This window comes from Lampetra planeri, chromosome 58, assembly GCF_965212315.1.
Source record: "Lampetra planeri chromosome 58, kcLamPlan1.2.h2, whole genome shotgun sequence".
Taxonomy (NCBI): Eukaryota; Metazoa; Chordata; class Hyperoartia; order Petromyzontiformes; family Petromyzontidae; genus Lampetra; species Lampetra planeri.
The window spans coordinates 4,979,116-5,112,023 of record NC_136164.1 but is presented as its reverse complement, the minus strand read 5'-3'; the positions used below and the strand labels follow the sequence as shown (position 1 = coordinate 5,112,023).

The 132,908-nt window shown below is 50.9% G+C and overlaps 8 protein-coding genes and 1 non-coding gene across 14 annotated transcripts; 4 read left to right on the top strand and 5 right to left on the bottom strand.

The window, feature by feature from the left end:
- The first annotated feature begins 7,032 nt into the window (after positions 1–7,032).
- RPL38 (ribosomal protein L38) lies at positions 7,033–11,773 on the top strand. Of its 2 annotated transcripts, XM_078618656.1 has the most exons (6): positions 7,132–7,306; positions 7,795–7,875; positions 9,495–9,532; positions 9,758–9,818; positions 10,827–10,949; positions 11,668–11,773. In XM_078618656.1, exons 3-6 carry the CDS (start codon positions 9,530–9,532, stop codon positions 11,691–11,693), a joined length of 213 nt encoding a protein of 70 aa, XP_078474782.1. In that variant the 5' UTR covers positions 7,132–7,306; positions 7,795–7,875; positions 9,495–9,529; the 3' UTR covers positions 11,694–11,773. The 2 variants fall into 2 exon arrangements, with proteins under 2 accessions (XP_078474780.1, XP_078474782.1); XM_078618654.1 differs by lacking the exons at positions 7,132–7,306; positions 7,795–7,875 and adding an exon at positions 7,033–7,131.
- On the top strand, positions 10,131–10,263 carry LOC144736032 (small nucleolar RNA SNORA3/SNORA45 family). Its single transcript, XR_013588716.1, has one exon. It is a non-coding gene; the product is annotated as a small nucleolar RNA SNORA3/SNORA45 family (small nucleolar RNA).
- A 3,233-nt stretch (positions 11,774–15,006) lies between the features above and the next one.
- On the bottom strand, positions 15,007–21,044 carry LOC144735971 (uncharacterized). Its single transcript, XM_078618573.1, has 3 exons — positions 20,429–21,044; positions 15,586–16,344; positions 15,007–15,049 (listed from the first exon to the last, which is right to left on the bottom strand). Exons 1-3 carry the CDS (start codon positions 20,848–20,850, stop codon positions 15,007–15,009), a joined length of 1,224 nt encoding a protein of 407 aa, XP_078474699.1. The 5' UTR covers positions 20,851–21,044.
- Positions 21,045–26,106: 5,062 nt separating this feature from the next.
- On the bottom strand, positions 26,107–44,126 carry LOC144736018 (uncharacterized). The gene is made up of 4 exons (XM_078618649.1): positions 43,902–44,126; positions 39,216–40,926; positions 29,413–29,610; positions 26,107–27,972 (listed from the first exon to the last, which is right to left on the bottom strand). The coding sequence occupies exons 2-4, from the start codon at positions 39,432–39,434 to the stop codon at positions 26,107–26,109; spliced, it is 2,283 nt and encodes a 760-aa protein (XP_078474775.1). The 5' UTR covers positions 39,435–40,926; positions 43,902–44,126.
- Positions 44,127–48,949: 4,823 nt separating this feature from the next.
- LOC144736019 (caspase-14-like) lies at positions 48,950–71,041 on the top strand. 3 transcript variants are annotated; one of them, XM_078618651.1, is made up of 8 exons: positions 48,950–49,063; positions 53,031–53,356; positions 53,892–53,959; positions 55,516–55,680; positions 56,096–56,315; positions 57,649–57,744; positions 58,229–58,338; positions 68,279–71,041. In XM_078618651.1, the coding sequence occupies exons 2-8, from the start codon at positions 53,062–53,064 to the stop codon at positions 68,390–68,392; spliced, it is 1,068 nt and encodes a 355-aa protein (XP_078474777.1). In that variant the 5' UTR covers positions 48,950–49,063; positions 53,031–53,061; the 3' UTR covers positions 68,393–71,041. The 3 variants fall into 3 exon arrangements, with proteins under 3 accessions (XP_078474777.1, XP_078474778.1, XP_078474776.1); XM_078618652.1 differs by lacking the exon at positions 48,950–49,063 and adding an exon at positions 51,736–51,963; XM_078618650.1 differs by lacking the exon at positions 48,950–49,063 and having other exon boundaries at positions 52,983–53,356.
- On the bottom strand, positions 71,042–79,066 carry NUBP2 (NUBP iron-sulfur cluster assembly factor 2, cytosolic). Its single transcript, XM_078618653.1, has 7 exons — positions 78,997–79,066; positions 77,466–77,605; positions 76,051–76,249; positions 75,465–75,619; positions 74,702–74,812; positions 73,206–73,275; positions 71,042–72,621 (listed from the first exon to the last, which is right to left on the bottom strand). Exons 1-7 carry the CDS (start codon positions 79,025–79,027, stop codon positions 72,437–72,439), a joined length of 891 nt encoding a protein of 296 aa, XP_078474779.1. The 5' UTR covers positions 79,028–79,066; the 3' UTR covers positions 71,042–72,436.
- Positions 79,067–80,080: 1,014 nt separating this feature from the next.
- On the top strand, positions 80,081–86,251 carry MRPL27 (mitochondrial ribosomal protein L27). The gene is made up of 5 exons (XM_078618498.1): positions 80,081–80,231; positions 81,415–81,525; positions 83,326–83,393; positions 84,790–84,894; positions 85,461–86,251. Exons 1-5 carry the CDS (start codon positions 80,153–80,155, stop codon positions 85,560–85,562), a joined length of 465 nt encoding a protein of 154 aa, XP_078474624.1. The 5' UTR covers positions 80,081–80,152; the 3' UTR covers positions 85,563–86,251.
- A 6,308-nt stretch (positions 86,252–92,559) lies between these two features.
- Positions 92,560–94,397, bottom strand: LOC144735921 (myeloid-associated differentiation marker-like protein 2). The gene is made up of 2 exons (XM_078618497.1): positions 93,807–94,397; positions 92,560–92,999 (listed from the first exon to the last, which is right to left on the bottom strand). Exons 1-2 carry the CDS (start codon positions 94,278–94,280, stop codon positions 92,574–92,576), a joined length of 900 nt encoding a protein of 299 aa, XP_078474623.1. The 5' UTR covers positions 94,281–94,397; the 3' UTR covers positions 92,560–92,573.
- A 6,619-nt stretch (positions 94,398–101,016) lies between these two features.
- Positions 101,017–128,078, bottom strand: LOC144735925 (myeloid-associated differentiation marker homolog). Of its 3 annotated transcripts, none has more exons than XM_078618500.1 (3): positions 127,763–128,078; positions 107,183–107,898; positions 101,017–106,447 (listed from the first exon to the last, which is right to left on the bottom strand). In XM_078618500.1, the coding sequence occupies exons 2-3, from the start codon at positions 107,660–107,662 to the stop codon at positions 106,016–106,018; spliced, it is 912 nt and encodes a 303-aa protein (XP_078474626.1). In that variant the 5' UTR covers positions 107,663–107,898; positions 127,763–128,078; the 3' UTR covers positions 101,017–106,015. The 3 variants fall into 3 exon arrangements, with proteins under 3 accessions (XP_078474626.1, XP_078474628.1, XP_078474627.1); XM_078618502.1 differs by lacking the exon at positions 127,763–128,078 and adding an exon at positions 127,667–127,690; XM_078618501.1 differs by lacking the exon at positions 127,763–128,078 and having other exon boundaries at positions 107,183–108,138.
- Between the last annotated feature and the right edge of the window lie 4,830 nt (positions 128,079–132,908).

Below are 132,908 nucleotides of genomic sequence, written 5' to 3'. Positions count from 1 at the left end.
GTGTGTATCTGTGTGTGAACACGTCTCTGTGTGTGTGCACGTGGTGGGGAGCGGTGGTGTAGCGGTCAGCGCGCTGTGAACCCGGAGACCCGAGTTCGATGCCTGCTCACGGCCAACCCCTGGTGACGATTATCTGAACCCGTCATGAGCCTCCTCTAGGTCGACTCAGCCTCAAACGAGTACCTGGTGCGGTGTGCGGTAAACATCGCCACTGGGGAGACAAAGGCGGCCGGGCGTGGGTGCTGGACACCCCACCCCCTCGTGTGCCGTGCCGGCCTTCATAGGTGCTACTCGCTAACAGCACTTGCCCCAACAGTCTGTTACAGTCTGTTACAGGCTACACAGGGGATCTTTGTCTCCGTGTGTGTCTCCGTGTGTCCTCTGTGTGTGTCTCCGTGTGTCTCCTGTGTGTGTCTCCTGTGTGTGTCTCCGTGTGTCTCCGTGTGTGTCTCCGTGTGTCCTCTGTGTGTGTCTCTGTGTGTGTCTCTGTGTGTGTCTCCCGTGTGTGTCTATGTGTGAGTCTCTGTGTGTGTCTCTGTGTGTGTCTCCGTGTGTGTCTCCGTGTGTCCTCTGTGTGTGTCTCCTGTGTGTGTCTCTGTGTGTGTCTCCCGTGTGTGTCTATGTGTGAGTCTCTGTGTGTGTCTCTGTGTGTGTCTCTGTGTGTGTCCTCTGTGTGTGTGTCTGTGTGTGCCTCTGTGTGTGTCTCTGTGTGTGTCTCCATGTGTGTCTCCACGTCTTTATACCTCATCATTCACGTCCCCTTCCCGCGGAGATGGAGCGAGTTGGGTGGATCGTGGTTCCATTTGTTTTCCTAAGGAGCGGTGGCGATTAATCTGCACCTCCACCCTCTCAGGTCGACTCAGCCATAAATGAGGACAGAGACTCCTCTATTTACTAACGAGTTGGGTTCCAGAAGTCTGTTCGTAAGTCGATTTGTTCGTAAGTGAAACTTTATATCTTGTGAATCTTAACGCGTTATCCTGCATGTACACTGAACACGGGGAGTGGCTTTAAACGTTGTACAATCTCCTGGTTCTTCGCGTTCTGCAGATGTAGATGCCACTGGTTCTTCACGTTCTGTAGATGTAGATGCCACTGGTTCTTCACGTTCTGCAGATGTAGATGCCACTGGTTATTCACCTTCTGTAGATGTAGATGCCACTGATTCTTCACGTTCTATAGATGTAGATGCCACTGGTTCTGCATGTTCTGCAGATGTAGATGCCACTGGTTCTTTACGTTCTGCAGATGTAGATGCCACTGGTTCTTCACGTTCTATAGATGTAGATGCCACTGGTTCTGCATGTTCTGCAGATGTAGATGCCACTGGTTCTTCATGTTCTGTAGATGTAGATGCCACTGGTTCTTCACGTTCTGCAGATGTAGATGCCACTGGTTCTTCACGTTCTGTAGATGTAGATGCCGCTGGTTCTTCACGTTCTGTAGACGTTGATGCCACTGGTTCTTCACGTTCTGTAGACGTTGATGCCACTGGTTCTTCACGTTCTGCAGATGTAGATGCCACTGGTTCTTCACGTTCTGCAGATGTAGATGCCACTGGTTCTTCATGTTCTGTAGATGTAGATGCCGCTGGTTCTTCACGTTCTGCAGATGTAGATGCCACTGGTTCTTCACGTTCTGCAGATGTAGATGCCACTGGTTCTTCACGTTCTATAGATGTAGATGCCACTGGTTCTTCATGTGGCATCTAGATGACGTACGGGACAGCTTTGTTCGTATCTCTGAAAGTTCGTAAGTCGAATATTCATAAGCAGAGGAATCCCTTCTCCTGGTGCGGTGTGTGAACGTCGCCCCCATGGAGAGACAAAGACGGCCGCGCTCCTCCGCTCGTGAGTGTGCCGTTGACCCCTTCACAGGGGCACGGTGACCCCACGCACTCACGGCCCCCCAAACAGCCTTGCGTGGGATACACGCGGCGGGGGTCTTTGTAGCATTCACATCTCAGCGTCGTGAGAAATGGCGATAGCCTTCATCCAGCAGTGGAATGATCATGGCTACTGAGGATGATGATGATGATCATGGCTACTGATGATGATGATGATCATGGCTACTGATGATGATGATCATGGCTACTGATGATGATGATGATGATCATGGCTACTGATGATGATGATGATCATGGCTACTGAGGATGATGATGATGATCATGGCTACTGATGATGATGATGATCATGGCTACTGAGGATGATGATGATTATGGCTGCTGATGATGATTTTTGTAAAGTGACTTTTGTTTTTTGTATCGACGCGCTCCGTGTTGGTGCCGTGTTGGTCGTGCCACGTGAACACAGCCGTGAATCTCAGAGGAACCCCTCGCCCATCGCTACCCCCTCGCTATGGCAACCCCTCACCCATAGCAACCCCCTCACCCATCGCTACTCCCTCGCCCATGGCAACCCCCTCGCCCATAGCAACCCCCTCACCCATAGCAACCCTCTCGCTATGGCAACCCCTCACCCATAGCAACCCCCTCACCCATAGCAACCCCCTCGTCCATCGCTACCCCCTCGCCCATAGCAACCCCCTCGCCCATGGCAACCCCATCACCCATGGCAACCCCCTCGCCCATGGCAACCCCCTGGCCCATGGCAACCCCCTCGCCCATAGCAACCCCCTCGCCCATAGCAACCCCCTCGCCCATGGCAACCCCTCGCCCATGGCAACCCCCTCGCCCATGGCAACCCCTTCACCCATGGCAACCCCCTCACCCATAGCAACCCCCTCGCCCATGGCAACCCCCTCACCCATAGCAACCCCCTCACCCATAGCAACCCCCTCACCCATAGCAACCCCCCCGCCCATGGCAACCCCTTCACCCATGGCAACCCCCTCGCCCATAGCAACCCCATCACCCATGGCAACCCCTGCACCCACAATTACCCCTTGCCCGCGACTACCCCCTCAGCTGTTTTAAATAAAGGTCTCCAACTTCCACTTTCTCTCACAGACTCAATTCCTCAACCCTTAAGGTCACGTGCAGTAGATTACATCCATCTTGTGGCTGCCACTGCTGCATCATTCTTGGGAGCTACGGTGGCTAGGAGATGTTAACATCCTCGCCTGGTGTACAGGAGGTCGTGGGTTCGCTCTTGACCCTGACGCCTGCTGCTGCTGTATATTTGGAGTTTGCATCTCTTTCCGTGGTGATATGTTAACTACCTCGCCTGGTGTACAGGAGGCCGTGGGTTCGATCCCGACCCTGACGCCTGCTGCTGCTGTATATTTGGAGTTTGCGTGTCTCTCTCTCTCGGCGATCGCGTGGATTTTTCTCCACGTACGCCGGTTTTTTTACCTCCACATTTAGAATCGATTTCACCACGCGTTTAGAGTGATTTGCCTGCTGCTATAAAAGTCCACGTGATGATGATGATGATAAAGCCACGACGTTAAGCTGTCATTTGTGACGGCCAGGCCACCTAAATAATTATAGTTTAGTTTTATTCTTAAATCAATCACCACTCCTTCCATCAGTTATGCCTCGTTCCAGCCCGTGACGTCTTTTGCCCGAGTTTTTTCCCACCAAGAGAGGAGATGGGGCAGTGGAAATCAACTCGTGGTTGCTGCTGCCCGGATCGTTAACCCCGCAGGATCGCCAGAGGTGGCAACGGATCGAGGAGAGAGGCCCTCATTCTGCAGTGGATTGACCATGGCTGGTGGTGGTGGTGATGGTGATGAGGTTTACACCATTGGAACCTCCTTTGCCAGTAGCTAAATATGATCATTGGTTGTTTACCCTTTTATCTGGCAACAAAACTGACACCTTTTATTACCAGATGACGCCAAAAGGCGCACAACTCAAAGACAATGCACCATCAGAGTATGAGAGCTCGGGGTAAGCATTTACACCATTGGAACCTCCTTTGCCAGTAGCTAAAAATGATCATTGGTTTTTTACCCTTTTATCTAGCAACAAAACTGACACCTTTTTTTTGTAAATACCTTGTAAAAAAGGTTGTTGCCAGATAAAAGGGTAAAAAAACAATTATCGATGATGAGGTTGCTAAACGATAAACTATTTAAAGCAAAGTGGCTTTATCATCATCATTATGTAGACATTTATATCAGCAGCCAGACACTTTACATTCGTGATGTTCATTCTAAATTTGGAGGGAAAAATTGGAGGACCTGGAGAAAAATCCACGCCAAAGGGAGAGGGGCGTGTCACTACCCCCACGTCCACAAGGGGGCGTGTCACTACCCCCACCACCACAAGGGGGCGTGCCACTAGCCCTCACGTCCACAAGGGGGCGTGTCACTACCCCCACGTCCACAAGAGGGCGTGCCACTAGCCCCCACGTCCACAAGGGGGCGTGTCACTACCCCCACCACCACAAGGGGGCGTGCCACTAGCCCTCACGTCCACAAGGGGGCGTGTCACTACCCCCACGTCCACAAGGGGCGTGTCACTACCCCACACGTCCACAAGGGGGCGTGTCACTACCCCCACCACCACAAGGGGGCGTGCCACTAGCCCTCACGTCCACAAGGGGGCGTGTCACTACCCCCACGTCCACAAGGGGGCGTGTCACTACCCCCACCACCACAAGGGGGCGTGCCACTAGCCCCCACGTCCACAAGGGGGCGTGTCACTACCCCCTACGGCCACAAGGGGGCGTGTCACTACCCCCATCACCACAAGGAAGCGTGTCACTACCCCCATCACCACAAGGGGGCGTGTCACTACCCCCATCACCACAAGGGGACGTGTCACTACCCTCACCACCACAAGGGGGCATGTCACTACACCCCACCACCACAAGGGGGCGTGTCACTACCCCCATCACCACAAGGGGGCGTGTCACTGCCCCCATCACCACAAGGGGGCGTGTCACTGCCCCCACCACCACGAGGGGTATGTCACTACCCCCATCACCACGAGGGGCGTGTCACTACCCCCATCACCACAAGGGGGCGTGTCACTACACCCCACCACCACAAGGTGGCGTGTCACTACCCCCCACCACCACAAGGGGGCGTGTCACTACACCCCACCACCACAAGGGGGCGTGTCACTACCCCCATCACCACAAGCGGGCGTGTCACTAACCCCACCACCACAAGGGGGCGTGTCACTACCCCCACCACCACAAGGGGGCGTGTCACTACCCCCATCACCACAAGGGGGCGTGTCACTACCCCCATCACCACAAGCGGGCGTGTCACTGCCTTCATCACCACAAGGGGGCGTGTCACTACCCCCACCACCACAAGGGGGCGTGTCACTGCCTTCATCACCACAAGGGGGCGTGTCACTACCCCCACCACCACAAGGGGGCGTGTCACTAACCCCACCACCACAAGGGGGCGTGTCACTGCCTTCATCACCACAAGGGGGCGTGTCACTACCCCCACCACCACAAGGGGGCGTGTCACTACCCCCATCACCACAAGGGGGCGTGTCACTACCCCCACCACCACAAGGGGGCGTGTCACTGCCCCCATCACCACAAGGGGGCGTGTCACTACCCCCACCACCACAAGGGGGCGTGTCACTACCCCCATCACCACAAGGGGGCGTGTCACTACCCCCACCACCACAAGGGGGCGTGTCACTGCCCCCATCACCACAAGGGGGCGTGTCACTTCCCCCACCACCACGAGGGGTGTGTCACTACCCCCACCACCACAAGGGGGCGTGTCACTACCCCCACCACCACAAGGGGGCGTGTCACTACCCCCACCACAAGGGGGCGTGTCACTACCTCCACCACCACAAGGGGGCGTGTCACTACCCCCACCACCACAAGGGGGCGTGTCACTACCCCCACCACCACAAGGGGGCGTGTCACTACCCCCACCACCACAAGGGGGCGTGTCACTACCCCCACCACCACGAGGGGGCGTGTCACTACCCCCACCACCACGAGGGGGCGTGTCACTACCCCCACCACCACAAGGGGGCGTGTCACTACCCCCACCACCACGAGGGGGCGTGTCACTACCCTCCACCACCACAAGGGGGCGTGTCACTACCCCCACCACCACGAGGGGGCGTGTCACTACCCTCCACCACCACAAGGGGGCGTGTCACTACCCCCCACGACCACTCCGCTCAGGGTGGCACCGTTGTTGTCACATATCCACTTTAAGATGTTTTCTTGTTCATGTTTTTGTTTTTTGTTTGTTGCGGTTGCACCCGATTCAAGAGCCGAATGGCTCACAGGGCTATATACCTAATACATGAACTTGAACAACCACTACGGGAGGGCCTCACTGGGTCTGGGTCTCCCATGGATTCAGGAGACGTCCAAATCGTTGTCACCAACATCATCACCACCACCACCATCCAATACCAACACCCCGGCCATTCGCCACGAAGAGACGGTGACGTCGCCACGGCGCCTGTGCCAGGCTAGGTGCACTTTGAGGCTGCCACGTGGATTGTCGAAGGCTCGCTGACAGGAGAAGGTCACGTGACAGACCCAGCAGGTGCCATGGGTTGGTTGGCTGAGATGACCGACAGATGCACCACCAGCTGTACCGCCTACTGTGCCAGGCTAGGTGCAGGAGGTCTCGGGACAGACCCAGCAGGTGCCATGGGTTGGCTGAGATGACCGACAGATGCACCACCAGCTGTACCCCCTACTGTGCCAACCATCATCACAACCATCATCACCATCAACATCGTAACCACCATCATCACCAACACCATCAATATTATCACCAACACCACCATCATCATCAGAACCATCACCATCATCCTCACCACCATCATCGCCACCATCACCACCAGTACCATCATCTTCAACTTCACCAAAAACATCATCATCAACACCACAATTACATGCGTTTTTTTAAGTTAAACAAGCACAGCAGTGGATAGAACATGGATCACGATGCCACGGGGGGGGGGAGGGATCATCCAACGTCGCGATTTAATTTATACCCACGTGACTTTACCGAAAGAACCAACGAGTAGAGATAATTTATGATTACATTTTTACACATCGACAAAAAAAAAATCGCGTTTCGTAAATATCAATCAACGCGTCCGCGCGCGCTCGCCGTAGCGCCGGTTCGTCCCCTCCCCGCCCCCCCCTACATAAGGGGGATTGTGGGTAGCCGCTGCCTTTTCCGGCGAGGAGCAAGAGGGAGGAAGTTGCGGCCTAGGTGAGGACGCACGCGGCCCCAGCGGAGAGGCGCCCCGTCGCTTCGCAATCCGCATCCATCCGACTCCGCCCGCGTCGCAAATCGTCGCGATAACCGAGTCGGTGTCTCGCGGGGAACCCGGGCTCGGTCGTGCCGCGTAAATTGCGGCCCGGCGCGCGTGTGAGTGGTGGTGATGGTTAGTTTTGGGGCTACTGACTACGTGGTATGTGTGTGGTGGTGCTGGTGAGTGTTGGGGCTACTGGCTACGTGTGTGTGTGGGTGATGGTGAGTGTTTGAGCTTCTCACTACGTTGTGTGTGTGGGTCCTGGTGAGTGTTGGAGCTTCACTACGTGGTGTGTATGTGGAGCTGGTGAGTGTTGGGACTACTCGCTACGGTGTGTGTGTGTGGGTCCTGGTGAGTGTTGGGGCTACTCATTACGGTGTGTGACTGTGTGTGGTCGTTCTCGATTGAAGTTTGCGTGCTGGGTTCGTTTCGTCGCTCCGTCTCTTCCACGGACTCCGTTCCCTCTGGAGCGCGGCTCCGTGCATTTTACTGCCGCTCCGTCTTTTGAACGTCACGTAAACAGAACGTAATTACAACCGGTATCCTCAGGCGGACAGACAGATTTTGTTTATATTACGAGGTAAGGCCTCCCCCCACTGGGCTATATGGCTCTTTTTCAGAAGCGACCAGTCCATCACAAGTGATACAACTCCAACGAAGTGGCTTATCATGTGGACATTTACAGTAGCAAACAAATCATTGTAAGTGCATGCTTCTAAATGTGGAATGGGAGGGGGGGGGGACCGTAGAAATTCACGCAACCACGGGGAGAGAGACGCAGACTCCAAATATACAGCAGGTGGCAGAGTCTGGCTCGAACCCACGACTTCCTGCATACCAGGCGAGGTAGTTAACGTCTCGTATAGCCATAACGTGTCTGAACCAATTCACTTTGGGTTTACACCATTGGAACCTCATTTGCCAGATGAAAAAATATGATCATTGGTTTTTTACCCTTTTATCTGGCAACAAAACTGACACATTTTTTTAGGGGGTTCCAATGGTGTAAATGCTTGCCCCGAGCTCTCATACTCTGATGGTGCATTGTCTTTGAGTTGTGCGCCTTTTGGCGTCATCTGGTCCAACACCATGTGAGATCAGGCTCTAAGGAAAGCTGTCTCGGGTGTGGACCAATCAACTTCAAGGACAGTGCATACATTATCAGAGTTATGTTTTTTGTTTGCATTATGGCTGCAGATATTTTCGTCTATGCAAACATGACTCCTTGTAAAAAAAGGTGTTAGTTTTGTTGCCAGATAAAAGGGTAAAAATCCAGTTATCTCACTGTGGGTTGTTAACCCCCATAGCCACTTGGGGCTATGGATACTAATGTAGATTGTAGAGCCGATAATTTATAATATCACATTCAGGCGTAGCGGAGTAGTAGTGTGGATCGCCCCTCTGATGTCTGCTGTGTATTTGTAGATCTAGGGAGGGTCCAGTGCGTCATTACACGTCGTTGTACGGTCTCTGTTCTGGATAACCACAGTCGCCACACCATCAGGCATTGACCACATCCGCTGCTGCTGCCCCATGCTTTGTGCAGTGATGGGTGATGCGGCTTAGGGGTAGAGACCGTAAGAGCACCTTCGTGGAAGATCAAACCCCAGGGCATCTTCTGCGTTCACGGCAAGGTGGTGTTTGTGAATTATCTTGAACTCCAATCGGCTCCGTCCGTTCATCACATGACCTTCCGCGTCTGATGGTGGCGGCCTAAGAATCGGAATTCGATGATCTATAAAGCTCTTTCCCACAGATGTCCAACAGCAGGCGGCAAAACGTAATTGTCCTGTCGTATGCTATTTCATAACATCAACAGGATCCTATTTTGTTATTTTAGTTTTGTAAGCCATTCCCCGCCATGTTGTACTGTATTTCTATGCTCGTGTTGTCTTCGGTCCACGCAGTAGACGGCCAAACGTGATTCAAATGTAACCCCCCCACACACACACGTGACTTGCCCTCATGGGGGAGGGCCTTGGGGGAAGAAGTGTTGTTGCCGTGTGTGTGGGGAGTGGTGGCACAGCGGTTGATGCACACACACACTGCCCAACTACAAACCCAGCAAGCCAATCCCCTCTTGTGTTCCAACTCCCGGCCACGGCTGACTTTACATCAATTGGTGTATAACCCGAGCCCGGTTCTGCGCCTCCTAGATCGACTCGGCCCTAAATGAGTCTGCTGCGTTGTGTGCAGAATCACCGCTGGGGATACGAAGGGCGGTGGGGGGGGGCTCGCCCTGCAGGCAACGCTTGAGGCGGTAGGCCGTGTGGCTAACGTGTGACATCTTTGCTGCGCCCCCATGTGTGTGCGTGTGCAGCTTGATCCAAGCGGCAACAGAAGAAGTGCACAGCCATGGTGAGAGGGGGAATCCGCTTGGCACGTGACCGAGTTCACGACGCACACATCACGCACCGCACGCGCGCACCGTGTCATCGTGCAGGCTATTGGTGGTGTGTGAGATGTGGTGATGGCTGCGAGACCTGTTGCGTGTGGCCTGCGGTGGTCGTGTGAGTTGTGGCCGAGTGCGCTGTGGTGGATGGGTGGGTGATCGCCACCTGTGCCGCGTCTTGTGCTCCACAGCCTCGCCAAATTGAGGAGATCAAGGAGTTCCTCCTCAAGGCACGGAGAAAGGATGCCAAATGTGAGCCACTGCACCGCATCGCACCGGACTACCAGCACCACAACACACCACAACACACCACCACCACCACAACACACCACTATCAGCACCACACCTCAACACCACTGCCACAACACAACACACCATTCCACTACCAGGTCTACACCACTTCGCTGCCAGCACTAGACCACAACACACCACTACCAGCACCACACCACTACCAGCACCACACCTCAACTCCCTCCACCAGTGGAGTTTATCTGCAATCCCAGAGGTGTTGCATGTCTCCTGTCCGGTGTGTTTCTACTGTCTTGCGATGTGTTCCCGTGATTGGGCGAGGCTTAGAGTCTTGTGCTGGTGTGCACCGTCGCCAGCACATGCTATTGCGCTCGCAGATTAACCCGGCTTGCCTTATTCACTGGGCCGCTCTCACGTGATCGGCCCGGTCACCTGGCTTGCTACATGCGTGTGCTCGGGTTTTACATGTGAAGGACGTTGTGATGGGGGTGTGTGTGTGGGGAGCAAGTTGGCACCGTAGGGGGGCACAGGTGGTGCATCTGCCAGTCATCTCGGTCAACCCATGGCACCTGGGTCTGTCCCGTGACCTGCCAGCGGGCGACACTTCGCGTGCCCTTGAAATGCACACAGCCTGGCACGAGCGCCGTGGTGACGTCACCGCCACTGAGTGGCCCATGGCGGTTGTTGGTGGAGGAGGAGCGGTAGTGCAGTGGGCTGGCGCACTGCGCTGCAGAGCCAGAGAGCCGAGTTGGATTCCCGTCCACGACCAACACCGGTGACTTATTATCCAAACTGTTCCAGGGGCCTCTCCTAGGTCGAGCCCGGCCTCAAATGTGTACCCGGTGCGAGGTGTGAACGTCGCCACTGGGGCGACAAAAGTGGTCGGGAGTGGGGCTACCTGGCCCAACCACGACTTCCGTGGGCCGTGCCGGCCTTAGTGGCACTTGCCCCCCCCAAGCTGTGAGAGCAGGCGGATGTGTTAACGCGCCCGCCCGCCCTTCTGTGTCTCAGCTGTGAAGATCAAGAAGAACAAAGAAAACTACAAGTTCAAGCTGCGCTGCTCTCGCTTCCTCTACACCCTGGTGATCATGGACCAGGAGAAGGCAGACAAGATCAAGCAGTCACTCCCACCGGGTACACACGCTCTCGCCCCTCACCGGACAGTACTCTCTCACGAGTACTGTGTGCACTGGAGTAATTGTACTGCGCACGCTGAATTAGTTGTACTGCACGCACCGAAGTACACTTTACACAATTACTAGTCGCACACAGTGACGAGTACACTACACACTGAGTACTCTCACAACACACATGTGCTATTATTCTCTACTTGTGGGTACTCGCACTACTAACTACGGTACACACTGCTCACTAGAGCACACTGAATACTACTCGCACCCGCGCTGAAGTACTGTGGTACTCGCACAATTCACACCACACACTTTAACGTGAGTGCTTCAACCACGCACGATACAAACTACACAGTCTTAGTACTTTCACTAGCAATCACACCACTCACACTTGCACTACATGAAGACCAAGATCCCTTAACAGCCTATTGAGGCAAGTGCTGTTAGCGAGCACTTATGAAGGCAAGGGGTGGGTATCTCCCGAGTGGCCATGTTTACACACCGCACCAGGTACTAATTTGAGGCCGAGTCGGCCTAGGGGAGTCCCAGGACCGGTTCAGATAATCCTCACTGGTGTCGGTCGTGAGCGGGAATCGAACCCAGGCCGCAGGGTTCGTAGCGCAGCGCTACAATAGCGCTCGCTCCCCACACACGTGAACACTTGCCGTCAAACTCGTGTCTCTGTGCTGACCTCCCTCTGCATGCTGCCGCTTGTGTTTCAGGTCTGGAAGTGAAGGAGCTCAAGTAGTGGTAGCAACAGCAGCTGCTGCTGCTGATGTCACTGTCCTTCTGTTCGTTATTCAAATAAAATCCCACCGTGAGAAACACCTCCTGGCTTCGGGCCTCCTGTGGGCGAGTGCGGTACTGGCTCTGTGGTTACATGTGAAAGAAGTTGTATGTACATACAGGGAGGGGTGGAATGGCGCCCCTCCCCCCCCCCCACGGTGTCCTACGCAGAGACGCTGGGTGTTGAAACACAGTCCCCATCTATCTGTCACAGCCACCGCGATGACAAATCCTTCCACCAACACAACCACCAACTACCGTCGCTATCCATCACAACCACCACCCACCACACCGTGACTGGGTATGTGATTGGGGGAGGGGGGGGTATAATCTGGGGCTGCACATGGAATTGGGGAACTGGTACAGACGCGTGGAGGCGGCTCGCGGTGTGTGGTCGGAGACACTGGGGGGCATGGACAAGAGGGATGTGGTGGGGGGGGGGGTCACGTGGTGGGGGGGGGGCTATACCATCTCTTGGTGTAATGCACCGCTGCTTTGCGCGCTAACGACGCCAAATCCCGCGGCAATGCAGCGAACGTCCCGTGCGTGGGGGGCGGAGCGGTTACATCGAATCAAACCGATTGCTCGCCGCCACTTTGAGGCCGCCCTTTCATGAGAAGACGCCTTATACACCATGCCCACGAGACACACGAGGAAACTGTTCAAAACCGATAAAAAAAATAAAATATCTAACCTCATGACAACAAAAATAGTATTTTACACTTTCTGGCAATAAAACAGGAGGTAATAGGGTTTTCCCCTTTTTTCTGGCAACAAAACTGAAACCTTTTTACCACAATACTTGCAGTCAAAATGCAAACAAAAAACACTGATAATATATAATGCATTGTCCTTGAAACTGATTGGTAATTGGTGTTCGACCAGGTGACACCAAAAGGCGCACACAGCTCAAAGACGGCGTCGTACGCGTGCACCGGTTCTTCGTACACGTACGTCACCGGGGCAGTCCAAAGGTCACGTGGGAGGGCAGTGCGACACGGTGTTGGCACCGGCTGTCGAGTAACGACGCCTTAAAAACAACGGCGCTGTGACTTGCAGACAGTCTCGGAACGGCAGAAGGGGGTTATCATGAGCACTTGCGTGCGCGATTAAAACCGGAGTGCCCTGGAGAAAACCCGCATCGTACAAGGGTGGGGTGGTGGTGGTGGTGGCGGCGTGGTGATGGGTGGTGGTGGTGGTGGTGGTGCTGGGGTGGTGGTGACGGCGTGGTGGTAGTGGGGTGGTAGTGGCGTGGTGATGGAGGGGGAAACAGCCGTCACGGAGACAGACCCGAGCCGGTGGGAAGTCCGCGTCTTTCTCTCTGCAGCACGCTAGGGAACGACGACTTCTCGATGCCCGTGCGGGAAGGGAGTTACGAGAGAATTTGTGCGCGCGAGCCAGCAACGGGGTACAAGCCGATAACCCCCCCCCCCCTCAGGTTTGAGTGCCAACTTCGCAAGCGTTTACGTCTCCACAACAACAACAGCAACAAATAAAGGAAGCGAGATTTCACGTGGTGATTCCATAAATGTAAACCGGGTTCAAGCAAAATATTCAAAAACAATCGTACGGCTACAAAATTTACGGTAAAATCTTGACAGAAAAAAATAAGATTTGAGAGGGGGGCAAAGGGGGGGGGGCGGGGTAGGGGGAGGCGTGAATTCTGTAAACGAAACTGGAGTGGCGCACGGCGAAACGCTGCGTCGTGAGCCTCCCAGGACCCAACGTTCGTATGAATGTTGAACTTCTTTCGCGCCGTACATGACCAGCCGCGGCTACATCGGAGGTGCGGCGGAGGGGAAGGACCGCAAACTAAACGCAAAAAGCAGTTCTAAAGAAATGAGCTTTCAATCGAGATGATTGTAAAGTGCACACAGCTTCATTTCGGTAGGAAGAGCGTTCCAGACGGCCGCATGGAGCGCGTGCGAAAGCGCCGTTTTCGTTAGACGGCTTCGCCAAAAGCCGCCGCTGCGAGGACGAGCGGAGTTAGCGGTTCCTGCTCCTTGAGACCAGCGAAGCATCGTGGTTCGTTTGTGGCAATCGCTTTGTGTGCAATAGGCACGAACTTATAACGTAAAAGGTCGCCCTCCTCATTGCACGCAAACCGGAAGCCAATTTCAGCTCAACGAGCGCCGGACGGACCCGGGCCGTGTTCTTGCAGTTCACGCCAGAGGTCGCAAACGGGTTTTGATTCCTTACCCGTAGCCGGCCGCACCAGGGTCGCAAATGGGTACCCGTTCCCTACCCGTATCCTACCCGAAATGAGTGACAAACGATGACTCACCAGTGACTCACGGCCTACCCGTACCCGACCGCACCAGGATCGCAAACGGCTACCCGTACCTGTACCCGGCCGGGTACGGGTAGCCGGGTATCGGGTAGGGTACGGGTATCGGGTACCCGGTTGCGACCTCTGGTTCACGGCGATTCAATGCAGAGGTTCACGGTCCGGAACCGGCGGTTGTCCTGGTTATTACCGCAGGGGGTGGTTACGTTGAACTGCGAAATACGTAAACACAACCACGCGGCACTCTGCTTCACTCGAAGCTGGACGTCAGAGAGATCCCGTGACGCCGTTTGCAAGAGGAGGCCACTGCGTGCCGGCAAATAAATTAATAATTTGGTCGCAAATTACTCGATCGGAATTACACACGCACACAAAGCAGCAATCATTGCCCCCCTGCTAACAGACTCCACCCTAAATCGAAATCCACTGCACAAACCACGATGCGCTCACGGAAATTGTAAAAACTCTGCAGCAGCATGTGACTGGTCATCCGGAAAACAGACTCTACAACAAAGTCGAACGACTCAATGCCCCGATCCACAAACACCAAGGCGACACTACAGAGGCGGTAGACAACTAGAGTAAAACCTTGGGATTGCGAGCATAATTCGTTCCGGAAACGTGTTTGCAATCCAAAGCACTCGTATATCAAAGCACTGATATATCCGTAGTGATCACGTGACGCTCGGGAGACAAAGCATATACGTACTACTCGTATTGCAAAGACCTCGCTCCGTTTATAAAATTAATATTTATTTTTAAAAATTGCTCGTCTTGAAAAACACTCGCAGACCAAGTTACTCGCAATCCAAGGTTTTACTGAACTCCCCTTTGCTCCTGACGCAGTTGTCTGACTTGACCAACCTGAATTGTGACATTGAGGTTGTTGCCCTGCAACCACATCAGACAGACGAGGTAAAGGTGCTGACCCCCCCCCCCCCCCCGTGTCGCACAGGGACAGCAGCTGCCACTCGGGTTTGCCCCACTCTCAGATGTTCCGGATGAGACGTAGAGGCACTCCGCACCCGCCCCTGCGTATCGGAGGGCGCGACAAATAAAAAAACAAATTGGCATCATTGACGGAACGCCGGGTGGGTGGGGGCCCGCCTGGCTTGGAACCAACCCTTCCCCGTGCCCTCTCTGCAGAGGTCTCAACCGGGTACCCGATACCCGTACCCTACCCGATACCCGGCTACCCGTACCCGGCCGGGTACAGGTACCCGTTTGCGACCCTGGTGCAGCCGGGTACGGGTAAGGAATCAAAACCCCTTTGCGACCTCTGCCTCTCTGGCCCTGCCCTGTGCCTGTGCCCTGGCCCAACCGCTAGGACATGCCCCCTCTGCTCCTACTCAATCTCTGAGGCTTGCCCAGTCTCTGCTCCTGTCCCATCACGGGGCCCTGCCCAATATCTGGTTTTGCCCCGTCCTTGGGCAATGCCCAATCCCCAGACAATACCCCCTCTGATGTTGGTTCATCCTTGGGGCATGCCCACTCACTGGACCGTGCTCCCTCTGCTGCTGCTACTGCTGCTGCTGCTTCATCAGTCGTGAATGCCCAGTCCCCGGACCATTCCCCCTCTGATCCAACCTCATCAAGTTCGGCCGCTTTGGCTCCTGCCTCATCCCTGGGCCTTGCCCCATTAGGTCCTACCTCGCACTTAACATTTGCCCCCTCCAACGCCGCTGCATGCACGAGGCCTGTCCCTTCAAGGCTCGACCCCTCTACTCCGCCCTCGTCCTTCCAGCTTGCCCTCTCTGGCCCCGTCGCATCCCTGTGCGCTCTCTCGTCTGACCCTTCCACGTGCTGCCCTGCTGCCACCTGGCCCCCTGCTGCCCCCTGTTCCCACGCCGCCTCCTGGTCGCCTGCTGCCCCCCGATCCCACGCTGCCCCCTGGTCCCCTGTTGCCCCCCGGTCCCACACTGCCCCCTGGTCGCCTGCTGCCCCCTGGTCCCCTGCTGCCCCCCGGTCCCACGCTGCCCCCTGTTCCCCGGCCGCTGCCCCCGGGCGGGGGGCCGTCGGGTCAGCGAAGACGACGGCGTCCCCCCCCGTGGAGCCGAAGACGCGGTCGAGGCGGCGCTCGCGGTCCCACACGCACTCCCCGCGCCAGCGCAGGCGGCGCACGCGGTGCTGCGGCACGGCCAGCTCGCCGTGGGGGGCTCCCGCCAGCCCCCCCCACCAGAAGTCGAGGAAAGGGCGCTCCAGCTCCCCCAGGAAGCGGTCGACGTAGACGACGCTCCACTCGGCGGCGTCCAGCGTCTCGTCCCAGCGCACGCGCGACAGCACGTCCCACGCCGTGCGCATCGCGGGCAGCTTGCCCTCAGCGGGGCTAGCGGGGAGATGCGGGGAGGGACACAGGGAGACGTAAGGGGACACGGGGAGACACGGGAAGAGACACGGGGAGACACGAGGAGAGACGGGGAGAGACACGGGGAGACACGGGCACGCGGGGGGAGACACGGGAAGAGACACGGGGAGAGACACCAGGAGAGACACCAGGAGAAACGAGGAGAGACACGGGGAGACACGAGTAGAAACGGGGAGACACGGGGAGACACGGGGAGAGACACGGGGAGACACGAGTAGACACGGGGAGAGACAGGGAGACACGGGGAGAGACATGGGGAGACACGGGGAGACACGGGCACGTGGGGAGAGACACGGGGAGAGACACGGGGGGAGACACGAGGAGAGACACGGGGAGAGACACGAGTAGACACGAGGAGAGACACGGGGAGAGACGCGGGGGCACAGAGAGACACGGGGAGAGACGCGGGGAGAGACGCGGGGGCACGGGGAGAGACACGGGGAGACACACGGGGAGAGACACGGGGAGAAACCAGGAGACACGGGGAGAGACACGGGGAGACGCGGGGAGAGACACGGGGAGAGACGCGGAGGCACAGAGAGACACGGGGAGAGACACGGGGAGAGACACCAGGAGACACGGGGAGACGCGGGGAGAGACGCGGGGGCACAGAGAGACACGGGGAGAGACACGAGGAGAGACGCGGGGAGACGCGGGGAGAGACACGGAGAGAGACACGGATAGAGACACGAGGAGAGACGCGGGGAGACGCGGGGAGAGACGCGTAGAGAGACACGGAGAGAGACGCGGGGAGAGACGCGGGGGCACAGAGAGACACGAGGAGAGACGCGGGGAGACGCGGGGAGAGACGCGGGGAGAGACGCGGAGAGAGACACGGAGAGAGACACGGGGAGAGACACGAGGAGAGCCGCGGGGAGAGACACGGGGAGACGCGGGGAGAGACACGGAGAGAGACACGGGGAGAGACACGAGGAGAGACGCGGGGAGAGACGCGGGGAGAGACGCGGGGAGAGACACGGGGAGAAACGCGGGGGCACAGAGAGACACGAGGAGAGACACGGGGACGGCAACCACGTGGTGGTACATCGTGAGCATCTACGTCAGGGGTCCTCAAACTACGGCCCGCGGGCCACATGCGGCCCGCCGAGGACATTTATCCGGCCCATGGTCACTAATTGGGCTGCGCTTGTGAGCACTAATTGGGCTGCGCTGGTGAGCACTCATTGGGCTGCGGTGGTGGGCACTGATAGGGCTGCGGTGGCGAGGACTGATTTGGCTGCGCTGGTGAGCACTGATTGAGCTGCGGTGGTGGGCACTGATTGAGCTGCGGCGGTGGGCACTCATTGGGCTGCGCTGGTGAATGGTTCAATGGGCCAATTGACTGGACTTGCCCCCCAGGCCTAAGGCTGCCAGCCCTCCCCTGGCTGCGCTTGACTGGCTCTCCCTCCCTCAGCTCCCTCACTTTCCCCTCGGCTCCACTCCCAGTGATATTCCTGTGTGCTGGGGATGTACTGCGATCTGTGAACAAAACTGCAGGTGTATTTACTTTTTAATGGCACCCGCACCAGTGTAAGCCTGGGGTAAAAGCGGAGTTCCCCCAATCAGACTGCATTGATGGGCAGTGCAGTCTGTATGTCTCTGTGTGGGCAAAGTTATTGCTGGTATATTGTTTTTGTAGCGCTGTATATATATATTGGTATTTTACTAATAGCAATTTTGACTCCCTAGGAAACTGATGTCAAGAAAGAGAAAAATTGACTCGGAGTGTAGGATATTCAAAGAACAGTGGACTTATGATTACTTTTTCATGCAGTACAAGGAAAGAGCTGTGTGTCTGATATGCCAGAATATAGTGTCTGTGTTCAAAGAATACAATTTACGTCGACACTATGAAACTCAACATAAAGATAAATATGATTGTTTGGTCGGAGAAGTGAGAAAAGATAAAATATTAAAACTGAAAAATACATTAACAACTCAGCAAAATACTTTTGTGAAGCAGAAGCAGCTAAATATTTCATCACTGCGAGCAAGTTTGCAAGTTGCCAAGCTAATAGTGTGCACTGGCAGACCATTCGTGGAGGGAGAATTTGTTAAAGAATGCCTTCTTTCTGTTGCCAAAGAGATGCGTCCAGAGAAGGCCGATTTATTTAGTACAGTGAGTCTTTCAGGACCTACAATTACACGGAGGATTGAAGAAATGGGAGACAATTTGCATCAGCATTTGCAAAACTCCACAAAAAAACTTTCCTATTTTTCCTTGGCACTCGACGAAAGCAATGATGTTCGTGATTCTGCACAACTTCTAATTTTTATTCGTGGGATTAATGACTATTTTGAAGTCACAGGAAGAGCTTGCTGCACTGCAAAGCATCAAAGGAACAACTACAGGAGAGGATATCTATGAAAAGGTTTGCCAAACTGTGAATGGTTTGGAGCTGAATTGGGCTAAACTAGCCAGTGTGACAACTGATGGTGCTCCTATCATGGTGGGGTCTAAGAAAGGAGTAATTGCTCGCATTAACCAAGAGATGGACAAACAACCATTCTCATCCAATAGCCATACACTGCCTCATCAACCAACAAGCGCTGTGTAGTAAATCACTGAAGTGGAACTCTGTTATGAAAATTGTGGTATCTTGTGTTAACTTCATTAGAGCTCATGCACTAAACCACAGACAATTTCAGGAATTTCTGTCTGAACTAAATGTTGACTATGAAGAGTCGAGGGAGAGTTTTGAAACGTTTATATGACTTACTTCCACAGATTACAGCTTTTCTGCTTTCAAAAAACAAAGAAGTACCAGAGCTCAATGATGCAGAATGGAAATGGCACCTTGCCTTTCTGACAGATGTAACAGAGCTACTCAACAGTTTCAATGTGCAACTTCAAGGAAAGGGGAAGCTCCTCTGTGATATGCAATCACATGTCAAAGCATTTGAAGTAAAATTAGGCCTCTTCATCAAACAAGTTAAGGAGGAAAACTTCTGCCATCTCCCCACAACTCAAAATCTGTTAGCGGAAAAACCATTGGTTGCAATTCCCAAACAAAACATGTGTGGATTCACTGGGAAAATTGCAAAAGGAGTTCCAATTTAGATTTAAAGAGCTTCATCTCCATGAACAGGACATACAGCTTTTCCGTAACCCATTTTTTATTGACATTGAAAATGTGGATACAATTTACCAAATGGAACTGGCTGAACTGCAGAATTGTGACTCTCTGAAAGACGCTTTCAAGTCAAGCAGCCTTCATCATTTATATGCATATCTCCCCTCTGAGACATATCCTCATCTCAGGAACCATGCACTCAAAATGGCAACCATCTTTGGCAGCGCTTATGTCTGTGAACAGACTTTTTCCAGAATGAAACATTTGAAATCTCCAACCAGATCTAGACTAACGGATGCACACTTGCATCACTTGTTACGACTAGCAGTGACAAATATGGAACCGGACATTGACCATCTCATTAGCCAAAAGCAGGCCCATAGTTCCCATTGAAATACTGGCAAGTTTGTTGATTTAACTTTACTTGTTCTTCATTTTAAATATTGTATTTGTTCCCGTTTTGTTTCTTCACTTCAAAATAAGATATATGCAGTGTGCATAGGAATTTGTTCATAGTTTTTTTAACTATAGTCCGGCCCTCCAACGGTCTGAGGGACAGTGAACTGGCCCCCTGTTTAAAAAGTTTGAGGACCCCTGATCTACGTAGTACGTTGAACTTCTTTCGCACCGTACGTAGTCAACCGTGATCATCGGAGGTGCGGAAGTGGGGGGGGGGCAACAAACTAAACACAACAACAACACGCAGTCCTAAATAAACAAGTTTTCAATCTCGACGATTTAAACGTGCACAAGCAAGCCTGAGAGTAGTGGTGGTGAGTAGTGGTGGTGGTGGTGAGTAGTGGTGAGTCGTGGTGGTGGTGGTGGTGAGTAGTGGTGGTGGTGGTGAGTAGTGGTGGTGGTGAGTAGTGGTGGTGGTGGTGGTGAGTAGTGGTGGTGGTGGTAGTGAGTAGTGGTGGTGGTGGTGGTGAGTAGTGGTGGTGGTGGTGAGTAGTGGTGGTGGTGAGCCGTACCAGGGTGAGCCGTACCGGGGCGGGCTGCCCCTCCTCCCCCCCGTGTCGTGGTGGAGGCTGCGGCACCGCGTCCCGAAGCGGCAGCGGCCACGAGAGAAGAATTTACAGAGCGCCGCCTCCGCCGTGGGGACCTCCACGCTGGGCTCCTCCACGTTGAGCTCCTCCACGTTGAGCTCCTCCACGTTGAGCTCCTCCACCCTGGGCTGCGCCACGTTGGGCTCCTCCACCCTGGGCTTCTCCGCCCTGGGCTCCTCCATCATGGGCTGCTCCACGTTGGGCTTCTCCACCTTGGGCTCCTCCACGCTGGGCTCCTCCGCCCTGGGCCCGTCCATCTTGAGCTCCTCCACCGTTGTCGCTTCCACTCTCGGGCCTTCAACACCAACACCCTCCGCACCTCGCTTCTCCGCCGTGGGCCCCTCCATCCTGAGTCCCACCACTCCTGAATCCACCTCCACCACTGAGCACCTCCACCACTGAGCACCTCCACCACTGAGCACCTCCACCCCTGGGCTCGCTCGATCCGACAGGCTCCACTCCGTCTGTGTTGTGCTCTTTGCTCTCCGCTCCCCACCCTCTGTTCAGGATCTGTCACCTGGGCGACTCACCTGGCCGTGACGTCACCCTGGGGGGGGGGTGACGTCACCTGGGCGTGGCGTCACATGGGCGGTGACTCACCTGGGCGTGACGTCACATTCGTCACTGCCCCCCCCCCTTCCCTGCTACTGGACGCAGTGCCAGGCTAGGTGCACAGTGAGGCTGCTGGTCAATTGGCGGCAGTTGCCTTCCAGCAAAAGCCACCGTGGACGCGTCACGTGGCCTCTCGCGGTGCACCGAGCCTGGCACGAGCGACCACGCCCCCCAGAACTCACTGTCGTAAAACGCTTTACCGCATCTCCACTCAAAGCACCTTTACGCCTTCTTGGTTCTTTCGGTAAAGTCACGTAGAAGGGAAATAATAAAAACAAAATAATAAAAATAAAACAATAAAATAATTCTCACGACGTTTCGGCCACAACGCAAGCAGCCGTCCTCAGGTGAAGACCAGGTCTGTCGGGGAGACAGCGTCTGAATGCGTCTGAATTATTTTTCTTATTTTATTATTTTCCTTCTACGTGACTTTACCGAAAGAACCAAGAAGATGAATCCCTGCAGTCACGAAAGCTTTAAAATCCACCTTTACGCCGTAAAGTTGGTTTGACGTACACCGGTGAAGGTGGGGGGGGCCTGGGTTGCTTTACGACAGTGTCGTGAAGCGTTGCCAGTTGGGGGTCACGTGGTCGGCGGTGGGTAGAGGGAGGTTGAGGTTACATTGGCGATGAATCTATTCTAATTCCGGCGGTAATCGATACCTATCGGTTCGAATTGCTATCGATTAAAAGTCTTCGGAGTAATAATCTCGAGGCATCGATTACCTGAGATGAATCACTTCTCGTGCGGCGCGTATGTGATTTAATGTTGAAGTCAACCCAGTCCATGGATCGGCCAAAATCTTCAAATCGATAACTGTGGTCGATTAACTATTTACAATTTTCCAGAAGCGACCCATGGCCATCACAAGTGATCGATCAACGAAGCGGCAGACCAATCCAGACCGTATTGGTCGCCCCGTTCCCCTTATAAATGGTCAACAGGTTTTCCCCCTTTTTTCTGGTAACAAAAAAGCTGTGTTAAGATTAACACGTAGGCTTTCGCGACCAATATTGTTCATAATCAACGATTTTTGGGTTTAGATCGCGTTATTTATAAATGTGTCGTAACCCTCCACCACCCGACACGGCCAATCAGTAAAAAAAAAGTGTCACGTTGACAAAAGACAAATAGTTCACTGCTTTAGCCCACCGGTGTGTTGAAGCGTGAAACCACAACATTTACAATTTGAGTACGACGTTTCGCTGGTAATTGCATCCAGCATCATCGGGCAATTCGCCAGAATGGTGAGGCTCTGCTGTGTCTCCCGTTCTTATATAGAGCAGCAGCAGGGTGACGTCATCATTAACTCATTAACTCATCAGGTGCAAAGATTTGACTCGCATCGTAACAATAGCCTTATTACTAATCAAGTATATAATTACAATAACCCCCCCCCTCAAATCTTTGCACCTGATGAGTTAATGAGTTAATGATGACGTCACCCTGCTGCTGCTCTATATAAGAACGGGAGACACAGCAGAGCCTCACCATTCTGGCGAATTGCCCGATGATGCTGGATGCAATTACCAGCGAAACGTCGTACTCAAATTGTAAATGTTGTGGTTTCACGCTTCAACACACCGGTGGGCTAAAGCAGTGAACTATTTGTCTTTTGTCAACGTGACACCTTTTTTTACTGATTGGCCGTGTCGGGTGGTGGAGGGTTACGACACATTTATAAATAACGCGATCTAAACCCAAAAATCGTTGATTATGAACTGTGTTAAGATGTTAAAACACCAAACCGAAACATTTTACAAGGAATCATGTCTACATTAACCACAATGCTTGGTGTTAGAATGCAAACAAAAGCATACTCTGATAATATTGTCCTTGAAATTGAATGGTCCACACCAGAGACAGCTTTCTTCTAATCCTCGTCTCAAACGAGGCTTAAAAGAAAGCTTAAAAGAAAGCTGTCTCTGGTGTGGACCATTCAGTTTCAAGGACAATGCATATATTATCAGAGTATTTATTTTGTTTACATTCTGACCACAAGTATTGTGGTTAATGCAGACATGATTCCTTGTAAAAGGTTTCAGTTTTGTGTTTTAACATCTTAACACAACTGTTTTGTTGCCAGAAAAAATGGGAAAACCTATTATATTTTGGTACTGGCAAAGGAGGTCCCATGAAATAGACAACACATTTTGTTTTGCCCGTATTGAAACGGGGTTTGGGATCGAACCCAAGACATCCTGCATGCCAGGCGAGGTAGTTAACATCACCTAATCACCGCAGCTCAGAGGTCGCAACCGGGTACCCGATACCCGTACCCTACCCGATACCCGGCTACCCGTACCCGGCCGGGTACGGGTACCCGTTTGCGACCCTGGTGCGGCCGGGTACGGGTACGGGTAGGCGTGAGTCACTGGTGAGTAACCGCTTGTCACTCATTTCCCAACGTCTTGTCTCTTCTCACAATTCAAGTTCCTAGAATCAACCCACCCGCGCCTGCAACATGGCTTCATCCCAGAGGTCGCAATGGGGTATCGGGTAGTGTACGGATACCCGTTTGCGACCCTGGTGCGGCCGGGTACGGGTAAGGAATCAAAACCCATTTGCGACCTCTGCCGCAGCTCCCCTTCTATAACAGTTTCCACTCTCCCGTCTGAAGGTGGAAAACCACAACAAGCCACGCCTCATTATTCTGATGTCACCAAGCCCCCCACCCTGCCTGCAAACCCTTGAACTCAGCTCATACCAGAGGTCGCAAACGGGTTTTGATTCCTTACCCGTACCCTGCCGCACCAGGGTCGCAAATGGGTACCCGTACCCAGCCGGGTACGGGTACCCGTACCCAACCCGTACCCTACCCGAAATGAGTGACAAACGGCTACTCACCAGTGACTCACGGCCTGTTTTGCCCGTATTGAAACGGGTATCGGGTAGGGTACGGGTATCGGGTACCCGGTTGTGACCTCTGGCTCATACCCCTTGCAGGAGACCGGTGCTGCTGGATTCAGCTTGTGCCGCACTGGGACAGCTGCCACCGGGAGTTCCCCTTGGCTAGACCACACGGCGATCATCGCCCCCTGTTGGCCAACTCGCACCCACTCGAAGGTGCTAAGCCAGCCTTGTGCCGCACAGGGACAGCTGCTACTGGGGATGCCCCTTGGCTGGACTAACGCAGGGCACTTCCTAGAGATGAAACGCATAGGAGCGCGTGGTATCGATACAAAGTGTATGACGACGACGGGACGAGCCGTGATGTTCACTTTTATTGATTACCACCCCTCGTTCACCCAGGAAAAGTCTCACCGAGTCTCAAGACTCATTTTAGGAGGGTCCTGCCGAGCATTCACAGGAGGGGGCGATGTTGCCGCTGCTGCGTGTGATCCCAATTAGGTGCCAGGGTGGCGAGATGTTGACTACCTCGCCGGGTATGGAGGAGGTCGTGGGTTCGATCGCGACCCTGACGCCTGCTCTATATTTGTAGTTTGCGTGTCTCTCTCTCCCCGTGGTTGTGTGGATTTTTCTCCGGGTCTTCCGGTTTTTTCCCCTCCACATTTAGAAGCGTCACGCGTTTAGAGTATTTGGCCGCTAAAAATTTCCACAAGGTGATAAGCCACTTCGTTGAGCCATCATTTGTGATAGCCAGGTTGCTTCTGAAAAAATAGCTAAACAGCTCAATGGGGCTTTATCTGGTAAAATAAAAAAAAATTCGATTTGAAGCTTTCTTGACTGCAGGGATTCGTCTTCTTGGTTCTTTCGGTAAAGTCACGTAGAAGGGAAATAATAAAATATTTTGTATTATTATTTTATTTTAAAACATTTTTATTTTATTACTTCCCTTCTGCGTGACTTTACCGAAAGAACCAAGAAGAAAAATAAAAAAAAGTTTCATACTTTATTAATGTGCAGGTCAGCATTGCGGGTGATTTGGCCAGGACATGTTACACTGTTTGCTCTTTTAGCTGTAGGGAGGAAGCCGGAGGAACCCCATGCAGAAGAGGGGAGGGGGTGGGATCATACAAACTCCAGAGTCAGGAATCGAATCCTGCGAGCCACCCCGATCGAGCCAGCCTGACCGATAAAATCCGTCGGAGCATCGAGTCTTCAAAAGTACCACACGTCTCAGTTGTATTCAAACTCTTTTAATGAATTTGTTATAAAAGTGACTTATTGTCTGTGTGCCCATAGGAAACGCACCGCTAACAGAAACACACAAACACACACGTGGGTACCAAACAAAGACGGGACGGACACCGCATGAGTACTGGCAGACATATGGCAGACATGAAGCTCACGCACGGACTGCACATGTATCATGCACATGCCGCTCACACGCGCCACACACACTCACACCACGCACTTTTACGTAACACACCACACCAAACACACACAATACCACTCACACCCACCGCACACACTGTCAGACTCCACAAAGACAAAGTATAGCCTTTAATAGACTGTTGGAGCAGGTGCTGTTAGCGAGCACCTTTGAAGGCCGGAAGAGCACACGAGGGGGTGGGTGGCCAGCACCACGCCCGACCGCCTTTTTCTCCCCAGTGGCGATGTTTACATGCCGCACCAGGTACTCTTTTGAGGCTGAGTCGACCAAGGGGAGACCCAAGACCGGTTCAGATAATCGTCACTGGCGCGCTAACCGCTACTACTACCGCTCCCCACAACCTGACACCACACACACCACCACACACTTTCACTAAATACCCCACCCCACTCACTCACTGTGCACCCTATCAGACACCACACACACACACTCACCACACACACACACACACGCGCACACACTCAACACACACACTCACCACGTGAGCCCCTCCGACACTGTGCCCACCACGTGCTTGTGCCCCGTGCAGGGTGGCGCCGCTGTGCGCTGTGCCTTGAGACTCGATCGCGCGACGGCGCTAGCGTGCAGGTGCCTCGCTGTGCTTTACGTCGTGTGCCGTGCACCCGTGCCCCCCCCCATGCCCCCTCTGTACCCCTTTAACCCCACCCCCCCCCCCCACGTGACATCACCCCAGTCAGTACTTCCAGCTCCCGACCGGGGCCCTCGGAGTGCGGTCCGTGGCGCCAGCCGCCTTCCAGTACTCGAGGACGTCCAGCAGGTCGCCCAGCTCGTTGTGGCGCACGAGGTGCACCTTGTGCTGCAGGGCGCGGCCCGCGGGGATCGCGGGGCCCCGAGGCGCCGCGGCTCCAGCGCGGCCGCCGCCGCCCGAGAGACGGCGCCACAGGCCCCGCGCGTGCCACGCCAGCGAGTGGCGAGCCGACGGCGCCGTCCTCCTCCCGCCGCCGCCGCCGCGGGCCGCGGGGCTGCCCTCATCCAGCAGTAGAGCCTCGCACACGGGCAGCAGCGGCGGTCGGTCCTGCCCGTGCGAGCAGGTGGCGCGGGGCGGCTGGGCGGCTCCCGCGGGGCCCAGGAGGGGGGCGCAGGCGGGGGAATCGTCGTCTTGCCGGGGCCCCGTCGTATCCGCGTCCGGCCCCCCCGCCGCGCCTCCGCCTCCGGCCCCGGTGGCGCCGAAGGGCGAGTCGGCACGCAGGGCGTCGATGCAGCTGTTGATGATGGAGTTGACGCGGTCGACCTCGCGCGCGATGGTGGAGATCTCCGGCGCGCCCACGCCCTGCGCCACCTCCAGGTACGAGGCCGAGCCGCCCCCCTCGCCCGGCGCCGCCTTCGCCTTGGGCCGCTCGCGCCCGGCGCCGACGGGGGAGAAGCCGTCGCCGGGCTCCTCGAGCCCCGCGCCCCCCACGTCCCCGTCTCCGGGTCCGGGACCTCTCGTCGCGGGGGGGTCCCGGAGCCCAGGGTCTCGTGTCCCGGGGTCGCGTGGCGCGGGGTCCCACCGCGTGGAGACGCCGCGCAGGTCGCGGCTGTCCGCGCGGCGCCGCTTCCTGCGCCCGCGAACCATCGAGCGGCAGCAGCAGAAGCAGGAGGCGGCGGCGAGGAGCGCGGCGAGGGCGCAGGCGGCCGCGACCAGCGCCAGCGGGGGGGCGCCGGAGGCGCCGGCAGCGCCGGCGCCGTCGTCCCTGCCGCCCGCGGTGGTGAAGGAGACGCAGCTGTGGTTGGTGCGGCGCGCGCCGTGCGTCACCGACACCACGCAGTAGGTGTAGTGGCGCGCGGGCGCCAGCCGCTCGTCCGTCACGTCCTCGCGCTGGTACCGCAGGGCGCACACGTCCCACCCGGGCGAGGCCGCGCCCGCCGCGTAGCGCACCAGCATGTACATGCGGCCGAAGGGCCGCGGCAGCACTACGCGCAGCGTCGCGCTGCTGCGGCCGTGGCGCATCAGCCGCAGCGTCGGCCCTTCCTCGGCGCGCTCGTCCCCCGCCGACGGGGCTCCCCCCACCGGAGTCCCCGCCGGAGCTCCCGCCGAGGTTTTGCCAGGGGGGGGGTTCCCCGCCGGGCCCCCGCCGCCGTCCGCCGGTCCCCAGCCCGAGCCGAACGAGGCGGCTTCGCCCTCTTGGCGCCGTCGTGAGTCGCCGCTGCCGTTTGCGCCGCCGCCGCCGCCGGCGCCTCCGTCGGCGTCGCCGCCGGTGCCGCCGACCCCTTCCCCCTGCTCCCCCGGCACGCAGCTCTCCGCGAGCCGAGCCGCCGCCCCGCCGCCCGGCCGAAAGATGGGGCGGCCCCTCGCCTCGTGCGGCGTGGCGCACTGCATGCGCTCCCACACCGAGCCGGGCTCCTCCGTGGGGTAGCGCGCGGCCAGCCAGCCGGCGAGCGGCAGCAGCGCGCACGAGCAGTGGAACGGGTTGCCCTGCAGGTCGAGCGCGGCGAGGCCCCGGGGCCCGTCGATCGCCGACGGCTCCAGCGCCGACAGCCGGTTGGCGGCGAGGTCGAGCGACAGGAGCGTGCCGGTGCCGCGCAGCGCGTGCGGCGCCACGCTCTTGATGGCGTTCGCCTGCGCGGGGGGTGTGGGGGGCGGGGGAGGAAGAGAGAGAGAGCCGGTGGTTCCGTTGGGAGTTTAGCGCGGGGCGATCTGCACGAGCGCCACCCGACCCACCCGTTACAGACGGACGGGTGCACGAACGGACCGAGAGAATGCCAGGGGTGGCCGCCGTGATAATTATCACGGCGGTGCTCGAAGATCCTTGGACGTGAGAACAGGTCGAAGGTGCAGCCCTGAAATTACCGGCTCGTTCGAACGCTGCCGGTACAGCAGAGTGTGTGGACTAATCTCCATCTGTTCCATCTCACTTCTCCGTGGGTGGACGTCGAAGAGAAGCCATACCCTGGCTCTGCCAGGAGAAGGCGGCACAGCAAGTGAACTAGTCTCCATCCGTTCCATATGTTAGAAGGGATAGCGCGTTTCCCCCTCGCGCAAGCTGTTGGTTTTCCTCCTCCCGCTTGTAGAACAAACTCAACTCGTCATTAACTGGCTGACGACATGCGGCAGAACTCTCCACACCCCTGCTGGACATCTATGAAAAAGAGCTTCATAGCTCATCGGATTTCTCCAGGATAAATGAAGATTTTGATTCTGAGAGAGTGCTACAAACTCGATGGCGTGGCTCAGACTCGAAATCTTTAGACTGCAGCAGGAATCCGATAAGCTAGAAAGCTCTTTACTCACAGATCTCCAGTAAGGGGCACGGGGTCGGAACGTTACAATGACAAACACAATACAAAAACACGATTGGAGTGCAACTTATTGTTTTTCATCTTACCAGGTAAAGCCCATTGAGCTATTAACTTATTTTTCAGAAGCGACCTCACTATCACAAATGATAGCTCAACGAAGTGGCTTTTCATCACGTGATAGATAAGCACAGTGTGAAAAAAGGTCTACGTAACAAAAAGACATACGTGGAAATGTGTAGCAGCAGGCAAATAACTCTAGACGCACATTGATTCTAAAATGTGGAGGGAAAACACCGGAGGACCCGGAGAAAAATCCACGCGACCACGGAGAGAGAGAGACACGCAAACTCCAAATATACAGCAGGCGTCAGGTTCGGGATCAAACCCACGACCTCCTGTATACCAGGCGAGGTAGTTAACATCTCACCATGGAGAGACACGCAAACTTCAAATATACAGCAGGCATCGTCAGGATTGGGATCGAACCCACGACCTCCTGTAAATCAGGCGAGGTAGTTAACATCTCACCACGGAGAGAGAGAGAGACACGCAAACTCCAAATATACAGCAGCAGGCGTCAGGATTGGGATCGAACCCACTCCCTCCTGTATACCAGGCGAGGTAGTTAACATCTCACCACGGAGAGAGAGAGAGACACGCAAACTCCAAACATACAACAGGCATCGTCAGGGTCGGGATCGAACCCACGATGGACGGACGCGGCGATGAGGTCGCGGCCGCGTGTGCGCCGCTTGCTGACCTGCAGGTACAGCTCGCGCAGACGGGGCAGCCCGGAGAAGGTGAGCGCCGTGACGAGCGCCAGCCGGTTGTTGCCCAGGCGTAGCACCAGCAGCTGCGACTGAGCCGAGAAGGCGGAGTCCTCGATGCGTCCGATGTGGTTGCGCGACAGGTCCAGGTAGCGCAGCTCAGTGTAACGCGCCAGCGACTCGCGGCTCACCTGGTGCAATCGGTTCGTTTTTGTTTGTTATTAAGGCCCCCACTGGGCTACGTACAGTGAGGGAAAAAATTTAACCGGTAAAAACAAAGTTTTTCACTATAAATCCTTTATATGCTTGGCGGCTAGAGTCCTCTCGTCCTCTGGCTTGAGATGGCTGCCACCTATGGGTCAGATGATTGCCTGCCACCATTAAGCAATTGGTAATTAAATATAATTTTTTTTTTCCTTAAAAGTGTAAAGTTTTGGAAAAAAATTTTCACGAAAATAAATTGTCACGCACAACGAGTCTGTGTGCAAAATGTCAGCTCGATTGGATCACGTGAAGTGGGTTAAAAAACGACCAAAAGATTTGCACGGTCGAAAGCGCGCAAGCAAGCAAGCAAGTGAACTTAATATAAAGGATTTAAAAAGTATTTGATCCCTTGCTGATTTTGTACGTTTGCCCACTGACAAAAAAATGATCAGTCTATAATTTTAATGGTAGGTTTATTTGAACAGCGAGAGACAGAATAACAATAAAAAAAATCCAGAAAAACGCATGTCAAAAATGTTATAAATGGATTTGCATTTTAATGAGGGAAATAAGTATTTGACCCCCTCTCAATCAGAAAGATTTCTGGCTCCCAGGTGACTTTTATACAGGTGTAATGCGGGCGTAAGCGACCTTCCGGAGGTGACGTCACGGGGGGTGGAGTCATGTGACGTGGGGGTAAGGTTCGGGGCTTTAAGCGGGTAAACCGGAAGGGGAAGGCAGTCGGGGTGTGAGCGGAAAAGAGTGAGGCCACGCGGGCAAGTGTGGAGAGGGGGGGCGCCGACGGCGATCGGGAGCCAACCCCGAAGATAAGAGGAAGCTGCGGAGTGGTGTGCAGCTGGGGAGGAGACAGCCAGGAGGGCTGCGTGTTAGAGGCAGCGGTGTGGCTGCCAGGAGGAGCTGCGGAGAGAGAGAGAGAGGGGGCTGCTTGTTAGAGGCAGCGGTGTGGCTGCCAGGAGGAGCTGCGGAGAGAGAGAGAGAGAGCAAGAAGCTGTGAGAGCTGCGGAGGGAGAAGAGCAGCAGAGAGTACAGCCAAGGGGGGCTGTGTGAGAGAAACAGCAGCGGAGCTGCTGTTGTGGATCGGGCCGACATTGGAGTCAGCACCGTGGAGAAGCTACAGAGTAAAGACAGCCGTGTGGGTGTACAGCACGAACCGAATAATAAAGGACACTGAGCCAGACATCGTGGTCCAGTCGTTTATTACACTGGTGTCGGAAGTGCAACGGCATGTCGAAACAAGTGAGGAAGAAAGTTAATCCGGCGCCTGCATCGGCTTCTTCGTCCGACGACGACGAACTCCCTCCAACCACGGATCCTGTTGGGGTGGTGGAGGAGAGCCAGGCTGAGGCGACCACGGGAACGGGAGTGGAGGATGTTGGCGCGGTGGCGGGTCCGTCGACATCATCAGACACGGATCAACGATGGCAAGCGATGGCGGTACAACTGGAGGCACTTAAGGACGTCCTGGCGCATCTATGCCATCTCGTCGCGCCAGGGACGATGGATGATGCAAGTGGTGCTCCGCGGGCCGCCACGTTGCCTGTCCTGCCGCCGCCATTGCCCACGCGGCAAGAGGCCGCCATTTTGCGCGCTCCGTGGCGCCAAACCGCCATCTTGGCCACGCCGCGGGCCGACGCCATTTTGAATTTGCCATCACAACCACCACCATTGGAAGACGGCGGGAAGAGGAGTCGGAGTCGCCACCTTACAACGGTTAAAGAATTTTCCGTCGGTGGGGACTGGAGCGCGTTCGCCTGCCGCTTCTTGGCGGCGGTACGCACAGCAAGATGGACCGATGCGGAGGCTTTGGAGGTGTTGCCGACTCTCCTGGACGACGAATCTGTCCGATTCTTCCGTTCCATAGCGACCGATAAGAAGGCAACTTTACGTGGTGTTTTTCAAGAAATGGCCGATGCTTATGAGCCACCAGATGATGCGCATCGGCGATTCGCTCAACGACAACGAGCACCAGAGGAGTCGCCCGTGGCGTTCAGGGGTGCGGTGCTGGAGCTGGCCATGGCAGCTTATCCTGAGACGCCACAGGACCTGCTTGAGCCTCTCATATTAGGGAAAATGTTGGAGCTGTCTCGGGATCTAGGGATCCCCATGCCTGTGTGTGGGCATGAGAAGCTAACTTCCCGGATGGCTGCTAAGTGTCTCGATGCGCAATTCAACCTCCGTCGCTGGAAACAAGTGACGGCGTGGACGGGGGGGCCCGTCAAAGATGGGGATGCGCTGGGATGGAACCCTGCGCAGGCCGTCTATGTTCCGGATGACCGGGGCCCTCAACAACTGACGGCCGCCTCCGCTCCATGGACGGGACGCGGCGGGCCGAGACCGCGCGCGGTGCTACCAGAACGGGGCCGTCAGGAGGCGAGGCCTGCGCTTCGGCGCAACGAGGCCGAATGTTTCCGCTGCGGGCGTAGGGGCCACTACGCCAGAGACTGCTGGGCCCGCTTCCCGGCTCCGCCGCAGCAGGAGGCCTCGGCACCGGTCAAGTCGGCTAAAGATCCTCCGAAACAGGCATGTCGGCACGCACCAGACACTCGGCAAGGCTTTCCACCTCACCCACCACCTGTGTTGCGCGATCCTATTGTTGTTGTTAAAGAAAGGCCATCGACGGGGCCTTGTCATTCAGTTACGCAGTGGCGCAAATTGGCACGGAGAGTTGTCGCGGCCGCTACGGGTTCGTCCACTGTACCGGGGTCCATACAAGGTGTGGACGTGCGCATTTTGGTCGACTCGGGGGCGTCTGCGACTATTATATCGGATGTCATTTTCCATCTGTTGGGCATTCCGTCGGGGGCTGTGCGTCCGGTTTATGGGTCGTGCGTCGCTGCGAACGGGGGGTAGCATGGGCATCGTGGGTCAGGTGGATGCTAAGATATCTATTGGGGATGTGTCGGCCTCGGGTGTTGTGTTGATATCCAGATCTTTGGCGGTTCCTTGTTTGTTAGGCACCGATTTTTTGGCTAAGATGCCCATTTTGATCAAAATCAATGAGAATTGTATTGAACTGCCGGGGGGCCGTCAAATCTCGTTTCTGCCGTCGCCCTGGGGGCGACCTGCTTCGGCCGTACAAGTGCAGGCGCTGTCCGTCGCATCTGTGGACATCCCACCTGGTACACAGATGCTTATACCCTTGCGGTATCGGAAGCCCCTGCCTGATCGGCTAGGGGCAGTAGGGGTCTTGTTGTCACCGTCCGCCACGATAACAACCGGGTTGGCGTTAGTGGGGGCACAGACCATCGTCCGGCCGGATCAATTACCGTTTTTACAGGTGCTTAATGCGGGGGGAGAAAACGTCCGTGTCCCGGCCGGTACGGTTGTGGCACATGCCACTACGGCGTTTGCGACCCATGATTGTCCACATAGCCGGGGAGTTGTTGCTGGGGTTTCCGAGCCAAGGAGTTCGGATGATCGTTGGGTTGCTCAATTATGTGACGAAAATTCTTCCCTGTCCATGGAGCAACGTGGTGCGCTGCGTAAATTGTTGTTGACATATTCCGATGTGTTCAGCTCCGATGATTTGGATTTGGGCCGCACTTCCTTGCTTTACCATCACATTGAGACGGGCGATGCTGCCCCTATTCGATTAAATTCGCATCGGATGAGTCCTGCGGAGCGAGAACACGTACGGGGGGCAGTGGAAGACATGTTGGCTGCGGACATTATATCGCCATCTAACAGCCCATGGGGCGCTCCAGTCGTCTTGGTTAAGAAGAAGGATGGCAAATTGCGATTTTGTGTTGATTTCCGCAAATTGAATAAGATATCGGTGGCAGATGCGTACCCTCTGCCGCGTATGGATGACTCCCTCGACGCATTGTCGGGGGCTAAGTTCTTTTCCACACTGGACCTCTCTTCGGGATTTTGGCAGCTTCCCCTTGACGAGTCCTCACGGGAGAAAACCGCATTCCGTACGCCTCAGGGGTTATTTCAATTCAACTGTCTCCCGATGGGATTGAATGCGGCCCCTGCTACATTTCAAAGATTGATGGAGCTCGTTTTGACGGGGTTGCAGTGGGAGACATGTCTTATATATTTGGACGATATCATTGTCTTCAGCCGCACATTCGATGAACATTTGACGCGGCTGGAGACAGTGTTTACGAGGATGCGTTCTGCCAAATTGAAATTCAAACCAAAGAAATGTCACCTACTGCAACGGTCCGTCCGCTATTTGGGGCACATTGTGAGCGCTGAGGGAGTGTCCACGGATCCGGAAAAGACGGCGTGCGTCCGGGATTGGCCGACTCCGGCCACCGTGGGGGATGTTCGGCGGTTTTTGGGATTTGCCTCGTATTACCGAAGATTCGTGCCGGGTTTTGCGACGATTGCGAGGCCTTTGCATCTCCTTACGGGTAAAGGACGGAAGTTTGTTTGGGGACAGCCGGAGGAGGCGGCCTTTCGGAGTCTGCGTGATCTATTGGCCACGGCCCCAACATTGGATTATCCCGATTTCGATCACCCATTCATTCTTGATACGGACGCGAGTGACACAGGTATTGGGGCGGTGTTATCACAGTCTAAAGGGGGTGTAGAGCGTGTCGTGGCGTATGGTAGCCGAGTCTTGTCTCCTGCGGAAACCCGCTACTGTGTCACTCGCAGAGAACTATTGGCGGTTGTTTTTTTCCTACGGCAATTTCGACCATACCTCTACGGTCGTTCTTTTATTGTGCGTACGGATCATGCGGCCTTGCAATATGCCCTTAAAATTGACCAGCCATCCGGACAGTTGGCACGTTGGTTGGACACGCTACAGGAATTTTCCTTCCAAATTCAACATCGGAAGGGTGTGCGCCATGCGAACGCTGACGCACTTTCCAGATTACCGCGGCGCGGCCCTTGTAAATGTGAGTCGGGGACGCATAGGTGTTCGCCGATTCCAAACCCCCCTCAGCCGCTCACGCTGGCCGTCGAGAAGTCGGACACTCCGATGGAACCGGGACCGGCTGACGGGGTTTTGAATCTGCCGCGGTCTGTCTGGATCCGGGAACAGATGATGGATGAGTCATTGGTGTCCTTGCGGAAGCGGTCTGCTAAGGACAATGGGAGTCCGAGTACGGCTGTGGGGCCGCAAACCGCTCTCCGAGATGGTCTGCTTATGTGGCGGGAGGGGTTCCAGGAACGTTGGCGCCTGGTGGTACCAACGTCCTTGCGGTTCGAGTTGATTAGAACCCTCCATTGTGACACTCTCTTACATTTAGGGGTGCAGAAGACCTTGTTGACGTTGCAACGTCATTATTTTTGGCACGGCATGGCGACAGATGTCGTAGGGCACGTGCGCGCGTGCCCTGCGTGTGCACAACGTAAGCCGCCGAAACATCCTTACGTGCCGCCTCTCCAGTCGATTCAGGTGTCTCGAGTCAATGAATTGGTGGCACTGGACATATTGGGACCTTTTCCACCATCGGCGAGGGGTAATAAATATTTGCTGGTAGGGGTTGAGTACCTCTCCCGTTGGCCGATGGCCTGGCCGTTGCCCGATCAGTCGGCCGCGGCCATTACCGACGCCTTTTTGTTTGGGTATATTATGGATAAGGGGGCGCCTGAGAGACTCCTCACGGACCAGGGCAGGAATTTCTCTTCTAAATTATTGGCGGAAGTGTGCGCGGGCCTTGGGACTAAGAAAGTACGGACATCCCCATACCATCCGCAGACGGATGGTATGGTTGAACGGCTGAACAGGACATTGTCTGCCATGCTTTGCCATACCGTGAGTGAACAACAATCAGATTGGGATCTGCACATCCCCGGGGTGCTTTCGGCGTACAGGATGACGCCTCATGCGGCTACAGGATATTCGCCGTTTTACCTTATGTATGGTCGGGAAAACGTGCCGCCGGTGGATGTGCAATTGGGAACTGGGGTGAAGGGACCTCGGAAACCACTTCCTGAATACATCCAGGACACGGTTCGCCGAGTCACGGAGGCGCGGGAGAATGCCCGCGTGGCTACGGCCAAAGCCCAGGCCCGGAACGAGCGATATGCGCGACGGTCTGAGGGGGAGTGCCCTTGGAAGGTTGGGGACCTAGCCTGGCTTCATTGTCCACAGGTACGTCCGGGGACCTCGCCGAAATTGCACAAACCCTGGCATGGTCCCGTACGCCTCATTGCGGTTCCCAACCCACAGACAGCACGCGTCCAGATTGGGTCTCGTCGCTGGGTTGTGCATACGTCGCGCTTGAAACCATATGTTGCTCCCTTACATGATGCGTCATCCCCCAATATTGCCTTGCCGGGGTCTGTTGCTGCTGACTCTCCCCTGCCTGCGTCCATTGATCTCGCTAGAGCGCCTGTCGTACCTGTTCCAGACAGGCCGGCCGTGACATTGCGGGGGACGAGGGGCCCTGCTCGGAGGACGCCTGCCAGGTCTGCGGGACCTTCGAGCCCTGCAGCCCTTCCGACCCAGCTGCGGGCACGGTCACAGGACAAGCCCAAGACTAACTCTTTAGAGACACGGGACGGCGGTGGACTTCCAGCTGCGACAGGGGGATTACCCCCTGTCGTTCCTCGACTTTCATCGCGTTCCCGTTCTGCGAGTGGGCCGCCGACCGTCCGGGACGGGCCGGCGACCCGCACACGTTCCAAATCGCTTACGTTTCGTTGATTGTTGCTGTCTTGTTATTTTTTTCTTACAGTTGTATTTATTGCATGCTTTTGTACGATCGTTGATGTTGATTGCGTTGTTGTTGTTCTTGCTGTTACATTATATGCTTAGTGTCCTTTAGGGGGGGAAGCTCGGTTCGCCGCATTACGATTTGCTATTGGTCAGCCGAGGTCGGCTGGGATTTTTCTACGGGGGAGGGTGGTGTAATGCGGGCGTAAGCGACCTTCCGGAGGTGACGTCACGGGGGGTGGAGTCATGTGACGTGGGGGTAAGGTTCGGGGCTTTAAGCGGGTAAACCGGAAGGGGAAGGCAGTCGGGGTGTGAGCGGAAAAGAGTGAGGCCACGCGGGCAAGTGTGGAGAGGGGGGGCGCCGACGGCGATCGGGAGCCAACCCCGAAGATAAGAGGAAGCTGCGGAGTGGTGTGCAGCTGGGGAGGAGACAGCCAGGAGGGCTGCGTGTTAGAGGCAGCGGTGTGGCTGCCAGGAGGAGCTGCGGAGAGAGAGAGAGAGGGGGCTGCTTGTTAGAGGCAGCGGTGTGGCTGCCAGGAGGAGCTGCGGAGAGAGAGAGAGAGAGCAAGAAGCTGTGAGAGCTGCGGAGGGAGAAGAGCAGCAGAGAGTACAGCCAAGGGGGGCTGTGTGAGAGAAACAGCAGCGGAGCTGCTGTTGTGGATCGGGCCGACATTGGAGTCAGCACCGTGGAGAAGCTACAGAGTAAAGACAGCCGTGTGGGTGTACAGCACGAACCGAATAATAAAGGACACTGAGCCAGACATCGTGGTCCAGTCGTTTATTACACAGGTAACGAGCTGAGATTAGGAGCACACTCTTAAAGTGCTCCAGAAAAACATGCGTTTTGTTGTTGTTATTCTGTCTCTCACCATTAAAATAATAGACTGATCATTTCTTTGTCAGTAGGCAAACTTACAAAATCAGCAGGGGATCAAATACTTTTTTCCCTCACTGTAGCTCTATTCATGAAGAGGACCTGGTCATCACAAATGATAGCCCAACGAAGTGGCTCATTGCGTGGAAATGTATAGCAGCTGAATAACTCGAAACCAGGGGTCGGCAAACCAAAAGAACAATTAGACATTCTAGAAGTTTTCGTGACTGCAAGGATCTTTGGTTCTTTCGGTAAAGTCACGTAGGTAGAATTTTTTAAATAAAAATACAAATAAGAATAAAATAAATTATAAAAATAAAAAATATAAATGACTAAATTAAATCACGACGTTTCGATTGCAACACAAGCAATCATCATCAGTTCTAGCTGTGACTTCCACACCTGATGATGATTGCTTGTAATGCAATCGAAACGTCGTGATTTAATTTAGTTATTTATCATTTTTAAATTTTATTCTTAATTTATTTTTTATTTTATTCTCAATTTTTTTATTCTTATTTTTTCACCTACGTGACTTGACCGATAGAACCAAAGAGTAACAATTAGACATTTTTGTCCGAATTCGGTATTTAAAAAAACGCAATATTTAAAGAGCCTCGATGCACGCGGTGAATACGAGACGGCTGTTCCTGAATAAATTACTTTCCCGAAGCAGTCCCTGAAAGAGCCACACGCGGTACCCCGAGCAGCAGGTTGCCGACCCCCGCTCTAAGCGCGTGGTGACATCGCATCTAAAATGTGGAGAGAAGAAAACCGGAGGACCTGGAGACTCCAAATGTACAGCGTCGTGGTCGGCATCGAACCCACGACCTTTTGTATAGCAGGTGATTCATTTTCTTGGTTCTTTCGGTAAAGTCACGTAGAAGGGAAGTAATAAAGTAATAAAAATTAAACATAATAAAATAATTCTCACGACGTTTCGGCCATAACGCAAGCAGCCGTCCTCAGGTGCACCAATGATTATCACATGAGGACGGCTGCTTGCGTTGTGGCCGAAACGTCGTGAGAATTATTTTATTATGCTTTATTTTTATTATATTATTACTTCCCTTCTACGTGACTTTACCGAAAGAACCAAGAAGATGAATCCCTGCACCCACGAAAGCTTAAAATCGAAATATAGCAGGTGAGTTACCATCTCGCCATTGTGGGGCCCCCATCGCAATGGTCCATCCGTGTAGCCCTTAACAGGTTGTGCTGTTAGCGAGCACCAGTGATTATCACAAAGACAAAGATCCCCCGTATAGCCTTAACAGATTGTTGGGGCAAGTGCTGTTAGCGAGCACCAGTGATTATCACAAGGATAAAGATCCCCCGTATAGCCTTAACAGACTGTTGGGGCAAGTGCTGTTAGCGAGCACCTGTGATTATCACAAAGACAAAGATCCCCCGTATAGCCTTAACAGACTGTTGGGGCAAGTGCTGTTAGCAAGCATCTGTTATTATCACAAGGATAAAGATCCCCCGTATAGCCTTAACAGACTGTTGGGGCAAGTGCTGTTAGCGAGCACCTGTGATTATCACAAAGACAAAGATCCCCCGTATAGCCTTAATAGACTGTTGGGGCAAGTGCTGTTAGCGAGCACCAGTGATTATCACAAGGATAAAGATCCCCCGTATAGCCTTAACAGACTGTTGGGGCAAGTGCTGTTAGCGAGGTCAAGACGAGGTCAAGACAAGGTCAAGACGAGGTCAAGACCAGGTCACCTCGTCAATGAAGAGGTCATCTCGTCGTCATCTCCACCACACGGTCACCTCGTCGTCATCCCTCGGCGATCTTGACGAGGTCAAGACGAGGTCAAGACCAGGTCAAGACGAGGTCACCTCGTCAAGGAAGAGGTCACCTTGTCATCAACTCGTCACCACCTCGCCGCCACCCTCTCGGCGACCTTTGACGGGGTCAAGGCGAGGTCACAAGGTCACCTCGTCACAAGATCACCTCGGCAATGACGCCGCCACCCCGCCGTCACCTCGCCGTAACCGACCTTTGACGGGGTCAAGGCGAGAGGTCACAAGGTCACCTCGTCGTCCCCACCTCTCTCTATTGGCCGCCTCACCTCGGCGATCTTGTTGCGGTTGAGGCGAAGGTCGGACACGGTGCGGTTGAGGTCCCGCGGCACGGAGTCGAAGGCCGGGATGTTCTGGCTGCAGATGGCCTGCGCCAACAGCCCACGCTCATCCTCCACGGTCCAGCAGTCGCCCGCCGCTCGCCCCGGGAGCATCGCCACGATCACCGCCACCGGCAGAAGTAGCGATGATGGCCGTGAGGTGCGCATTGCTGTCCTGCTGCTCAATGCCGAGCGATGAAATGCACGTGCGCGCGTGTGCGTGTGGCTTCAATGTGCACCTAGTCTGGCACGGGCGCAGCGATGACGTCACCGTCACTTAGTGGCGAATGGCTGGGTATTGTATAAAGGTGTCAGTTTTTGTACCAGTTGAAACGTCACCGTCACTTAGTGGCGAATGGCTGGATATTGTATAAAGGTGTCAGTTTTTGTAGCAGTTGAAAGGGTAAAAACCTATTACTATTGGTGTAGTGTTGAACTTCTTTCGCGCCGTACGTAGCCAACCGTGCTAATTCGAGTGTAGCATAGTGTATAGTCGTGTAGTGTGTTGTGTAGTAGTGTCCTGTAGTTTAGTGTGTAGTGTACAATGGTTTGTATTCCTGTACGTTGAACTTCTTTCGCACCGTACGTAGCCAAACCGTGCTCATCGGAGGCGCGTGCGTGTTTGTGTGATGCTCTGACAGCACTTGCCCCTGGCAGTCTGTTAAGGCTATCCGGGGGATCTTTGCCTCGATGTTCGTGCGCCCGGGAAGCGGTGGCGCAGTGGTCAGCGCCTCGCTGCACCACCAACCCCGGCGGCGTTCCCCTAGGTCAACTCAGCCTTAAAAACATTAAAAAAAGAGGACCCGGTGCGGTGTGTAAAAACATCAGCACTGGGGAGACAAAGGCGGCCCGGCGTGGTGTTGTTGGCTTCTCAGCCAATCGTGTGCCTTGCCGGCCTTCATAGGTGCTGCTACTCACTAACGGCACTTGACCCAGAAAGTCGCTTAAAGGCTATACGGGGGGTCTTTGTCTTTGTGATGTGTGTTGTAGTGACGTGTGTGTGTGTCATAGTGATAGTGCTGTGTGTGTCACAGTGCTAGTGATGTGTGTTACAGTGCTAGTGTTGTCTTGCTCTGTGTGTTACAGTGCTAGTGATGTGTCACAATGTTAGTGTTGTCTGTGTGTCACAGTGCTAGTGATGTGTGTTACAGTGCTCATGTTGTCTTTCTCTGTGTTCCAGTGCTAGTGCTGTGTGTTCCAGTGCTAGTGGTGTGTGTTACAGTGCTAGTGATGTGTGTCACAGTGCTAGTGTTGTATTTATCTGTGTGTCACAGTGCTGGTGCTGTGTTACAGTGCTAGTGTTCTCTGTGTGTCACAGTGCTAGTGTTGTATTTATCTGTGTGTCACAGTGCTAGTGATGTGTGTCACAGTGCTAGTGATGTGTGTCACAGTGCTAGTGATGTGTGTCACAGTGCTAGTGATGTGTGTTACAGTGCTAGTGTTCTCTGTGTGTTACAGTGCTAGTGCTGTGTGTTACAATGTTAGTGTTGTCTGTGTGTCACAGTGCTAGTGATGTGTGTCACAGTGCTAGTGTTGTATTTATCTGTGTGTTACAGTGCTAGTGTTCTCTGTGTGTCACAGTGCTCGTGGTCTGTGTCACAGCCCTCGTGATTCCCGTGTTGCGGTCTCCAGCCGCTCCGCTTATAATCCCTAATTCCTGCTGCACACGTACACACACACACGTGAACATGTTACACACATATACATCAATCAATATTCATACGGGCGTTAAGCAATAGGCATTTAACACGCACACTCACGTGTCGAATACATGCCACGGGGAGGGCGTTCAGTTGAACATATCAATGGAGCAAGGCTCCCGATGCAAAATGTAATCCATCAAATAGCACGAGCTTACATCACAATTGACATGGGTCACCGTACGAATATTCACGTGTACGCACCGATGTCCCAGTTATAATCTTCAGCAACAGACTGTCGGAGCAAGTGTCACCAGCGGAAAACCAAGTACACAGACGAAGATCCCCTCTGTATTCTACATTTGAAGCTTTCGTGACTGTAAGGATTCATATATACTCTTAGGTTTTTTTCGGTAAAGTCACGTAGATAAAAAAAGATTTGTTATTTTATTTCTATTGTTATTTCTATTATTTTTTTTATTATTTTATCATTTATTTTTTTCCTACGTGACTTTACCGAAGAAACCTAAGAGTATGAGCATTCCCTCGATAGGCTTTTTAACAGAATGTTGTGGCAAGTGCCTTTAGCGAGCAGCACCTATAAAGGTCGGCCACGGCTCACGAGGGGGGTGGGTGGGCAACACCACGCCCGGCCGCCTTTGTCTCCCTAGTGGGGATGATTACACACCGCACTAGGAATTCATTCGAGGCTGAGTCGACCTAGGGGAGGCCCCATAGCCAGGTTCAGATAATCGTCACCGGTGTTGACCGTGAGCGTGAATCGAACTCGGGTCGCCGGGTTCCTAGCGCAGCGTAGCGCTAAACGCTTACACTACACGTACATACAAAGACAAAGCTCCCCCGTGTAGCCTTCACAGGCTGTTGGGGCAAGTGCTGTTAGCGAGCACCTATAAAGGCCGGCACGGCACACGAGGAGGTGGGTGGCCAGCACCACGCCCGGTCGCCTTTACACACCGCACTAGGGACTCATTTGAGGCTGAGTCGACCTAGGAGAGACCCATGACCGCTTTACACTACATGTACACTCGATAACATGTACACACAGGTTTACCAGTATATACACACACACGTTTACCAAGATACACACACGTTTACCAACACGTGCACACACGTGCACACACGTGCACACACACGTGCACACACACGCACACTTGCACACACACGTACACACACACGTGCACACGCGTGCACACACGCGCACGCACACGTGAACACACACGAACACGTGCACACACACGCACACGTACACACACGTGCACACACACGTGCACACACACGTGAACACACACGTACACACACACACGCACGAACACGTGCACACACACGCACACACACGTACACACACGCGTACACACGCGTGCACACGGGCACGCACACGTGAATACACACGAACACGCACACACGCACGAACACGTGCACGCACACGTGCACACACGTACACACACACACGTACACACGTGCACACACGCGCGCGCACACGTCAACACACACGAGACGCTGGTCACGTACGAAAGGAAGGTGGCTGGAGGAGATGGAGGAGTGCGAGAGATATGGGGGGATGAGAGGTGCGGAGAGAGATGGATGGGGATGAGAGAGGGGAAGGGTTGGGGGGGGGATGGAGGGGGAGGGGGCTTGGAAAAAGAAGAGGGCGGGTGAGGGGGGAGAAGGAGGCAGAGATTGAGCAGGAAAGTGAGGGCGGGCGGGAGGGAAGGAGCGTGCATTGAGAATGCACGAGAAAAATGGGAAAAGGGACGAGGAGGGAAAGAGTGAATGGAGGAGGGAGGGGTTAGAGGGGGGGGGGGTTAGAGGGGGGGTTAGAGGGGGGGAGGGGGGAGGGAGGGATGAGAGGGGAGGAGGGGTGAGGTGGCGATGGGGAGATGGAGGGATATGGGCAGCAGCAGCAGGCGTAATCCCTGGGAATCCCATCACTGTCCGTGTCGAGCCTCGTGTCCCTCAAGCCAAACCACGCGGGGACTGCCCCCACCCTCTCCCCCCACAGCCCCCCCCCTACAGCCCCCCCCCCCTACTTACCACACAGGGGAGATGGGAAAACAGAGAGGGGTAGAGACAGAGCGGCAGGAGAGACGGAGGGATGGGGAGAGGGATGGGGAGAGGGATGGGGAGAGGGATGGGGAGAGGGATGGGGAGAGGGATGGGGAGTGGGATGGGGATGGGGAGTGGGATGGGGATGGGGAGAGGGATGGGGAGAGGGATGGGGAGAGGGATGGGGAGTGGGATGGGGATGGGGAGTGGGATGGGGATGGGGAGAGGGATGGGGAGAGGGATGGGGGGAGGGATGGAGGGAGGGATGGGGGGAGGGATGGAGGGAGGGATGGGGATGGGGAGAGGGATGGGGGGAGGGATGGGGGGAGGGATGGAGGGAGGGATGGGGAGAGGGATGGGGAGTGGGATGGGGATGGGGAGTGGGATGGGGATGGGGGGAGGGATGGAGGGAGGGATGGGGGGAGGGATGGAGGGAGGGATGGGGATGGGGAGAGGGATGGAGGATGGGATGGGGAGAGGGATGGGGAGATGGGGGGAGGGATGGGGGGAGGGATGGGGGAGGGAGGGGGGAAGCGGGATGGAGAGGAGGAGAGACAAAGGTGGACGTGGAGGGAGCCAGGAGGCGAGGGGGGGGGGAGTTGGGTAACAGGGAGGTGATGGAGAGAGAGAGGAGGGGCAGGCGGAGAGAGGGATTTGCGGGATGAGGATTGAGAGAGAGACACACAAGGAGAGAGCGTGACAGCGTGACAGCGAGACGGAGTGGGGGGGGGGTAGAGTGGAGGGGGGAGGTAAGTGTGACGCGAGGGAGTATTAGTCCTGGGCGGAGCGTGAGAGGGATGGAGATGAGACGGGGGAAGAGGGAGAGACCTGGATCGTGAAGAGACAGCAGCAGGAGGAGGATGAGAGAGAGGAGAGGGGGGGGGGTGTGGATGGAGGCTGGGGGATGCGGGCTGTGGAAACTCCGCTTCACCTGCTTGTGGGGGGCCCCGCGAGGCTCAGGCTCCTCGTCTGCGAGTCGCGTGGAGCCGTCCCCGCACCTCCTCCATCATTGTCGTCGTCGTAGTCGTCTCCTCCGGCTTGCCCTCCTCCTCCTCATCCCGGGATAACGAGCCGTGACGTCACCGCTCTGCACGTCGCGCTCACGTGACGAGCGGCGCGACACATCGCACCTCCACACATCGCAGCGCATTACATCATCACACATCATCACACTACATCATCATCACCATCATCACACATCATCATCACAACATCATCACTTATCATCATCACAACATCATCACACTACATCATCACTTATCATCATCACAACATCATCACACTACATCATCACCATCATCATCACAACATCACCATCATCACACATCATCATCACCATCATCATCACACATCATCACCATCACACATCATCACCATCATCATCACCATCATCATCACATTACATCATCATCACATTACATCATCATCATCACACATCATCATCATCACACATCATCACACTACATCATCATCACACATCATCATCATCACATTACCACCATCAACACACTACATTATCATCATCATATCACATCACATTACCACCATCAACACACCACATCATCACCATCACATTACACCATCACCATCACATTACATCATCACCATCACATCATCACAAATCATCACACTACATCATCACATCACACTACATCACATTACAACACTGAATCACATCACATAGATTACATCACATTACACATCACGACACCAAATCACATTTTATAAATCACATAACATACATTACATCATTTCGATTTAAAGCTTTCGGGACTGCAGGGATTCATATTCTTGGTTCTTTCGGTAAAGTCACGTAGAAGGGAAATAATAAAGTAATCAAAATAAAACATAATAAAATGAAATTCATTCAGACGCTGTCTTTCCGACAGCCCTGTTCTTCACCTGAGGACGGCTGCTTGCGTTGTGGCCGAAACGTCGTGAGAATTTTAGTTTATGATGTTTTATTTTTATTATTTGATTATTTCCCTTCTACGTGAAAGAACCAAGAATATACATTACATCACATTACACATCACAACACTAAATCACATCACATACATTACATATTACATTTCAACACTAAATCACATCACATACATTATATCACATTACATATAACACTAAATCACATTTTATAAATCACATCACATACGTTATATCACATTACATATCACATCTATAAATCGCATTTTATAAATCACATTACGTACATTACATCAGATGACAACATCACAACACTAAATCACATGCTATAAATCACATCATATACATGACGCCACATTACACATCACATTACATATAACATGCGTCATTACACCACATTTCACATCATCTTCTTGGTTTTCGATTTAAAGCTTTCGTGACTGCAGGGATTCATCTTCTTGGTTCTTTCGGTAAAGTCACGTAGAAGGGAAGTAATAAAATAATAAAAATAAAACATAATAAAATGAAATAATTCTCACGACGTTTCGGCTACAACGCAAGCAGACGGCTTCTTGGTTCTTTCGGTAAAGTCACGTAGAAGGAAAATAATAAAATAATAAAAATAAAACATTATATTTTATTTTTATTATTTTCCTTCTACGTGACTTTACCGAAAGAACCAAGAAGATGAATCCCTGCAGTCACGAAAGCTTTAAATCGAAAATCACACATCATATTACATATAACATGCGTCATTACACCAGATTACACATCACATTACATATAACACGCGTCATTACACTACGCATCATATTACAGTACACATAGCACGTGTCATTACATCACATTGCACATCCATCACACGCGTCACATTACACGTGACACCATATCGCACGGGGTCATATTGTCCACCGCACTGCATTCACATCAACTTCTACATCACAATAAAACATCACATCCTACGTGGCAAGTCGTATGATATAAACTATTCATAATTTTTTTTTATTTTATTTTTCCAGATAAGGCCGAACTGAACTATATCGATCTTTTCAGAAGCGACCTGGCCGCAAATTATCGACCAACGAAGTGGCTTATCGCGTGGACATTTAGAACAGCAGCCGAATACATCGAAATGGGTGACGTTCATTCTAAACGTGGAGGGGGAAAAACCGGAGGACCCGGAGAAAAATCCACGTGACCACGGGGAGAGAGTGAATCGCAAACTTCAAATACACAGCAGGCGTCGGGATCAAAGGGGCCGCCCATAAATGACGTCACGCGATTTTGGACGATTTTTGACCCCCCCCCTCGTCGTCACCAAAAGTCAGACCCCCCCCCTCAAATATGACGTCAATAAGCTCTGCCCCCCCCCCAAATATAAAACATGCTTCAAATCGCTTTAAACTATTGTCATTGTAGTGCGTATTTAATGTGGCGATGCACTCTGATGTTGTAGGAGAAAACATTTATTAAAAAGTAAATTTAATTAAGTGGAACGTGTTGTCTATATTTATTTAAAGTTGCGCATTTTGATGTGACGTCACATTTCTCAAACCCCCCCACCCCTCGTCACACATCGTCACAAATGTCTGACCCCTCCCTAGGTGCGTGACGTCATTTATGGACGGCCCCTTATAACGCGGTTTCTGAGCGGTCTACGAAGAACTACTTTCTTGGGCTGAGCGGTGTACTCGTACAGCATGCGGAGTGATACAGAGTAACGCGGTGGCGGCGTCTCACTGCGTGGTGCACGTGGTTTCGTCGTAGTTGCTAATATCTCGCCGCACTCTATCGTCGTTACATTATTTACGGCTAAATTGTTTTTAGATTTGAAGCTTTCGTGACTGCAAGTCACAGCCATCTCTGAGACACACTTCAGCGGTTGTGCTTTCGCTACGTTGTCCCCACCTAAAGATGGACGCTTGTGTTGCGCCCGAAACGTCGTAATTTAATTTAGTTGTTTTCATTTATTTTATTTTTTACCTACGTGACTTTACTGAAAAAAAAGTATACAATGGAATATGTTTTTGTTGAACGCGTTTGTCGCTTAACGCAACATTTTTCAGGTACGCATATTACGGCTACTTGCAGCGCGTTAGGCTTGCACTACCTGAGGGTGTTGTGGGAGGGAGCGGTGGCGCAGTGGTTAGGGGCCGTCCATAAATTACGTCACGCACCTAGGGAAGGGGGGGGGGGTGAGACATTTGTGACGATGTGTGACGTGGGGGGGAGGGGTTTGAGAAATGTGACGTCACATAAAAATGCGAAACTTTAAATAAATATAGAATTGTTATAACAACACTAATTGTTATAACAACACTCCTACAACATCAGAGTGCAGCGCCACATTAAATACGCACTACAATGACAATAGTTTAAAGCGATTTGGAGCATGTTTTATTTTTTTTTGGGGGGGGGGGGGTCTGACTTTTTGTGACGCCGTGTGACTAGGGGAGGGGGTCAAAAATCGTCCAAAATCGCGTGACGTCATTTATGGACGGCCCCTAACAGGGGGCGCGTTCCGCGCGTTATAACGGTACATTCCGCGTTATAACGGCGCGTGTTTTTTCGTTGCGCGTTCTAACAGCGCGCTATGCGAAACGCTTTGTAGTGCGAACGCCGCCACGGCGCGCGTTAAGCGAGGACTGCCGTGCGTTGCACTCCCATCACCGCTGATTGGCAGAGGCAGCGAGCACACTGCTCCGCTCCGGTCCCTGCTGCTGTTACTGCTGCTGCACGGTGCCTGTGGCTATAGCGGTGTCACTGCACACATTGCTAACACCCGGGCAGCAGCAGCAGATGCATCACATGCGCTACGATGCAGTGGCGGGGGGACATGGAATGGCTTGTAATAGTGGCGCTCGTTCGGACCCGTAGACTCGCACAGAGACCCATAGACTCACAGAGACCCATAGACTAGCACAGAGACCCATAAACTCGCACAGAGACCCATAGACTAGCACAGAGACCCATATATTCGCACAGAGACCCATAGGTTCACACAGAGACCCATAGACACGCACAGCGACCCATAGACTCGCACAGAGACCCATATACTCACAGAGACCCACAGAATCACACAGAGACCCATAGACTCACACAGAGACCCATAGACTCGCACAGAGACCCATAGACTCGCACAAAGACCCACAGACTCGCACAGAGACCCAGACTCGCACAGATGTACAGTATAGGTGGTGTGCACACAGGTGTACAGTACAGGTGGTGCACACAGCGGTGTACAGTGCATGTGGTGTACACGCGGGTGTACAGTACAGGTGGTGTGCGCACAGGTGTACAGTGCAGGTGATGCGCGCACAGGTGTACAGTGCATGTGGTGTGCACACATGTGTACAGTGCAGGGGGTGTACACAGCGGTGTACAGTGCATGTGGTGTACACACAGGTGTACAGTACAGGTGGTGTATAGTACAGGTGATGTACGCACATGTGTACAGTGCATGTGGTGTACACACATTATACAGTACATGTTGTGTACAGTACATGTGGTGTACAGTACAGGTGGTGTACACACAGGTGCACAGTGCAGGTGGTGTACTCACATGTGTACAGTGGAGGTGATGTACACACAGGTGCACAGTGCAGGTGATGTACACACAGGTGTACAGTGCAGGTGATGTACAGTACAGGTGGTGTACAGTGCAGGTGGTGTACACACAGGTGTACAGTGCATGTGATGTACAGTACAGGTGGTGTACAGTGCAGGTGGTGTACACACAGGTGTACAGTGCAGGTGATGTACAGTACAGGTGGTGTACAGTGCAGGTGGTGTACACACAGGTGTACAGTGCATGTGATGTACACACAGGTGTACAGTGCATGTGTTGTACAGTACAGGTGTACAGTGCAGGTGATGTACATACAGAAACAAAGTACAGGTGATGCACACACAGGTGTACAAAGTGCAGGTGATGTACACACAGTTATACACACCGATTTGCAATAAAATCGGCTCATAACTCAGTTGCAATTTCTTTCACTTCCTTGTGCCTAAGCAAGAAAGGGGTGGGGGGGGGTATGAGGATGATCGTTGGTTGCGAAACAAAACCTACAAACATCCTCCCCTGCTCACTCATAGCCTGGCTACAGCAGCAGCAGCAACAGCAGCAACAGCAGCGTGTTGGGGGTGGACATCGGCTGACCTTGTCCCGTGAGTGACAGCTGCCACTGCTGTTGGCAATGTCCCGCTGATGTATCGATCTCATGCGTGCACTGAATAGCAACTTAGCCAGCCGTGCTAATCTGAGTGTTTAGTAGTGGTATAGTGTAGTGTGTTGTGTATAGTAGTTGTGTGTAGTAGTTGTGTGTAGTAGTGTCGTGTATAGTAGTGTAGTGTATAGTATTGTATAGTAGTGTAGTGTATAGTAGTGTAGTGTATATTAGTGTATAGTAGTGTATAGTGTAGTGTGTAGTAGTGTAGTGTATAGTAGTGTAGTGTATAGTAGTGTAGTGTGTTGTGTATAGTAGTGTAGTGTGTAGTGTATAGTAGTGTACAGTATAGTAGTGTAGTGTATAGTAGTGTATAGTAGTGTAGGTGTTGTGTACAGTAGTGTAGTAGTGTGTTGTGTATAGTAGTGTGCTGTGTGTAGTATGTATGTTGAACCTCTTTCGCACCGTACGTTGTCAAACTACGCTAATCGGAGGTGTGGGGGTAAGGAAAATCTATGGGATGGAGGGCAGTGAAATGTTTTAACCGCTTTGTGATGGTCGAAGCAACATACAATAATATTTGGTCAATTGATAATGAAAGTCACAACAACATTGAGCTCGTTTTATCAGGCCGAACGTTTCAAACAAAGAAGTCATTTGTTTTTTACAAAACTCAAATCAACCTTGAAGGTTGCTATCAGACAAACTACTAAACTTTTTTTTTCGATTTAAAGCTTTCGTGACTGCAGGGATTCATCTTCTTGGTTCTTTCGGTAAAGTAAAGTCACGTAGAAGGGAAATAATAAAATAATAAAAATAAAACATGATAACATATGCATTTTATTGAAAATATGTATTTTATAATGTTTTATTTTTATTATTTTATTATTTAACTTCTACGTGACTTTACTAAACTCTTTTTTCTCTCAACGGTTTTACTTAACTTGACTCCTATGTTTGTCGTGGTCAAATCTTGTCATCAAAATTTAGTCGACTTCCTGATGTCCAAACAATTCCAAATCTTGCATACGTACTCAGATCCGATGACAATGCATGTCTGTATCAAAATCGGCATCAATTAATTATCTGTTTTAAAGAAATTAACATTTTGTATGGGCGGCGTATTAATTTAATATTTATTCGTGTAGGTCAAAAAACGCCGCGGTCCCTAAACTCTGGAATTGTGATCAAATCTTGTAACCAAGTTACTCTTTGGTTCTTTGTGGGGAATAATAGCCATTTTCTATACTTTTTAGGCATAACCAATTAAAAAAATAACACTTACTACCCAGGGACAAACATCGTGTTACATAGTTTATAATATCGATTTAAAGCTTTCGTGACTGCAGGGATTCTTCTTCTTGGTTCTTTCGGTAAAGTCACGTAGAAGGGAAATAATAAAATAATACAAATAAAACATAAAATAATTCTCACGACGTTTCGGCCACAGGACGGCTGCTTGCGTTGTGGCCGAAACGTCGTGAGAATTATTTTATTATGTTTTATTTTTATTATTTTATTATTCCATTCTACGTGACTTTACCGAAAGAACCAAGAAGATAGTTTATAATAATTATAAACAAATACAACCGCGAATAGCCACAAAGCCACGGCCTCAGCACCGACGACGCCAGGTCGATGTCCATCAAGATAAAAAAACGTCATCGTCCCATTGAACATTGACGACCAAATGTCAACAGTTTTGTCGACCCATCCATTGTTACACAGCCAGTCTGTTTAGTTAACGATTGTTGCGACGTTTGGTCACGGTCACGGCCACACACACGGTTACCAATCCACCAAACAGCTATGAACATAACCACAACAATCACTTCAACTTAAACCATTGGAACCTCATTTGCCAGTAGCAAAATATGATAATTGGTTTTTTACCCTTTTATCTGGCAACAAAACTGACACCTCAACGTCAAGGACAGAGCATACATTATCAGAGTTGTGTTTTTTGTTTGCATTCCGACCGCAGGTATTGTGGTCAATGCAAACATGACTCCTTCTTAAAAAAAGATGTCAGTTTTGTTGCCAGATTTAGAGGGTAAAAAAACAATTATCAATCACCTCAACTGTCACCACCAACAACCACAACAATAATCATCGTCGTCGTCATTGTGGTACACACGATGAGGCTTTCGAAGGTGGCGTTCTTATTTCGCGAGGATTTATTCAGCCCGTCCACCACCACCCAGATGTCTTTAACAAGAAGGCGTTGTGGTGTTACTTTGAAGTCTGTTAACACTTCTCGATGTAGCACAGACGACGCGTCAAAAGCTTAATAATTCTAGATTTGAAGCTTTCGTGACTGCAAAGATTCATAATCTTAGGTTTGTTTCGGTAAAGACACGTAGGTAAAAATAAATAATAAAAATTATAATAGAAATTTTTAAAAATTTAAATCGCATTTCTTATTATTTTATTTCTATTATAATTTTTCTTTTTACCTACGTGACTTTACCGAAAACACATAAGAATACGCTTAATAGTTAGAATAATAGTTTTTTTGTGTCAAATTAACTATAATTTCGATTTAAAGCTTTCGTGACTGCAGGGATTCATCTTCTTCGTTCTTTCGGTAAAGTCACGTAGAAGGGAAGTAATAAAATAATATTTTAAATATTTTTATTATTTTATTACTTCCCTTCTACGTGACTTTACTGAAAGAACCAAGAAGATAACTATAATTTTTCAAAGTTTTTACCTCAGAACTTAAACCGGAAATCGAATCGAAAGCGCGGGAAAAGAACACAGGTTATTTATTTATTTACTTGCGAGAGGGCGCGCGCCAGGACCACCGCCCCAGTGGCGGTGTTCAACACGCCGCACCAGATACTCATTTGAGGCTGAGCCGACCTAGGTGCTTAGGTGAAAGTCGTCACAGCTGTGAAGGTACTCGCACGAAGATCCCCCGTGTAGTCTGTAACAGACAAGTGCTGCTAGCGAGAGGTGGCCAACACCACGCCGGGCCGGGGCTGGGTGGGGAGGGGCTGGGTGGGGAGGGTGGGGCTGCGTGGGGAGGGAGCGGCTGGGTGGGGAGGGGCTGGGTGGGACTGGGTAGGGAAGGGAGGGGCTGGGAGGGTGGGGAGGGGCGGGGTGGGAGGGGTGGGGCTGGGTGGGGAGGGGCTGGTCACCCGTGGTGCCCTTATAAAACTCAACGTTTCACCTACTCACGCCGGCTTGTGCCCGCCATCACAGTCGGGCATATTTGCGGAATACACCACGCCGCCGTTGACCGAGCAACCCAACGTTCCTACCAGCTCCCTCCGCAGGAATGTGTTAGGCGCAATAACATACGCAACAGGTGCAATAACATATTCAACAACTAGCTTGTTATGTATGTTGAACTTCTCTCGCACCATACATAGCCAATCGTGTTCGTCGGAGGTGCAGGGATATCCCTTGTTTTCCCCCAACTTTTTGAAATCCACATTGTATGCTGGGCTCTCTTAATGACAATAACAAAAAATGTTTTAATAAAAAACGATTAGAGACGTGTACAATGACAATCACGATGTAAAGGAGTTCCAGCCGGTTGAGGCTTGAAATTGCAGGACATCTGTGACGTAAAGAAGAGCTTCATAGCTCATCAGATTCCTCCTCCAGTCTAAATAAACACATTCCTGCGGAGGGAGCTGGTAGGAACGTCGGGTTGCTCGGTCAATGGCCTGCAGGGTCAACGGCGGCGTGGTGTATTCCGCAAATATGCCCGACTGTTGAGTGGCGGGCACAAGCCGGCGTGAGTAGGTTAAACGTTGAGTTTTATAAGGGCACCACGGGGTGACCAGCCCCTCCCCACCCAGCCCCTCCCCACCCAGCCCCTCCCCACCCAGCCCCTCCCTGCACGACGGACACAGTAATCCCCTGTGGGCTGGTGTAACCAGGAGGTTCCTACCAGTATGATTGCACTTGTTGCGTATGCTGTCACACCTGTCGTGTATGCTATCGCCGGCGAGCAGAGAGGTAACAGCCGAGCGAGAGACGGCGACGATGGCGACTCCACCAAGGAATGACTACGCCAGCTTGCTGGTGGTGGATAGGAAGCGCATGCTGGTGGACTGCCTTGAAAAGTGCCTGCCCCAGTTCCTTGGCGCGCGCGCTGGGCAGATCGTGGCTCGCGACCCCTACGACAAGGACTTTGCCCGCGACCTTGTCGACGTTTTCAAGAAGGACGACGTGCGGGCGGCGTGGTTCCTGCTGGCGCTCAAGGAGCTCGAGGCAGAGCACGGCGCCGTGCGGGAGGCGCTGAAGAACGTCAGCTGGACGGACAGCGCCTTCAGTGCCTGTAAATCGGCCCGCTCGCACCGTTCTTGTCCGACCTGCGTTTCAGAATCGGAACCTTTGGTTTGCGCGCCGGGAGGAATCCGACGGTCGGTGACGCTCTTTTTAAATCCTTTATATTAAGTTCGCTTGCTTGCTTACGACCGTGCAAATATTTTGGTCGTTTTTTAACCCACTTCCCGTGATCCAATCGAGCTGACATTTTCCACACAGACTCGTTGTGCGTGACAATTAATGTTCGTGAAATTTTTTTTCTAAATTTTACACTTTTTAGGAAAAAATAAATTATATTTAATTACCAATTGCTTAATGGTGCAATGCAATCATCTGACCCATAGGTGGCAGCCATCTCAAGCCAGAGGACGAGAGGACTCTAGCCGCCACGCATATAAAGGATTTATAGTGAAAAACTTTGTTTTTACGGGTTATACTTGTTTTTTGTTCACGGATGTCCGGTGGTTCGTGGAACTTCTTTTGCGCCGTACGTAACCAGCCGCGCTTAATCGGAGGTCGTTGTGTTTCTGGCCTGTGCTGTACAGTTACTCGTGAGAAGTCCAGAGATACACTTGATGGGATGAAGATTGGAATACCAAGCAGGATATTCCAGGTAGTACACGCTTCACACGTTTGTACGTACGTATGTTGAACTTATTTTGCACTGTTCGCAGCCGACCGTGCTTATCATCACATGATGATAACCCACTTCGTTGAGCTATCATTTGTGGCCAGGTTGTTTCTGAAAAAGAGCTATATTGCTCAGTGGGCCTTACCTGGTTAAACAAAAATAGTTTATCTTCTTGGTTCTTTCGGTCAAGTCACGTAGAATGGAAATAATAAAATAATAAAAATAAAATAATTCTCACGACGTTTCGGCCACAACGCAAGAAGCCGTCCTCAGGTGAAGAACAGGTCTGTCAGAAAGACAGCGTCTGACCGAAAGAACCAAGAAGATGAATCCCTGCAGTCACGAAAGCTTTAAATCGAAAAATAGTTTAGTTTACTATATGCAAAAGCAACCAATCACACGCTCTCCCCTTCTCAGTATGAGGCACAATGTAATACCTTTAAGCTGATGCAAGCCCTTTGATGTTGAATAACATCGGAGGCTTCGCCGTCTTCTTAATATCCCCAACCACGGGACACCCAGTGGAGGTTATCATTCCGCCCACATTTTATCGAGGAAACCATCGCACGTACGGATGAGCCGTCATGCATATACCGTATTTCAGCAGCACTTCCAAAAAAATGTATTTGTCGATAATTTGGGGGCCATGTCGCGTATCCTAAAACCCGCGGGAGGAGGTCGGTCTGGAAATAACGGCAAAGCATTGGCAATAAACCAGGAGGTGTTCAGATGTTCAAACACAAAATATAAACCTTTTGCGAGGAATCAAGTCTGCATTAAACCACATGCGGTACTTGCGGTGGACGTGCAAACAGAACATGCTCTGACAATATAGGGTAGAGGGTAAAACCTATTCTTACTGGTAGGAACTTCCTGGTTACACCAGCCCACAGGGGATTATTGCGTCCGTCCGTCGTGCATCCAAAAATGGGAGGGGTGGGGTGGGGAGGGGCTGGGTGGGGAGGGGCCGGGTGGGGAGGGGCTGGGTGGGGGGTGGGAGGGGTGGGGTTGGGTGGGGAGGGGCTGGTCACCCCGTGGTGCCCTTATAAAACTCAACGTTTAACCTACTCACGCCGGCTTGTGCCCGCCCTCACAGTCGGACATATTTGCGGAATACACCACGCCGCCGTTGACCCTGGCCATTGACTGAGCAACCCAACGTTCCTACCAGCTCCCTCCGCAGGAATGCGTTATTTTTCAAACTTTGATACTGCAAAAGAAAATCCCAAGGTAAAACATGTTTTGCTCTGGTTCGATATTTGTTTCTTATTTAGGGCTCCATTGAGCCGTGATAAATTCACGAAATGCAGAAGTCGATGTTTTATTTTTTACCAATACCCAAATAGAACGCAGCTGCCGTGTGGGTCCAAGTTATGAAGCTGTAATTAAAATTGAACGACAATTCCACTGTACCACCGAGTATGAGACCATCCGGCGCTGAGGCCACACCACCAGACCACACCATTGTAGGGTGTTAGACAGCGCCAGGCCATACCATTTGCATTGAGGGGTTGTGTTTTTATTTTGTTTTCTTGCAGAATCCCTACATCATCAAGTCGGGAGGTATCCATGCGTTTATGGTGAACGTCATGCACAGAGGAAATATGTACCGAACTGGCTCTGAGAGGGACGTTTCACTGCTGGAAACGCTCTTTAGCAAGATGAAAGCAAACGTCACGAAAGGAGAAAAACAACACACCTCGGTTCGTGTACTGCGAGCGTGTGTGCGTGTCTGATGATGAGCGTGTATGTATGCACGTTTGACTTCTTTCGCACCGTACGTAGTCAACGCGTGTGTATGCGTGTGCTAACAAGGGCCACAAAATATCGTGGGTGTCCATTAGCTACATAAAGAAACTGTTACACAGGAGCGCCGTACGTAGCCAACCACACACTAGTGTTGTGTAATGTAGTGTATGCTAGTGTATTGTCGTTTATAGCGTATTTCATCTTCTGCATGACAATTTCTGTCTTGTCGTATGTAGTCAACCGCGCTAATCGGAGGTGCGGGTGAAGGGTGAGCGGTCGCGATGTAACGCTCCCACGCGCAGTCTCTCACACCCATCGTCGTCCGTGTGTACGCGCACGCACGCACGCTCGCGATCCGCGTACACGCAGGGAATCAAGGAAGACCTGCAGGCGTTTAAGAGTCAGGTGTGCGAGCTAGACCCGGACTGCGTCGTCATCTGCCTCATGTCCCACGGGAGGAAGAACTGCATCTTGGGCGACGACAAAAGGGAGCTGGAGCTGCATTCTGTCTTCGACGAGTTCAACTCGAAGGAGTGCGTGGCGCTTCAGAACAAGCCGAAGGTGTTCATCATCCAGGCCTGCCGGGGAGGTGCGAGGTGGCGTCGTCGGGTTCATAGCAGCCGGGTCATAAGAGACACCGGGAGGGTGGAGGGTGGGGAGTCGTGCTTTGTGCGCGCGTACATCGGACTTCTCTCGTGCCGCACGTAGCCAAACCATGCGCTTAGTCGAATGGTGCGGCAGGGGCAGGGCATCGTAAGTAACCACGAAAAGCGATTATAGAGAAATGCGTTTTTTTTCTTTCGATACAATGATCGAGAATCAGAATCGGAACACGTTCCTTCAGAATGGGCAGGTAGGAACTTGGTTGGACGGCGCATTCGTGCGACCCGTTTCACGCGGCGCAAGCTGCGTGGGGCGGCGCGTCACGTGGTGCTGAGCCCGCCCGAAGCGCTCTATGAAATACAAATCGAGGGCGTGGCTATGCACGACAGACAAATAATCCCTGGTGGGCAGTGTGGAACTGTTGTTCCTACCTGTAATATTTGTTTTGACTGCCGTGTCGGGTGGTGGCAGGTTTAACGACACATTGATGTTTACGCGATCTAACCCAAAAGAAGCTATGGATGTTATTGATCGCGAAAGCCAAATGCGTGTTAAACAGATGCACCTATAGAGCTCTAAAGCTTCTTCTTGGTTCTTTCGGTAAAGTCACGTAGAAGGGAAATAATAAAAATAAAAAAATAAAACATTAAATTCTCACGACGTTTCGGCCACAACGCAAGCAGCGGTCCTCAGGTGAAGAACAGGGCTGTCGGAAAGACAGCGTCCGAATGAACACCACCAAGCTTGGCAGCATATATTTAAGCAGGTAAGGTCCACTGAGCTGTGAGCGTCTTTTTCAGAAGTGACCTGGCGATCACAAATTAAAGCTTAACGAAATGGCTCATCATCATCATCATCACGTGGACATTTTTCGCAGTAGCCAAATACTCTAAACGCGTGGTGATGTCGATTGTAAATGTGGATGGAATAACCCGGTGGACCCGGAGAAAAATCCACGGGACAATGGGCAGAGAGAGAGACACGCAAACTCCAAATGTACAACAGGCGTCCACCTCCTGCGTACCAGGCGAGGTAGTTAACATCTCCTAGCCACTCAAGTGTACCCCCACCCCCCCTCCAAGTTGTCATGGGGTAGCGATGACGTGGCCCCAACGGTAGCGCGTTTGCCGCTTGTTGTTGCAGAGGTTTGTGGTGCGAATTTGCCGGGCAGCCCCGGTTATTTCTTGCGGGTGGAGCGTAATTAATAATAATAATCGTAACGCCAACGTGGTGCAGCAACGTGCCCACGACGACCTCCCGCGCGCCGGGCGACGTAGTTAACATCTCGCCCTGTCGCCCCGCGTCTCTCCGCGTCGCAGAGGAGAAGGACGACGTGGAGACGGACAGCGTGAGCGACATCCCGCTACGTCCGCAGAAGTACGCGGACATGCTCAAGGTGTTCAGCTCCCCCGAAGGTACCAGATACAGTGAGGGAAAAAGTATTTGATCCCCTGCTGATTTTGTACTTGGAGAAGATCTGCAAAGAGGAGTGGGACAAAATCCCTCCTGAGATGTGTGCAAAGCTGGTGGCCAACTACAAGAAACGTCTGACCTCTGTGATTGCCAACAAGGGTTTTGCCACCAAGTACTAATTCATGTTTTGCAGAGGGGTCAAATACTTATTTCCCTCGTTAAAATGCAAATCAATTTATAACATTTTTGACATGCGTTTTTCTGGATTTTGTTGTTGTTATTCTGTCTCTCACTGTTCAAATAAACCTACCATTAAAATTAACGACTGATAATTTCTTTGTCAGTGGGCAAACGTACAAAATCAGCAGGGGATCAAATATTTTTTTCCCTCACTGTATAGGGAGGTTTATCGTGGCCTCGTCAGTGACTTATTGACCCTGGGTGTCTCCAACTGCTGTAATATTGACCACTGTGTGTAACACGCAGATCATTTTTCCTTCCGCACGCGGAATGAGGGATCCCTGCTGATTCAGAATATTGGCAAGGTCTTCCTTCAGCACATGGACACCATGCACGTTATGGACATGATGACGATGGTGAGGCCCCCCCCTCCGCCCCCATAGACAAAGATCCCCCAAATAGCCTTCAACAGACTGTTGGTGCAAGTGCTGTTAGCGAGCACCTATTAATGTGGGCACAGCACTTTTTTACCAGGTAAGGATCCTGCTGGGCTATGTAGTTATTTTTTCAGAAGGCCTGGCTGTTACAAATGATAGCTCAACGAAGTGGCTTATCACGTGGGAAATTTATAGCGGCGAAATAACTCTGTTAAACGCACTTTGCCGATTCTAAACGTGGAGGGAAAAACCGGGAGGACCCCAGTGGAAAAAAATCCACGCGATTTGTTTTTTGTAAATCAGTGCGGCGATTACCGTCACACGATTGGTGAATCAGAAAAGGCCAAATGGTGGCATTTTTGTGTGTTAGCCAGCGGGCCGTACGAATACCTCAAGCGCCGTTTATGCGGCCACAGGCCAACCAGTACGGCAGGTGTTGAGTTCCCAGGACGCACGCAGTCTCTCTCTCCCTCTCTCTCCCTCTCACGCTGTCTGCCAACAGCGTGAAGGAGCTATAGAGCAGAGGAATGAGTATAGTGAGAAGCTGTGAAAGAAACTTAATAAAGAATACTGAATTCCAAAAGTTGTCTCAACGTATGGTGCCCTGTATAGGCATGTATTATTTTACAATTTAATGACACATTTATGTATTATTATTATGGATATTGGTCGTGAAAGCCTACGTGTTAAACTGAATACCATTATGTAGCATAAACAAGTGTATGTAATATATCATGTACGAGTGTATGTAGCATATAGTGTATAGCGAGTGGATGTAGTATATAGTGTATAGCGAGTGTATGTAGTATATAGTGTATAGCGAGTGTATGTAGTATATAGTGTATAGCGAGTGGATGTAGTATATAGTGTATAGTGAGTGTATGTAGTATATAGTGTATAGCGAGTGTATGTAGTATATAGTGTATAGCGAGTGGATGTAGTATATAGTGTATAGCGAGTGTATGTAGCATATAGTGTATAGCGAGTGGATGTAGTATATAGTGTATAGCGAGCGTATGTAGTATATAATGTATAGCGAGTGGATGTAGTATATAGTGTATAGTGAGTGTATGTAGTATATAGTGTATAGCGAGTGTATGTAGTATATAGTGTATAGCGAGTGGATGTAGTATATAGTGTATAGCGAGTGTATGTAGCATATAGTGTATAGCGAGTGGATGTAGTATATAGTGTATAGCGAGTGTATGTAGTATATAGTGTATAGCGAGTGTATGTAGTATATAGTGTATAGCGAGTGGATGTAGTATATAATGTATAGCGAGTGTATGTAGCATATAGTGTATAGCGAGTGGATGTAGTATATAGTGTATAGCGAGTGTATGTAGTATATAGTGTATAGCGAGTGGATGTAGTATATAGTGTATAGTGAGTGTATGTAGTATATAGTGTATAGCGAGTGGATGTAGTATATAATGTATAGCGAGTGGATGTAGTATATAGTGTATAGCGAGTGGATGTAGTATATAGTGTATAGTGAGTGTATGTAGTATATAGTGTATAGCGAGTGGATGTAGTATATAGTGTATAGTGAGTGTATGTAGTATATAGTGTATAGCGAGTGGATGTAGTATATAGTGTATAGCGAGTGGATGTAGTATATAGTGTATAGCGAGTGGATGTAGTATATAGTGTATAGTGAGTGTATGTAGTATATAATGTATAGCGAGTGGATGTAGTATATAATGTATAGTGAGTGTATGTAGTATATAATGTATAGCGAGCGTATGTAGTATATAATGTATAGCGAGTAGATGTAGTATATAATGTATAGCGAGTGTATGTAGTATATAATGTATAGCGAGCGTATGTAGTATATAGTGTATAGCGAGTGTATGTAGTATATAATGTATAGCGAGTGTATGTAGTATATAATGTATAGCGAGTGTATGTAGTATATAATGTATAGCGAGTGTATGTAGTATATAATGTATAGCGAGCGTATGTAGTATATAATGTATAGCGAGTGTATGTAGTATATAATGTATAGCGAGTGTATGTAGTATATAGTGTATAGCGAGTATATGTAGTATATAATGTATAGCGAGTGTATGTAGTATATAGTGTATAGCGAGTGTATGTAGTATATAATGTATAGCGAGTGGATGTAGTATATAGTGTATAGCGAGTGTATGTAGTATATAATGTATAGCGAGTGGATGTAGTATATAATGTATAGCGAGTGGATGTAGTATATAGTGTATAGCGAGTAGATGTAGTATATAATGTATAGCGAGTGTATGTAGTATATAATGTATAGCGAGTGGATGTAGTATATAATGTATAGTGAGTGTATGTAGTATATAATGTATAGCGAGTGGATGTAGTATATAATGTATAGCGAGTGTATGTAGTATATAGTGTATAGCGAGTGTATGTAGTATATAATGTATAGCGAGTGGATGTAGTATATAATGTATAGCGAGTGGATGTAGTATATAATGTATAGCGAGCGTATGTAGTATATAATGTATAGCGAGTGGATGTAGTATATAGTGTATAGTGAGTGTATGTAGTATATAATGTATAGCGAGTGTATGTAGTATATAATGTATAGCGAGTGGATGTAGTATATAATGTATAGCGAGTAGATGTAGTATATAGTGTATAGCGAGTGGATGTAGTATATAGTGTATAGCGAGTGTATGTAGTATATAATGTATAGCGAGTGGATGTAGTATATAATGTATAGCGAGTGGATGTAGTATATAATGTATAGCGAGCGTATGTAGTATATAATGTATAGCGAGTGGATGTAGTATATAGTGTATAGTGAGTGTATGTAGTATATAATGTATAGCGAGTGTATGTAGTATATAATGTATAGCGAGTGGATGTAGTATATAATGTATAGCGAGTAGATGTAGTATATAGTGTATAGCGAGTGGATGTAGTATATAATGTATAGCGAGTGGATGTAGTATATAATGTATAGCGAGTGGATGTAGTATATAATGTATAGCGAGTGGATGTAGTATATAATGTATAGCGAGCGTATGTAGTATATAGTGTATAGCGAGTGTATGTAGTATATAATGTATAGCGAGTGGATGTAGTATATAGTGTATAGCGAGTGTATGTAGTATATAATGTATAGCGAGTGGATGTAGTATATAATGTATAGCGAGTGGATGTAGTATATAATGTATAGCGAGTGGATGTAGTATATAGTGTATAGCGAGTGGATGTAGTATATAATGTATAGCGAGTGGATGTAGTATATAATGTATAGCGAGTGGATGTAGTATATAATGTATAGCGAGTGTATGTAGTATATAATGTATAGCGAGTGGATGTAGTATATAGTGTATAGCGAGTGGATGTAGTATATAATGTATAGCGAGTGGATGTAGTATATAATGTATAGCGAGTGGATGTAGTATATAATGTATAGCGAGTGGATGTAGTATATAATGTATAGCGAGTGTATGTAGTATATAATGTATAGCGAGTGGATGTAGTATATAATGTATAGCGAGTGTATGTAGTATATAATGTATAGCGAGTGGATGTAGTATATAATGTATAGCGAGTGGATGTAGTATATAATGTATAGCGAGTGGATGTAGTATATAATGTATAGCGAGTGTATGTAGTATATAGTGTATAGCGAGTGGATGTAGTATATAATGTATAGCGAGTGGATGTAGTATATAATGTATAGCGAGTGGATGTAGTATATAGTGTATAGCGAGTGTATGTAGTATATAATGTATAGCGAGCGTATGTAGTATATAGTGTATAGCGAGTGTATGTAGTATATAATGTATAGCGAGTGTATGTAGTATATAGTGTATAGCGAGTGTATGTAGTATATAGTGTATAGCGAGTGTATGTAGTATATAATGTATAGCGAGTGTATGTAGTATATAGTGTATAGCGAGCGTATGTAGTATATAGTGTATAGCGAGTGGATGTAGTATATAGTGTATAGCGAGTGTATGTAGTATATAATGTATAGCGAGCGTATGTAGTATATAGTGTATAGCGAGTGTATGTAGTATATAATGTATAGCGAGTGTATGTAGTATATAATGTATAGCGAGTGTATGTAGTATATAATGTATAGCGAGTGTATGTAGTATATAATGTATAGCGAGTGGATGTAGTATATAATGTATAGCGAGTGTATGTAGTATATAATGTATAGCGAGTGGATGTAGTATATAATGTATAGCGAGTGGATGTAGTATATAATGTATAGCGAGCGTATGTAGCATATAATGTATAGTGAGCGTATGTAGTATATAATGTATAGTGAGCGTATGTAGCATATAATGTATAGCGAGCGTATGTAGCATATAATGTATAGTGAGCGTATGTAGTATATAATGTATAGTGAGTGGATGTAGTATATAATGTATAGCGAGTGTATGTAGTATATAATGTATAGTGAGTATATGTAGTATATAATGTATAGCGAGTGTATGTAGCATATAATGTATAGTGAGTATATGTAGTATATAATGTATAGCGAGCGTATGTAGTATATAATGTATAGCGAGTGTATGTAGTATATAATGTATAGCGAGTGTATGTAGCATATAATGTATAGTGAGTATATGTAGTATATAATGTATAGCGAGTGTATGTAGTATATAGTGTATAGCGAGTGTATGTAGTATATAATGTATAGCGAGTGTATGTAGTATATAGTGTATAGCGAGCGTATGTAGTATATAATGTATAGCGAGTGTATGTAGTATATAATGTATAGCGAGCGTATGTAGTATATAATGTATAGTGAGTGTATGTAGTATATAATGTATAGCGAGCGTATGTAGTATATAGTGTATAGCGAGCGTATGTAGTATATAATGTATAGCGAGTGTATGTAGTATATAATGTATAGCGAGTGTATGTAGTATATAGTGTATAGCGAGCGTATGTAGTATATAATGTATAGCGAGTGTATGTAGTATATAATGTATAGCGAGCGTATGTAGTATATAATGTATAGCGAGTGTATGTAGTATATAATGTATAGCGAGCGTATGTAGTATATAGTGTATAGCGAGTGTATGTAGTATATAATGTATAGCGAGTGTATGTAGTATATAATGTATAGCGAGTGTATGTAGTATATAATGTATAGCGAGTGTATGTAGTATATAGTGTATAGCGAGTGTATGTAGTATATAATGTATAGCGAGTGTATGTAGTATATAATGTATAGCGAGTGTATGTAGTATATAGTGTATAGCGAGTGTATGTAGTATATAATGTATAGCGAGCGTATGTAGTATATAATGTATAGCGAGTGTATGTAGTATATAGTGTATAGCGAGTGTATGTAGTATATAGTGTATAGCGAGTGTATGTAGTATATAGTGTATAGCGAGTGTATGTAGTATATAATGTATAGCGAGTGGATGTAGTATATAGTGTATAGCGAGTGGATGTAGTATATAATGTATAGCGAGTGGATGTAGTATATAGTGTATAGCGAGTGTATGTAGTATATAATGTATAGCGAGTGTATGTAGTATATAGTGTATAGCGAGTGTATGTAGTATATAATGTATAGCGAGTGTATGTAGTATATAGTGTATAGCGAGTATATGTAGTATATAATGTATAGCGAGTGTATGTAGTATATAGTGTATAGCGAGTGGATGTAGTATATAATGTATAGCGAGTGGATGTAGTATATAGTGTATAGCGAGTGTATGTAGTATATAATGTATAGCGAGCGTATGTAGTATATAGTGTATAGCGAGCGTATGTAGTATATAGTGTATAGCGAGTGGATGTAGTATATAGTGTATAGCGAGTGGATGTAGTATATAATGTATAGCGAGCGTATGTAGTATATAGTGTATAGTGAGTGGATGTAGTATATAGTGTATAGCGAGTGTATGTAGTATATAGTGTATAGCGAGTGTATGTAGTATATAATGTATAGCGAGTGTATGTAGTATATAATGTATAGCGAGTGTATGTAGTATATAATGTATAGCGAGTGTATGTAGTATATAGTGTATAGCGAGTGTATGTAGTATATAGTGTATAGCGAGTGGATGTAGTATATAATGTATAGCGAGTGTATGTAGTATATAGTGTATAGCGAGCGTATGTAGTATATAGTGTATAGCGAGTGTATGTAGTATATAGTGTATAGCGAGCGTATGTAGTATATAGTGTATAGCGAGTGTATGTAGTATATAATGTATAGCGAGTGGATGTAGTATATAGTGTATAGCGAGTGGATGTAGTATATAGTGTATAGCGAGTGGATGTAGTATATAGTGTATAGCGAGTGTATGTAGTATATAATGTATAGCGAGTGGATGTAGTATATAGTGTATAGCGAGTGGATGTAGTATATAGTGTATAGCGAGTGGATGTAGTATATAATGTATAGCGAGTGGATGTAGTATATAATGTATAGCGAGTGGATGTAGTATATAGTGTATAGCGAGTGTATGTAGTATATAGTGTATAGCGAGTGTATGTAGTATATAGTGTATAGCGAGTGTATGTAGTATATAATGTATAGCGAGTGGATGTAGTATATAATGTATAGCGAGTGGATGTAGTATATAATGTATAGCGAGTGGATGTAGTATATAATGTATAGTGAGTGGATGTAGTATATAGTGTATAGCGAGTGTATGTAGTATATAGTGTATAGCGAGTGGATGTAGTATATAGTGTATAGCGAGTGTATGTAGTATATAATGTATAGCGAGTGGATGTAGTATATAATGTATAGCGAGTGTATGTAGTATATAGTGTATAGCGAGTGGATGTAGTATATAATGTATAGCGAGTGTATGTAGTATATAATGTATAGCGAGTGTATGTAGTATATAATGTATAGCGAGTGTATGTAGTATATAATGTATAGCGAGCGTATGTAGTATATAATGTATAGTGAGTGTATGTAGTATATAATGTATAGCGAGTGTATGTAGTATATAATGTATAGCGAGCGTATGTAGTATATAATGTATAGCGAGTGTATGTAGTATATAATGTATAGCGAGTGGATGTAGTATATAGTGTATAGCGAGTGTATGTAGTATATAATGTATAGCGAGTGTATGTAGTATATAATGTATAGCGAGTGGATGTAGTATATAGTGTATAGCGAGTGTATGTAGTATATAATGTATAGCGAGTGTATGTAGTATATAATGTATAGCGAGCGTATGTAGTATATAATGTATAGCGAGTGTATGTAGTATATAATGTATAGCGAGTGGATGTAGTATATAGTGTATAGCGAGTGTATGTAGTATATAATGTATAGCGAGTGTATGTAGTATATAATGTATAGCGAGCGTATGTAGTATATAATGTATAGCGAGTGTATGTAGTATATAATGTATAGCGAGTGGATGTAGTATATAGTGTATAGCGAGTGTATGTAGTATATAATGTATAGCGAGTATATGTAGTATATAGTGTATAGCGAGCGTATGTAGTATATAATGTATAGCGAGTGTATGTAGTATATAATGTATAGCGAGTGGATGTAGTATATAGTGTATAGCGAGTGTATGTAGTATATAATGTATAGCGAGTGTATGTAGTATATAATGTATAGCGAGCGTATGTAGTATATAATGTATAGCGAGTGTATGTAGTATATAGTGTATAGCGAGTGGATGTAGTATATAGTGTATAGCGAGTGTATGTAGTATATAATGTATAGCGAGCGTATGTAGTATATAATGTATAGCGAGTGTATGTAGTATATAATGTATAGCGAGTGGATGTAGTATATAATGTATAGCGAGTGTATGTAGTATATAATGTATAGCGAGTGGATGTAGTATATAGTGTATAGCGAGTGTATGTAGTATATAATGTATAGCGAGTGGATGTAGTATATAATGTATAGCGAGTGTATGTAGTATATAATGTATAGCGAGTGGATGTAGTATATAGTGTATAGCGAGTGTATGTAGTATATAATGTATAGCGAGTGTATGTAGTATATAATGTATAGCGAGCGTATGTAGTATATAATGTATAGCGAGTGTATGTAGTATATAATGTATAGCGAGTGGATGTAGTATATAATGTATAGCGAGCGTATGTAGTATATAATGTATAGCGAGTGTATGTAGTATATAATGTATAGCGAGTGTATGTAGTATATAATGTATAGCGAGTGGATGTAGTATATAGTGTATCGCGAGTGTATGTAGTATAGTGTATAGCGAGTGTATGTAGTATATAATGTATAGCGAGTGTATGTAGTATATAATGTATAGCGAGTGGATGTAGTATATAGTGTATCGCGAGTGTATGTAGTATAGTGTATAGCGAGTGTATGTAGTATATAATGTATAGCGAGTGTATGTAGTATATAATGTATAGCGAGTGTATGTAGCATATAATGTATAGTGAGTGTATGTAGTATATAATGTATAGCGAGTGTATGTAGTATATAATGTATAGCGAGTGTATGTAGCAGAGGTGGGACAAAGTCATTGTTATGCAAGTCCAAGTCGAGTCGCAAGTCATCAAATTCATGACTCGAGTCTGACTCGAGTCCAAGTCACATGACTCGAGTCCACACCTCTGGTATGTAGTATATAATGTATAGCGAGTGGATGTAGTATATAATGTATAGCGAGTGTATGTAGCAGAGGTGGGACAAAGTCATTGTTATGCAAGTCCAAGTCGAGTCGCAAGTCATCAAATTCATGACTCGAGTCTGACTCGAGTCCAAGTCACATGACTCGAGTCCACACCTCTGGTATGTAGTATATAGTGTATAGCGAGTGGATGTAGTATATAATGTATAGCGAGCGTATGTAGTATATAATGTATAGCGAGTGTATGTAGTATATAGTGTATAGCGAGTGTATGTAGTATATAGTGTATAGCGAGTGGATGTAGTATATAGTGTATAGCGAGTGGATGTAGTATATAATGTATAGTGAGTGTATGTAGTATATAATGTATAGCGAGTGTATGTAGTATATAGTGTATAGCGAGTGTATGTAGTATATAGTGTATAGCGAGTGGATGTAGTATATAGTGTATAGCGAGTGGATGTAGTATATAATGTATAGTGAGTGTATGTAGTATATAGTGTATAGCGAGTGGATGTAGTATATAATGTATAGCGAGTGTATGTAGTATATAATGTATAGCGAGTGTATGTAGTATATAGTGTATAGCGAGTAGATGTAGTATATAATGTATAGTGAGTGTATGTAGTATATAGTGTATAGCGAGTGGATGTAGTATATAATGTATAGCGAGTGTATGTAGCATATAATGTATAGCGAGTGTATGTAGTATATAATGTATAGCGAGTGTATGTAGTATATAATGTATAGCGAGCGTATGTAGTATATAGTGTATAGCGAGTAGATGTAGTATATAATGTATAGCGAGTGTATGTAGTATATAGTGTATAGCGAGTGTATGTAGTATATAATGTATAGTGAGTGTATGTAGTATATAATGTATAGCGAGTGTATGTAGTATATAATGTATAGCGAGCGTATGTAGTATATAATGTATAGTGAGTGTATGTAGCATATAATGTATAGTGAGTGTATGTAGCATATAATGTATAGCAAGTGTATGTAGTATATAATGTATAGCGAGTGTATGTAGTATATAATGTATAGCAAGTGTATGTAGTATATAATGTATAGCAAGTGTATGTAGTATATAATGTATAGGGAGTGTATGTAGCATATAATGTATAGCAAGTGTATGTAGTATATAATGTATAGGGAGTGGATGTAGTATATAATGTATAGTGAGTGGATGTAGTATATAGTGTATAGCGAGTGTATGTAGTATATAATGTATAGCGAGCGTATGTAGTATATAATGTATAGCGAGTAGATGTAGTATATAATGTATAACAAGTGCTCTGTACTCATCGCGGCTTGCCGCTGCTGTGTTGCCCCGCGTGGTGGGACAGGTGACCAAGGAGATAGGAAATCAAGACCTTCCTTTCAAATCCGGAAAAGTTAAGGTCATCCCTGTTGTGGAGACCACACTCACAAAGAGCCTCTACCTGTGCGAGACCGCCTAGGCACACCCGGACACATCCTGCCTGCATCCTTCTCCATTGCCTTCGCCTCCTTTCAATCGCTTAGCTGCGCGTCACGCTTTGATGTAAACAATCGCGGTGAAGGTGCCTACGGTCGTGTCGCCCAGCGCCATTCGTTCTCCGACGTTTTCGACGTCGTGCCGAACAGCGACGTGCCGTTCTGCCCAACGGCGTCGTGCTGAACAGCCCACAGGCACCATCGGAATCGAATTTTTTTTTTTTTATCACTATTTCATTCTGGATTCAAATAAATAGTTATACTTTTCGATTTAAAGCTTTCGTGACTACAGGGATTCATCTTCTTGGTTCTTTCGGTAAAGTCACGTAGAAGGGAAATAATAAAATAATAAAACATAATAAAATACAATTCTCACGACGTTTCAGCCACAACGCAAGCAGCCGTCCTCAGGTGAAGAACAGGTCTGTCGGAAAGACAGCGTCCGAAAGAACCAAGAAAATAATTATACGGTAATCCCTCATTATTTGCAACGAGAGATACGTTCCCGAGATGATTGTGAATAGCACATTCCATGAATGACCATAAATGAATGCATAAATAAGCTATTAATGCATGAAAATTACAACACAAATTATTTTTTTTATAATAAACATAAACAATATTCAGGTATTATCTTTCTATATAAAAGGGAAATTTGTGATTGTGTTTGTTCAAAATGTTTAGCGTACTTCCGGACATGCAACAAACTTCAAATTTGCCATGTGGGTACTTTCCAGACTGTACAAAAATAATAAAAATACTTTTCTATTTTTTTTGGGAGGGGGGGGGAGGTGCAATAATGGATATATTTTGCACGGCAAGTGAGCTGTGACGTCACATCTGTGATGTCACCCGCATGCGGAAGCGTCACGCAGTGTGCCTGCTGATGTCACCCCCCAACACATTTGCAAAGTGCCAAACAAATGTGTTGCAGGTCTAAGGCGTTCTTCGCGCAGCGTTGGTTTATTATTTTAGTCGTTTACTGCCGTACGCACTCGAAAAGTTGTGTCTCTGCAGCAAGCGCGTGTATGTGTACCTATGGACACGTTTGTGTGGGGGGAGCGGTGGTGTAGTGGTTAGCGCGCCGCACTACGAACCCGGCAACCCGAGTTCGATTCCCGCTCACGGCCACCACTGGTGACGATTATTTCAACCGGTCCTGGGCCTCCCCTAGGTCGACTCAGCCTCAAACGAGTAACCGGTGTGGTGTGTGAACATCGCCACTGGGGGGACAAAGGTGGCCGGGTAGTAAAGCTAGTCGTTTATAAATGAACTTACCTTGAATTATGATACTGCCCAGTAACATCATTTTACTTCTCCTAACTTTATCGGTGTCGATGCAATAGCCGTGTTGTGAGTTCCAAATGCGATTCGCGGATAGCCAACAATCGCCGATAGTGAGTAACATAAATAACGTGGCAACACTCCGATGCACAGCTCGCTATCGATCCGCCGCTGAGATCACCAATGGGATCACCCGATCCGTGTATCGGCTTGCCAATTAATCGACGCAGGCGATTGACCCCCCCCCCCCCCCCATGCGAGCAGAATCAATGCGATACATTAATTAAAGTGCCACAATGACCATACATGGGCAGAGACACTCCACTGAACGGGCAATGCCACGCCAATCATGGAGCAGCAGGATTTCGCGACCAATATTATCTGTAATAGGTTATAGATCGCGTAAATATGCGTCCTTAAACCCGCCACCACCACCCGACACAGCCAATTAGTAAGGTTTGTCACCTTCTTGGTTCTTTCTGTAAAGTCACGTAGAAGGAAAGTAATAAAATAATAAAAATAAAACATAATAAAATAATTCTCACGACGTTTCGGCCACAACGCAAGCAGCCGTCTTCAGGTGGGGCGTGCCATTCAGACTCTCTCGACAGACCTGTTCTCCACCTGAAGACGGCTGCTTGCGTTGTGGCCGAAACGTCGTGAGAATTATTTTATTGTTTAATTTTTATTATTTCCCTTCTACGTGACTTTACCGAAAGAACCAAGAAGATGAATCCCTGCAGTCACGAAAGCTTTAAATCGAAGGTTTGTCACTTAATAAAACGTGGCAATTCGTTATTAGTACAGCATACCAGTGTGTTGAGAGGAAACCCACAACATTTAGAATTCGAGTGAGACTGAAACAGGATTTATCCACAACTCTGGCTGATGATGCCGGTTGTGGCACTCAAGAAAGCCTCACCGAGTTTCGGGTCTCGTTTTTTCAGGAGGTTCCTGCCAAGTTTTCGCAGTGGGGGGCTAGGGGTGAACTTCTAGGTCGACTCAGCCTCAAATGAGTGCCTGGTGCGGTGTAAACATCGCCACTAGGGAGACAAAGGCGGCCCGGGCGTGGTGCCGGCCTTCAATGGTGCTGCTTGCTTATAGGACTTGCCACAACATTCTGTTCAGGCTATATGGGGGATCTTTGTTTTTTGTGTGGTGGTGCGAGCTTGTGGATGATGGGTGTTGTTGGACCAGGGCTGCCGGGTTTTTTTTTATACAAATGCTTTTAATGATCAATCAGGGACCAAAGCAATCCATTTTTTGGGGGTATTTTTCTACAATTGGTGTAATGTCGGTGTGACAATGATGGAAACATTCAATGAAATAAAACATTTTAAGCACAGAAAGATGGCGAATCGCGTGTAAATTTTAATCGGTCTCCTGGGAATGCATAGCGATGATTTGCTTACACAGCGCCTGCATGCGTGTCTCGTAGAGCGGTGGCACGACGGTTAGCGGGCTTGCGCGATGAACCTGGCGACCCGAGTTCGATTCCCGCTCACGGCCAACACCATTGACGATTAACTGAACCGGTTCTGGGCCTTCCCTAGGTCGACTCAGCCTCAAATTAGGACCTGCTGCTTGCCGACAGCACTTGCCCCCAACAGTCTGTGAAGACGACACGGGGGGATCTTTGTCTCGTGAACCACTGGGCCCTGAAAGCTTCACTCCTCTTCCCCAACTCCCCCCCACCATGCCCACCTCCCCATGCACGGTGACCGTGCAGGTCAGAGGGAGTTGCCGAGAGGCAGAGGTCGCAAACGGGTTTTGATTCCTTACCCGTACCCGGCCGCACCAGGGTCGCAAATGGGTACCCGTTCCCTACCCGTACCCTACCCGAAATGAGTGACAAACGGTTGCTCACCAGTGACTCACAGCCTACCCGTACCCGTACCCGGCCGCACCAGGGTTGCAAACGGCTACCCGTACCCGGCCGGGTACGGGTAGCCGGGTATCGGATAGGGTACGGGTATCGGGTACCCGGTTGCGACCTCTGCCGAGAGGACCACCTTGACCCACGGTGAAAATAAACCTCCAGCGAGCGTTTCCCTTCGCTGCAGACCTCCGCAACTTTAACGTCTTCACGTGAAGTCCTTCAGTGCAACCGGCCGCTGCTACTGCCGCGGCCGCTGCTGCTAATTAACGACGCTCTTTGTGTCGCGTCACGAGCCGCAGGAGACGTCCGGAACGCTCGCAAAGCAGCGCAAATGTGTGTGAAGAGAAAAAAAGGGCCCGCAGAAGCGGATATATATATCTCGTAGAGCTACTTCTTAGGGACGCCTTCAAGCGATCACCTGGTCCCACCCCCGCTCAGCGCACAGCAGCGACAATGTTAGTCGCGTGACGATCGAACCAATGATTTCAATTCTCCGAGTTGCTACTGCGAAACAAATGTTTATTTTTTTAACCAGGTAAGGCTCCGCTGAGCTGTGTAGCCTGGCCGCCACAAATGACAGCCCGCTGAAGTGGCTCACCATCGTCGCGTGGGGAAGTGCATTGCAGCCAAATACACTAAACGCGTGGTGATGTCGATTGTAAAAGTGGAGGGGAAAAACCGGAGGACCCGGAGAAAAGTCCACGCGACCATGGGAAGAAGAGAGGCATTGTATGGATCGCAATCGAACCCGTGACCTCCTGCATACCCGGCGAGGTAGTTAAGATCTTGCCAACGCGGCACCCCGAAGATGGAAAGCAAGTTTGCATCGCCAGACGGGGGCCAGCAAGTTTGCATCGCCAGACGGTCACGGCACGGCCACACTCGCCGTAACACTCCCGCCGCCGCCGCCACCGTCACCGCCGTGGTCAATGATGAGCCGCTGGGCGATGGCCTGCAGGATCTGGTGAGCGCCGCTCTCCGGCGAGGCCTCCAGCAGGGAGCGGCCGTCCTCACCGCACCGCGCCAGCTGCAGCTCCACCGGCACGCAGCCTAGAGGGGGGTGGGGGGGGGGGCACGTACCAGGGCGGGTGCTTCATGGGGTGGCCGTGGGAAGCTGTGGGTGGCTGCGGTCATCCAGAATAGACCGTCCGACGTGTATTTTAAAAAACCCATGATACAGGGTTTTTTTGGGGTTGGATCGCGGAAATATGTAAATGTTGTGTCGTTAAATCCGCCACCACCCCGACGCAGCCAACTAGTAAGGGTTGTCAAGTAAACAGAACGTCCCAGTTCGTCACTAGTACAGCACTAGTGTATAGTGTAGTGTATAGTGTAGTGTATAGTGCAGTGTATAGTGTAGTGTATAGTGTAGTGTATAGTGTAGTGTATAGTATAGTGTATAGTGTAGTGTAGTATACTAGTACAGCACACCGGTTGTGAGTTGGAGAGCAAAGCCACAACATTTACAATCTGAGTACGACGTTTCGCCAGTAATTACAACCGGCATCATCAGGCGACAGCCAGATTTGTGGTCGGATGATATTGGTCGCGAAAGCCTACGTGTTAAAGTGTATAAAATAAGCAGGTGCGAAGGAAGGAAGGAAGCGGGTGATTGGTCGATCGATTCAACTCACCCAGGAAGGGGACCTTGAATTCATCGGCCAGCGCCTCCCCGCCGCCCTTGGAGAACACGTTGCTACACTCCTGCAACGGCAGAGGTCACGCCTCGCTCGGGATGCCCTCACACGATGGTACGTTTCAAGAACGTGCCGTGCGCGGATACCAAACCTGACGACGATTCGCTTTCATTTCAAATTATTTTTAAATCCTTTATATTAAGTTCACTTGCTTGCTTGCGCGCTTACGACCGTGCAAATCTTTCGGTCGTTTTTTAACCCACTTCCCGTGATCCAATCGAGCTGACATTTTGCACACATCTCGTTGTGCGTGACAATTTATTTTAGTGAAAATTTTGTTCCAAAATTTTCCACTTTTTAGAAAAAAAAAATTTTCATATTTAATTTAAAATACCAATGTGATAAAAATGAAACTCTTACTCAAGAAAAACAGAAATGAATAATAAAATAAAACCGATGCCACGCATATAAAGGAATTTATAGTGAAAAACTTTGTTTTTACGGGTTAATTTTTTTATCTCACCAGGTAAGGCAGCACTGAGCTACGTAGCTCATTTTTCTGAAGCGACCTGGTCGCAAATGATAGCTCAACCAAGTGGCTCATCATCACGTGGACATTTATAGCAGACAAATACTCGAAAGGCGTGATTCTAAATGGAGAAAATCCACGCGACCACGGGGAGAACATTCATACTCCAAGTATACAGCAGCAGGCGTCAGGGTCGGGATAGAACCCACGACCTCCTGTGTACCAGGCGAGGGAGTTAACATCTCCCAGTCACCACGTCGCACCCTTGATACTCACCTGGAAAGAAGTCCGCGTTGATTTAATTTCAACCGGGTCAGAAACAAGCCTAATTTGCAAGAGTGACCTGCTGGGGGCATTAGTCTGGTGCCAGTATGGGGCGACGATTACTGCTGTGTACACTATAATCCCAATGAGCGGTGCGCGGGGTAATATTAGAACGTGGAGAATTTGGACTCCGACGCCAGCCAGCCAACCACAGCAGGGTTGGCCAATCATGCTCATTGCACCTCCGATTGGCACGGTTGGCTACGTACGGTGCGATAGAAGTTCAACAAACAACATGTGGGAGAGAATGGGGGGGATGGTTTTCCTCTGCGGTGGGAGGTTACAGACCGACAACCACAACAACAACCACCACGACGACAACCACAACAACCACAACAACAACAACCGCCACAAGCGCGACAACAACAACCACAACAACAACAACCACCAGGACAACCACGATGACAACCACAACAACCACAACAACCACGACAACCACCACCACAAGCGCGACAACAACCACGACAACAACAACAATCACAACGACCACGACGGCCACGAAAACCACCACGAAAACCACCACAACAACAACCACGACGGCCACGAAAACCACCACAACGACCACGACAATAACAACCACGACAACAACAACCACGACAACAACAACAATCACAACGACCACGACAACGGCGAAACTCACGGAACAATGGGGGCACACAAAGCCACTCATGTTCTCGATGATGCCCAGCACCTTGAGCCCCGTCTTACTGCAGAACGTCAGCTCCCTCCTCACGTCGCCCACCGACACCTCCTGCCCGTGGACAGAGCAGGGGGGGGTGGGGGGGGCCGGGGGAGGTAGCAGAGACAAGGAACGTGATATTAGTTTACTTATTTAGAACTATTATTATATAAGTTATTTATCCAGGAGAGCCACACGCGGTGGCTAGGAGATGAGCGAGCGGGTGAGCGAGCAGGTGAGTGGGTGAGCGAGTCGGTGGGTGATTAAGTGGGTGGGTAAGTGAGTAAATAAGTGGGTGAGCGAGCGGGGCGAGTGACCGGGTGGGTGAGCTCATGGGACGACCTTTGGAGTGGTGACGAGCAGGATACCAGCGTGTGAGTGGGTGAGCGAGCGAGCTGGTGGGTGAGCAAGTGGGCGAGCGGGTGAGTGAGCGGGTGAGCGAGCGGGCCCACCTGTGGAGTGGTGACGAGCAGGGCACCAGCGTGTGAGTGGGTGAGCGAGCGAGCTGGTGGGTGAGCAAGTGGGCGAGCGGGTGAGTAAGCGGGTGAGCGAGCGAGCTGGTGGGTGAGCGAGTGGGCGAGCGGGTGAGTGAGCGGGTGAGCGAGCGGGCCCACCTGTGGAGTGGTGACGAGCAAGGCACCAGCGTGTGAGTGGGTGAGCGAGCGAGCTGGTGGGTGAGCGAGTGGGCGAGCGGGTGAGTGAGCGGGTGAGCGAGCGGGCCCACCTGTGGCGTGGTGACGAGCAAGGCTCCAGCGGGTGAGCGGCCGCGCAGGCTCTCCAGCACGGCCATGTGCTCGTCCGACGTTCCAGGCGGGGTGTCCACGAGCAGGAAGTCCAGCTCTCCCCACAGCACGTCGCTCACAAACTGCTTGATCATTGCTACTCAGCACAATACACAAACCACACGACGACATCATCAACAACAACAACAACCGCCATTCGCCATCAAGTTGCAGTGACGACAACACTGAACTTGTGCCAGGCTAGGTGCACTGTGAGGCCACGTGAAGCGTCGAAGGCTGTCGCTGCTTGCAGACGGCCATGGGACAGACACAGGTGCCGTGGGTTGACTGACTGAGATGACTGGTAGATACACCAACTGTGCTCCCTACTGTGCCAACTTTATGCGTTTTACCGCCCGGCGCTCCGCTCGTTGTTGTGAGCGTCGCTCCTCCGCCCTCCGTTGTTTTTGAGGGCGACTGCCTCCAACTGACACACACACACTTACACACACTGACACACCTGTACACACCTGCACACACCCGCACACCCCGCGCACGTAAACAACGAGCCCCGGCGCGGTGCCGCACCGTTCTTCTTGGGGCCTCTCCACACGACGGCGTCGTCGGCCTGCGCCAGCAGGAAGCTCACGGACATGACGGCGAGACGGCGCCCGGCGTCCGCGTACACGGGCAGCCACCCGGCGGCGCACTGGTGCACGGCGCGGCCCTGCAGGCCCAACATGCGCGGCACGCTGGGGCCGCACAGGTCCACGTCCAGCAGCCCCACCTAGCGCGGGGGGCGGGGGGCGGAGGGGCAGCGCTGTGAGCAGAGGTGGCAACCGGGTACCCGATACCCGTACCCTACCCGATACCCGGCTACCCGTACGCAGCCGGGTATACGTCGTGTTTTGACGAGACAAAAATGTCTTGGGATACGACGTCTTGCTTGGGATACGACGCGCTTGCTACAACTTGTATGGGTCGGGATGAGTCAACGTGTACCCGCGGAAACGCCGTTCACGGCTGAAACAAAGCGCCGCTCCTCAGTCTGCCTGTAGATCTCGTTCATTCTTAGCAGAAGGCAAAAACAAACTTCAACGGACAGGTTTTTAGTAAAACTCAAACCTGGTTAACCTCAACCAGGTCCAAGTCAAAAGAAAGACAGAAAAGAGAAAAAAAACCCAGAATTTCAGCTTCCTGAAGTTTTAATGGAAGGGGACTCTCCTTCCAAAAAATAACATCTCCTCCTCCTCCCCTTCCTCACCACCATCCTCGTAGGCCATCAACTCCTCTCAGCAAGGTAAAGTGACGTTACATTTTAAAAAAAAATATGTATGTATTTATTTTAATTTATTTATGTATTTATTTTAATTTATGTATGCATTTTAGTAATAAGTAGTGTCTAAATTATTTTATACAACCCCATTAATGTATAATATGCCATATAAAATATAATTTCTTATCCTCTGGAACGGATTATTTCCTTTCCCTTTATTTCTTATGGGAATTATTTGTTTGGTCTACGCCATTTTCGGTAGAAGTCCTACCTTCTAAGACGAATTAACGACGTATACTGAGGTGCCACTGTATACATTTGGAGTTTGCATCTCTCTCTCTCGTTATCATCACGGTGGCTAGGACATGTTAACTACGTCGCCTGGTATACAGGAGGTCGTGGGTTCGGTCCCAACCCTAACGCCTGCTGCTGTATATTTGGAGTTTGCGTGTCTCTCTCTCCCCGTGGTCGCGTTGATTTTTCTCCGGGTTCTCCGTTATTCCCCCTCCACATTTAGAATCACGAGTATTGATTCTAAATCAGCATTTGGCTCCAATACATTTCCGCGTGATGACAACGACAAGCCACTTCGTAGAGCTTTTATTTGCGACAGCCAGGTGTCGCTTCTGAAAGAGAGAGCGACTACAGCCCAGCGACATCAAAATAGAACCGATTGCCGCACCACCCCAGAGCCGATGATGTCGTTCAACCACCGCCACCCAGGTACCTTCTGCCCGGCGTTGCGCAGCGCCAGCGCCAGCTGCGTGCTCACGGTGCTCTTGCCCACTCCGCCTTTGCCGGAGAGCACCAGCACCACGGACCTCACCCCGGAGAGGCCTCCCTCGTCACGCCCCGCCACCGTGTCCCCTGCAGCAGAGGTTGCAAACGGGTTTTCATTCCCCGTACCCGTACCTGGCCGCACCAGGGTCGCAAACGGATACCCGTACCCGTACCCGGCTGGGTACGGGTAGGGTACGGGTATCGGGTACCTGATTGCGACCTCTGGGATGAAGCCATGTTGCAGGCGCGGGTGGGTTGATTCTAGGAACTTGAATTGTGAGAAGAGACAAGACGTTGGGAAATGAGTGACAAACGGTGACTCACCAGTGACTCACGGCCTACCCGTACCATACCCGGCCGCACTAGGGTCGCAAACGGGTACCCGTACCCGGCCGGGTACGGGTACCCGTGAAGCTGGGTGGGGAGGGGAGGGTGGGGAGGGGCTGGGTGGGGAGGGGCTGGGTGGGGAGGGGCTGGGTGGGGAGGGGCTGGGTGGGGAGGGGCTGGGTGGGGAGGGGCTGGGTGGGGAGGGGCTGGGTGGGGAGGGGCTGGGTGGGGAGGGGCTGGGTGGGGAGGGGCTGGTCACCCCGTGGTGCCCTTATAAAACTCAACATTTAACCTACTCACGCCGGCTTGTGCCCGCCCTCACAGTCGGGCATATTTGCGGAATACACCACGCCGCCGTTGACCCTGCAGGCCATTGACCGAGCAACCCAACGTTCCTACCAGCTCCCTCCGCAGGATTGTTTTCGTGACCCAAAGCAATTTGGGTCACGAATAAAATAATTAAAGTGCCATATGCATAAGCACCCCCGATTAGCACGGTTGGTTACGTATGGTGCGAAAGAAGTTCAACATACATACTACTATACACTACACTACTATACACTACACAGTACACTACACTATACACTACACTACTAGCCACTACACTATACACTACACTATACACACTACAATACACTACACTATACACTACACAGTAAATATTATACACTACATAGTACAATATACACTACGATACACACCATACACCACGATACACTACACTACTATACACTACACTACTATACACTACACTACTATACACTACACTACTATACACTACACTATGATACACTACACTATGATACACTACTATACACTACACTATGATACACTGCACAATACACTACACTACTGTACATTAAACACAACTATACACTACACTACTATACACTACACTACTATACACTGCACTGCACTACTGTACACTATACACTACGCTACGATTAGCACGGTTGGCTACGTACGGTGCGAAAGAAGTTCAACGAAGAGTAAAAAGTAAAACACAGACGCACGCGTCTACGGACGACCGCGTGGTCAACGCATAGCCACGGCAGCCACGGCAGTAGCAGCAGCTTAGCACGCTCCCCTCGTCGGCGAGTGTTTCATTCCCCGAACGAATCACGCAAACTCATTCTCCGCTTCGCTTTTACCCCGGCCGCTGTCATCCACGTGAGCCTCCATGCGTCTCGTATTTCACAATCGCGGAACTGTGATTGCTGGGAGGGAGGGGTGGAGGGGGGGCGTTGTGGTTGTGAGCGGCTTCCGTAGTCGCTGAGGAAGCCATCTTGGGTAGGGGGTTGGTGGTGGTTGCCATGGCAATCGAGATTAGGTTGTTTACATTTATACTGCACGAGAAATCCGACAAGCTGTTAAGCTCTTTTTTTGTAACAGATGCTCTAGTAGGGGCACGGGGTCAGAAAGTTACAACAAGCATTACTAAAAAAAACTATAGATGTGCAAAGTATATCTATATTTATTTTACCAAGTAAGCTGTTAAGGTTATTTTTCAGAAGCGACCTGGCAATCACAAATGATAGCTCAACAAAGTGGGCCATCAGGTGGAAATGTAGAGAAGTTTTGTTTTCATGTATTTTAAGTGATTTGTTTACCTTTCCTATACAGACTTTGCATCGTATCTTTGTCTAGTCCTTTCCCCGCACCTCCAATTACTTAAAATAATTTAAGTAATTGGAAAGAAAAAGCTTTATAAGCTAAACGGCTTCGTCCTCTGGTATAAGTAAAAAATTGTTTTATCCTGTTCTAAATAAGCCGTGCGCGTGATGTCACCCACCCCTTACCAAGATGGCCAACGCACGATACGTCGCCCACCCCTTACTAAGATGGCTGACGAGCAAGCTGTTACCAACCACATACCCTGACCAAGATGGCCGACACACGCGCCGTCGCTAAACCCTTACCAAGATGGCCGACACGCGATACGCCGCCCACCCCTTACTAAGATGGCAGACGAGCAAGCTGTTACCAACCACATACCCTGACAAAGATGACCGAGACACGTTACGTCGCTCATCCCTTACCAATACCAATATGGCCGACGCGCGATACGTCGCCCACCCCTCACTAAGATGGCTGACGAGAAAGCTGTTACCAACCACATACCCTGACCAAGATGGCCGACACCCGCGCCGCTAATCCCTTGCCAAGATGGCCGACGAGCGAGCCGTTACCAACTCAACCCCCCTTACCAAGATGGCCGACGCGGCGCTTCGCGACCCCGCGTCCTTCCGCCACGCCGTTTTGTACAGTGCGCGGCACAGTGCAGTGGGTTGTTGGTGGTGGTGAGCGATGGCGCTGCTGAGGCTGCCCTCCATCTCGCTGCGATTGTCCGCCGCGGTCTCCACCGCCGTCTTCGGAAGAGAGACGGGTAAAGGCGTCGTTATCTCCCTCGCCTGGCGGTGCAGTAGGGGTCGTGGGTTCCGTGGGGGAGCTTCGGGCGCTGGGTTCGAGCCCGACCCGCGACCCCGATGTAGTAATTGTTCGTGGAGTTCGCACGTTTAGAATGTAAATGTTGACTTTGCCGCATTATATACTCTTAGGTTGTTTTCGGTAAAGTCACGTAGGTAAAAATATAAATGAAGAATAAATATAAATAAAAGAATTTTTGAAATAAAATAATTAATCGCGACGTTTCGAAACGTGCTTTATTATTTATTATAATTTTTTCCTACGTGACTTTACCGAAAAAACCCCTAAGAGTATGAATCCTTGCAGTCTCTAAAGCTTCTAATCTAGACTTTGCCGCATTATTATCGGCCGTGTGGCCGCGCCGGATTCGAACGCGGGTCACATCGCAAGTTCGCAGGGGATTTGGCAGCGGAGTGCGACAACCACTGCACCACCGCTCCCCGACACCCCACCTACAATCAATCAATGAATGGCACAAACTCTCTCTTTCTCTTGCACGCCGTGGTTCGCGTGGATTTGTTCCCTCTCCCGGTGCCCTCGATGTTTCCCTGCACATTTCGAGGAGTCGGGCAATTTGTCTGCTGCTGCTATGAATGTACACGCGGCAAGCCACTTAGTTGAGCTATCGATTGTGATGGGCAGGTCGGTTTTGGAAAAAGTTAATAACTCAGTGGGATTTACTTGATTAAAATTAAAAAGATTGTTTTTCTTTGGGTCTTTCGGTAAAGTCACGTAGATAAAATAATAATAACCCCCCCCCACCATCACCCCACCAACCACCCCCCACCACCCAACCCCCTCCCACCACCACCACTCCCCAACCAACCTCCCCCCCCACCACCCCCCCCACCGCCACCACCCCACCACCACCACCCCACCACCACCACCCCCTCACCACCACCCCACCACCACCCTACCACCACCACCACCCCCTCACCACCACCCCACCACCACCACCCCCTCACCACCACCACCCCCCCCTCACCATCCACCACCACCCCGTCACCACCACCCCCTCACCCCCCCACCACACCACCACCACCCCACCACCACCCTCACCCCCCCACCACCACCCCCCCCCACCACCACCGTCTCAAAACCTTCTCGTGACCCCCCCCCCCCGACTTGTGATCGCTGTGCAGCCGCGTTGGCTGCGGCTGGTGTGAGGTGGGCGTCCAAGAAGGCGGGCAGCAAAGTTCGGAACTCGGCGCCCAAAAGTCCGGGCAAGCGCTACGGATGGAAGAAGTTTGAAGGTAAAAAAAAAATAGTCCCGCATCGCCAGGCGAGTGATGTGGCCAGGGGCGTAGTGATGTGGCCAGGGTGGTGGTGATGTGGTCTGGATGGTGGTGATGTCACCAGGGTGGTGGCGACGTCACCAGGGTGGTGGCGACGTCACCAGGGTGGTGGCGACGTCACCAGGGTGGTGGCGACGTCACCAGGGTGGTGGCGACGTCACCAGGGTGGTGGCGACGTCACCAGGGTGGTGGCGACGTCACCAGGGTGGTGGCGACGTCACCAGGGTGGTGGTGATGTGGTCATGTGACCAGTGGGGTGGTCATCGCAGAAGAAAAAACGGCCCATGTTGGCAGTCATTCCCCACCTCCCGATTGGCACGGTTGGCTACGTAGGGTGCGAAAGAAGTTCAGCGTACCGTACATCCATTCTGAGACACTGTGGTTGCTGTGAAGGCAAAATTAGCTTTCACCATAATTGCTCCTCCTAGGGCAGTTGTCGGCAATGTTGGGGCTCAGAAACCGCGTGCGGCTTTTCAAGGAACCGCGTCGTGAGAGTCATTAAGGAACCATCTCCTATTCACTACGTGCATTGCGGCTCTTGATGTATTGCGGCGGGGTTTTCTTTTTTCATAATTTCGAAAAATATGGCTCTTATTCTTGGTTCTTTCAGTAAAGTCGCGTAGAAGGGAAATAATTAAATAATATTAATATGAAACAATAAAAATTCTCACGACGTTTCGACTGCAACACAATCAATCGTCATCAGGTGTGAAATGTACAGCAAGAAATTTTCAAAGAAAAATTAAATAATCAAAATATAAAACAATAAAAATTCTCACGACGTTTCGTCTGCAACACAAGCAATCGTCATCAGGTGTGAAATCCACAGCAAGAAAATTTGAAAAAAGTTGCGGTTTTTCCTAACGTCAGCACCATGGAAAAACGGCACTTTTTTCAAATTTTCTTGCTGTGGATTTCACACCTGATGATGATTGCTTGTGTTGCAGTCGAAACGTCGTGAGAATTTTTATTGTTTTATATTTATATTATTTTATTATTTCCCTTCTACGTGACTTTACCAAAAGAACCAAGAATATGAATCCCTGCAGTCACGAAAGCTTTAAATCAAAATATGGCTCTTGTTATTTTGGTTTTCCGACCCCTGTCTTACACGATCAAGTGTTTTGTTTTGTTTCTTGTCGGTCACACCGCAGGCATTCGGTTGGGCGGGTGATTGGTCCAGCGTATGGGCAAATGGAGTGAGCTCGTTTGTGGGCAAGTTAGTGAGTCTGAATTGGCGAGTAAGCGAATGGGTGAGCGGGTAGAGAGACAGCGATTGAGTTGGCAGGCAAGCAAGCGTGCGCATTAGTATGTGGGTTTTTGAATGGCGGGTGATTTAGTGAAACATGGTCAGACCGGTCTGGCGAATTGCCCGATCATGCTGGATGCAATTACCAGCGAAACGTCGTATTCAAAAATTGTAAATGTTGTGGTTTCACACTTCAACACACAGGTGGGCTAAAGCAGTGAACTATTTGTCTTTTGTCAACATGACACTTTTTTACTGATAGGCCGTGTCGGGTGGTGGAGGGTTACGACACATTTATAAATAACGCGATCTAAACCCAAAAACGTTGATTATGAATAGTGAAAGAGTGGCCCGATTGAATATACGAGTGGGTACATTAATGAGTGAGTAAATTGATCAATGGGTGAGGAATGTGCGAGTGAGTACATTGAGTGGGACACTTAAGGAAGGAACGAACCAGGGAATGGCTGAATGAACGATTGATTGAGTGAGCCGTCTCCGTTCCCCAGGTGCCATGGTTCATGCCGGCAACATCCTCGCCACGCAGAGGCTCATCCGCTGGCACCCGGGGGCATTTGTGAGTTCCTTCCTGCGCCGTCCACACTCTCTCTCTCAATCTCTACTGATGTCGCAGCAGAGGCATTCTTACTCGCAAGTGTTTCTCACACGTCCACACGCAACGGGGTGGGGGGGGGGTGAATTGTTACAAAGTCACGTAGGTAAAAAAATTTAATTAATAAAAGTAAAATAAAATAAAAATCACGACGTTTCGGAGGCAACACAAGCCTCCGTCTTCAAGTGGAATTTTTTATTTAAAAATTTTACCTACGTGACTTTACCGAAAAAACCTAAGAATATGAATCCTTGCAGTCACGAAAGCTTCAAATCTAAAATGAATTGTTACAAGTCTGATGAATGGTGACACCTTCTCATTCACCCATCTATATCCCTCCTGGCGATCGAATCCACATGGTCATACCGGTCTGGATGGAGAGTCCAACCTGCTGACCATTATACCACCACCACAGCACAGAGGTCGCAAACGGGTTTTGATTCCTTACCCGTACCCGGCCGCACCAGGGTCGCAAACGGGTACCCGTACCCGGCCGGGTACGGGTACGGGTATCGGGTACCTGATTGCGACCTCTGGGAAGAAGCCATGTTGCAGGCGCGGGTGGGTTGATTCTAGGAACTTGAATTGTGAGAAGAGACAAGACGTTGGGAAATGAGTGACAAACGGTTACTCATCAGTGACTCACGGCCTACCCGTACCCGGCCGCACCAGGGTCGCAAACGGGTACCCGTACCCGGCCGGGTACGGGTAGCCGGGTATCGGGTAGGGTACGGGTATCGGGTACCCGGTTGCAACCTCTGCCGCAGCAGCATATTTCAATCAACCATGCCCACCGTTCCGGATTGCAAGCACAGCGTGCTGACCATTGCACCACCACAGCGGCATATTGAAACTAATCACCCACATTCTTAATTGCAAGTCCAGCGCGCAACCTATGGGACCACTTTTTTCCACAATCAAAATGATGAAAACAATAGGGCTCCGTGTGTTAATGCTTTGTTGTGTGCATTGTCCTTGTGCTGTTCACCGGTTGGCATTCTCTGGTCTAACACCGGTGGTGAGACAAGGCCATAAAGTAGGCTGTCTCTGGTGTGGGCCAATCAGTTCAAAGACATTATAATCAAAGCATGTTTGCATGTTTTATCACACGCATGATGTGTGGTCAATGCAGACTTGACAATACCTTGCAATCGGTGTCCGTTTGGTGTTCGATCTTCTTAACACCTCCTGTATTATAGCCAAACAGAGTAATTCCTTTTCTTTTTTTTTCATCCAGTGTGCGAACCCATTATTACGCAACCCGCGGCAGCATCCGCAGACACCCAGTGTGAGGAGCTCATTAGCACAGCTACCAACCCCCCCCCCCTCACTGCCGCTTGCTTTTGTTTAACTCCGCCAGGTGGGCATGGGTCGGAACAACACGCTGTACGCCTTGGAGGATGGCGTTGTACGGTTCACCAAGGAGGTGTACGTCCCTCCTCCGCGGAGCAGGGAGGCCTTCCAGGTGGGAGATTCCCGCTCGCCTCCCAAACGCGTTGGCCGTGCGAGGCCCCGCTGAGATTCACCGTCTGTCTTGTCGGTCTCCGCTGTGAGCGACACCTCGGTGTCTAAAAGGCAGACTACCTCCGATTGGCGCGGTTGGCTACGTACAATGCGAAAGAAGTTGGACGTACGTACGTCTGGGGGGAGACATCTCCAGCTACGGGCGCTTTCTGACATATTGCACTTTTAATCGAGGTAAAAAAACGCGAGTGAAATTTCACCGTCGTATAAATCTCATTGTGCTTCCGAAATTCCCATTCTATGTCTTCCTTGAGTCGAGTGCCAGAAAGGGTTTTGTAAAGTGCAGAAAAATCTGGTAAACGTACGAATGATATCCTAATGTATGTTGAACTTCCTTCGTGCCGTACGTAGCCAACCGTGCTCAATTGTAAGTGCAGAAGCTGTGCTAGTCGGAGGTTGTTGGTGGGGGGTGGGGTGGATAGAATTTAATTCCGCAATCGTGAAAACGCGACCGCGTCTCGACACGTGATCCCCTCCCGCGCAAAACCCGTGTGCCGCCTCCTGCAGGTGGTGTGCAAGCTGCCGCGCGGCGCCATGCTCTACAAGACGTTCATCAACATCATCCCTCCCCACCAGGAGGGGCGCTTCGTCCTCAAGGAAATGATGTGAGCGGCGGTGCGTCAGGCCACTGCAGTTGCAGACCTCTCGCTCGAGCCTCAAGCCCACGGACTTGCTGCCTGGGGCTGGGGAATGTGTGACCGAGTGGGATCTTAGGTACTCTTAGGTTTTTTCGGTAAAGTCACGTAGGAAAAAATATAAATAAATAATAAACCTAATCAAAATTATCATAGAAATGAAATATTATTAAAAATAATAATAGAAATAAAATAATAATAATATTTTTCTTATTATTTATTTTATTTTTTACCTACGTGACTTTACCGAAAAAACCTAAGAGTATGAATCCTTGCAGTCACGAAAGCTTCAAATCTAGAATTGGGATCTTGCGCGCTGCGAGAGGCACAACTCTGGCTGTCACCTGATGATGCCGCTTGTTGTAATTACAGGCGAAACGTCACCGTACTCCCGTTGTAAATGTTGTGGTGGGATTACTCTCAAACACACAACCGGTGTGCTGTACTAGTAACGAATTGGCACGTTTTGTCTACGTGACAAACCTTACGAATTGGCCGTGGCGGGTGGTGGCGGTTTGAACTACACATTCATATTTACGCGATATAACCCAAAAACCCCCCATTATCGATGCTAGAGGAAGTTTCGTCGTCCTGTGTCACACAAGGGTGCACTTGAGCTCCCCTTTTTGCGGTTGAGGCTTTAATAAAAAAAAATTAAACCCACTCTGCATTCTCGTCTGCCTGATTTTGCTGTTCTGCTGCTGCGGTGGGTGTTGCTGCTGCTGTGATTTGGTGGCGAAAGTTTGTGAAACGTGTGGGGCAAATGCAACACTTTGGGTTATATTGTGTAAATATTAACGTGTTGTTAACGACACATTTATATTTACGCGATCTAACCCAGATAACCTTTATTACGTGTCGGGCCAAGCAGGATTGAGCCTGGATAATGCTTGCAAAAGCAATCGCCACGCACAGGGCGGGCGGTGGTGGCTACGCACGCCTGTTTATCAGAGGTCGCAATCGGGTACCCGATACCCGTACCCTACCCGTACCCGGCGGGGTACGGGTACGGCTGGGTACGGGTAAGGAATCAAAACCCGTTTGCGACCTCTGCTGTTTATCCAGCACTGGAGGCTAGGATTGATGAATCTGGCACATGTTTCGTAACTCCCTTCTCCTGGTCTAACAGGGGGGGTAGGGCATTTCCGGGTGATTTGGTCACGCAGTAAGTGGATTCTATTCTTGCGTATGGCAATTTGTTCAGGAGCTAGACACCATTGTTGAGGTCTACTAGCTACGACGAGAGGCTTTCAGGAGAGAAGAGAGTATTGTGTCGTTTTCCTCTTTGTTGAAAGAGCACAAATCACGGTGGTTTACGATATGGTCCACAGTTTTGGGTTGCATGTCCATAATCGCACTACTGTGGTTGTCCTTTATTGCATCTCTAGTGCTCTCTGTATCTCTGTCTATGGGTTTACTATACTGTTAATAGTTTGAATTGTTTGGCCACAATTGCGCTGCTGTTGCTTGCGTCTTTAATTTGCTCATTTTCGAAGGCGTTGTGCACATCGGCCTGTTCATGTCCTGATGCGGTTGGTGGTTACACCACTGGTGTCTTCGAGGAAGAATGTCAAAGCCAGGAGATGTGCAATGATGTTTGGGTCTCGAAGTGAATGAATAAGTGAAGGAATTAATGAGGGAATGTGGGAGAGATGATACAATACAAAAAGCAGGGGCCAGAGTCCGAAATAAAACGGATTAAATACAAGGAAGCAGTTTTACGTACACTCCTAAATCTTGTGTAAGCATTTTGCTGTGCACGTTGCACAAAATACAGTGGTTGCTAGGGATTGCGTCATTACTTGCAGAACACCGACCAATCGGCTTTCAGGGAAATAATCCTGGTTCAACATGGGTGCCGATATACAACATGGCCCCCGTGACGCCATGGCTTTGGGATGAGGTAAGTTGTATATTTGTTATAAATATTTTTTTTGTTTGAAAGTAATGCGAGTGTGTGATGTGTTAATTTATGTGTGTAAGTGTGGGGAGCGGTAGCGTCGTAGTATGAACCCGGCATCCCAAGTTCGATTTCCGCTCACGGCAAACACCAGTGACAATTATCTGAACCGGTCCTGGGCCTCCCATAAGTCGACTCAGCCTCAAATGAGGACCCAGTGCGGTGTGTAAACATCGCCAAAGGTGGCTGGGCGTGGTGCTACTCGCTAACAGCACTTGCCCCAAGAGGCTGTTACGGGGGATATCGCTGTCTTTATGTAGTACAGGGACTCTACTTACGAACGAGTACTGTTCCAGAGGTTTGTTAAGTCGATTTGTTCTTCAGGTCAACTTTACTCCTGTCGTTTCAAAACATGTTTTGTGGAATGTACACTAAACATGGGGAGTGGCTTTAAAAGTAGCATAATCTCCTGTAGATGTAGATGCCACTGGTTCTTCACGTTCTGCAGATGTAGATGCCACTGGTTCTTCACGTTCTACAGATGTAGATGCCACTGGTGCTTCACGTTCTGTAGATATAGATGCCGCTGGTTCTTCACATTCTGCAGATGTAGATGCCACTGGTGCTTCATGTTCTGCAGATGTAGATGCCGCTGGTTCTTCACATTCTGCAGATGTAGATGCCACTGGTGCTTCACGTGCTGCAGATGTAGATGCCACTGGTTCTTCACGTTCTGCAGATGTAGATGCCACTGGTTCTTCATGTTCTGCAGATGTAGATGCCACCACTGCCGTCTATTGCACAGGTGGTTGAACATGCAACTGGACCACACGTCACGGATTTGTTCGTGTCTATGAAAGTTCGAATGTTCATAATTAAGTCCCCTGCTACTGCATTGTCGATAACGAGTCTGTCCGCACCCAACCCTGGCAAATCCAATTTGACTCGCCACAAGATGGCGGTAGACAGCGTCAAAACATCTCCCATTCAAGGGCCTCCGTATTACGCAAACAAGATAAGATTGTATTTTTTTAAACTTCGTACCACAACGGAAACATGAGTTGGCACACGCGTGTGGTGAACAAAACGCTGCGGATAACCGTGGCTGAATGTGTCCCCTCAGAATGGCCCCATTGTTGCTGTTCTTCGCCATTTTGTGTTTCCTGCCCACAACCCCTTGGAGCTTTCAGTGAAGGTTAACTTCTTACACTGAATATAAAAAATAATAATAGGGGTTTGTATACCCACGTGACTTTACCGAAAGAACCAAAGAGTATAGGGTTTTTACCCTTTCTGCCAAATAAAACCAGGTGTTCAGATGTTCAAACACAAAATCGATTTTTTTTTGCAAGGAATCGAGTCTGCGTTAACCGCACGTATGTGTGATGAACATGCAAGCAAACGTGCAATACAGACCTTTTTGTGAGCTCAACTCATACCTGTCAACCCCTTATCAGTGCCCTACCTAATCATATACTAATTCAGACCTTATTGGCAGCCCCGTGTTTCTTATAAATCTCAAAGTTCATCCTACAAAGTCCCATCATGAAACGGCTGTACGCCGTATGGACCTGAAAACTCACTTTCCCTGTACAACAATACGGGTCAACCGTATGGGTTGACACGTTTGCAAACATAGTTCTTGAGAAATCAATGTACGGGTAATAAACTTTTTTTTAAACCAATTGTCCATTTTGTGAGGTATCTTAACGAACTTTAAAAAAATGGACGCTCTGAACGCGTGACATCAATTGTTTGCGTTAGCTGGTTGCTCTTGGAAACCAACATTGTTTACGATCAATAAGAGGTTCTTTCGGTAAAGTCACGTAGAAGGGAAATAATACGATAATAATAATAAAATAAACCAATAAAATTCCCATGACGTTTCGATTGCAACACAAGCAATCATCATATGGTGTGAAAACCACAGCAATATTTGTTTTTAAGATCAATAAGAGTTTTTGAGAGGTATTTTCATCGTTCTCGGTCACCATATAGATTCAAACAAATTAATCGTAGTTATTTTAGAATTCACCGATGGCTCTCGTGTGTGATATAATTTCACGTTTAATAAATCACCGCACGTGACACCCCTGGGACATTGCCACGTGTACCCCCTCAGGGGTCCTCTTACTCCCTCAGGGTCCCGCGTACCCCCCTCGGTTGTGCGTTGGAGAGCCAAGCCACAACATTTACAATTCTATTCGTAGTGAGAGTTTTCGTTTCGTACGGGGCAGGAATCCCCGGAGAAATCTCAGCACCGCGCTCATGGTTGTGATGCTGATAGATTCGAAAAAGCCATTCCCCCAAAGCACCCCCCACTTCTCGTGGGTCGAGAGTGGATTGGGGTGTTTCATTTGTTGCTATTAATCGTCGGTGGTGGTGATTCGTGAGTGCGATGACAAAGGGGTGTGCATGGTGGTGATGTTGTGAAATTTTTCGGCAAACTGCAATTGCAAACTGTAAAAGGCAAGGTTTATTGCTCAAAAACGACACCATCGTCAGAACAGAAAGGCATGCAGGCAGAACGCCAAAACAGACCGGATACTCTGCGTGATCCACGTTTTTGACACGTGCGCACCTTTGGTGAGCGAACACGGGGCGAGCTGCATGAAACGGTCCTCTGATTGAAAAATAAAAAATACCCTTGCGTTAGTATAAAAAAACAACAACACCGTCTCGTTATTGAAAAAATAATAATGACGAGCCCATGTGGGCGAGCGGGCGAGCAAGCACCGACTAACCCAGGCTTTCGCGACCAATATTATTCATAATAAAGGTTTTTTTGGGTTAGATCGCCCAAGTATAAATGTGTCGAAACCCTCCACCACCCGACACAGCCAATTAGTAAGGGATTTGTCACGTAAACAACAACGGCAAATTGTTACTACTTCAGCTCACCGGCGTGTTGGAGAGTAAATCTCTTACCTCACCCTCCACGTGCCACGTTTGACATGAAGTTTGGCTTTATTCGCAGCACGATTGCTGTATCAAGTGAGAGAAATTCCAAGAAAACAGTCCTTGTATATATACTGGTTGAGGGTGGGAGGAGCCAAGGTAGGCCCTGAATATTATTACTACCTTGGCTCCTCCCACCCTCAACCAGTATATATACAAGGACTGTTTTCTTGGAATTTCTCTCACTTGATACAGCAGTCGTGCTGTGACGGTTCCACCTGAAGACGGAAGCTTGTGTTGCCTCCAAAATGTCGTGATTTTTATTTTATTTTTATTTTACTTTTATTAATTTAAATTTTTTACCTACGTGACTTTACCGAAAAAAAACCTAAGAATATGAATCCTTGCAGTCACGAAAGCTTCAAATCTAGAATTTATTCGCAGTAATTGATGCTGCTGCTGCTGGGAGGCACGGTGTTTGTACCTCTGTGGTGACACCACATCTATGAGTTATTGAGCTCAATAGCCGGGTACAACGAGGGTCCATAACACAGGTTGTTTTTTTGGGGTCAGATCACGTAAATATATAAATGTTGTGTCGTTAAACCCGCCACCACCCGACGCAGCCAACTAGTAAGGGTTGTCACGTAAACAGAACGTGGCCAATTCGTCACTGGTACAGCACCACCGGTTGTGTGTTGGAGAGCCAAGCCACAACGTTTACAATCTTAGTACGACGTTTCGCCAGTAATTACAACCAGCTTCATCAGGCGACAGCCAGATTTGTGAATAAACTCCACCTGTTCTCTTTACGTGACAAACCTCACTAGGTGGCTGTGTCGGGTGGTGACGGGTTTAACGACACATGTATATACTTACGCGGTCTAACCCAAAACAACTGCATTATGGATGATACTGGTTGCAAAATCCTACTACGTGTTAAACTGCAGCATGGGTGGTGGGTGAGTGGTGGAGAAGGTGGCTATATGAATTTGTGGTTAATACAGTGATGGGCTGGTAAACTTTGATTAGGCGATGTTGGCAATTTACAGAACGAGGAAGGGAGTGGCCTGCTCAGCATCCTCGGCATTTTCAAGGTCCTTGTCAGCCAAAAAGTATGGCCGGACTTCCACCACGCCCAACTAACGGGACACATACCGACCTTCCTGCAACCTAACGGGACACATTTCGGCCTTCCTATGCACTAACGGGAGACATACCGGCCTTCCTGCAACCTAACAGGACACATTTCGGCCTTCCTATGCACTAACGGGAGACATACCGGCCTTCCTACAATCTAACGGGACACATTTTGGCCTTCCTATGCACTAACGGGACACATTTCGGCCTTCCTACAACCTAACGGAACACATACCGACCCTCCTACAATCTAACGGGACACATTTCGGCCTTCCTATGCACTAACGGGACATATTTTAGCCTTCCTATGCACTACCGGGACACATATGGGCATTCCTGCAATCTAAGCGGACACATAACGGCCTTTTTGTAGCAGTGGGCAATGGAGGATGAGGTGGTCACGTGCTCCCTGACTATGGATGGGGCTCCATTATGAACGCCTCTGAGCTATTCCAACCCTAACTCCAACCCAAAAACCCACCTCTCTTCCAGAGACCAAAAACACAGACCACCCTCCTCCCCCCTCGACTGGATTTTCTTCTTCCAATGGACATTTTCTGAAACTTTAAGCTGATTATATATTTTGATGACAAATTGTGGAGTTTATTTACGTGCGCTTGTTCACGACTGCCATTCGTTTACAAAAAAAAACTTTCATATTCTTACGGATTAAATGAGTAACGAGCAGACCAGCACATACAAACGTTAACATTTGCACGCCTGAACTCTGCCTCTAAGCACTACACTTGCGTGGAATTCCCATTAAATGTAAACGCGCTATATTTTGTTTTAATTCAAGAGAAACGTATTCGTTCAACTGAGGCGGCTTGAACGGAGACCATCAGCGACCACCACCACCACACCCAGCCGTGACGACATTTTCCCAAGAGGCTCCCTTGGCTCCAGCAGCTGGTTTCCATCTTCCATATTTGCCACCACCCCCCCCACCACCACCCAAACCACTTCCAATCCTGACCTCGGACTCCTACCACACCCAGCCCCTCCAGCCCGCCCACCCCACCCCACCCTGCCACCCTCTCCCCTCCATCAGGAGCGGCTGATGATGACCAGGCGGCTTGAGTAGACCATATCGGCCACGTAGGCCAGCAGGTTCACGTAGGTGAACACGGTGACCGCCAGCTGCATGTCCCAGTCGCAGCCACCCACAAATCGGCAATCGGGCGTGCGGCGAGGGTGGTCGTACTTGTCGGAGAAGCAGTAGACGGGCCACAGCACCGCGGCCGTCACGTAGGCCAGCACGGCTACGAAACCACACAGGGCCAGGAAGCGGTCGAAGGGCAGGCAGAGGCGGCCCGTGCTCTGGCACACGGTGAGCAGGATGACAACCGCCACCAGCACGAAGCAGACGCAGTACACGGCCAGGCACCACTGCAGCGCCGCGTAGCGCGAGTACAGCCCCGGGCGATCTGCCAGCACCACGAAGATGAGGCACGCCACGAACGCCTCCAGCACCTGGGGGCGTGAAACGCGTGCGCGGTGAGCGGAGTGCGTAACGGGGCAACGTGAACACGACGTCTGGGGCACAGGACTGAGATCCTTCCTGGGCCCGACGCGTTCTGCGCGTGAACGCCGTTTTTGCTGTGACCGACACAAAGCTCCCATTGATTGGGGGCCAGAAGAAGTCCCGTAATAAATTTCACGCAACAGGCTGACCCGTTTATGGCTTTGGGCCCTGCTCCACCCACCCTATCACCCCCACCACCGCCTCCCACCCCAGAGCTGTGTGAGCATAAAACTGTTTCTGTTGTTCGCTGGAATGCCAGACGTGGCGGCCGCGCAGGCTGCAAAAGCCAGGTTTCAATCCGGCCCCGGTGATTTTAAAACGCGATATTTAAAATCTCCGGCCCGATGGTTAAAATCTCTCGCCTGGATTTAAACAGGAAAAAAAGGTCAAGTTTCACATTGTCAAATCTGACCCTTGGGATTTTGGCCCACCAATGAGTGTTTAAAACGCATCGGTATCTTAAATCCACCTTTTGATTATCTGTCATTGGGATAGCCGTGGCCACGAGTGGCACGTGCCACTTTCTCCAGTCCGTCTACACGACCTGCAAAATATTCCGCAAGAATTCGCGCTCTGGGCGTGGCAGTGCGAGATGCCTTGAGATCAAGCAGCCTCCGTGCCGCATCCAGTCCACCCCCTCGCCATCGCCGCGACCACCAGTCCCGGCACCACCAACTCTACACAGCGACCCAGACAAGCAATTCGGCGCAATTCTACCCCGCGTGCGCGTGGCGTTTCCGCCGGGGGGGGGGCACCTTGAGCAAGCCGGGCACGCTGGCCATGTAGCCGGTGACCTCCCCGGGCCGTGCCCGCGTCAGCGCCACCTCTGCGGCGTAGGCGAGGAACGCGAGGCACGAGAAGACGGTCGCCACGATGGTGAAGGTGTGCGGCTCGCAGTTGCCGCACGAGATTTCGCGCAGCCGGTAGACGGGGTGCAGCACGGAGGCGGACAGCAACAGCAGCGCGGCCAGCATGGCGTACGTGACCGTCAGGTTCTGCCAGGAGATCTGCGCGCAGCCTCGCTGGCCGAACAGCTCGAGGAGGAGCATGAGGAGCGAGCAGGCGAAGCAGGCGCACCAGGCGAACATGCAGAAGTCGCCGTACGAGTGCGCCTTGCCTCCGCTGTGCGCCACGAGGCTGAATGCGACGCAGGTGAAAGCCACCTGGAGCACGCGCATGACGCCCAGGCGGGACGTCACCGCCTGCGAGTTCACGACCACCTGGGGCATGGTGCCGAGGGGCGAGAGAGCGAGTGAAGGGAGAGAAGGTAGTGACGAGCAGATCGAGTGGAGGGGTCCGTGGGACGAGGAAGAACGGAGCTCGAGAGGAGGAGGAAGAGGAGCTGCTGCTACTGCTGCTGATGCGTGTGGTGATCTGACGCACAGGCTGGATATTTTACGCGCCTCGAACCCAACAAAAAAAACACAGAGCTTTGTTGGAGAGGGAGGGAGAGAAAAAAGTTTCTCCGGAAAGAAGGGGAGGAGCAAGGCGTGAGGCCACCGCAGGGCAACGTTGTGTGGAGTTCTCTGCGTAACGGCACCCCCCCCCTCCCTCGCCTCCACACCACCACCACATCACCATCAAACCCTCTCGCCCCTAGAAACGTAACGGTGTAGCTGTGCAGAATGTCACACGCGTGGGAGGGCATGTGCCTCGTTTCACCACTTCACGACCCAAGGGTGTGGTGCGTGTGTGTCTGTGTGGGGAGCGGTGGTGCAGCGGTTAGCGCTACGCTGCGCTACCAACCTGGCGAGCCGAGTTCGATTCCTGCTCGAGGCCGACACCGGTGACAATTATCTGGGCCTCCCCTAGGTCGACTCAGCCTCAAATAAGTGCCTAGTGCGGTGTCCGTGTGTGTGTTTTCTGTGTGGGGAGCGGTGGTGTAGTGGTTAGCGCTACGCTGCGCTACGAACCCGGCCACCCGAGTTCGATTCCCGCTCGAGGCCGTGACGATTATCTGAACCGGTCCTGGAGCTTCCCTGGGTCGACTCAGCCTCACATAAGTACCTGGTGCGGTGCGTAAAAACATCGCTACTGGGGAGACAAAGGCGGCCGGGCGGGCGTGGTGCTGGCCGCCCACCCCCTCGTGTGCCGTGCCGGTCTTCGTAGGTTGCTACTCGCTAACAGCACCTGCCCCAACAGTCTGTTGAGGGTCTAACACGTAGGAGGCTTTCGCGACCAATATCGTTCCATAATAGAGGTTTGTTGGGTTAGATCGCGTAAATATATAAATGTGTCGTTAAAACCCGCCACCACCCGACACAGCCAACTAGTAAGGGTTGTCACGTAAACAGAACGTGGCCAATTCGCCACTAGTACAGCACTAGTGTGTAATGTAGTGTATAGTGTAGTGTATTGTGTAGTGTATAGTGTAGTGTATAGTAGTGTATAGTGTAGTGTATAGTGTAGGGTATAGTGTAGTATAATACTACAGCACTAGTGAAGTGTATAGTGTAGTGTATAGTGTAGTATACTAGTACAGCACTAGTGTATAGTGTAGTGTGTAGTGTATAGTGTAGTATACTAGTACAGCACTAGTGTATAGTGTAGTGTATAGTGTAGTATACTAGTACAGCACTAGTGTATAGTGTAGTGTATAGTGTAGTGTAGTAGTGTAGTGTATAGTGTAGTATACTAGTACAGCACACCGGTGTGTTGGAGAGCCAAGCCACAACATTTACAATCTGAGTACGACGTTTAAGGCCGTACGGGGCGGAGGGATCTTTGTCTTTGTGGCTCTGCCCGTCTCTCCCAAGGCTCAAGCGTTGCGCCAGGGATTTATCGGTAATTTTGTGTAAAAAAAAAAATTGCAATTGCAAGAGGAAACTCCCGCTAAATTATGTGGTGGGATTTTTTTATTTCTCTGCGCCCGCCAAAAGCCGCAATGTGCTCGCGGTCGTCCCAGTGAGGACACTTTCTAAAAATATTCACACAGCACAGAGAGCCACACCCAAGGACATTTTTTTGACCACAATAAATGGGGGCGGGGGATGAATTAATTTGGGTTGTATGGCGTTCGCAAAAAGAAATAGGTCACAATTAAATTTCGATTTAAAGCTTTCCGACAGACCTGTTCTTCACCCGAGGACGGCTGCTTGCGTTGTGGCTGAAACGTCGTGATAATTGTATTTTATTGTTTTATTTTTATTCTTTTATTATTTCCCTTCTACGTGACTTTACCGAAAGAACCAAGAAGATGGGTCACAATTGTATCATAATAGGGGTTTTTCACCTTTTTTCTGGCAACAAAACTGAAACCTTTTGACGAGGATTCATGTAACTGCATTAACCACAATACTTGAAGTCAAAATGCAAACAAAAAACACACTCTGATAATATATGCATTGTCCTTGAAACTGATTGGTCCACACCAAGGGATGTTAAGGATACAATTGTACCCTTAACGTTTTAAGCCATCCAACACATGGGGTTGCTAGCTGGGTTGGCGTCTGCGTGTCTCACCAGAGTACGCGTGTTGTATCGGGCGTCCATTGGTGATTAACGCCTTAGGGTTTGCACCAAATGGAGTTCCATCATTCATGGAGGACAGACCACTCTCTATACACCTTTGTCTGGACACGGCTGCCGAGATCGTCTGGGGCAGCACAGAGAAACCAGAGAGCCGTCGCTTCTCGTCGGGTCTTCTTCAATAAAGTTCTCGTTTGGGAATCCACTTCCCCCCCCCCCACAATCAGCCACGTGTCGCACCACGGGGTCAACAAAGTTGCCTCTTTGGGGTCAACAAAGTTGCCTCTCTGGGGTCAACAAAGTTGCCTCTCTGGGGTCAACAAAGTTGCCTCTCTGGGGTCAACAAAGTTGCCTCTATGGGGTCAACAAAGTTGCCTCTCTGGGGTCAACAAAGTTGTTTCTCTGGGGTCAACAAAGTTGCCTCTCTGGAGTCAACAAAGTTGCCTCTGTGCGGTGTGGGGATCACGAGACCGGCTCGCCCAGGGGGAGCTGCAGCAGCAGAAATCAATGAATGCCTCTCACTGTTGCGAGCGCTCTCTGCTCGTTGTTATTATTATTACTGCTACACGTACACACATACGCGCCATTGTGGCTTTTACTGCGGGTTTCTCTCCTTCCACGAAACACTTTGGCGGCAGTGCTCGCTTGTGACCGCAAGAGCAAAGAGGTCATTCCTGGTCACAGTGGCGGTGGTGGTGGTGGCCACTGCCCCTGTTGGCAGCACGGGCGCCGCGGTGGCTGAGATGTTAACTCCCTCGCCTGGTACGCAGATCGTGGGTTCGGTCCCAAGCCTGACGCCTGCTGCTGTATATTTGGAGTTTGCGTGTCTCTCTCTCATCATCATCACGGTCGCTAGGAGATGTTAACTACCTCGCCTGGTGTGCAAGAGGTATTGGGTTCGGTCCCAACCCTGACGCCTGCTGTATACATTTGGAGTTTGCGTGTCTCTCTCTCATTATCATGACGGTGGCTATGAGATGTTAACTACCTCGCCTGGTATGCAGGAGGTCGTGGGTTCGGTCCCGATCCTGACGCCTGCTGTATACATTTGGAGTTTGCGTCTCTCTCTCTCGTTATCATCACGGTGGCCAGGAGATGTTAACTACTTCGCCTGGTATACAGGAGGTGGTGGGTTCGATCACCAACCCTGACGCCTGCTGCTGTATATTTGGAGTTTGCGTGTCTCTCTCTCTCATCATCATCATCATCACGGTGGCTGAGATGTTAACTACCTCGCCTGGTATGCAGGAGGTCGTGGGTTCGATCCCAACCCTGACGCCTGCTGCTGCTGTATATTTGGAGTTTGCGTGTCTCTCTTCTCCCCGTGGTCGCGTGGATTATTCTCCGGGTCCTCCGGGATTCCCCCTCCACATTTAGAACCACGCGTTCAGAGTATCTGTCTGCTATAAATGTCCCACGTGATGATAGGCCACTTGGTTGAGCGACCATTTGTGATCGCCACGTAGCCCAGTGGCGGTCTTAAAATTTCCAAATAAAACTGAACTATTTCATTTCAAAGAAAAATCGTGTTTTAGTTTTTCAATCGAGTAGCGGTGAGGCACACCGGGAGTGGGGTCAAGGGTTGAGGTAGGGTCAGTGGGAAGGCAGTGGCCAGTGTCTGACCTGCTAATTGGCAGAGGTGTGGACTCGAGTCATGTGACTTGGACTCGAGTCAGACTCGAGTCATGAATTTGATGACTTGCGACTCGACTTGGACTTGCATAACAATGACTTTGTCCCACCTATGAGATGTGGACTCGAGTCATGTGACTTGGACTCGAGTCAGACTCGAGTCATGAATTTGATGACTTGCGACTCGACTTGGACTTGCATAACAATGACTTTGTCCCACCTCTGCTAATTGGTAATCGGTAAGGGTCGAGCGAAGTGCCATGGTTTCGTTGACTCGTTGGTTCGGGTTTAGAGTGTGGTTCGCATTGGTTGAATTGTTAGTCAACTGGAGTGCAATATTTCGATTTAAAGCTTTCGTGACTGCAGGGATTCATCTTCTTGGTTATTTCGGTAAAGTCACGTAGAAGGGAAATAATAAAATAATAAAAAATAAAACATTATAAAATACAATTCTCACTGAGAATTCAAAATAAAACGTAATAAAATACAATTCTCACTGAGAATTCAGTGAGAATTGCATTTTATTATGTTTTATTTTTATTACTCACTGAGAATTCAGTGAGAATTGTATTTTATGTTTTATTTTGAATTATCAGTGAGAATTGTATTTAATTGTTTTATTTTTATTATTTTATTATTTCCCTTCTACGTGACTTTACCGAAAGAACCAAGAAGATGGAGTGCAATAGTATGGCTGGCTAGTTGGCCAGGGTTTGAGGCAGCAGTGACTTGTACCCTCAGAACCAACACTCCCCCCCCCCATCGTCTTCTCTCCCATCTGTTTCAAATCATCATTCCCCACTCATCACCCACCCACCCAGCCAGGCCCACGCACTCCGCGGGTCTCCTCGGAACCCCCCCCACCACCCTCGCTCCTTCGGCTTCCCCCAAAACGCCACGACCAGCGTCACATTTTCCGCTCTGGAACGCTCAGCTTGTGAGCGATGGTGGGGTGAGTGGGTGTGTGTGTGGTGTGTGGCGGGTTGTGGTAGTGGAGGAGGAGGGGAGGAACAATAGACCAAGAGACGATTGCTACACGTGTTACAGCTACTTGTTTTGTTCGATCCACTGCTGGATGAATGCCTCGGGCTCCACGTCGTGTGCATTGGGTTCCATTCCTGACTGGGGTGCCTCTTTTGCAGGGATATCCTCCAACGTTTTCCGGTTTCTTCCCAGAGTTAAAAAAAGAACCCAAACAGTGCAACTGGTTTCGATTTAAAGCTATCGTGACTGCAGGGATTCATCTTCTTGGTTCTTTCGGTAAAGTCACGTAGAAGGGAAATAATAAAATAATAAAAATAAAACATAATACAATTATTTGAAAGCTTTCGTGACTGCAGGGATTCATCTTCTTGGTTCTTTCGGTAAAGTCACGTAGAAGGGAAATAATAAAATAATAAAAATAAAACATAATACAATTATTTTAAAGCTTTCGTGACTGCAGGGATTCATCTTCTTGGTTCTTTCGATAAAGTCACGTAGAAGGGAAATAATAAAAATAAAACATAATATAATTCTCACGTTTCGGCCACAACGCAAGCAGCCGTCCTCATTCAGACGCTGTCTTTCCGACATACCTGTTCTTCACCTGAGGACGGCTGCTTGCGTTGTGGCCGAAACGTTGTGAGAATTATTTTATTGGTTTATTTTTATTATTTTATTATTTCCCTTCTACGTGACTTTACCGAAAGAACCAAGAAGAGAAAGTGCAACTGGTATTGACCACATCCTGCCACGCTGTTGAGCAATGGGCCTGCAAACGAATCAACTCGGATCACAGCGGCAGCAGCGGCAGCAGCAGCAACGCGCACGGCTGCGAAAGAAACTTGGCAGGACGTCTCCTGAAATAAAACAATTCCTCGGAGGCTCGGCGAAGGCTGTCTCCTGGGTAAACAAATCACAACAATAATCATTGTCTTCTTCTACTTCTTCTTCCGTAACGGCTGGTGATGTAGATCGGTGCCGGATGAAGCTGGTGCGGGACCTGTAGCAGGATGTTATAAAGGGGCCCTAAAATAAAATAAAAACACGTGAATATTAAAACACACATTTGTAACTTGCGCAGTAAAGTAATTGTGTATTTTTTCATTTGCTACACAGCCAGGTAATACGACGAATCGCTAACCTTAAACACCCAGTCGTTCATAAAAGTCGAAGGCGGTATAGTACTATAGTAATAGAGCAAGTGCAGAATCACTGAACCGGAGTTGATAGCTTGAAAGCATTTACTAGTAGGAATCTCCTGGTTCCACCAGCCCACAGGGGATTATTGTGTCCGTCCGTCGTGCATCCAAAAATGGGAGGGGTGGGGCTGGGTGGAGAGGGGAAGGGTGGAGAGTGGCTGGGTGGGGAGGGGCTGGGTGGGGATGGGTGGGGCTGGGTGTGGAGAGGGTGGGGAGGGGCTTGGTGGGGAGGGGCTGGGTGGGGAGGGAGGGGCTGGGTGGGGCTGGTTAGGGGGTGGGAGGGGTGGGGAGGGGCTGGTCACCCCGTGGTGCCCTTATACAACTCAACGTTTAACCTACTCACGCCGGCTTGTGCCCGCCCTCACAGTCGGCCATATTTGCGGAATACACCACGCCGCCGTTGACCCTGGCCATTGACCGAGCAACCCAACGTTCCTACCAGCTCCCTCCGCAGGAATGTGTTTGTTGCAGGATGCCAGCCGCATCGGTGTGGAAGAGTAGGCCAACATCGAGAGGGGGGGGGGGGGGGTTTCTCTTAGAGCCCACCTCGAGAAGTGGTTGCCCTTCCACCAGCAATAACCCGAGTGAGCAAATGCAGGGCAGCTCCTTTGCCTCTCCGATATCCAGTCCAGTGTCCACACGGAGGACACTCCGCAACGAGACATTTCCCGGAGAGAAGATCTGCGTCGTAAACAGAAATGTTTATTGAAACACCCAGCAACCTCATGCTTCGTGACGCTACATCAACAACAACAACCACAACAACAACAACAACCACAGACACCCGGCGGCTTTGAATTCACAGTCAGTTGTTTTAAAAATGTATTTGGACCAGTGTGGGCCCGTTCAGCCGCTCCGCGGTGTGTGTGTGTGGGAGAGCCCAGAACACGTGCCGTTCCCTAAACGTCGCCTTCATTCGCAGACTTCTAGGCGCTTACCAGAGGTCGCAACCAGGTACCCGATACCCGTACCCTACACGATACCCGTACCCTACACGATACCCGGCTACCCGTACCCGGCTGGGTCACCGGTGAGTAACCGTTTGTCACTCATTTCGGGTAGGGTGCGGGTACGGGTAGCGTACGGGTACCCATTTGCGACCCTTTTTGCGACCCTGGTGCGGCCGGGTACGGGTACAGGTAAGGAATCAAAGCCCGTTTGCGACCTCTGGCGCTTACACCATCGGCAGTCTCCAGGCAGGGGCTATCCCCACCGACCGCTCTCCCCCCACCCGCTCGTCCCTCATCCACCGTCAATCCTCTCCTTCCAGAACCTTCTATCCTCTATCGCAACAGAAACCAACAAATCCCTCCACGAAAACAAATCCCATTTGAATCATCCCCAAGCCAAACCCACGCTTAGCTGGCCAGACCATCAATTGTCAGTGGCTGTTCTGCCAGAATCAAATCAGGATCGCCCTGGAAGAGCGATTACCGAGCGGGTAATAGGCCGATTTGTATCATGTGATCGTCTTCGATGTCCTTTACAGATGCACGGACCATGAACACGAAACGCGATTCTCGCAACGTACACAACATCTACGCTATTCCGGTCATACAAACGGAACGACGTGGACTGCCAAGCTGATCGCCGGAGGTTCCCAGCGTACGTGACCCCAGCCCTCTCGAGCCCGCCCTCTTGCGCGATGATTGCGATGACCGCGATACCCAAGTCTCGTCGAGGATCGGTCTTGTCCCCCCGTCGACATCGTCCCGTTCAAGACGTTGTCCCGCCCGCGCAGCCACATCGCAAGAACGGCGGACGACTCTCCCGTACCACCCCCGCCTTTTGTTCCCCGACGTTTCACCGTCAGGGGACTCGTAGCAGAGGTCGCAACCGGGTACCCGATACCCGTACCCTAGCCGATACCCGGCTACCCGTACCCGGCCGGGTACGGGTACGGGTACCCGTTTGCGACCCTGGTGCGGCCGGGTACAGGTACGGGTAAGGAATCAAACCCGGTTTGCGACCTCTGACTCGTAGGTTTCATACAATCTGCCGTGGGCGGCATCACCTTGCAGGTAAGGCCTCTCCCCCCCCACCCCCCTTTCTACAACGCGGTGGAATTTGGGCGCTTTGGTCGGCACAATGGGGGTGGCCGCTTTCATCGCCACTCATTCCCGACGATGATGTTTGGCCGCACAGAGGGTGGCGGCGGCGGTGTCTGCGTTGAGTCCACGAGCGGAGCGCCGGGTGGCTTAAACGCAGCGAGTTGGCACAGTAGGGGGCACAGGCGGTGCATCGGCCACTCATCTCACTCGGTCGACCCGTGGCACCATCTGGCTCTGTCCCGTGACCTCCTGCCGCCGGGCGTTCGACAATTCACGTGGCATTAACGAGCACCTAGCCTGGCACAAGCGCCGTGGTGACGTCACCGCCACTTAGTGGCGGTTGTTGTTGTTGTTTTTGGTTTGTTCTTGGTTGCCCACGGCTGTGATCCAGTGTTTTCAAGGCAACGACTGTGACTTAGACCTTCCCTGAAATTCACCCGAAAACACCGCGGGACATTTGTTTTCTGGCTGTAAACAGCGCGTTTGTCTGGCCTCGTGTCCTTGACGTTTCTCTGCACGTGCCAGGGGGGGCCTCATTTCGATAAATAAATCCCCAAAGCAGCTCCCCGCAGCTGTGCAACCCGAAAAAGCATCGGGGAGAGCGAGCAGCAGCTTTTGAATATGCTGCGAAACTAAGTGATGCGCTGTGAGAAAACGTATCTAAGCAGACGTGATCATTCGGTCTCTCCGTATAAGATACACGTTTAAAAGGCGGTTGTGTGGCGCAGGGGTCAAGAGAGTTGAGCCGAGACTCACCGAGTACCTGGGCTCGAGTCATTGTGATGGCAGCCATCACGTGGACTGAACTCCGCTCATCCTCACGGCACGCAGCGTTGGATGGACATCGAGCAAAGACCGTGGTCACCGCATCGTCGAACGGCGCTTTCAGATGCACTTCCGCGGCCGTCTGGAACGCTCTTCCCTTCCGATATTAGGAAGCCACGGCAGCGATGCACTTTTAAATCATCATCCAGATTGACAGTCTCATTTCTCTAGAACTGCTTTTTGTGTTTAGTTTGATGGTCGGCTAAGTACGATGCCAAACAAGTTTTAACACACACACACAGACTCATACAACGACCCAGAGTTTCTGGTCCTTCCCCCGCACCTCCGATAAGCAGGGTCGGCTACGTACGGCGCGAAAGAAGTTCAACATCCCGTACGTGGCCGAGAGAGAGCGCGATTGGAATAAAACTGGGAACAATTACAAGAAGACGAAAAGCGTTGGTTCCGGAAGACCGGACCGGTCGATGGATAAAATTCATCCTTTATAATTTTACTTTTCGGGTGAGAGGGAGATTCTGTTGTTGTCCGTTGCTCCCAATACTTTGCTGACTGCACAACGGTGCGAGGGCGACAAACAGCGGCGGGCGCAGGTCTGCTCGGATGCTTCAAGACTACAACTAACTACTTCTTCCAGTGCATCAACAGGAGCGAGTAAAAACATTTTTTGACAAAATGGTAGTAAAAAAAAAAGCACGGAAAAAAAAGACAGCGAAAAGAAAACTTCTTTGGCAAGAGTGATTCAGCGGGTGAGTAAATGTAACCCTTTCGCATTCCGAGACCTCTGCAAGTTGCAGGGTCGTAGTCCCGTTCATCACCGAAGCTCGTAAAAACGTACGCGGTTTCCGTGTAAATTTTTGATTCAGAGAGGCGTAGCAGCAACAGCAGCAGCAGCGCCGTTGACTTCAAAGACGTCGTTGCTCGCCGCCCCGAACTGTAGCCACACGACCACCGCCCTCTTACGATAGCGGGCACCAAACCGCACAACACGCCCACCCGCACGGCCTTGTGGGAGCCTCGGTAAGTGACGGGTTTATCCATAAGAGGTTGTTTTTGGGAATAGAAGACAAAACAAATATCATAACGAGCCCAAGTGGGAGAGATGGTGGGCGAGCGGATGAGCGAGCATCCCCACTGACCCACCAACACTCCAACTCCCCCCCTCCCGCCACCCAAGTGGCTTCAGAGATGCCACGTTTGATGTGAAGTTTTGCTTTATTCGCAGTAATTGATGATGCTGCTGCTGCTGTTGGGAGGCACGGTGTGTGTAAATAGCCGAGTGCAGTTAGGGTCCATAATACAGGTCGTTGTTTTGGGGTCAGATCAAATAAATATATAAACGTGTCGTTAAACCCGCCGCCACCCTACGCTGCCAACTAGTAAGGGTTTGTGTCACGCAAACTAAACGTGCCAATTCGTCACGAGCACAGCACCACCAGTGTGTGTTGGAGAGTAAACACACACTTACAATTCGGGCACGACGTTTCGCCAGCAGTCACAACATCAGGCGACAGCCACAGTTGCGTTTACTCAACTGTGGTGGCGCGCCAATTTTATGTTGATGGGTGGAACAGGGATGCGGCGGCGGCGGGTTTGCAGATTCGAGGAACTTGCGCCGTCGTTTCAGCGGTCGTGCCGGGAGAGGGGGAGTCGAACCGGCGACCTTCTGGATTGCAAGTACAGTCTGTGAACCCGCAACACGACCGTGGCAGTAGAATGTCATAAACAAACGATGTCATAAAAAAATGCACCAAGCTTTAATAATTATGGCTTAAGTGACCATTTTACACTGGCATAGATATCTGTTGAGCCGGCCTCTATAACTGTATTTTCTTTTATAGCTGTGGCCCTGGGCTTGCTTAAACTACGCACCGATTGAAATCAATTCTCACACCCGCAATACACGCACTGTATGGCGTGTGTGTATTGTTGGGGATCAGTAGGGGGAAGCACACTGCTCTATGAACCCGGCGATCCGGGTTCGAATCCCAATCACGGCCAACACCAGTGAAGATTATCCGAACCGGTCCTGGGGCCTCCCCTAGGTCGACTCAGCTTCAAATGAGTCCCGGGGTGTTTTTAAAAAAATGGCACTAGCGAGACAAAGGCGGCCGGGCGTGGTGCTGGCCACCCGCCCCCGAGTGTGCTGTGCCGGCCTTCGTAGGTGCTCGCTAACAGCACTTGCCCCAAAAGTCTCGAGGCTATACGGGGGGAAAGCTTTGTCTTTGTCTTGTTGCATTCTAATGGTGGGTCAGGAAATATCTCACCAAGTTGACGCTTTTCTCCAACCCTAGAGCTTCTGGACATTTTGGCAAACCGGTGAAGCCAACCGAATTATGTTTCTTACGCTGCCAAGCGCAGTTTGCTTGACGAGCTTAGCCTCTTCATTTTAACCCGACCCCCGCTCCCCAAAATTAACCGAGACAGCCTTTACACAGGAGACTGACGTGAAGACCTGCTGCAGCACAACTGAGGAGAGAGAGATCTCTAGCGACTGGCGATGTTGCGGGTGGGGAGGCAGTGGTAACACACAAGTCAAGGCGTTGTGTGCGCCGCCCTCACCACACGTTAAAAACAATCTCTCGGCATCCAGACCTCGCACACAAAAATACACAACGGGCATCCGTCGCCCCCCCCCCGCTGCCGCCGCCGAGTTAACGGGGCGACCACTGACCGTCATGGAGATCCATTAGTCATCGGGGTAACCATTCACCAACAGATTTCCAAGCGAGTGAACGCTCACCCCTATAGCTAGCGGATCTCTACGAGAGTGCATGGGGCCCCGCAAGCATCACGTGACACGGAAAGCAGCCAGTCTCCATGGGCCCGGCCCGGCCCGCCGAGACGCTACAGCGTGCGGCTGATGATGACCAGGCGGCTCGAGTAGACCATATCGGCCACGTAGGCCAGCAGGTTCACGTAGGTGAACACGGTGACGGCCAGCTGCATGTCCCAGTCGCAGCTGCCGACGTCGCGGCAATAGGACGAGGAGCGCCGCGGCTCGCCGTACTTGTCGGAGAAGCAGTAGACGGGCCACAGCACCGCGGCCGTCACGTAGGCAAGCACGGCCACTAGGCCGCACAAGGCCAGGAAGCGGTCGAAGGGCAGGCAGAGGCGGCCCGTGCTCTGGCACACGGTGAGCAGGATGACGACCGCCACCAGCACGAAGCAGATGCAGTACACGGCCAGGCACCACTGCAGCGCCGGGTAGCGCGAGTACAGCCCCGGACGATCTGCCAGCACCACGAAGATGAGACACGCCACGAACGCCTCCAGCACCTGGGGGCGCGAAACGCGTGGACACACGCACACGCACGTGGGCGATTTAGCGGAGGGAGAACAACAAAAACACAATGGTTTTAACTTAGCTTGGTGTTATTAACCCAGGTTTTTTAATATGTATAAGGCTTTATTAGCCTAGGATTCAAATATTCTGGCCTCATACAACCAACGTTGACATCTTTTGAACCCAGGTTTTAAATGTTGGCTGTGGCCTAACCCAGGTTCAACATCCATCACCCTTAAAAGTTCCAAGATTGAATTATGCCCCATGCATTGAGGTTTTATTTCGCCGCCTGGTATTATAAGGCCAAAATGTACATTCATGTAAGGCTTTATAAACCCAGATTTTAATTCTGGCTTCATGAACCCAGGATCAAAATCAATCTGATGTGCCTTAAAACCCCGGGTTTTATGCATCTTATGAAACTTGCGAGGCTGAAAAAAGCATGGGTTCAAATCTGCCGGCATCTAAACCCAGGTTTTAAATCGACATCTAGAATTTTAAGCCCAGGTCTTGAATCTAGTTTTACGATTTCAAAGCCACGTATTAGAATGAGTCCCTCATTTCCATCTGCTGTGGTATCTTTTTTCCATCTACCTGCCCCCCCCCCGCCGGGTCTGTGTGTCGGTGTGGGTACCTCAAGCAGTCCCAACTCTACACAGCGACCCAGACAAACAATTCGGCGCAATTCTACCCCGCGTGCGCGTGGCGTTTCCGCCGGGGGGGGGCACCTTGAGCAAGCCGGGCACGCTGGCCATGTAGCCGGTGACCTCCCCGGGCCGTGCCCGCGTCAGCGCCACCTCTGCGGCGTAGGCGAGGAACGCGAGGCACGAGAAGACGGTCGCCACGATGGTGAAGGTGCGCGGCTCGCAGTTGCCGCACGAGATTTCGCGCAGCCGGTAGACGGGGTGCAGCACGGAGGCGGACAGCAACAGCAGCGCGGCCAGCATGGCGTACGTGACCGTCAGGTTCTGCCAGGAGATCTGCGCGCAGCCTCGCTGGCCGAACAGCTCGAGGAGGAGCATGAGGAGCGAGCAGGCGAAGCAGGCGCACCAGGCGAACATGCAGAAGTCGCCGTACGAGTGCGCCTTGCCTCCGCTGTGCGCCACGAGGCTGAATGCGACGCAGGTGAAAGCCACCTGGAGCACGCGCACGACGCCCAGGCGGGACGTCACCGCCTGCGAGTTGAAGACCACGGCGGCCGGAGGCATGATCGCTGCCGTTCCCGTTGAAGTTGTCGAACGGAAGCTGTTGCCTCTCGGCAGCAGGTGGGGCGACGCGGCTTCGGAGACGTGAAAGGCTCCCCTGCCGTGCGCACGCGACCCGCTTTGCCTCTTCGTGGCGTGCGAGGACGAGGGGATTGTGGGAGTCGGAGATCACTGGCGGGCGCGTGGGCCGTGTGTGTCCGTGGTACGAGTAGCCAGCGCCGAACACGACCGCGCCCTTCCTGTGTTGCGAGGACAGTGGAGGGAAAAAAATGCGCGTAGACTCAGCCGCAACTCGCAGCCACCGCCCGCACAGACACCCACTCACTTCCACTTCTCCTCCCCACCCCCACGGACAGCGCACACACACACACAGCACACGCGCACGCACACACACAGCGCACGCGCACACACACACACAGCACACACACACACAGCACACGCGCACGCACACACACACAGCACACACACACACAAGCCACACACACACACAGCACACACACAGCACACGCGCACGCACACACACAGTGCACACACACGCACAAGCCACACACACACAGCACACGCGCACACACACAGCACACCCAGCACACACACGCACAAGCCACACACACACGCGCACACACACGCACACACACAGCACACACACAGCACACACACGGCCCCTCAATAAACAGATTAACAGGCGAATGCACTCACGCACCCACCCCCACTCTACGATTGCATTACAAAGAGACAAAGATCAGCCATGTAGCAGCCTTGTTTACCACCGTAGCCTTGTTCACCACCGTAGCCTTGTTTACCGCCTTGTTCACCACCTTGTTCACCACCGTAGCCTTGTTTACAACCTTTTTACAACCTTGTTTACAATCTTGTTTACCACCGTAGCCTTGTTTACAACCTTTTTACAACCTTGTTTACCACCTTGTTTACCACCTTGTTTACCACCTTGTTTACAACCTTGTTTACAACCTTGTTTACAACCTTGTTTACCACCGTAGCCTTGTTTACCACCTTGTTTACCACCTTGTTTACCACCTTGTTTACCACCTTGTTTACAACCTTGTTTACCACCTTGTTTACAACCTTGTTTACAACCTTGTTTACCACCTTGTTTACAACCGTTGGGAAGCAAGCGCTGTCAGCGAGGACCTGTTAAGAAGGCCAACTTCGCCCCCACGGTGGCGACGGTTACACTCGGCACTCATTTGAGGCTGAGTCGATCTAGGGGAGGGCCCAGGACCGGTTCAGATAATCGTCACTTGGTATTGGTCGTCAGCGGGAATCGAACTCAGGTGGCCAGGTTCGTAGCGGAGCGCTCACCGCCACTGCGCTACCGCTCCCCACCCCCTTTGACACACAAAGACAAAGATCCCCCGTATAGCCTTAACAGACTGTAGGGGCAAGTGCTGTTAGCGAGCACCTATGAAGGCCAGAACGGCACACGAGGGGGTGGGTGGCCAGCACCACGCCCGACCGCCTTTGTCTCCCCAGTGGCGATGTTTACACACCGCACTAGGTACTCATTTGAGGCCGAGTCGACCTAGGGGAGGTCCGGGACCGGTTCAGATAATCGTCACTGGTGTTGGCCGTGAACGGGAATCGAACCCGGGTCGCCGGGTTCATAGCGGAACACGCTAACCGCTACACCACCGCTCCCCACCCTTTGACACACACACACTGACTCACCCACCCACCGACTAATACACCCCCCGCACGAACCAAACCACCAGCTAACACACACATACCACAGCCACAAGCTCACCCGCATGAATCACCCTGTCTCGACCCACCACCCTGCCAACTCGCACAAACACCCACCCCACCCTGCCACCCCGTTAGGGCTTTAACAAGGCTGTCGAAGCATTCGCTGTTTGCGAGCACCTATTAACACCGGTACGGCACACGAGGGGGCGGGCGGGTGGGTGGCCAGCACCACGCCCAGCCGCCTTTGGCTCCCCGGTGCCGGTGTTCACACACCGCAGCAGGTACCGATTTTTTAAGGCCGAGCCGACCTAGGGGAGGGAGGCCCAGGACCAGTTGAGATATTCGCCGTCACCGTTAACTGAACTCGGGTTCGCAGCGCGCTCAGCGCCACACCCCGTCAGCTGCAAAGACAAAGGTCCCCCGTATAGCCTTTAACAGACTGACGGCACACCAGGCGGTGGGAGCGGCGGGCAACACGCCCGGCCGCCTTTAAGGCTGAGTCTACCTAGCGGAGAGCCCAGGACCGGTTCAGACAATCGCCACTTGGTGTTGACCGTCAAACGGAAATCGAACACGGGCCGCCGGGTTCGTTCGCGCGGAGTAGCGCTAACCGCGGCGCCACCGCTCCCCACTCCCCGCTTCAACTGCACGCACGAACGCACCCACATGCCATTCTCCATGTCTGTAAACGGTCTCACTATCTCCCTCCTACTCTGCCAACAATGGTCACCAAACACCCATCCCCCCCTCCCCCCCACCACGCAAGACGCATCCCTCCTTCGCACTCCCCCCCCCCTACCTACTACTAACACGCCCGGCCGCCTTTGTCTCCCTAGTGGCAGTTATTTTACACACCGCACCAGGCACTCATTTGAGTTCGAGTCGACCTAGGCGAGGCCCAGGACCGGTCCAGATAATCGTCGCCGGTGTTGGCCGTGAGCGGGAATCGAACTCGGGACGCCGGGTTCGTAGCGCTGCACCGTCAGAAAAGTATTACAATCATCCGTCACATGCGTACACACACACACAGACACACTTCCCTTCCCCACCCACGCCAGCCTCACTTGCTTTGCCTTATGTGGGCTTGTACGCTGGGCACACCCCCCCCGCCTCTCCCCCCCGCAAGTGGTCTCCGCAGTGGCGAACGGGACGTATTTGGCGGCACTCAACCGGAGCAGCATTAACACACCAGTGTCGCTCGTAAGAGGGAGTTCTAGAAATCTAAACTTTAACCGGCGTTCGGCTTTCCGGCCGATTTCGCGGAAACGCGAAAAAGATTTTGACGCCGCCGCCGCCACCACCAAAATCCGCGAGATTTTCTGACCGGGGTTTGCGAATCACGGGAATTTTTTTATAATTATTGCAAAAAAAGTACCTTTTTGTTTTGTGTATATATATACACAACTGCACACCGCCTGTGTACCGCCAATACGTTCAAATGATTAGGCGATGCTGCCGATCACATTTGCCGTGGTTGCAAAACCACAAGCATTAGACTCTCGATTATCCGCGTGAGGTTATTCCGATTTGCGGGTTAACCTCGCGGCACCTGAGATTTTGACACGAATTAATAACCCGTGGATTTTTTTCCCCTTAAGCCGAAATTAATAATCTAAAAACAGTTGTGTAAATTGTTGTTCTTGGAATAACAATGTACTCCGATTAAATCCACGTGATCACCTCTACAGTACAGTAGTTGCAATAGCTTTACATTGATGTTGATTGGCGTGGCTCTGTAATAAAACAAGATCAATACCTTCTTTCCTACAAAAGTTTTTTTTGTTCATTAACAAACTAAATTTTACTTCACATAAACATAATTTGTACCCATATTGGTGGTTTTTGGCACAGCGACCCCGGGAAAAATGGGAATATTTTTGAATTTTACGCGCCCGTCCTCCCCGTCATTGGCGCGAATAATCGACGGTTTACTGTAAATATATTTCAACAAATGAAACTTCCAAGGCAATGACGTGGTGGCCCTAAAAGGAAAATAGATAACACAGCAATATTTTGGGGCAATGGCTCTCGTTCTTCATAGCACGTCAGAGCGTCAATCGGACGCCACCGTGTAGATCATCATGAATGGAACAGAGATTCGTAAAGATACGTGCGGTCGTGTTCTCCTGTAACGGGGCAGTAGTTGCGTTCCTAAAGAACACCGCACTATGGAAAGATCGCGTTCTAATACATGACAAGAAATATAGGGGAGGGGGGGTAAAGCACAGTCCGCCATAACACGTGAGATGCGTACTCAGGCCGAACAAGGACTTGAGGCGCGTGGGTAGCATCTCGAAGCATCCAGCAGCATCCCAATGCCCTGCATGATGATGCTTAGCCGAGGCAGCCGTTACAACCGCTTATTCCTACTCTTATTGTCGGAGTCTCGTCACAATCCTTTCATCGGAATGCCGAGATGATGTGCATTGTGAGTTAAAAAATTAGTAGGATTTAAAAGATATTCGGACCCCGGAGACACGTAGGTGAAAAATAAAATTACTAAAAGTAATCGTATAAATAAAATAAAATAATAAAAAATTAACCCATAAAAACAAAGTTTTTCACTATAAATCCTTTATATGCGTGTTCAATGGGCCACAACCCAGCCCACATTGGTCTTTGAAACGGGCAGCTAGAGTCCTCTCGTCCTCTGGCTTGAGATGGCTGCCACCTATGGGTCAGATGATTGCCTGCCACCATTAAGCAATTGGTAATTAAATATTTAAAAAAAATTCCTAAAAAGTGTAACATTTTGGAAAAATGTTTTCACAAAAATACATTGTCACGCACAACGAGTCTGTGTGCAAAATGTCAGCTCGATTGGATCACGGGAAGTGGGTTAAAAAACGACCGAAAGATTTGCACGGTTGTAAGCACGCAAGCAAGCAAGTGAACTTAATATAAAGGATTTAAAAATCACGACGTTTCGGAGGCAACACAAGTCTCCGTCATCAGGTGGGACCATCACAGCTAAAATTATTGCATCAAGTGAGGCAAAATTCCAAGAGACCAGCCCTTAAATACAAGTTAAGGGGGGAGGGGCTTATCTGAATGTGGTAGCCAGGGAATGTCACGTGGGGGTGGTGGGCGGGGCTACAAGAGGAATTGGCCAACGTCGTCAATGTGCAAGAGAACAATCGGTGTACCTCGACCTAAACCGATGTTGGTTGAGAATCCAAATACAAAAAAGCAGTAGGTGTTAAACGCTGGGGATGTCAACACTCGGTAAAGTAGAAAAGTACCTGTCAAATAAGATGGTACAAATATGTGTAGTTAAATCTTTTTTGCATGGTTAATAACATCTTATTCCTACTCGCGCCACGACGTAATTCCATTCGCTCGACTGGTTATATATTCAATTCGCATCCACCGTATAAAAAACAATGCATTGTTGCCGTACGCAAAAAATTCGCGCTATGAAACCTGCATAGCGTTATCGAACAGACCCTACTCAGGAGATAATGTACACATTAAAGACAAGCCGCAGCAGTGCAATTGTGGCCAAGCAAACCCCAAGCTCTCGCCGCCCATGCAGTAAACCACTTTCATCTCCGCTCCTTCAGCGGAGGAATAGCAAAACCACGCAAAACTCTCTTCACGAAGCCCTCTGCGATGTGGCCCAGCAGCATAACGAAAATTGACATCTGGGCTCCCGAACAGATCGCTGCCATACGCAAGCTTAGAATGGCATAGAGGCCAGAGATAATAGGTGGATAAGACAAGTTGCAATTGTTTATACTTTTGTGGGGGGGAGGGGGGGACCTGATGGGAATTACGTTTTAAAAAAATAATAAAGAGGCCTTACATTTTTTTTTAAAGCAGCTCTACATTCGTTCGTGGGTTTCAATAATTCATTAAATCCATAGTGCAGGGAGAGATGCACTGCTCTGGGTGGGGGCCTCGCATCCAACTCAGCTGATGGAGCTAGGAGGGCGGGGGAGGCCTGGGGGGGAAGTCCCCAAAGTGACCAATTTCATCAAAATGCCCTCACAGCTGCGGTCGCCCAAATGGACGGCAAAGAATTGAGACGTTATTTCCTCTCTCTCGTTACGGCCGGGCGATTAGCAGCAGCGACGTTCGATCTGCGTGCGCATGCGGAGGGTCGGCTCAGCCGGGCCGTGCCGGGCCCGCAGTAACATTGTTGCAAACGAACGTCGTTTTTTGAGAGACGCTGCCGGCGGAGTTGTCCCGAGTTTCGGGCATCGCGCCCGACCATGTGGACGAGAGTTCCACAGGCGGGCGGGTGGGCGTCGAGACACGGTTACGTTGAGCGACGGTGGCCAGGGGCAACTGGGATGTTCGCTCGAGGACCCTGGGTAGAATGCCCCCCTTGGGGGAAGCCACCCTCATTCCTTGGCCTTGAAAACACAGGCCCTGCTGTGTCAGGGCTATATTGTGTGCGAGGTCCAATGCAAATTGCCCCTTTTAACCCCCCCCCACTCCCCACATCTCTCATTGGCCTTAATCACGGCTCCTGTAAGAAGGACAAAGATCCCCCGTGTAGCCGACATGGTGCTGTTGTGGGCAAGCGATTTGTCTTATGCTCGCAAATATTTGACTAGCTTTACTCGGGACTTGGATTCACCACGCCCGGCCGCCTTTGTCTCCCCAGTGGCGATGTTCACACACCACAGCAGTTAATTGTTTGAGGCTGAGTCGACCTAGCGGAGGCCCAGGACCGATTCAAATAATCGTCACCGGTGGTGGCCGTGAGCGGGAATCGAACTCGGGGCGCCGGGTTCGTAGCGTAGCGCTCACCACTACACTACAATGCGTTACGCTTCCACACGCGCGGGTCACATGACAGATCTGACGTCATAGCTCACTTGCTGTGCAAAAAAATACATGCATTATTGAGCTCCCCCCCCCCAAAAAAGTGTATTTTTATCATTTGTGCATGGTGTACAGTCTGGAAAGTACCCACATAGCAAATTTCCAGTTTGTTGCATGTCGGGAAGTAGGCTAAACATTTTGAACAGACACACATTCACAACTTTGCCTTTACAGCAACATGCAGCGTGGTCAAGCATTGTCACGTGGATCCGACCCCGACTCCTGCTGTATATTTGGAGTTTGCGTCTCTCCCCCCCCCCCCCTCGTGGTCGTGCGGATTTTTCTCCGGGTCCTCCGGTTTATCCCCCCCCCCCACATGTAGAATCAACGTCACGTGTTTAAAGAGTATTTGGACGCTATACATTCCACATGATGATGATAAGCCACTTCATTGAGCTATCATTTGTGGCCAGTTCACGTCTAAAAAAGAGCTCCATAGCTCAGTGGGCCTTACCTGGTAAAATAAAAATAGTGTAGTTTAAAGCAGGTTAAATTTCGATTTTAAGCTTTCGTGACTGCAGGGATTCATCTTCTTGGTTCTTTCGGTAAAGTCACGTAGAAGGGAAATAATAAAAGAAAACATAATAAAATACAATTCTCACGACGTTTCGGCCACAAAGCAAGCAGCCGTCCGTCCTCAGGTGAACAGACAGACCTGTTCTTCACCTGAGGACGGCTGCTTGCGTTGTGGCCGAAACGTCGTGAAAATTGTATTTTATTATGTTTGATTTGTATTATTTTATTATTTCCCTTCTACGTGACTTTACCGAAAGAACCAAGAAGACCGGTTTATACACTTCGTCGATTAGCGCGGTTGGCTATGTACGGTGCGAAAGAAGTTCAACATACATACGGGGTTATAAAATTGGTGTAACCATGACGTTTTGTACGTTCACATGGCAGACCAGTCACATAATCCGACGCATAACAAGTTTAACCCATGCAGAGGGCAGCTCTCGCAAGGTAACGGCGGCTGTGAGACAGCGCACTAACCACAACGCACATTTGCTCGACACAACCCAACCCGAAAGAAAGCATTTGTGAGTTAAAATATTCCATCGATTCGAAACGGCACACGGCACGCAATAAGATGGCGCCCCCCGAAGGAGCTGGCAGTTACAAATACAGGAGACTCACCACACGGTTCATGTAACCCTTTACCATTTAACGGTGACGTGCGCAGGTTCGTACGTGCATCGTCAGAAATAAAAGCCGTGTGGCGCAGTTTAGCGCCGGCTATCGTAGAGCAGTGGTCGCAACCGGATACCCGATACCCATACCCTACCCGATACCCGGCTACCCGTACCCGGCCAGGTACGGGTAGGCCGTGAGTCACTGGTGAGTAACCGTTTGTCACTCATTTCCCAACGTCTTGTCTCTTCTCACAATTCAAGTTCCTAGAATCAACCCACCCGCGCCTGCAACATGGCTTCATCCCAGAGGTCACAATCGGGTACCCGTACCCGTGCCCTACCCGATACCCGGCCGGGTACGGGTAGCCGGGTATAGGGTAGGGTACGGGTACCCGTTTGCGACCCTGGTGCGACCGGGTACGGGTACGGGTAAGGAATCAAAACCGTTTGCGACCTCTGGAACAAACCTACAACAAACTGCATGAACGGGAACGAGAGTGCAGAGTGTACAAGTGTTTTTGAACGCAGCCAGTAGGAGGCGGCATGTCCACACGCGCAGACATGCAGGAAAACCTCACAGGCCCCCCACCCGCCCCGACCCCCAAGGAGCGCCTCCGCCTCAACCCTTTCAGAAACGGTGCCGCACCTCCATTGGGACGCTTGAATTTGGCGCGGCAGCAAAGCGGAAATTCCCGGAGAAAACCCGCCGTGCGTACGCGGCGGGGGTTTGCACCAACACGAGACGGATTCACAAACCCACTTTGCTGTACTGCCACATCCTGGCCAGGGGGTGGGGGGGAGGGGGGTTGAGAGTACTGCCTGGACGGCGCTGGGTGGGTCCCCACAGGCGTTTGCCGCGCCGCCCCAGCCATCGGAACGTCACCGGTGGGATCTTTCCGCTTGCGAAACGTTGGCCCAGACACGCCCGTCCGTGGCTTCGCGATGACCTCCTTTTCAACGCAAGCGACGTCTCTTCCGAGATTCCAGGGTCCACCCGCTTGCGCTGCCATCTCCTGGGCACCTCGCAGAGCCGGTCCCATCCAGTCACGAGCACGGGCCAAAGCCCGCTTTGCCCCTCGCGAGATTTGGTAGAATTTTGTTCCGGATTTATAACCACCGCTTGAGGTGTGTGTGTCCCGCCCGCCCGCCCGTCGTCCCGGTCGCCGTCCTCCCCCCGGCCCCCCAGGTGGTTTTTGTGCCGGGCCGTGGCTGCCGCTCGACTTCAAATTCCTGAATTTCCCGTGGGGAGACCCGCGCCGAGCGATTGCTGGAGGCCCCCCTCCTCGACTGCCTTTGCCCAGCGACGTCGGGTTTCCACCTTGCGACGTGCAAACATCCCGGGGCGTCGTCAGAAGGTGGGAACATCTCGCGCAAGTGGAACGGGGGCGGAGGGGGGGGACCACGTGTAGACCTGGGTGTCTACGGGTCGTGCGATATTTGTTGGGCGATAATACGGCATCGTTCAGAATGGTGACAAACCGGGGTTTTTACTGGTAGGAACCACCTGGTTCCACCAGGCCACAGGGGATTATTGTGTCCGTCCGTCCGCCGTGCATCCAAAAATGGGAGGGGTGGGGCTGGGTGGAGAGGGGAGGGTGGGGAGGGGCTGGGTGGGGAGAGGAGGGTGGGGAGGGTGGGGCTGGGTGGGGGGTGGGGAGGGGCTGATCACCCTGTGGTGCCCTTATAAAACTCAACGTTTAACCTACTCACGCCAGCTTATGCCCGCCCTCACAGTCGGGCATATTTGCGGAATACACCACGCCGCCGTTGACCCTGGCCATTGACCGAGCAATCCAACGTTCCTACCATCTCCCTCCGCAGGAATGTGTTAATGTCCCGAAAGAACCGTGTCCCCCCAGCGTCCTCTCTCCGCGAGTTATAGTGAGAAGCCGGTTCACGTCTTCTTCCGTCCGCTCTCCTGCAATTGACGTCCGCAACGCCCCCGCTGGTTCCGGCACCTCCCCCCCTCCCCCGTGTGCAGGACGCGGCCACCAGGGTTGTGGCCCCGTACCGTCCAAGCACAACTTGGCACGTCGCCTCCCTCCCCCCGGCTCTCGCCCCTCTTCACGGGCATCACTCGAGGCTGTGACGGTCCCACCTGATGACGGAGACTTGTGTTGCGTCCGAAACGTCGTGATTTTTATTATTTTATTTTTATACATTTTTATTTCATTTCTCACCTACGTGACTTTACCGAAAGAACTGAGAGTATGAATCCTTGCAGTCACGAAAGCTTCAAATCTAGAATCACTCAAGGACCTACAAGGCCCTTGAGTGACGCCACCTCCTCGTGAGATGTCAACTACCTCGCCTGGTACGCAGGAGGTCGTGGGTTCGATCCCGACCCTGACGCCTGCTGCTGTACATTTGGAGTTTTCTCCGGGTCCTCTGATTTTTCTCTCCACATTTAGACTCAACGTGGCTTTATAGATTTATTTGGCTGCTGTGAATTTCCACGCGATGATGATGATAAGCCACTTTGTCAGTTGCAACAGCCAGGCCGCTCCTGAAAAAAAGATCTACATCGCTCAGTGGGGCCTTAGGGGCCCATCCATTTAGTTCATGCACGCAAAAATCTGTTAAAACTTGACCCCTCCCCCCCTCCCTGTACGCACACGTACTTTTTACACCCCCCCCCCCACTTGCGTACGTACGCCTGACGCACCCCCCCCCAAATCCTATAGAACGGCCGATATTTAATCCACGCAGAAACGATCAAGGATGAATAATATTGACGTGTTTAAGCAAACGGATAGTCCACTAACTAACTCATTTGAAGGCCAATGTAGACAATTATGGAGGCTTCACCACCCCCCCCGCCCTGTCCCATGCGTACGAACATTGTCGGTAGACCCCTCATACACAAGCGTACACATTTGGGATAACCCCCCTCCCTCCCCCCTCCATGCGTACGTACTAAATGGATGGCCCCTTTCCCGGTAAAATAAAAAATAGCTCGCGGTTTAGTTTCATGTTCACCATCTCCATCTGGTTCCGGCATCTGCCGGCCGCTGTGCGTGCCAACGTGGGGCCTTCTGCTCTCGATGGGTGTTGAGTTCACTCCCCCCCCCCTCCAGATATTCGGACCTTGACAATTCTCTCGGCTTATTCGCATCCCCCCGCCCTAAGAGACACATCGCTTCTCAAAGACCTCTTCTTCTTGGTTCTTTCGGTAAAGTCACGTAGAATGGAAATAATAAAATAATAAAAATAAAACATAATAAAATAATTCGACAGACCTGTTCTCCACCTGAGGACGGCTGCTTGCGTTGTGGCCGAAACGTCGTGAGAATTATTCTATTATGTTTTATTATTTCCATTCTACGTGACTTTACCGAAAGAACCAAGAAGATGAATCCCTGCAATCACGAAAGCTTTAAATCGAAATCTCAAAGACCTCTTCACTTCCCGAATATATTAATTTTTCGTCACCCCAGAGGGTAACATTTGTGGAAAAAAAAAATCTTTATAGCTCATCGGATTCCTCCAGTATACAGATTCCAATTTTGTTTTAAATTTAACTTGATGGCGTTCTCACTAGGCAGCGAGATTTTATCCGGCATAATATTTTTTATTTGTTTTTAGCTCTGCACAGCACACTTTGTGACCCCGGGGTGAAAGATGCTTAAAAAGTGTAAATGATTATAGTGGTAAGACAACTTCTGCCCTGTATTTGAAACAATAATTAAGGGGGGTCCATCTTAAAACCCTGTGCGTGCGTGCGCACGTAACCAGATAAGTCTTCATTTTTTTACATTGGGCACAAAGCCTAAAGTGCATCTCATTATCGGGAGAATACGACACACCAATGTCTCAGTACAGCTTCTGCCACAAGAGGTCAATCCTGGGAAAGTCACGGCAAGGAACGCAATGGGAGCGCAATGTTAACTCCCTTGTCTGGTATGCAGCTAGTGGGTTCGATCCCAAACCTGACGATGCCTGCTGTATATTTGAAGTTTGCGTGTCTCTCTCTCTCAACATCATCATCACGGTGGCTAGGAGATGTTAACTACCTCGCCTGGTACACAGGAGGTCGTGGGTTCGATCCCAAACCTGACAATGCCTGCTGGAGTTTGCGTGTCTCTCTCTCTCATCATCATCACGGTGGCTAGGAGATGTTAACTACCTCGCCTGGTACACAGGAGGTCGTGGGTTCGATCCCAAACCTGACGATGCCTGCTGCTGTATATTTGGAGTTTGCGTGTCTCTCTCTCCCTGTGGTCGCGTGGATTTTTCTCCGGGTCCTCCGGTTTTTCCCTCCGTAAATTTCCACATGCTCACGATAAGCCACTTCGTTGAGCTACCATTAGTGACCAGGTCGCTTCTGAAAAAAAGAGCGACACAGTTCAGTGCGGCCTTACCTGAGTAAAATAAAGTTAAATAGTTTTCAGCAGTTTTCTTTGACGGCGTGGTGACCCTAGCCGTGACCCCCAGCGCAAGCATCTCGCCAACGCCGCACCGACCCTGGCTCGCCCGGCCTCGGCGCAATCCCCGCGCGATTTATCGCCGAATATTTCTCACCCGACGGCTCCGAACGCGGCGGCGGCGGAAATAACCGACGACGCCGAGTTGGTGATCTTTGCGCAAGCGCGCGCAGGCAGGCGCCATTTTCTCTCTCCCCCCACCCCGCCCCCCACCGCCTCTCTCCGTTATGACATTAATATTTTTCCCGCAATCGGCCGCCGCTCTCTACGCCGATTTGCCGCCCCCCCCGCCCCGCCGCGGAATCGACGGGAAATCGCGGTCTTCAGAGGACTCGTGGCGCGTGGATTACGAACACGGCACATTTATATTTTAATGGCGTACAAGAAGAAGCAAGGCGGCCTCCAACTGTGCTGGGATTTTGGCGAGGCCTCGCCTCGCTTTGTAGCGCCGATGGCGGTCTGTCGGCGCGGCGGAAGCGAGGATGCTCGTCCGTGCTTCGCGTTCGCTGCACGTCGCACGCCAGATGCTCCCAGAACGTTCCCCCCGCTGGTGGTGGGGCCCACCAAAAGACGGGAACCCTGGCCCGCGCGCGCGGATCCGCGCCGGCCGACGAGTCTCAAGAGCGACGACTCGGGGAGGAAGGGGAGCGGCGATGGGGGGGGAGTTAAATTACATTTTTTATGTTTTTTTGGGTGGTCGTACGCCGCTTCGGATTTCTCGCCGACGCGGGGAATCTGCGGACGAGCCCCGGAGGTCCCTGCGGCCTGCAGAGAGGGCCTACGTGAACCCTGCCCCGTGCCCATCAACGGGCAGGGGGGCGGGAGGGGTCTTAGGATGAGGCGTTGGCGGAGCGTGCTGGCGCCTGATGTTACTTGGTTTTTTTATCCTGGGGGGGGGGGGGGGTGCTGATATTAATGAACGCAATGCAAAATGTTAACGTTGCGTGCCGCTAATCTGCAGGCGTCGTGTGAAGGGCCTCGGTTTGGCTTGGGGTCTGGCAAAGCCTGATTTGTCAATGTCGCGGTGGTGCGGGAGTCACGAAGAGCGGCGTGACAAAATGAAAGCGGGGAGATGAAAACACATCCCACCCCCCCGCCACGAAATTAAAAGCGCGGGCCCCCTGCCAGCAGAGGGACGAGGAATATCGATAATCCGCAAAGTGTCTGCTGCCAAGCGCAACGTGAAAACAACGCGGCCTCCAGGGCAGCAGCAGCGGCAGGGAAGGCCAGATGGGCGAGAGCGCGAGGGGGCAGAAGGCTGTGGACCAGGGCTCACAGAAGAGGTGGGTGACATGCGCGGGACACAGGTGGGCACCCAGCACACCCAGCACACCCAACACAACCAGCACACCCAGCACAACCAGCACACCCAGCACACCCAGCACAACCAGCACACCCAGCACACCCAACACACCCAACACAACCAGCACACCCAGCACACCGACCAGTCACACCCAACACAACCAGCACAACCAGCACAACCAGCACACCCAACACACCGACCAGTCACACCCAGCACACCCAGCACACCCAGCACAACCAGCACACCCAACACACCGACCAGTCACACCCAGCACACCCAGCACACCCAACACACCCAACACACCGACCAGTCACACCCAGCACACCCAGCACACCCAACACACCGACCAGTCACGACCAGTCACACCCAGCACACCCAACACACCCAGCACAACCAGCACACCCAACACACCGACCAGTCACACCCAGCACACCCAGCACACCCAGCACACCCAGCACAACCAGCACACCCAGCACACCCAACACACCCAGCACAACCAGCACACCCAACACACCGACCAGTCACACCCAGCACACCCAGCACACCCAGCAACAACCAGCACAACCAGCACACCCAGCACAACCAGCACACCCAACACAACCAGCACAACCAGCACACCCAACACAACCAGCACAACCAGCACACCGACCAGTCACACCCAGTCACACCCAGCACAACCAACACAACCAACACACCCAGCACACCCAACACACCGACCAGTCACACCCAGCACAACCAGCACACCCAGCACACCGACCAGTCACACCCAGCACAGCGACGCGGCACACGATGTAAATGTGTCAGTAAAATACACAAAACGGAGAGAGGCAGCAGAAATGGCTCAGCCACATGGCACTCCACTGCTGGATGAGATGTGTGAGTGGGTCGTGACACTGTGGGGTTCACCAAGACGCTAACAGCACAAGCTGATACAGCTGTCGTGCTGTGACGGTTCCACCTGAAGACGGAAGCTTGTGTTGCCTCCGAAACGTCGTGATTTTTTATTTTAATTTTACTTTTATTAATTTTATTTTTTTACCTACGTGACTTTACCGAAAAAAACCTAAGAATGTGAATCCTTGCAGTCACGAAAGCTTCAAATCTAGAATACGCTAGTTAATTATTCAAGGCGAGCTCAGAGGTGCACTGCACACTGGGTAATCTGGAACGCTAACAGGAATGAAGTACAAGCAGGTGGCGTGAAGGAGGTGGTGGAGTGAAGGAGGTGGAGTGAAGGAGGAGTAGCAGGTGGAATGAACAATGTGAAGGAGGAGGAGCAGGTGGAGTGAAGGAAGAGGAATGAACAATGTGAAGGAGGAGGAGCAGGTGGAGTGAAGGAAGAGGAATGAACAATGTGAAGGAGGAGGAGCAGGTGGAGTGAAGGAAGAGGAATGAACAATGTGAAGGAGGAGGAGCAGGTGGAGTGAAGGAAGAGGAATGAACAATGTGAAGGAGGAGGAGCAGGTGGAGTGAAGGAAGAGGAATGAACAATGTGAAGGAGGAGGAGCAGGTGGAGTGAAGGAAGAGGAATGAACAATGTGAAGGAGGAGGAGCAGGTGGAGTGAAGGAAGAGGAATGAACAATGTGAAGGAGGAGGAGCAGGTGGAGTGAAGGAAGAGGAATGAACAATGTGAAGGAGGAGGAGCAGGTGGAGTGAAGGAAGAGGAATGAACAATGTGAAGGAGGAGGAGCAGGTGGAGTGAAGGAAGAGGAATGAACAATGTGAAGGAGGAGGAGCAGGTGGAGTGAAGGAAGAGGAATGAACAATGTGAAGAAGGAGGAGCAGGTGGAGTGAAGGAAGAGGAATGAACAATGTGAAGAAGGAGGAGCAGGTGGAGTGAAGGAAGAGGAATGAACAATGTGAAGGAGGAGGAGCAGGTGGAGTGAAGGAAGAGGAATGAACAATGTGAAGGAGGAGGAGCAGGTGGAGTGAAGGAAGAGGAATGAACAATGTGAAGGAGGAGGAGCAGGTGGAGTGAAGGAAGAGGAATGAACAATGTGAAGAAGGAGCAGGTGGAGTGAAGGAAGAGGAATGAACAATGTGAAGAAGGAGGAGCAGGTGGAGTGAAGGAAGAGGAATGAACAATGTGAAGGAGGAGGAGCAGGTGGAGTGAAGGAAGAGGAATGAACAATGTGAAGGAGGAGGAGCAGGTGGAGTGAAGGAAGAGGAATGAACAATGTGAAAGAGAAGGAGCTGGTGGAGTGAAGGAAGAGGAATGAACAATGTGAAGGAGGAGGAGCAGGTGGAGTGAAGGAAGAGGAATGAACAATGTGAAGAAGGAGGAGCAGGTGGAGTGAAGGAAGAGGAATGAACAATGTGAAGAAGGAGGAGCAGGTGGAGTGAAGGAAGAGGAATGAACAATGTGAAGAAGGAGGAGCAGGTGGAGTGAAGGAAGAGGAATGAACAATGTGAAGGAGGAGGAGCAGGTGGAGTGAAGGAAGAGGAATGAACAATGTGAAGGAGGAGGAGCAGGTGGAGTGAAGGAAGAGGAATGAACAATGTGAAGGAGGAGGAGCAGGTGGAGTGAAGGAAGAGGAATGAACAATGTGAAGGAGGAGGAGCAGGTGGAGTGAAGGAAGAGGAATGAACAATGTGAAGGAGGAGGAGCAGGTGGAGTGAAGGAAGAGGAATGAACAATGTGAAGGAGGAGGAGCAGGTGGAGTGAAGGAAGAGGAATGAACAATGTGAAGGAGGAGGAGCAGGTGGAGTGAAGGAAGAGGAATGAACAATGTGAAGGAGGAGGAGCAGGTGGTGCAGTGGAACGCTGTGTGCGTGCTGTGCGCTGCGAGGTGGCTGTCTGGAATCCCCCGTTCGTTCGTTGTCTCAACGTCGCTGGCTTGATTTCCTTCCCCTCGGAATTTGTTTCATGGCTCCCTTCAAACGGAAGGGAACAAACGAGAGACTTAATTGGCTCTGCGGCAACACACGAGGCGCGCGAAGGCTGTCAGCCGTGTGCGGTGTGGTGTGAGCTGTATGTGTGAGCGGTGTGGTGTGTGAGCGGTGTGGTGTGAGCGGTGTGCTGTGTGTGTGAGCGGTGTGTGTGTGAGCCGTGTGCGGTGTGCTGTGTGTGTGAGCGGTGTGTGTGTGAGCCGTGTGCTGTGTGTGTGAGCGGTGTGTGTGTGTTGTGTGAGCGGTGTGTGTGTGAGCCGTGTGCGGTTTGCTGTGTGTGTGAGCGGTGTGTGTAGTGTGAGTGATGTGGTGTGTGAGCGGTGTGTGTAGTGTGAGCGGTGTGTGTGTGCGGTGTGAGCCGTGAGCGGTGTGTGTGTGGTGTGAGCCGTGTGCGGTTTGTGAGCCGTGTGGTGTGGTGTGAGCGGTGTGGTGTGTGTGCTGTGTGTGAGCTGTGTGTGTGTGCGGTGTGTGTGTGAGCTGTGTGTGTGTGCGGTGTGTGTGTGAGCTGTGTGTGTGTGCGGTGTGTGAGCTGTGTGTGTGTGCGGTGTGTGTGTGAGCTGTGTGTGTGTGCGGTGTGTGAGCTGTGTGTGTGTGCTGTGTGTGTGTGAGCTGTGTGTGTGTGCTGTGTGTGTGTGAGCTGTGTGTGCGGTGTGTGTGTGTGCGGTGTGTGAGCTGTGTGTGTGTGCGGTGTGTGTGGTGTGTGTGCTGTGTGTGTGTGCTGTGTGTGTGTGAGCTGTGTGTGTGTGAGCTGTGTGTGTGTGCGGTGTGTGAGCCGTGTGCTTCGTACTCAATCCACATGGTGCCCCCCACACCAAGTCACGATTGGCCAGGGAGGGGACCCCCCTCACAATGCCCTCGGGCCCATGAATCAAGCGTGGCAGTGGGGGGCTCGTCGTCAGGGCCGCATTATTCAGTAGGCACAGTAGGCACTGTGGCCTAGGGCCTTCTCACCAACCCACCCACCCTCCCACCCACCCACTCACCCACCCACCCACCCACCCACTCACCAACCCACCCACTCACCAACCCACCCACTCACCAACCCACCCACTCACCAACCCACCCACCCACCAACCCACCCACCCACCCACCCACCCACCCACTCACCCACCCACTCACCCACCCACCCACCCACTCACTCACCAACCCACCCACTCACCAACCCACCCACTCACCAACCCACCCACTCACCCACTCACTCACCCACCCACCCACTCACCCACCCACTCACCCACCCACGCACTCACTCACCCACGCACTCACTCACCCACCCACGCACTCACCAACCCACCCACCCACTCACCAACCCACCCACCCACTCACCAACCCACCCACCCACTCACCAACCCACCCACTCACCAACCCACCCACCCACCCACCCACGCACTCACCAACCCACCCACGCACTCACCAACCCACCCACCCACTCACCAACCCACCCACTCACCAACCCACCCACCCACCCACTCACCAACCCACCCACCCACCCACTCACCAACCCACCCACCCACCCACTCACCAACCCACCCACCCACCCACTCACCAACCCACCCACCCACCCACCCACTCACCAACCCACCCACCCACCCACTCACCAACCCACCCACCCACTCACCAACCCACCCACCCACTCACCAACCCACCCACCCACTCACCAACCCACCCACCCACTCACCAACCCACCCACCCACCCACTCACCAACCCACCCACCCACTCACCCACCAACCCACCCACTCACCCACCAACCCACCCACTCACCCACCAACCCACCCACTCACCCACCAACCCACCCACTCACCCACCCACCCACCCACCCACCCACCCACTCACCCACCCACCCACCCACCCACTCACCCACCCACCCACCCACTCACTCACTCACTCACCCACCCACCCACTCATCCACCGACTCACTCACCCACCCACTCACCCACTCACTCACTCACTCACCCACCCACCCACTCACCCACCCACTCACTCACCCACCCACCCACTCACCCACCCACTCACTCACCCACCCACTCACCCACCCACCCACTCACCCACCCACCCACTCACCCACCCACCCACCCACCCACCCACCCACTCACCCACCCACCCACTCACCCACCCACCCACCCACCCACCCACCCACCCACCCACTCACCCACCCACCCACCCACTCACCCACCCACCCACCCACTCACTCACCCACCCACTCACCCACCCACTCACCCACGCACCCACTCACCCACTCACTCACCCACCCACCCACTCACTCACCCACCCACCCACTCACCTACTCACCCACCCACTCATTGGCACCGAGACGAGGCGATCAAGAAGGCTGCTGGCTGTCTCTGTCGTAGGCCAATCCGTTTCTAAGACCATGGCGTAGTGAGCGACACGATTAGCAGAGCCAAGTTTGTTTGGGTGGTTTACCACAAGTGCCGGTGCAGATTTGATGCCTACTCCTTGGTTTTATAACGTAGGTAAAAATAAAATAGAACTAAATTAAATCACGACGTTTCGGGCGCAACACAAGCGTCCGTCATCATCGTGATTTAATTTAGTTTTTTTTATTAAATTTTTTACTTTACCGAATAAAACCCAAGGAGTATGGATTCTTGCAGTCACCAAAACTTCATCAAATCTAAAATGTGATGCTTTTTTTGAGCATCTTAACACAACTCCTGTTTTCGTGCTAGAAAGGTTGATGCCTATTTCTTATTTTTTTGCACACTCGTTTGTGTTTTTTGCGTGCAGCATTACGAGTGGTCAGAAATCAGGCATCCTCCCCCACTCTGGTATGGCCACAGAAAATAAAAAAGCGTTGAGTCCATCAGCTAATGGAACTCCATCATCACGCATCTTGCATGCGGTCACATTTAACTTGAATACGCGATCCATCATAAAGCTATATATGACCAACATTTACCCTGATTTAACCCTATAATTACCCAATGTATATATAATATATGACCAACATTTACCCCGATTTAACCCTATAATTACCCAATGTATATATAATATATGACCAACATTTACCCTGATTTAACCCTATAATTACCCAATGTATATATTATATATGACCAACATTTACCCTGATTTAACCCTATAATTACCCAATGTATATATTATATATGACCAACATTTACCCTGATTTAACCCTATAATTCCCCAATGTATATATAATATATGACCAACATTTACCCTGATTTAACCCTATAATTACCCAATGTATATATAATATATGACCAACATTTACCCTGATTTAACCCTATAATTACCCAATGTATATATTATATATGACCAACATTTACCCCGATTTAACCCTATAATTACCCAATGCATATATATATTGAAATGATGTTAACAACTTAATGTAACTATCCGCCACGGATTATTAAATGTTAACTAAACTATAATTTGCAAATGTTACGTTACACAATAATTCGTGCACAACACAACGATCGCACGCCGTGCGTTGCTGTACTAGGCCCCAATCGGGCTCTGCCACATGCGAGAAAAACTAGGCCCCGATCGCCATCCACCCAAATCGTCATTCAAACAACTTTGTTGAATCTGCACCATGAAAAGTGAATTTAACACGGAGGCTTTGATGTAAGAATGAGTGGTTTAGTGAACTCCGTTGGGTGTCGCCACTGTAGTAAATGTTGCAGGTTCCACGTTGCTCTGTAAAACTAAACATCGTTACCCAAAATCCTCGACAAACAAACATTTTGGCTTCACCAACTCCGCGGCGTGCTGCGTCCTCACGGATGGCGACGGATTCTAATTCAAGTATCCGGCCTTCGCGTGCGCAACGTACTCACCTCTCGGCACACCACGTGACTCCGAGCTGTGAGCACACGTGACCGTCTGGTACACCACTTGACCTAGGATTGTGAGCCCACGTGTTCGTCTGGTACACCACGTGACCCAGGATTGTGAGCCCACGTGTTCGTCTGGTACACCACGTGACCGTCTGGCACACCACGTGACTCCGAGCTTTGAGCACACGTGACCGTCTGGTACACCACTTGACCTAGGATTGTGAGCCCACGTGTCCGTCTGGCACACCACGTGACCCAGGATTGTGAGCTCACGTTCAGTAGTTTAGTACTGGTAGGAACCTCCTGGTTACACCAGCCCCCACAGGGGATTATTGTGTCCGTCCGTCGTGCATACAAAAATGTGAGGGGTGGAGCTGGGTGGAGAGGGGAGGGTGGGGAGGGGCTGGGTGGGGAGGGGAGGGTGGGGAGGGGCTGGGTGGGAGGGTGGGGCTGGGTGGGGGGTGGGAGGGGTGGGGCTGGGTGGGGTGGGGAGGGCTGGTCACCCCGTGGTGCCCTTATACAACTCAACGTTTAACCTACTCACGCCGGCTTGTGCCCGCCCTCACAGTCGGGCATATTTGCGGAATATACCACGCCGCCGTTGACCCTGGCCACTGACCGAGCAACTTAAACTTAACGCGATCTAACCCCCCCAAAAAAACAATTATGGATCCTATTTATCGCCGTGGGTTGGTGAGCGAGATTCCTCAAAAATATATATTTTTGCGATCGACATATTGGCCACCATAGGTTTGAAGTCTCGTGTTGATTGGGATGGAACCGGCCACACACGCTGGGCTTGAACTACCGAGTAACCAAAATGTTGCCGCGTGGGAGAGTGGTGTCGCTACCTGGTGGACAGGGCGCGGTACTGCAGCTAATGGATGACTCCCCTACACGCACTCTCCTGCCTCTCCCCTCTCATCTCACTCTACTCCCTACACGCACTCTCCTGCATTTCCCCTCTCATCTCACTCTACTCCACGCATTCTCCTGCCTCTCCCCTCTCATCTCACTCCACTCCCCTACACGCACTCTCCTGCATTTCCCCTCTCATCTCACTCTACTCCCCTCCACGCACTCTCCTGCATCTCTCATCTCATCTCGCTCCACTCCCCTACACGCACTCTCCTACCTCTCCCCTCTCATCTCACTCTACTCACCTCCATGCACTCTCCTGCCTCTCCCCTCTCATCTCGCTCTACTCCCCTCTACGCACTCTCCTGCCTCTCATCTCACTCCACTCCCCTCCACGCACTCTCCTACCTCTCCCCTCTCATCTCACTCCACTCCCCTCCACGCACTCTCCTGCCTCCCCCTCTCATCTCACTCTACTCCCCTCCACGCACTCTCCTGCCTTCCCCTCTCATCTCACTCTACTCCCCTCCACGCACTCTCCTGCCTCTACCCTTTCATCTCACCCTACTCACCTAAATGCACTCTTCTGCCTCTCCCCTCTCATCTCACTCCACTCCCCTCCACGCACTCTCCTGCATCTCATCTCTCATCTCACTCCACTCCCCTCCACGCACTCTCCTGCATCTCATCTCTCATCTCACTCTACTCCCCTCCACGCACTCTCCTGCCTCTCCCCTCTCATCTCGCTCCACTCCCCTCCACGCACTCTCCTGCATCTCATCTCTCATCTCACTCTACTCCCCTCCACGCACTCTCCTACCCTCCTCCCCTCTCATCTCACTCCACTCCCCTCCACGCACTCTCCTGCCTCTCCCCTCTCATCTCACTCCACTCCCCTCCACGCACTCTCCTGCATCTCATCTCTCATCTCACTCTACTCCCCTCCACGCACTCTCCTACCTCTCCCCTCTCATCTCGCTCCACTCCCCTCCACGCACTCTCCTGCATCTCTCATCCCATCTCACTCTACTCCCCTCCACGCACTCTCCTACCTCTCCCCTCTCATCTCACTCTACTCCCCTCCACGCACTCTCCTGCCTCTCCTACCTCGCATCTCACTCTACTCCCCTCCACGCACTTTCCTGCAACTCCCCTCTCATCTCACTCCCCTCCACGCACTCTTCTGCCTCTCCCCTCTCATCTCACTCTACTCACCTCCACGCACTCTCCTGCCTCTCCCCTCTCATCTCACTCCACTCCCCTCCACGCACTCTCCTACCTCTCCCCTCTCATCTCACTCCACTCCCCTCCACGCACTCTCCTGCATCTCATCTCTCATCTCACTCCACTCCCCTCCACGCACTCTCCTACCTCTCCCCTCTCATCTCACTCTACTCCCCTCCATGCACTCTCCTGCCTCTCTCATCTCACTCTACTCCCCTCCACGCACTCTCCTACCTCTCCCCTCTCATCTCACTCTACTCCCCTCCACGCACTCTCCTGCCTCTCCTACCTCTCAGCTCACTCTACTCCCCTCCACGCACTCTCCTACCTCTCATCTCACTCTACTCCCCTCCACGCACTCTCCTGCATCTCCCCTCTCATCTCACTCCACTCCCCTCCACGCACTCTCCTGCCTCTCCCCTCTCATCTCACTCTACTCCCCTCCACGCACTCTCCTACCTCTCCCCTCTAATCTCACTCTACTCCCCTCCACGCACTCTCCTACCTCTCCCCCTCATCTAACTCTACTCCCCTACACGCACTCTCCTGCCTCTCCCCTCTCATCTCACTCTACTACCCTCCACGCACTCTCCTGCCTCTCCCCTCTCATCTCACTCTACTCCCCTCCACGCACTCTCCTACCTCTCTCGTCTCGCTCCACTCCCCTCCACGAACTCTCCAACCTCTCCCCTCTCATCTCACTCTACTTCCCTCCACGCACTCTCCTACCTCTCTCGTCTCGCTCCACTCCCCTCCACGAACTCTCCTGCATCTCTCATCCCATCTCGCTCCACTCCCCTCCACGCTCTCTCCTACCTCTCTCATCTCGCTCCACTCCCCTCCACGCTCTCTCCTACCTCTCTCATCTCACTCTACTCCCCTCCACGCACTCTCCTACCTCTCCCCTCTCATCTCGCTCCACTCCCCTCCACGCACTCCCCTACCTCTCCCCTCTCATCTCACTCCACTCCCCTCAACGCACTCTCCTGCCTCTCCCATCCCATCTCACTCCACTCCCCTCCACGCACTCTCCTACATCCCATCCCACTCTACTCCCCTCCCTCCCATGCACACTCCGCTCCAGCAACCCAAAGCTTTTGTGGAATCCCCCCTCCCCCCCAGGCAACATTGGCTCAGCTGGAGGTCGTTTAATTAAAACAAATCAACTCGCTGCCCCTCCCCCTTCACCACCCCCCCACGTAGCACGACCCCCAAGCATACGTGGGGATGTCCTCATCCAGCAGTGGATAGAGCGAGTGACCCCCACACACAAGCGTGGGTAGATCCATATCTGATGTAACAGATGGCGTCACGGTGGGTAGGAGATGTTAACTACTTCGCCTGGTATACAGGAGGTCTTGGGTTCGATCCTGACTGACGCCTGCTGCTTTATATTCGGAGTTTGCGTGTCTCTCTTTCCGTGGTGAGATGTTAACTACTTCGCCTGGTACACAGGAGGTCTTGGGTTCGATCCTAACCCTGACGCCTGCTGCTGTATATCTGGAGTTTGCAACTCTCTACGTGGTGAGATGTTAATTACCTTGCTGGTACACAGGAGGTCTTGGGTTAGATCCTGACTCTGGCGCCTGCTGCTGTATATTTAGAGTTTGCGGTGTCTCTCTCCGTGATGAGACGTTAACTACCTCGCCTGGTACACAGGAGGTCTTGGGTTCGATCCTGACTCTGACGCCTGCTGCTGTATATTTGGAGTTTGCGGTGTCTATCTCTCACTCCTCGTGGTCACGTGGATTTTTCTCCCGGTCCTCCGGGTTTTCCCCTCCGCATTTAGAATCAACAGCAAGCGTTTCGCGTATTTGGCTGCTGTACATTTCCACGTGATCATGATGATGATAAGCCACTACGTCGGGCTAGCATTTCTGACAGCCAGATGGCTTCTGAACAAGAGCTACACAACTCAGTGGGGCCCTACCTGATTAAATAAAAAAAATAGTTGATTTAAAGTTTTCGTGACTGCAGGGATTCATCTACTTGGTTCTTTCGGTAAAGTCACGTAGAATGGAGGTAATAAAATAATAAAAATAAAATATAATAAAATAATTCTCACGACGTTTCGGCCACAACGCAAGCAGCCGTCCTCAGGTGAAGAACAGGTCTGTCGGAAAGACGGCGTCTGAATGAGATGAAAGGAGATGAATCCCTGCAGTCACGACAGCTTTTAATCGAAATTTCACCACCACACCATTCGTCAATTGGCACGGGCTAGCCGGCCTGTGCTGAACAGCAGATTCGGCTGCTTACTTGAGCTACACAAAGCAGCAGCAGTATCTTTGCTCCTTTCATCTCGTTCCGTCGCGGATGAATGGTCCTTAATCCAGGGTGCGTGAGTGACTGGGGGGAAGGGGTAACAAAGACAAAGATTCCTCGTATAGCCTTTGATAGAATGTTGTTGGGGGCAAGTGCCGTTGGCGACTGCACCAATGAAGGCTGAAACAGCACACGAGTGGGCAGTGGGTGTCCCGACACCCTACGCCCGGCCGACTTTGTCTCCCCAGTGTTGATGTACACACACCGCATCAGGTACTCATTTGAGGTTGAGTCGACCTAGGGAACGAGGCCGAGGATCGGTTCAGATAATCGCAGGGTTGGTGGCGCATTGCAGCTCTAAGCACTGCGCGACCGCTCCACACAATGTTGAGTTATCATCTGTGGCCAGGTCACTTCTAAAAAAAAGAAGCTAAATAACTCAGTGAGCTTTGACTGCTCCGATTAGCACGGTTGGCTACGTACGGCGCGAAAGAAGTTCAACATACATACACGATATAAAACATTGCAATTCGTCACTAGTTCACTGCACAGGTGTTGTTTGAGAGTAAACTCACATATTCTTAGGTTTTTTCGGTAAAGTCACGTAGGTGAAAATGTAAAATGAATAAAAGTTAAATAAATATATAATAAAAATCACGACGTTTCGGAGGCAACACAAGCTTCCGTCTTCAGGTGGAACCGTCACAGTACTTGATACAGCAATCGTGCTGTGACGGTTCCACCTGAAGACGGAAGCTTGTGTTGCCTCCGAAACGTCGTGATTTTTATTTTATATTTA

Excerpts from the sequence above, each read along its gene's own strand:
- RPL38 (XM_078618654.1), top strand. Across the intron at positions 9,819-10,826 it reads ACGGAGAAAGGATGCCAAAT|CTGTGAAGATCAAGAAGAAC; the intron begins GTGAGCCACTGC and ends TCTGTGTCTCAG. Across the intron at positions 10,950-11,667 it reads CAAGCAGTCACTCCCACCGG|GTCTGGAAGTGAAGGAGCTC; the intron begins GTACACACGCTC and ends CTTGTGTTTCAG.
- LOC144735971 (XM_078618573.1), bottom strand. The coding sequence starts at position 20,850 with ATGGAGGGGCCCACGGCGGAGAAGCGAGGTGCGGAGGGTGTTGGTGTT. Across the intron at positions 16,345-20,428 it reads CCCCGGTACGGCTCACCCTG|CCCCGCTGAGGGCAAGCTGC; the intron begins GTACGGCTCACC and ends TCTCCCCGCTAG. Across the intron at positions 15,050-15,585 it reads GTTGGATCAGAGGGGGAATG|GGGCGGGTGCGGAGTGCCTC; the intron begins GTCCGGGGACTG and ends TCCGATACGCAG.
- LOC144736018 (XM_078618649.1), bottom strand. The coding sequence starts at position 39,434 with ATGCGCACCTCACGGCCATCATCGCTACTTCTGCCGGTGGCGGTGATC. Across the intron at positions 29,611-39,215 it reads ACCGCAACAAGATCGCCGAG|GTGAGCCGCGAGTCGCTGGC; the intron begins GTGAGGCGGCCA and ends CGATTGCACCAG. Across the intron at positions 27,973-29,412 it reads TGCGCGAGCTGTACCTGCAG|GCGAACGCCATCAAGAGCGT; the intron begins GTCAGCAAGCGG and ends CCCCCCGCGCAG.
- LOC144736019 (XM_078618650.1), top strand. The coding sequence starts at position 52,990 with ATGCTGTCACACCTGTCGTGTATGCTATCGCCGGCGAGCAGAGAGGTA. Across the intron at positions 53,357-53,891 it reads GGACAGCGCCTTCAGTGCCT|TTACTCGTGAGAAGTCCAGA; the intron begins GTAAATCGGCCC and ends TGTGCTGTACAG. Across the intron at positions 55,681-56,095 it reads GAGAAAAACAACACACCTCG|GGAATCAAGGAAGACCTGCA; the intron begins GTTCGTGTACTG and ends GCGTACACGCAG.
- NUBP2 (XM_078618653.1), bottom strand. The coding sequence starts at position 79,027 with ATGGAGGCTCACGTGGATGACAGCGGCCGGG. Across the intron at positions 77,606-78,996 it reads CGTGGATGACAGCGGCCGGG|GGGACACGGTGGCGGGGCGT; the intron begins GTAAAAGCGAAG and ends CCTCTGCTGCAG. Across the intron at positions 72,622-73,205 it reads ATTCAAGGTCCCCTTCCTGG|GCTGCGTGCCGGTGGAGCTG; the intron begins GTGAGTTGAATC and ends ACCCCCCTCTAG.
- MRPL27 (XM_078618498.1), top strand. The coding sequence starts at position 80,153 with ATGGCGCTGCTGAGGCTGCCCTCCATCTCGCTGCGATTGTCCGCCGCG. Across the intron at positions 80,232-81,414 it reads CGTCTTCGGAAGAGAGACGG|CCGCGTTGGCTGCGGCTGGT; the intron begins GTAAAGGCGTCG and ends ATCGCTGTGCAG. Across the intron at positions 81,526-83,325 it reads CGGATGGAAGAAGTTTGAAG|GTGCCATGGTTCATGCCGGC; the intron begins GTAAAAAAAAAA and ends TCCGTTCCCCAG.
- LOC144735921 (XM_078618497.1), bottom strand. The coding sequence starts at position 94,280 with ATGCCCCAGGTGGTCGTGAACTCGCAGGCGGTGACGTCCCGCCTGGGC. Across the intron at positions 93,000-93,806 it reads GCGTGCCCGGCTTGCTCAAG|GTGCTGGAGGCGTTCGTGGC; the intron begins GTGCCCCCCCCC and ends TCACGCCCCCAG.
- LOC144735925 (XM_078618500.1), bottom strand. The coding sequence starts at position 107,662 with ATGCCTCCGGCCGCCGTGGTCTTCAACTCGCAGGCGGTGACGTCCCGC. Across the intron at positions 106,448-107,182 it reads GCGTGCCCGGCTTGCTCAAG|GTGCTGGAGGCGTTCGTGGC; the intron begins GTGCCCCCCCCC and ends TCGCGCCCCCAG.